Source organism: Antennarius striatus, chromosome 10 (assembly GCF_040054535.1).
Source record: "Antennarius striatus isolate MH-2024 chromosome 10, ASM4005453v1, whole genome shotgun sequence".
Lineage (NCBI taxonomy): Eukaryota > Metazoa > Chordata > Actinopteri > Lophiiformes > Antennariidae > Antennarius > Antennarius striatus.
The window spans coordinates 9,471,736-9,615,914 of record NC_090785.1 but is presented as its reverse complement, the minus strand read 5'-3'; the positions used below and the strand labels follow the sequence as shown (position 1 = coordinate 9,615,914).

Here is a 144,179-nt window from a genome sequence, read left to right as displayed (position 1 = left end):
TCGGACCTTTGGGCGGAAAGTTTATTTATAAAAAGAATAATGACGGGACTATCAACAAAAACGCAGTGATTCTGCGCTGCCAATCTGCGCTGTAGACGCCTCCGTCAGTCTGTCCCAGGGCAGCTGTGATTACACACATAGCTTACCATCACCAAGTATGAATGAGGAGTGAATGAATAACGGATCCGATGTAAATCATCTTTGAGAAAGCGCTATATAAATTAAATCCATTATTATTATTATTATTATTATTATTATTATTATTATTATTATTATTATTATTATTATTATTTGTACCTTTATATATATATATATATATATATATATAAAGGTACAAATAATAATTATATATATATATAAAGGTACAAATAATAATTATATATATATATATATATATATATATATATATATATAATTATATATATGTGTGTGTGTGTGTGTCATCCACTGTACTAGATAGTACAGTGGTTAAGTCAACTGACTTGAATGCAGGTGGTTGTGGGTTCGAATCCCGGTTGGGACAAACACTATCCAGTCAACGTACACAAAATGCAGAAAGGGGTGTGGTCTGGAATGCAGGAGGGTGTGGGTGTGGCTTCGAACCCCAGACATGGCGGGCACTATCCAGTGAGGGTCCCTCACTGACCACAGCTGCCTCCCAGAACAAGAGCCAGTAACCATCTCAGTGGCAGACATCCAAGAGTGTCAAAGATGAAGAGTTGGTCAGCACCGGGCCCAGATATGGTCCATACATACTGGCTAAAGAAGCTGACAGCACTCCACGAGCGCCTTCTTGTTCCGGGAGGCAGCTGTGGTCAGTCCTCAGGTCCACAAGCCACTGGGCATCGGTGTTGTGTGATGGTTCTCTTTCCCATATGCCCTTCCAGTATTTCTCCACCTCAGCTCTTGGTGGGTCTGACCGGTTGCTATATATATATATATATATAGTCCTTTTCCAGCCTTTTTTATGTAATACCATCAAAACCATTTTTTTTTTTATGGCCTTTTTAAGTTAGTCACAAACTAACACTAGTTGAAAATCAATATGACTCAGAAGGGTGGCAATACTAATATAAGTGAGTAACAGATCAGTAGGCAAGTAAAACACAGAGGTTGCCAGATGGACAGGTGAGGAATGGCGAAGACAGAAAGAAAATGCACATATAGGAAAATCAGAGCAGTATGTAAAAAAAGAATGAGGCCAGAGCATGGAAGAGAGAATGGAGCAGCTGTGGCCACTTTTAATGGTTAGTATAATATATTTCCTCAGTGCACTGGTACATTAGACTCTGACAGATGTCTGGCCAAAGAAAGCAAAGACTAGTTGTGTATGCCACTGTATATTTTGATGTATGTTTGTGTGTGTGTGTGTGTGTGTGTGTGTGTGTGTGTGTGTGTGTGTGTGTGTGTGCGCGCGTGTGTGTGTGTTTGAGTGTGTGTGTGTGTGTGTGTGTGTGTGTGTGTGTGTGTGTGTGTGTGTGTGCGCGCGTGCATGCAACCCAGGAACTGGTTCTAATGGAGAGTAGTTTGTCAACATTTTATGGGATTTTTGAGCTTTTAAAATATACTGCATTTCAGTGGTTTAGCAAAACACATGAAGCCAGCAGGAATTTTAAAGACAAATTCATGCTTTTAACTCGTATGTAGTTTTACTTGACTCATCAAACAGAGGACATGGGAATTTCAACTTACTTCTGCTTTATTGTTTTTTAAAAATTTGAAATTTGAACTCAGCAAGACTCTATAGACAATTTGCTCTTAAGACTATTCACCTGCACATTATAGCCTTAAGAATCATAGAATATTTTAAAACCAGTGTTGGTTCTCTGCTACCCTGTATGATCAAAACAGTTTGCTATTTTTTCTATAAATAAAATCTATCTAATTTAGAACCCAGTTACACTCACAGGCCAGGTCCTGCTGAAAGGAAATAAAAAAATTGTCAAAATACTAAGGTCAGAAAACTGATGTTGTATCAAGTCCATACATACTGAAACAAGCAAGAATTCTAGTCCAGGTTGTGAACAAAGGCCAAGGTAAAAATCACTTCCTCAGATGTACAGTAACATTGTATCCTATAGCAAAGCCTTGGCCCTAATTGGCGTTTGTGATTAGGTTGTCAGACAGCCATGGTACTATCCTGATACTCCTACTCAAGAGTTGGGGGTATTCATTTTCAGTGTTGGCCAGAGCCAACAAGAGATTTGGTGGCTTAGGCAGACTCCTCTGACCACCCTGAGGACACTCAGCAGACTGTCTCACCTCCAGGCTTACAAGGGGGAGTCCCTCAGGTGATAACGGGAGTCAATGATTGTGTTTCGAGTCCCTTCAGCATCCGTGCTTATGTGCCCTAGTTAAACGAAAGAGCATTGTCTATGGCACAAGTTCATTTTGCTCATGTTGAATTTCTTAGTGCTACATACTAAGTGCATAGAGATAGCTCAAATAAAATGTGAGATGCAAAGTTTGCTCATGAACAGGTCAAGTTTTATACAGTCTCCTTTATCAGAATTGCGCCAAAACATGAATTTGGACAATAACTGTTATTTTCAATTCATTTTTAAAACCAGATATGCACCTAGGACACCATTATTTGAAAGTGTCATTAAATGTTTGAATGATGATTGTCAGTATCATTTATGAAAACATAATTATAGTCTATTGAACAAAACACACATTTTACATGTAAAAACAATATTTTTAAAAATGTTTTAAATACTTAAATTCTTTAAAAGCTGCTTAGTCTTCCAAGACAGATTGGATCCAGTATTAATTAATACATTGCATTGGTCTACACTTCCATAAGGTAACACACACTGCCTGATTTCCAGTATGTGCTATCAGCATGAATGATATTATATTTACAGCTAACTACATTATATTTACAATGTAGTTTTCCATTTTGTTTTTTTCAATTCACAAACTCTTCCTACTCCAGCTGTGTGTTTTTAGAGGGACTGTTGATCATTAGTCCTTCCCCCACATTGTGCAGTCTCTGGCATCAATCCCTACTCTGTCATTGGCACACACTCCCATCTTGTGTTTTAAATTGTAGGAGGCAAAGAATGGAGCTGTGTGGAGCTTGTTTGTTAATGACACAACACCCTCATGAGTTTGTGCTGGCAGCATGCCTAGCTAACAAAACTATGGCGGCACAACGCTAGAAAACTGGAAGTGAACCCACTCTCATTCTTAAACACTGCATCTTTATTTAGTTGTTTACCCAACAGTCATTAAGGCTGTGTGCAGGCTAGTTCTTATGATGTAGCAGATTAATTATATTAAACTTCCTCTTTAAGATTTAATTTGTTTACATTAGAATATATAAAGGAGGCCAGTCCTCCAATTATTTCACAGATGATTGAAGTGCTGCACTGTATTAACAACCACAATGTCCCACACCTTCAGATCAGGCAATGCCCTCTCAAAGGACTTACTTATATATGTTGTACCTTTTGCAAAAAGTGGTGTCATCAAAAGTTTGCAAATCAGGTATATTTTACAATGAAAATTACAGGACTGTCAGTATGAATTACACTAATAGATAACCATCATTGGCAAACACAAAGCCCTCATCATCCCACACATCCAACCACATATAATGCGTGAATGGATGACAATGAAAGATGTCTGAACACATCATGTCAGGACCAGAGACCAATGGAAAAAGGAGGAAGATGATAGCATTAAGAGCTTTCTCAAAACATTTCCAGCCAACAGATTTTACTTTCACTGTTGTCTCTCCGTTCAATAAAATGTCCCCATTTCAACCTTGAATTGACCTAAAATGGAAGTGAGACATTTTCACATGATCTTTTTATATAGTCTTTTTAATAGTCTTTTTTTTTTTTTTTTCTTTTCACAGCACTCAGACATAAAAGATGCACAGATTTCAGCTGGCTGTTACCAGACACTTCCACAGAGTCTGTCATAAAGTTGGTTCAGTATTTCACATGCGAGGGGAGTCAAATGGACACCATAGGACAGTGTGGAGTGAATTATCTATGAAAGCTTTTAAGGTGGCCACAGACAGACTTATAAACTTTTAATAATAAACACAGCAATAGTATATTACTCTGATGGGATGCTCGATTATACATTAATGAATACATCTCCTTTTGTTCTGTTCTGAAACCATTTCCAGTTCACTAAGTGTGAAGCTCTCTCAGTGATGCAGGTTCTTCCTGTAGAAATTGAAAGTATGGATGAGTTTTGTCATATACATTACACAATGAGACAACAGAAAGAAACCATCATTTCACTAAATCATATATCGTAAAGAGTGCTAATATATACTATAAGGAAGGGTTTTCACACTCATGAAGGGGAAAGCCAAAGATAAAATACATGAAATCATGAATATAGTGTCAAGGGTTTCCATATTTGTTCAAGGTTTAGCAGTGTGGGTGGAAAACAGTTGTAGGTTGTCAGAAATCTTTGAGGATGAATAAATATGATGAAGGGCCTTAATTATGAGATTGCTGGCTTGGAGACCATATCACTGAAAATAGACAAGTGCTCGGCAGGGAGGGAGAGAACTCCCACACCCTTCACAGATAGAGAATGACAGGTACTTTCTACAGGGAATTTAAATGCCATGTTTCTACATTTTTCATCTCTGCAGATGAATGAAACTAAAGTTCAGTTGAAAAAGCTATTCCTGTGCACACTTAGGCCATAGTTGATTTGTCATTCCAGTCTGTCATTACAACCCTGAGGTATGATCAGTTACCCTGTGTGTATGTATGTATGTATACAGTAATCCCTTGCTTATTCGTGCTTCAAGATGCACAGCTTTACTGCATTGCGTGTTACCGTACGCGCATGCTATTGGCTGACAGCACCCGGGAGTGCACTGTGTTTCGGGAATCATGGAATGCAGCGCACTTATGTGTATTAAAGAAACACTTTTCTTTAATACAAAAGATGTCCATGTATTGTTAGTGATGGGCAGATGAAGCCCCATGAAGCATTGACGTTTTTCATCCCAATCTGTTCACTGTGGTTCATGAGGCTTCATTTTTTCAAGTATGACATCTACTGATGCTAAAATATCAGTTGGCATGAGTTTGAAGTCTGCTGCATTTTGCAGAGCCTGTGAATAAAATTGTTAGCAAATTAAGGAAGTATGCAAAACATGTATATTTTAGTGATGGCAGAACACTGTGTGTGTGTGTGTGTGCGCGCGAGTGCGTGCGCGCACACGTGTGTGTATACTGTATATGTGCTTGCACACATATACAGTATACACACACACACACACACACACACACACACACACACACACACACACACTGGCACTATGGAAAATGGTGATTTGGACATGATGAAAATGAAAATACAGTAATCATGTACAGTAAGGGGAGGGTAGTTGGGGCTTGCGTATGGACAATGATTGTGCTTTTGTAACGTTGAGGTATAGCTGTAAAAGCCCTGAAAAGGGATTAATTAGCTTAAGCATACACGGACACAAACTTTCTCATGTCGGAAGTGTATTGACTGAGGGGAGAAAGAAAAACATACAAAATCACCACTCCACAAACGACAATGCATTACATTTGGTCAGCAAGCTAGCTCACTGGTGTAATTGGAGAGACGCGTCATAATCAAGTGCCACTGCAGGGTGATATCCATCCATCACATAGCCAGTGATTATGCTTGGGTCATATCATTTTTTTATTTATTTAAAAACAACATTTTTGTCCACTGTGGCAGGTCTGGTGATTTTTTTTTTTTTTGACAATATTTCCACTGCTTTAGAAAACACCCGCCTTATATCGTCAAAACTCGCGGCGATCAACACATTTGTAAACATAACAACTCCGACAACGGGACCGGGACGTGTCGAAATTCACCCAGTTTCTCCTGGAGGACGAACTCCATCACAGAGTTCTCCCACCAGCAGGTAGCAAATCCCAGTCTGACCTAGCACTGACGTTGGCGAGGAATGTGAATGACTGAATGAATAAATAAATATATAAACTGTATGAATCATAAAGAACAAAACAGACGAACAAATATCCAACTGTCAAGCATGTCTATCAGCGCGTCTTTGAACTGTTATACGTCAGAAAATAGCCGGTTTTAACTCCTGCCATTCTGTGTGTACATGTAGACACAGGTCACACACACTAAGGTCACAGCTGTTTTTGTCGCAGGCAGAGGCCACCTGGATAGAAAACGTTTCGGTTACAGCGTCCACACGTCAACGCATACACAACGTTTCCATAAACTTCACTTTGGCCAGCGTTTTCGTCCCGCATATCTGCGTCATCGTGTGGATGAAAGGTGTAACCTCAACAAAAAGCCTCGCTGCCTGATGCCGTAAACCATATTTATCACAGGATTGGTTGGCAATTGATCGACAGGTAGTGGGCGGAGTTAAAACATGTGGCAGCGTGACGTTTTTAAGTGAGCTTATTCAAATAAATAGGTGGGGAGATATTTATACATCTACACACGTGTGTGTGTGTCCTTGTTTCACAAACACATTATTCAGACTGTTTCAAAGAGTACTTAAAAACTAAATTTATCTTAGCTCAGCCATGACCTGGATGAATGAGCACCTACACAGTCATCTTAGCTTAAGTAAATCCATCTGTCCTTTACACAGGCTTTTACATTAGAATTTTGATGACTGCATTATTTCTGTCTTACATTACTCATGTTATACCCTTTTGAACCACCAGGCTTTGATTTTGCTGTTACAGATGTGTCTTTTACTCTTTCCTGTTGTCACCTTAATGTTTTTCATTCATTCATTCATTCATTCATTGTCATGTACCGCCGCTGTATCTGCCGTAGTGGGTCACGGGGAGCTGGAGCCTATCCCAGCTGGCATGAGGGCGTGAGGCCGGGGACACTCCGGGCACGATGCCAGTGCACCGTGGAGCCACACACAAAGACAGACAACCATGAGTGCACACAGTCACTCCTACAGGCAATTTGGGACCGGCCAATCAACCTCAAGCGCATGCTTTTGGAGGTGAGAGGAAGCCGGAGAACCCGGAGAAAACCCACGCAGACACGGGGAGAGCATGCGAACTCCGCACAGAGCGGGACTCGAGCCTGGACCCGCCGTGTTGTGAGGCAGCAGCGCTAACCCCTGCACCACCGTGCCGCCCCTTATTGTTTTTATGTTATTCTATTTAAATGTTTGTGTTGTGTTCTTGCAATTTTAAGAGGCAGTGCCCATCTATTAAGCTAAATGCTAAGTCAATCATTTTCCTTTGACACAAGACTTTTTTCACATTGTCCCACTTGAGCAATGTGTACACTGACTGAGAACCAAGAGGGTTGAATTTTGTTTTGAAATTCTTTTATTTTCTGTTGGTGCTTGTAAATGTTTTGCTACCACTAAGAGGCAGAGAAAGAATGGAATACACAAATACAACAGATAGAGATAGTTAATGTGAACGGGGCATTTTACAGTATTGGTTTTACGTATACAATAACTGCATGTTATCTCTTCTATTTTACCAACTTTTGGATGCAGGAAATCTTTTTTTCCATTAATGATTAAAAAATTTGTAAAATATTTTCTCATGATCTTCTTCTTCTTTTCCTTTCGGCTTTTCCCTTCAGGGGTCGCCACAGCGAATCAATTTCCTCCATCTAACCCTGTCCTTTGAATCCTCTTCTCTCACACCAACTACCTTCATGTCTTCCCTCATTACATTCATAAACCTCCTCTTTGGTCTTCCTCTAGGCCTCCTGCCTGGCAGTTCAAAACTCAGCATCCTTCTACCAATATATTCACAATCTCTCCTCTGGACATGTCCAAACCATCTCAGTCTCTAAAACCTCTAACATGTGCTGTCCCTCCGATGTACTCATTCCTGATCCTATCCTTCCTGGTCACTCCCAAAGAGAACCTCAGCATCTTCATCTCTGCTACCTCCAGCTCTGTCTCCTGTCTTTTCTTCAGTGACACTGTCTCTAGACCAAACAACATCGCTGGTCTCACCACAGTTTTGTACACCTTTCCTTTCATTTTAGCTGAAACTCTTCTATCACACATCACACCTGACACTTTCCTCCACCCATTCCATCCTGCCTGTACACGCTTCTTCACCTCTTTTCCACACTCTCCATTGGTCTGGACTGTTGACCCTAAGTACTTAAAATCCTCCAACTTCTTGATCTCTTCTCCCTGTAACCTCACTCTTCCACTTGGGTCCCTCTCATTCACACACATGTACTCTGTCTTACTGCGGCTAACCTTCATTCCTCTCCTTTCCAGGACAAACCTCCATCTCTCTAGCTTCTCCTCCACCTGTTCCCTGCTCTCACTGCAGATCACAATGTCATCTGCAAACATCATAGTCCATGGAGATTCCTGTCTAACCTCGCCTGTCAGCCTGTCCATCACCATAGCAAACAAGAAGGGGCTCAGAGCTGATCCCTGATGCAGTCCCACCTCCACCTTGAACTCCTCTGTCACACCTACAGCACACCTCACCACTGTCTTACAGTCCTCATAGTCCTGCACCGCTCTAACATACTTCTCTGCCCCTCCAGACTTCCTCATACAATACCACAGTTCCTCTCTGGGCACCCTGTCATAAGCTTTCTCCAGATCTACAAAAACACAATACAGCTTCCTCTGGCCTTCTATGTACTTCTCTATCAACATCCTCAAAGCAAATACTGCATCTGTAGTACTCTTTTTTGGCATGAAACCATACTGCTGCTCACAAATATTCACTTCTGCCCTTAGTCTAGCTTCCACTACTCTCTCCCATAACTTCATTGTATGGCTCATCAGCTTTCTCATGATAAAGTGCTTATTTGGATAAAAAAGATAAATCTTGCAATTTTTTTCCAACCTTTCTACTGAGAGATTTACCCCACTATATATTTCAGATAAAATTTACATCTTGAAGTTTTATGTGTTTATTTTAGACTTATTATCATATTATGTAATGGATTTCAACTAAATTCAAAGTTATAAATTGTTCATCAGTGAGACATATTATTATCTTTATCTTACATTTTTACCATGAAATGTGCACTAAATAAATAAACCATAAATTAACCAATTTATTGCTTCATTTAAAACTTTTTAAAAACTTTAAAAATGTTCTTGATGTGACAGGATTATGTCTGTACATTTCTAATTATAAACTAATATGACATAGTTCAAGAGATCAACTATCAGTTAGAGAACTTGAATCAATAACTATCAGCCAACCAAACTCATCCAAACATGAATATTAACAGAATACACATGCCTATTTTCAGCAATGTGAGGCAATTAAATGCACCAAAATTACTTCCAGTAATTTTAAGGTAATCAGTCAGCATGTGGTGTAATAGTATGCATTTCGTCTGCACTAAATTAAATACTGTCTAAGAATACATTTTTTGGAAAATTATTTGTGCAACAAATAATGCTGTTTTAACAGTATGTTCATGCAATGTTGACTTAACACAGAACTCCCTACTGATTGTTTCTCCCTACAGCTCTTTCGCACTTAAATCAGAGTAACAAAACAACAACACAGGTGCTCATTGATGATACTGGCAGGACCATTAAGTATTTAACAGCATTTGTGCACTGCAGAAGATGTATCACTATTCATGCGTAACCTACTTATCAGCCTAGTATGAAATTAAATGCTGCAAATGTTTTGTTTTTTTTACATTTTGCCTGTATGTTTAAAACATTACCTGAATTCCACACATCTTTCTTGATCACATATGTCTCCATTGAAGAGGAGCCTGGTGGAGGGAACAGTGAAACAGAAAAATAAAAATGACCAAACTTAAACTTTAAACATTTGGTTGTGGAAACCAACCGCTGAGATATTTAATGTGGCAATTGCGTGCTTATGGTTTCACTGTTATGTGTTCGCATCGTAGAACATATTTACAGTGTGTAATAGAATCCTTGCAGAGCACACATTTGTGCATTTTTTTTAAAATTCCCTAGATACACACATCATTCCATCTAAATGCATAACAAATCCTTAGAGTAGTCTTTATTGAAAGACTGGAGTCTTTAATTGTTGAATTGTCTGCCCTCATTTTTTGTGGATCCATCGTAGCATGCACCTTGCTCACATTGCATAATCTCTATTAACCATTATTTTTGAATGGGACAATGTCAGGTTAAAAATTAGGTCTAGCGCACTTGACTGTCAAGGATGCTGAAGCCTGAGGAGGATGTATAATTGAGAAATCAGCAGGGCCCTATTTCTGCTCCTCAAAATCATTTGCGAACATACTGTGTCCCCACACAAATCATCAGCTTAACAGTTTAGCTGTGTTTGTACTTGGAGATTGTATGACTATTGCCGTCAGCTGTCTTATCCCTAGCAGTGACTGTGAAGGAGAGAATAAACTTCACCACAGACACAGAGAGAAAAAAAAAAAATCTTGGAGAAGTTCATCTACTAAATGGCAACGCTTCTCTTGATTAATCGTTTTCATTAGAGTATATTTTGTTAATATTTTGGAAATAGCGGTAGCAAAGAAATTACCTGTTGCAAGTCAGCATCATTTCACCCTGATCTGAGCTGAGAAAAACAGATTATTGGAAAGGAAACACAGTGAATCACAGAGCAGCACTTTTAACCAGCCTTGAGGTCTGAGACTCATTTGATAGATTGTGGAATGATACAAAGATAAAGAGGGCGGCGCAGTGGTTAGCACTGTCGCCTCACAACACGGCAGGTCCGGGTTCGAGTCCCGCTCTGTGTGGAGTTCGCGTGGGTTCTTTCTGGGTTCTCCGGCTTCCTCTCACCTCCAAAAGCATGCGCTTCAGGTTGATTGGCCGGTCCCAAATTGCCCGTAGGAGTGACTTTGTCCACGCATGGTTGTCTGTCTTTGTATGTGGCTCCACGGTGCACTGGCATCGTGCCCGGAGTGTCCCCCGCCTCACGCCCTCATGCCAGCTGGGATAGGCTCCAGCTCCCCGTGACCCGCTATGGCGGATACAGCGGCAGTACATGACAATGCATGAATGACAAAGTTAAAGAAAAAAAAACATTATCAGTGAAGTAAAGAATCCAAATAAAAATAACTGGATATGTTATTATATGTGCTTTTGGACAGCTTTATCATCCTTTTCATATGGCCTGGTAACAAAGGTATCTTTATGAAAGGTTATTAAAAATATTACATATTTTATCAATTCACAACTGTTTTGCTGCAAAGGTGAACTACTACATCACAGAGATAACAATTTTTGCCTCATCTTCCTTGTATACCTACATAACTTTAAGTCTACCATTAAATTTATGTTAGAAAGAGTAAAAATGCTGAGGTCTGGTTTCTTAGATTACCGTGTCATCATTTTTGGGCGTTGGAGCGAGGAGTCAAGCCCCTTTGAGATGTGATCATTTTATTCTTTTAAGGCAAGTAAATTGTCTTCTCTAGTGGCAAGACTTTCTAAGGCTGCATGTGAACATGAATATATTTGGAAATTGTACATCATACCTTCAATAATCTCCAAGTGAAATAATGAGTACCAAAAAGCTAAAAGACCTTGCAGTGTATTAAACGAGAGAAGTGTCAACAAAAAATGCTCAACAAACACAATAACAACATTACAAAATGAATATTTCTTCTCTGAAACGTTAGGACATCTCTTTGAATAAAATTAAGCTCCTTCACTTATATGCCAAATGCTGAATTAACAGTTCTTACCACATTGCAATATGAATGCTTTCCCTTTAATAACTGATATTGTCCCAAATGGAACATGAATCCCCTGTCAAGATTTTATATGCTGACTTTAAAGAAACCTATGTGAATTAATAAAGGAGACATATGGCAATATAAGATCTAAAGCTGGGAGAGATTACTCATTAAAACTGGCAAAGGGAATTAATGTTTCATGTCAGCATCTGATGCATACGTATCAAACACTGCAATTTCTAATTGTTACATGTTGTTCATTTTAATGTCTTGCACAGGTGCAGCACTTACAGGTTTTGCCAATGTGAACTACACTCCACACATAAAACCTCTTCCAAGTTGAACAGGTTTATTATTGACTGTCAAATTTGTTACTGCCACATATAATGCAGTAGTAATTATTCACTAATTTTAAACAGAACTGATAACCAATATTATTTTCTCCTGTTAAAATAGTCATCTAAATTCAAAATTAATTTTAAATTAAATGACACATTCAGAAGATCTTTTATCACTGTAATGTCATGTTATGATGAGTTAGACATTTTATCAAGATAATTATACATTCATTAAGACATCTGTTAAAATTGCTGTCCTGTCACAAAACATAGGCAGTAGTTCAGACATGGACATATACAGTATATATGTATATATCATATATATATAAAGTATCTATCTATCTATCTATCTATCTATCTATCTATCTATCTATCTATCTATCTATCTATCTATCTCTATCAATCAATCAAGTTTTATTTATATAGCGCTTAATCATAGCAACAGACATTTCAAAGCGCTTTAACAGAGAGAGAAACCCAACTGAACCCTCCAGAGCAAGCATAAGTGACAGTGGCGGGGAAAAACTCCCTCGATGAGGAAGAAACTCCGCACAGGACCCAGACTCTTTTGGGCAGCCATCCGCCTTGACCGGTTGGGTGGAAAAGAAATCAAAGGAAGATAAGAACAGGGAAAGAGAAAGAGAGACAGAGAGAGAGTGGCAGATAGGATAGATAGAGACAGAGTCAATATGGTTAAAGTTATGTTTCCCATTGCTAAAGTCAAGGCACAATTACAGCTGCGTTGATGACTGTATGGCGGCACGGAGGAAGAAAGGAAGCAGGACCCCAGCCAATGGACAGATGAGGGTGGTACTGGTGAGCTTGGAGGAGAAGGTCCACTGCACATGGATAGATGGGGGTGATACTGGTGGTCTTGGAGTTGCAGGCCCACAGAGGAAGGTCCACAGTGGATGGGTGGATGAGGGGTGGAACAGTATGATGACACGAAGGAAAAGAGGCAGCAGGACCCCAGCCGATGGTTAAGTGAGGGTGATACTGGTGGATGGAAGGTGCTTGAAAAAAGCAGCAAGGCAAGTTTATTTATAGAGAACAATTTAGCATAAAATAAAATGAAATGACAATCATTGCAACCAACAATTAAAAGACTTACAAAAAACATTTAAAGTACAAAATGACATGAGAAAAAAAAGTAATATGGTAATTGTGATTATGAAAAACCGAGGGCTCCAGCAGACCTGAAGTTTTCTGGGAGTTTGTTGCAGATTTGTGAAGAAAATAAACTTAATGCAGCTTGTCTGTATTTGGTTCTAACTCTGGAAACAGAGGGCAGACCTGAACCAGACAACCTGGGTAGCCTTGACTGTCAATGATGGATTATAATGTTTTAGGAGGTCACTGATGTATTTTGGTACTAAACCATTCAGAGCTTTATAAACCAGCAACAATGTTAGACCAGCAAAGACGCTGTTACAGTTATTAAGCCAAATAAAGTTAAATGCATAGACAGGTTGTTGCAGGTACTGTTAACACATCAGTTCTTTTATCCTCAATATATTCTTTAAATGATAGTACGCTGATTTTTATAGTGGCCTTAGTGTTTTGTTTTGTTTTTAAACTCAAGTCTGTATCTATAACTACACCCTGATTTTTTGGCCTGCTTTGTGGTTTTTAGTTGCATAGATTGGAGGTGTGTGCTGACTTCTATATGCTCTTCTATTGCTCCAAAGACAACTATTTTGTTGCGTAGATCAGTGGTCCCCAACCCCCGGGCCGCGGACCGCTACTGGTCCGTGGGTCATTTGCTAACGGGCCGCACAGAATTAAAAAATGATTTACATTACTTCCATTTTATTTATTTTGGAGTTGGAAAGATGTTTTATTTTGAAAAGTGACGTCTGTCACGCTTGACCGGTCTCGGTCACGTGACAGGTTACCCCTAAATTAAGCGCCCACCACCGGTCCAGTGTACTGGATTAAAATCTAGGCAGATTATCCTGAGATCACCCAAAAAATATCGCAAACCCTGTTTCCATTTCCAAACTCCTGTCCTTGCGAAGCGGCATTTTTTGTTTGTGTATTGTCTGTTGATGTCTGCATTTCACATAAAACCACTGCGGATGATTTATTATTAGACTACAGCCGTCGTGGCGTCATTAACGATTATAGAGCAAATGAAGGCAGGTCCGTGAAATATTGTCTTAGATGAAACCGGTCCGTGGCGCAAAAAAGGTTGGGGACCACTGGCGTAGATGATATGAGTAGCTTAATTGACCTAAAGTTTTGTGTGCTGTAAAGCCTAAACCAGATTTTATCAACCTTCAAAGTGAACTTCTTTAAATTTCATAATAACAGCACAAAGAAATCAATTTTTGAATGCAGTTTGCTTAAGTACTGACACATGACTGCAAACAACTCACACAGACCTGCAGGCAATTTAGAACTGATCAGTTCACCTAATTTGCATGCTGGAGGTGTGAGGAAGTCGGAGAACCTGGAGAGAACCCACGCAGACGAGGAAAATATACCTAAAAACGACACTACCCACTATGTCACCGTGCCCCTCAATAGTCTTAGTCTAAATTGTAAGGGATTATTACCTTCTTATTTAGAGCAGTAATGGCATTTGAATTACTTCAAATGGCAATTGTAGATTTATCGATCCATCTTTTTTTTTTTTTTTTGCTTCTTTCTCATTGCGGGGATGCTGAGCCTATGCCAGCGGACAGCACCCAGGTGCCAAACAAAAGACAAACAACTATTCATGCATGCACTCAGACCTACAGGCAATTTTGACATTATCAATCCACATAAATTGCGTGTTTTTTGGAGGTGGGAGGAAGCCAGAGAACCCAGAGAAAACTCAAGCAGAAAAGGGGAGAACATACAAACTCCAAATAAATAATGACTTATGAACAATTTCATCATATATATATATATACAGTATATATATATATATATATATACAGTGTGTATATATATATATATATATATATATATATATATATATATACAGTATATATATATATATACAGTGTGTATATATATATATATATATATATATATATATATACAGTATATATATATATATATATATATATATATATATATATATATATATATATATACTGTATATATAACTTACGACATATTGTCCACGTGATTCCTTCTGTCAAATGCGTTGTGATTGGTTGGGCACTTGATTTGCAGGTAGTGGGTGGAGTTAAAAGTGTGACAGCGTGAGGTTTTCAAGTAAGCTTTTTCAAATATATAGGTGGGGAGATATACTGTATATACAGTTATTATATACTGAGAGACCGAGGGAGGGGGAGAGAGAGAGAGAGAGAGAGAGAGAGAGAGAGAGAGAGAGAGAGAGAGAGAGAGAGAGGCTAGGCAAGCAAAATTGTGTGTACATTTGTGTTTGAGTGTCTGTGTGTATTTGGGTTCATCTTACTGTGTGACATTAAAATAATCATTTCAAAGCTGTAAATAATGAGTACAGTATATGGACATATCACATCATCTGAAGTGAATTATTAACTATTACTTAATGTAAAGTTGTTTATTACATATTAATGTGATACATCAGGCCAATAATTTCTCCTCTGGCACGCTACATGCTGTTTCAATCACTCTGTATCAGGACACACACACTCTATCTATTAGGATTCATGAGACAGTAATCTTAGCAGTAGCTAATCTACACCTGCAGCACCCTGTCAGACTAATACTTATTATTCACACAGGCTTGTGTGACTGTGTAGAGATAAACTGCTCAGATATTGATATTCCCAATGCAGATTGTGAAAATAAATTGTACTGATGAGAGGGATTCTCTTTGTAAATTGTTCTTGTATTCATAAGAAGTAATGAGATAGTGCCTCCTTTACCCAAACAATGAGGACCAGAACAGTCATGTCATCTTCAGATTACCACCGCTATATCCGCAGCAGCGGGTCACGGGGAGTCGGGGCCTATCTCGGCGGTATAGGGGGTGAGGTGGGGGACACTCCGGGCATGACGCCAGTGCACTGCGGAGGCACACACAAAGAAACACAATGATGCACACACACACTCATTCCTACGGGCAATTTGGAACAGCCAATCAACCTGAAGCGCATGCTTTTAGAGGTGGGAGGAAGCCGGAGAACCCGGAGAGAACCCACGCAGACACAGGGAGAGCATGCAAACTCTGCACAGAGCGGGACTCGAATCCGTGTCCGCTGTGTTGTGAGGCGACAGCGCTAACCACTGCGCCACCGTGCCACCCAGGACCAGAACAATGCACATATATTTCAATGTGTGACAAGAAATAATCCTGTACATCTATGAATTACTCGGAGTTAGTATTTAAAGGATCAGAACCAACAGACAGTCTGCCACAAAATGTCAAAAATGGTAGTACTGTATAGAACATATTGTTAACTTTTTTGATTAATCACGTTGCCTTGATTTAAACACACATACACACACACACACACACACACACACACACACACACACACACACACACACACACACACACACACACACACACACACACACACACACTTTATATTAGTTTAGATTTTTGTGTCATCTGTTCACTTATTTGCACGATGTTTATTCACAAATAAAGTTCTTAGGAAATTACTGAGGTGTGCATGTGCCTATTCAAGCAGTACTTGTCTCTTGCCAGGGAATTGTGTTGTGATTAGGCATACAGTACACACTGTGTAGGTGAAGGTGTTTAGCCATGCAGTTGTGTATATTCCTTGCACATTAAAAATTTTGACGTAGGTATTTAAAATTATTCAGTAAAACATAAAACTGTTTCAAAAAAATGCCAAGCAAAATTTGCATTGTAATTATTTAAATATTCTAATAGTTTCAAATGAGAAACATTGGCAATGTTTCTAATTTGAAACCAGTTCCTGTGGTCCAACTCTATGAAAGTGTAAGTTACAAAATTATGGTCCAGGATTGTATATATGCAAGGCAATAGATCCCCATCAAAGGCTTTGTAGGTAAACAAACATCACTTATTTCCTTCCCCCAGAGGAAAATCATATGTGTGATGCAATAATGAGCAGAGTTGATGTTACTTGTTGTAAACTTAATGGGTGTAAATTAGTAAATTTCTTTTGCAGGAGGCACAAAGATCTACCGATGACAGATCAAAGTCAAGGTCAAAGTCAGCTTTATTGTCAAATGTACCATATATGCACGACATACAGCACAGGTGAAATTGCAGTCCTCTCAGAGAGTCATGGTCAACAGGCAGTGCAACACAGGCAGTACAACAGGCAATACAACACAGGCAGTATAACAGGCAGCACAGCATAGGCAGTACAACAGGCAGCACAACATAGGCAGTACAACAGACAGTACAGCACAAAGTATAAAATGAAACACAAAGGGACATCTCTATACACTCTCTAATTCCGTAGGGGAGGTGACATGTGCACAATCCCTGAGTTGATGGGGGGGGGTAGTCAGTTGCTGAGGCAAGGGGGGGGGGGCAGTGTGAGGGTAGAGTTCAAGCCTGTGGCAGGGGGCAGAGCATGACGGGAGTTGATCCTCCTGACGGACTGTCAAAAACAAATTGTCCTTGAGCCTGCTGGTTTTGGCCCACAGACACTGCAGTCTCCTACCTGATGGCAGCAGGCTGAAAAGGCTGTGAGAGGGGTGGGTGGGATTACCTGCAATGCTGATGGCTTTGCGGGTGAGTTTATGGATGAGCTGCTGTGGGATGATTGTGTTGATCTCTGAGCTGAAGTCGATGAACAGAATTCTGGCATATGAGTCTTTGGTCTCCAGATGGGTGAGGGTCAATTCTAGGGCGGTGGAGATGGCATCATCGGTCGAGTGGTCGGACCGGTATGCAAACAGAAAAGGGTCCAGGGTTGAAGGGAGGGCAGACTTGATGTGGTGCAAGACTAGCCGTTCGAAGCACTTCATGAGGATGGGAGTGAATGTAACCGGGCGGTAGTCGTTGAAGCAGGATGAAGGAGACTTCTTCAGGACTGGGGTGATGGTAGTGGCTTTGAAGGAAGTTGGGACAACAGCCTGGCTCAGGGAGATGCTGAAGATGTCTGTGAAGACATCTGTGAGCTCATACGCAGTCTCTCAGGATACGACCAGGAATGTTGTCAGGAAGCTGGGGCTTTCTGTGCGTTGGTCCTTCCGAGGATTTGTCTCACACTGTCTGGAGAAAGCGTCAACGCCTGGTCGCCAGGAGGGGGTGGATTATTCTGTGCCGGGATGCTGTTGTCTGCCTCAAAGCGTGCAAAGAAGTCATTTAGCTGATTCAGCAGAGTGGTGGAGCTCTCGCAGCACTGCGGAAGGGGCTTGTAGTCCGTAATGGACTGAATCCCCCACCACAGGTTCCTGGTATATCTGCTGTCGCTGAAGTGGGTGGCAAATCACCTGGAGTAGTGTCTCTGTGCCACTCTGATGCCTCGTGACAGGTTAGCCCTAGCTGTCCTTAGGACCACCTTGTCCCCAGCTCTGAAGCCACGTTCCGTGCCCTCAGGAGCCTTTGGACTTCCCCTGTCAGCCATTGCTTCTGGTTGGCTCGAATGGAGATGGTTCTGGTGACTGTGACATCATCAATGCATTTCGTCATGTATGCTGTGACTGTCACCGTGTACTCCTGGAGGTCTATAGTGTTGTTGTGGGTAAGATGTTGGATCATTGCACCTGGAACTTCCTCATCTGCAAGCCAATGTCACATTGAATGAGCCAAATGGAGGTTATGACTATTCTTCCTTGGTCATAAACTATTCTTCCTTGTGGCCACACAATGAAATACCTGAGGCAACACAAAGTAATACCTGAGACCATTTTACCTGTATTTATACTCAACAAAAATATAAACACACACACACACACACACACACACACACACACACACACACAAACACACACACATATATATATTGCTGATACACACACATATACACAGTATTTTCTGCACTATAAGACACACTGGATTATAAGGCGCACTTTTAATGAATAGTTTATTTTATAATTTATTTCATATACAAGGCGCACCGGATTATAAGGTGCATATAATAAAAAAAAATTAAAATAGATTTAAAAAACTAGCGGCTGTAGTTGCGCTATCCGTCCACTAGCTAGATCATTCATGACTGTGAGTACCTTTAGTCAGCTGTGAACGACCCCTGTTTTTATTTCAATGAGGCCATTCTGAGCCTCAAGGAAACCTGATGACTTGATCACTTTGCCATTTTAGAAAGAAGTCAACATGCATATTAAAAAACCTGACATTAAAAACTGGTTAAATTCATTACGAGTGCAGTCAGTGCGAACAGAGCGGATTATTTCCTGATCTGAAGTTCGAAGCAGATATTTAAGCTCCGACGTTTGTCTTTGTGTATTAATTAAATATTGTTTCGTTCGATTGGTAGTCCGGTCGGAGGTGAGGTGCAGCTATTTGCTGCTGTGTGTCCTAATCAATTTTTTAACTAGTTTTTAATGTCAGGCTGCTAATTTACTGGAAAATGCGACACTGTTTTACTCCTAGAACTGACTTTATCATCGGTGTCTCACCGCCGTGAATCTCACAGCACATCGCTGCAGACAGAATACACAAGCCTGAATGCGCCCCCTGCCCCCCGTCAACATATTGTTTCAGGTATCAACAACATCTGCGAACCAATTGCAGCACACCCGTTGGCACGTTTGTCTAGCAGTGACTCTGCTCTTGAAATTTCAGAAAAGGCTGGAAGTTCAGCTTTGAGGGTCTTTCATTCACCTTAATGCCTTTTTCTCTGTGTTTCCACAGACTAATAGAATGGACCATCACTAGATTCCATACGACAGCACAATGGCATTTTTAAGACCAATTAAGTTTAAAGTGGGTTATTTCCGACGCCAAATAGTTAAAAAATACTTAGATCAGTCAGTCAGTCAATCGTTATTAACAGAATTGTTGAAAATTCCCTGTTTTGCTACGGAACCATAGCCAGGTACCGCTGCTAACCCCAGGCTCAGGCTGCTCTGCCGTCAGGTCAGTGAGAGTCGGCACTTCGGCGACGCCCCTTGACTACCATCATTAGGGTGTGTAGTGCATTCTGAGAGTGCCTCCTGGTGCGGCATGACTGCCGGCCAGACTGCCAGCTTTTTTTGTGCGATCTTGTTTTTAACCAATACTAAGATTAATATTAATCCATATACAAGGCGCATCGGATTATAAGGCGCACTACGGGATTATGAGAAAATTAGGTGCGCCTTATAGTGCGGAATATTCAAATAAATAGGTGGGTGTATAAATATATATATATATATATATATATATATATATATATATATATATATATATATATATATATATATATATATATATATATATAATATTGTAGCTGAAGCTACAAATATACTATACAGATGTGAGTATCATAAATCATTTAAACTTTCACAGGGGAATAATGCTTCTTCATTAAGAATATATGCACATCTCTAAAGGGTTCCATATCATAATCAATACAGTTACAATACACAGTATAGGCACGTCAAACAGATCCAGTCCATCTACAGTATCTTAACAATGTGTGCATTCAATAACAGACACTCCTTTCGACTCTCAGAATCATTTAAGTATGGTAAAGTGATGATACATCAACATTAATCTTTGTTTTCAATCGTATGCTCTACAAGCACAACTCTTAAGAAATTTAGGGAACCTCTTGACACAATGTTTCCTCTTCATTACACAACCAGCTGTTGTTCCTAATGAGCGTAGAGACAATTTCTCAGTCTCTTATTTGTATGGGTCCTGTGCTACTGGTGACATATTGTCTACCAACTGAATGCCAAAGAGCCATCAGAAAATAAAACATGTTTTTTTCTGCATTTTTCTTTTGAAGATTTAAAGGACATGTTGACTGGACAACCAAACTGATTCATCTTAAACACAGTGCGATAATGTTAAAGCATATAAGCTTAAGTAAATATCACTGGGTGTTTTAATATTGTTGAGATTTAAAAAAAAATGAAGAAATGTGTGATGAGGTATTTCCTTACCAACTGACCATTTGGAGCAACTTTGGTATCTTTGAATTTTTCTTTTTTTTTTTATCATTTAGCAGCATATATTAGAAATGTGTTTTGATGTAAACACAGGATCTCACAGAATTCCAGCAATCTGAATCTAAAATATTTAAGCAATATTTTTATAACTCCCCATGTTTGTTCTCCCGCTTATTCCCATCCCAAAACATGCAGCTTAGGTGAATTGATCATTCCAGATTGCCTGGAATGATCAATTCAATGGTTGCTTGTCTTTTGCGAGGCTTTGCGGTGCATTGGCGTCACACTTGGAGAGTCCCCCGCCTCTCACCCGTAAGTCAGCTGGGATAGCCTCCAATAGCCTCTAACACCATAGCTGTTACTACAGTTAATAATGCTGAAATGAAAAAATAAATGGAACAAATTTATTTAAGAGATGTGTTCTAATACCCCTCAGTAATAGCCAGGTAACCCAACAACCTTTTATTTATTTATATGATTCTCTTGAGGCTCATTTTACCAGTTTTTAAAATTGAAATCGAGGGCTATACTGACAAAAAAAGGCCCAGAGGCGCACACCAAAAATATTAAAACCAATATTTTCATGAATAGGAAGCCTAACAATGTAACCAAGAGATGAGAAAAAAATTGGATGATAGATGATTGCTTTTAGTGTATTTTAGAGATGATTTAAAACACGGGTCGAAATCGACCCGTTAACATCGGAGATGGTAACGGAAAGCTAACACCAGACGAAGGTTAACGTCTAGTGGATTGACTTAAACTGCTTTGTGGGACACACCTCGATTTTTTAAGCAATGGTGTTCTTTTATACAATATTTTACGAATTTACAACCCTCCCATAATCTGAATTTTCTTTTTTAATTCGATATGCCTAGCATGTACAGTACATATACCTACATCAATAATTGGGCAATGTTACCCCGTCAACTAAGGGCCACTGTTTTCCAGATTTTGTCATATACCATCCTGTGGCTGTTATGCAACAATCCACCAATGTAATCTGCTTAAATTCATCTTTTGGTTTTTATTTATTTTTTGTTGCTATTGTTGGTTCTTAGTTTTATGTTGTTGTGTTCTTTGTTTGTTTTTTGCTGTTGTTGTATGTTTATCTGTATATTTGTCTGATAGGCTCACCTCCATCTTGCACACGAGTTATGGAATTATCATAAATTTGTGAGCCTGTTATGTGAAGGCAATGGGAAGGGGCGGTTGGGTGGGTGTTTTTTTTCTTCTTCTCTGATTTACATTATTGTACAAAATTTTTTCATAACTTAGAAAATTTATAAAAATACCTTGCGTAAAAAATAGATAGATAGATAGATAGATAGATAGATAGATAGATAGATAGATAGATAGATAGATAGATAGATAGATAGATAGATAGATAGATAGATAGATAGAGTATATCAAAGGCTGTTGTTGGATACAATTAATGCTTGTTTCACAAATTCATAGTTCAAGACATTTTATTCTGGAAAGTGCTTCAAAGATATCCTCAAAGTATGTGTCACTTTGTCATTGCATTAAACATGTAGATGAACTTAAAAGCAAAACTAAATTATTACTTCCTTGTCTAGGTACATAGACCCCACTTTAATAAACACTAATATAAGAACTGTATTGCATCTTCAGGATGTATTACTTTTTTATTGAAATCTAAAAAGTAATTGATATGGGATACAGGTTGTTTGTTGATTACAGTTAATGTGTATCCTAAAATATGCATGCAAATATAGACATTATGAATCATGATTTATGTGACATAAGGTTAATCTTTTACTTACAGGGACAGCTGGCAATCTGTCCCAATTTATGGCACAAATGTGGCTATCAAATCCAAAATGAATTATATTATTCTTGCCAATTTCTTTGATTTATGTGTCTGCTTGAAATTTCTGCTAGATATCAAAATTATTGCCTGAATGGTAAAACATATCACATTTCTGCAAAAATGCAGAGCTGTTCATAGTGCATGGATGAATTGTGGGAGCAGGTTGACAAGGATATCTATCAGCAGGATATTTGATAAGGCAGAAAGAATGCTCAAATGTGAAAAGCAGAAGGCAGCAGAATCTTTACAAACCAATTCATATCTATTGATGCATCTGCTAAAATAATGTCTGAGCACATTACAGAAAGATATGTTGAAGACTTACAATATAATTTGGCGTTATACATTAAGATGATTATATGGAATTTGATGACTAATAATATGCTTCCCAAAATGCCCTTTTGTTTATGTCTTTTCTTGGACCAATATTTTTGCTCTTTTTCTATGTTGTCTTTTGTTTTTAGTTTTACTTTTTCTCACAAGCATTCCGAGGTGCAAGATCAGCTGTGGCTTCTAATTTTCAGTCTTAAGGCTGATTCTTTATCATCTGGAGTACATCATTTGGTCCATTTTTAAGTGTTTCCACTACAATTGACAAAGAAAAAAACAACTTTTAATTTGTTAAATCCTGAACTTACAGGACTGTATGCAAAACTAATTTACAGCAGCTTTTGTTGGTGTGTGGCTTTTAAATGAAACCTCAGCTGTCATTTCCTTTTCTTTCCCATAAGCTTCACTTCACAATAGTAAAAGGATTGAAAATGCTGAGGTGTCTGGTGTGATGGGATTTTAGAAACATCCAGGCACTCTTGAGGTTTATGTATCAAGATATATTGCAAGTTTCACAAGATAAGAATGAACAGTTCTCAAAGAAATTGTTTAGACAGCCTCCAGGGCGAATGAGGGGCAGATCTATGTGTATCACAGCTGGGATTTGTCAGGCCTTCTTTATGTTGATGTATGTGGTGCCACTTACAAATTGTCCCATAATGTAGGAGTAATTGCTGTATGATAACATCACTTTCAAATTTGAAATTGAAGCACTTTAAAGTGTGCACTTTGCTGACAAGTCTACTCAGTCTAAAATTCAACAAAGCCACAATTCAACTTGTATTTCATGATGTTCAAATGGCTTAAACATGTCTATTTTCATATCACCTGTTCCTGTAATTATGTGCATAGAGCCAAGTTTTCAAATTGTGACACTGTCAAGTATTAAATAGCATAAAAGGTACATGTGTTAATGGGTTCCCTGTCTAAAATAAATTATGCGTTCATATATGGGAAGCCTGGCAGGTACAAATGTCTACACTAACCTTTTTCAGTGGCTGTGGCTGTTGGGTCCGCTATTGAATTTATAATTAACTTGTGAGGAAATGTGGGCATTTTTCTATTAAAAGAGACAACTTGTCAATTACAATCCTTGCAAAGATATTCACTGAACTTCCTGTTGGAAGAAAGGTCAATAGCTGTGTGTAATGACTAATTGACTCAAGGCAGAGAGCAGCTCAGGCTCAGACTGTGGTTCTGATCAAGTAGAAAAATGTGATTTATTTCCATATAATTTTCTCCCTCATTTTCTATCGTGTTATAGAAAATCAGGCCTGATTTAAGTGCCAGTGCTGGGGCCAATTCATCACCAAAAGTGATTCAGGAAAATGCTGTTTCAGTGGGTTGAATGATGAAAAGAACATGGGTTTTTGAATATGAACAATGAAACAGACAGGAACTAATGACCTGCAAGGCTGGATATCAGATTTAAACAATGGGCTCATGTTCACGGTTCACTAACGATGAAGCACAGACCTAACAAGCAAACAAGGTTGAGCAGTGTTCAAACGGCTGATGTGTTGTGAAAAAGCATTAATAAGTCAAGCTAGTTGACATTTTATTTACTGTCTTTGTTTCAACAAAGTCATAGCTTCCTTAATAAACAACAGAATAGAAAAAGAATAATATTCCTTTTGCAGTTCACCTACAGCTCTGTATAGAGAATTTGATAAAAAATTCAATGATTTTTTTCTTTTATTTTTTACACTTTCGTGCAGCTGTTTTCAAGTAATGAATTAATTGTAGAACATGCATGCATATGAATTAAAATGTTCACATCCATCTCTCGAGCAGAATACGTATGCAGTAGGATACATCATGTACATTTATGAATTATGAATTAATAAGCTGAAGCTTGCTTTTATTTTGCCAAGGTTTGTACTCAGGAAAGTCCAACATGAAATAGGAAGGTATGATAGTTGAACTAGAAAAATAATTCATAAAAGGGCACAGAAATAAATAATGTAGAGACTAGTGAGATTGTTTTTTGGAAACTAGGTGTTTTGCTAGTCAAGCTGATTGAATATTTATAGAAATGTATGACTAATGACAGAGACCGTGCCATACTCAGAGTTTGATGATGGCTTCTGGGTATATGAGGCATAAGAGAATTGTGTTTGCAGGGTGATACATACACAGACCAATCACACTGTCAAACACACACAGACGCATGAACATATACACACTACTGACAGTTGAACCTTTTGTGTTTGATTACAAGGGTATAAATTAACTTGTCCAAAATAAAATTATCACCTACTGAAAAGTTTCAGACTTCCCTGAGTGGAAGATGTTGCCTCAAGGCAAGCTCATTCATGTTAGCCACAAATCCCCCAGATAACATAAAAAGATTGAGGTGGAAATTTAGGCTTGTGCAATTCAAGAGAAAAATGAAAGGTTTTCACAGCTTTTCATCAATGGGCCAAGGAGCTCCCACGATGCCAAGGGATATCACAGAGATATCTTAAAGTCACGCAGTGAGACCCTAACTTCGATGTTCTAGTTACCTCTGAAGGCAAGATATGTAAACATATTTGGCAGCACTAATCTTGACAACTGTTTAACATGGATGTATTAGGTCTGTATGATGTTGAGCCTACCCTGTTGAAAATCCCATGCATAATTCTCTGTGAGGTGTTACTGCTAAAATTCCAAATGCTTCTGACAGATCCCAGCAGGTAAAAGTTGGAAAGCTTTACGATGAGGATTTTGGCTACTTTTGGAGGCTGCTGGAATATTTCCTCCCTACATCATAATACAACCTCCTTTAAAATCCTTCTTTTATAGAACAGTCTTCTGACATTCGAAAGTCATCCATGATGAAACACCGAAAGCTTCTTATCAGTGTAGATCATAATAAAGATTTGCACAAACTTAACATAGATTTATGAGTGATTTACGTATCTTCAAATGCATTAAATACAGTCAAGACAATATTTCAATATTTATGGCCACATCAGTAAAATGTCACCTCCCCACTTAGGCCCACTTCCTGTAATAAAAAAAAGAATTCTACTTTGGATGCTAACTGATAGGAATATACATGTTTTTATATTATGAAATTTAATTATAATTCCTATTATTATTAATAAACCTTGGGTCAATTCTGATTTTAGGTATGGATTTTCAACAGGATTGGCAATTCTACATCTATTACCACGACTTAGGCTGCATATTTGAATCTGAAATTTTGAAATTGCATACAGGTGTGTAGAATATAGAGGGATCAACAATTGATTGGAGATTCTAATATTACACCTTCACAGAATATGGGTTTGATGAAATGCCGGTGATTACTAAAAATCAGCTTGAAATGTCAGTCAGAAATGGAAAACGAGATTAGTGATGGAGAACACACAACTTTTGTAGCAGACTATTATATCTGTGCCCTAAACATATTTCATCAAGCAGTGTTTTCTTCCGTTCTCTCTTAATTTCTAATGTCAGGAAGTGGCCTCACAATTCTTCTCATAGGTTCAACTCTTGTCACCAGAAAATGTCATGTCAAATGTCAGTCTCGCTCACCTGGCTTTTAGGAATCCATCATGAGTACAGTCTGAACTTAACACAAAACAGTAGAGGTACTTCCATAAAAAACAAGACATGAAAAAGTATAATAAACGGGCTTTTTGTCATGTGAAGAAGCAAGAAAACATCAGCTGTGAAAATAAACTCACTAATAACAGCCAGTTTGAAAACATGAAAATCACTCCAGCCATAATCCTCCCTTCTCTGCCAGAGTATTTTGCATTAGTTTGGTATGTTATGCTGCACTGCAAGTGACTCATTGAAATGACTTCAAAATCAATACATTTGTGTGCACTAAGAGCTCTACTTTCTCTACCTCTTGAACAAGCAAATACACTTCGAATCCCAAACACAGCAAAGGTACAAGGTTATTTTTCATGGACTCCATGCTCTTTGCTGCCACTGGTTCCTGCTGTTCAATCTGATGGAAATATTAAACCATAATCATAGTACACAGGATGAAGAGGTAGGTGTTTGACATTCCTCAAGAAGTGCCGGTCTCCTCTGCGGAGTCATTCGAGCTGTATCAGTGACGCCTCATTAGAGCTGAAATCCAACTGTAGAAAAGAAATTTTTGCAACATTAACTTTAACATTGCCATGCAGTAAATAATATTCTAGTTATGGTCCTGGCCACCATACTAAAAACACTGAGAGAGACAGAGAGTGGAAAAAAAGAAAAAGGGAACAGCAATCTGTTCCTGAAAATAAAACTATAATTTCTCAAACAAATTTTTGGTGAATTTAATGAACATTAACCTGTTTTGTGTGTCTCTGTGTGTGTGTGTGTGTGTGTGTGTGTGTGTGTGTGTGTTTTTCATAAGTAAAACCATGCACATGGTAAAGATCAGTAATGTACTCATTGCCAAAATGTTCATTTTGGTCATTCCAAAAATTGTTTTGTCAAATGTCAACCAATGTCACCAATGTCATAGACAAGCAACAACAATGGCAATACTGGCAACCAGTATGAGACAAAGCCAAAACTCGAGTGTCAAAGGCAAATGCTTCCTCACCAATACCAACATTTACACTTTCAGTAATGAAAAGGCCATGGAATTGTTTTTGCTAAGGAACTTTATATGGAAATAATTACTACAATATTAATTTTCAACCATGCTCTACACATCATCTGTACTGGAACCCTGGCGCCTAGGCCTATTCTGTCTCTATACACCACATAAAAAAATGTTTAACATATCCATGCTTGGTCTCTTTTTCTTCAGCACAACTTCGTCTATCTGAAAAGATAGTTATTTATGAATTATGAATTATGAATTATGAAAAGTTATTATTTCACTATAACCGACTTCATTGACATTTTGGGCCAAAATATACACAAACAATCAATTCGAATTTAAAATAAAATTGTATTTATTGCAATACAAGCCACAAACATGCTCACTGGATTGTTTTGGAACTTGAAAAATTACATATAGTTTGCTAATATGAATAATATAAAATAAAATTGAACTAAAGTAATACTATATACGAATATTTAAGATAAAATCATGTATTTCCACAGATGTTTTTAGCTGAACGTCTAAACGAACACATAAACTTTTAGCTGCAACTCTTCAAAACAAATTGTAAACATAACAGACACCATTGCATCCTTAAATGGTCTAAATATACACTGAGAAATTATTGAGATGTAATCAAACTTTAACTAATGGTCAGTGTCAGGCTCATCTCCAGCTGTCCAGCTGTCCAAGTGATGTGGCTGAATCAGTGGTCTGGTCGGACCCCCTCCCTCCATTTCCTGACTGTGTAGAGGCTCCACTTTCTTTATGTCTTTACACAGACATGTGAAAAAACATTTGAAAAAAACAAAATAGATTGTTCAGATTATTGTTCATATTTACTTGATGGATGGTGAATTCAAATAGCATCTCTTCACTTATCATTTCAGCCCTGATCTTCTGTGTATATTTATTTATATATATATATATATATATATATATATATATATATACAAATACATGATGTAAAATGCATATAAAAAATGGGCTTATGATTTTTACAATAAAGAATAAAGAAAAGCAAAAGCTGTATATATTATGTTTAGTTTGTCTTACCACTCATCAGTGGTGATTCATCACTCTGCAGCTGAAACAGATAACAACTCCTGCTGTCCATTCAGTGAACTCCTCTTTTTTATCTCCAAACACTTCTAATTTCTAATTTTTCTCTATTAGCAGCTGACCGCTAGCTGACCACCAGCTGTGGTCAGCGTCTGACCGCCACCGGGCGGTTGCATGATGATCACGTCATTCACTGGCTGTAAATACAGGACAGCGAAAGCAGTTTCGATCCCAAAATGGCAACTATATGAATATAAATCTACATCACAGACTTTTTATTTAAAAAGCTTTAAAAACACAATGCAATTCAATCATGCCCCAGTGATCATTGGACTGCCAACGCATACGGTAGCACTGTTGATCTAGTGTCACCTGATGGGTCGGCAGGTCTTGCTGCTGTGTGATACACTAAATATGGGTGTCCAGTGCCCCACTGCTAGTAGGCCAGTTGCTTCTGCTGCTCTGATATGCTGCATCTGAGACTACTATAAGTGATATCAATGGTTTATGTATTTTACACAAAGTCTGGCTTTACCTTAATGTTATTACAGGAACAAAGTCAGCGATATTTCTAATGAGTTTTTAATTTCAGCATCAGTGTACATGCTGTGTTCTCATTTTATCCTTGTTTTAATCAATATTGTAAAGAGGCAATTATAGATGTTATTTCAAGACATCCTGCAACCAGACAGCAAATCCATGGGTCAAAATTCAGTAGGGTGAAGAACTACCTCCTGTGACAACACAAAGGCTAGTAAGCTGTGTCTGCAGCTTACTACCCTTTTATCTATTTTACCTTGAAATAGGTAAAATAGATAAAATATAGATAGATAAAATAGATTAAATATAGATTTATTTCTTTCAAAACGGTGCAGTCCTGTCCCACTGCCTTCTCCCTGTTTGTCTGTCTTTTTTCTTCTATCTCTCTTTCGATCTATTTGCTGAGTTGGCTAAAGTGAAGTTAACGAGGATAAGTGGACCACACATGGGCAAAATAGTTCAATAAAGAAAGCTAGAGCAGATGTTAATGATTATGGATTTACGGGGATAGGGCAGAATACATAATCAGTCCTTGACTAGATTTGCAGCTTTACTTTAGACATTTACCTTTACCCTTAAAAAAAGTTAATAAATAAAAACGACAAAAAACAATTAATTTATTATCATAAAGTATCCTAAGAAAAACTTAGGGTCAGTAGTCCAGAGCAATGGAGAGCGTAGAAAAGAGGTGAAGAAGTGTGTACAGGTAGTACGGAAAGGGTGGAGAGAAGTGTCAGGTGTGATGTGTGATAGAAGAGTTTCAGCATAAATGAAAAGTGTACAAAACTGTAGTGAGACCAGCAATGTTGTTTGGTCGAGAGACAGTGGGCCCATTTCACAAAGGCAGGGTTAACATACCCTGAGGTAAGTCTGTGGTTCTCGGTTGACTTACCCTGAACTTGGAAAACCAGGGATTTTGGTTTCACAAATGCTTTTCAGCGCTTTACGGCAGTAGAAGTACAGATTTTAATTTATGAAGACTTTGAGGACATTTTCAAAAGAAAGAGAACGCCGGTCCACCTGCAAAGAAGAGAGATGGCATGGGAGTGATTTGCTGCTCAAGTCAGTGCATAAGTTTAAACGTACTCCATTGCACTCAAGGTAAAAATACGTAGGTAACTAGCTTCAATAATAGTTTATGAATTTATTATGTTTAGGTGCGATCCAGTGGAGGGGGAAGCGCACATGTCAGTAGCTGAGAATCAAGTATAAAACATTGTTCACACTGCATCATCCCATTAGCGATCCTCCTCATCCTCATTATGTTTGACATTGTACAGTAAATATTAAGTGGACGTTTGACTGTTCAGTTGTTTTATTGGAAACATAACACTCTTTTCATGCACATAACTGTGCTCTCATCTAAATCAAGTTCTGTTCAATAAGGAAATCTATTTAAACGTTTTATTGTTGTGTAAATAAAACATTAAATTGGTATGTGCACATTACAAAAACAGTTTAGACAGATATTCATACCATTGCGTATACATACATTATATAAGACCTGAAATCACGAGCTGACATGTAGCTCATATTCCAAGTTTTATTTCTGTCTGTTTTAGTCACATGATACACGCATGACTTACTAATTAATAAAAAGAAAAATAAATTGACAAGGAATTGAAGAAAACAAAGGTGATCGAATAATTTATTTTACTGATTGTTCTCTTCCCATTGCTTCATATTATGGTGGAATACAGAGTGTGACATTTGTCCTCTACTGATGTATTAACACTTTCTCATCCTTTTTTTTTAGCAGATCATGGATGGACAGTAGCAGAAGGGTCCCAACTGCACAGATTGTCACAGTGAAATAGACGCTCAGTGACCACCACCGGTTCATTCTGTGGAATTCATATGCATCTATGTTTTGCAACTATGTTCTCCTCATACCTGTTAAATAAGTTTATAGAATTGACTTTCTAAAAAAAATACAGAAAATAGAAATGGTTTACCAGGACTTCCAGACTAGATCTATGTCCACATAGATCTGGACATAGAATACTGGAGCACAAGTTAGAGGTGGGTAATGGTCACAGGTGAATCATGTTAACTATTACAATCTTAACTATTATAAATATGCAAAAACTAACTTTGTATTTGTCAGAAATAAAGATGACCAAAGGAAATGCATATTGTGTTTTTATTGCCCGCTGTGGTGATGGTGACTCTGAAATGATTCTGGCAGATGGTGTCTGTCACTGCTCTGCCGTCCTGGATAGCAGGAATCATCCTGAGGTAACATAGGCTCTCTCCTGTAATGTACTATATAGTGAATTCATTAGGGTGGATTAAACAATAAAGACAAGAGAAATATTGTGCAAATATTTTGGTTACTGACCACATTACAGCCTACTGCTCAGGTAAGAATGATCATACATCCAAGAGTCAGGAACAGATCCAGACCGCCACATCAGACATGTAGTCTGCAGCATCACACATGATCTGGACAGATGTTTGTTTGTCTATGATGCAGTCTTTAACATGTTGAAAAAGTTTTCAGTCTACATGTACCTTGATGGGAATGTGGGTACCATCTATGCAGCCAATTACATTGGGAAATCCTAAAAGAAATAAAAGTTAATAATCCAATTCGCACAATGTGATTAAGAGACTATCATTTTAAATTCAATTATGAGATTCCTACATCATTCACCTGTAATCCTGTGGAGCTCCTCCTTGATGATTCTGATGGGTTTATTTTCAGGGAAATAGAAAAACGGGGGTAAAAGTTTCAAGGCGAGGTGCACTGAGCATCTCCCATATTATATAGAAAACTACAGTTTGCAAAAAAAAAAAAAAAAAACTGACCGAAGCACTACACACAGCGCTGCTGCAGATGTGTGGATGGATCAGGTCGTGGGTGTGTGTGTGTGTGTGTGTGTGTGTGTGTGTGTGTGTGTGTGTGTGTGTGTGTGTGTGTGTGTGTGTGTGTGTGTGTGTGTGTGTGTGTGTGTGTGTGTGTTTGATGGATCGGGACGTGAACTGGTACCCATCATAAAGAGAACTGTCTGGATGTGATGGGACATCTGAACGTGTTACAAAAATATTAATTCTCTGTGAATTAATGCTGAACCTTCACAAGTGTGATCCTTGTCAAATGGACATGCCATGTTTCTCACTAAATTACCTCTAAAATACGGAGGTAGTTATAAAACCTTACGTCGGTCAAACTCTCTGTCGGACATAACCAGGAAATGAAGCCGCGCGGGCGGCGGTGAAGCGGGGCAGGGTCAGAAGAAACCCTGGGTTTGTGGAATAAAACCTGCCCCCGACCAGGTTACCTTCAGAGACTATGTTACTGCAGTAACAAACCCAGAGGTTCAGTTCACCTCGCTTCATGAAACAGGTCAGGGTTACTGCTCTAACTCTGGGTTAAGTTACCTCCTTTTGTGAAACCGGAAATCCTGGTTTTCCCTGATTTCAGGGTTAACTTACCCAGCTTTTCCACCAAACCTGCTTTGTAAAATAGGCCCAGTGACACTGGAAAAGAGCTGGAGGTAGCAGAGATGAAGCACTGAGGTTCTCTTTGGATCGACCAGGATGGATAGGATCAGGAATTAGTACATCAAAGGGACAGCACATGTTAGAGGTTTTGGAGATAAAGTCAGAGAGGCCAGACTGAGATGGTTTGGACATGTCCACAGGAGAGATATTGAACATATTGGTTGAAGGATGCTGAGTTTTGAACTGCCAGGCAGAAGGCCTAGATGAAGACCAAGAAGGAGGTTAATGGATGTAGTGAAAGAGGACATGAAGGTAGTTGGTGTGAGAGAAGAGGATTCAGAAGACAGGGTTAGATGGAGGCAACTGATCTGCTGTGGCGACCCCTGAAGGGAAAAGCCAAAAGGAAAAGAAGAAGATCCTAAAAAACACAGACGGACTATCATCAGTTGGCATATGTGTTTATAGCATCCACTCTTATGGTGAGCTTCACAGGATTTTTTGGTGTGAAAATGTGCCAAACAATCTACCAACTTTAATAATATTATACTTGGTGACATTTTTCTTCCAATCTGGGTTTTGCACATTATAGAGTACTATCAGTTCCACTACCTTGCCTCATATTAATTTTTCCCCTGGTTGCTTTTATATCCTTTCTCTCACCCCTTAGCCTGAACTCTCCCACATTAAGTCTGCATACCAATCATTCCAGTTTTAATACCCCACAGAGATTAGCATTTACAATATTACACAAAAATCCAAAGCGATGGTGGACAAAGTATCCAAATTAATACAGGGTTCATAAGAGAGACATGACTCTACCAAATCATTTGAAGATTAATTCAACTGTACAACATTGTACAACTGTATAACAATTTAACACCATTCAGGGAAAACAAACAAGTAAAAATGTAAATCATGGAAGACTTTTTGTCCAGGACAATACTTATGAGGGAGGATCAAAATAATCACATAGGTCCAACCTTTTCATAGTTGAGCTACTCATTGAGTAACAAAACAGGTCATTGACTTTATGGCTTTGTCCATGGATTTTACGGGACATAAGTGACTCTCATAAGATTTCACTATGCGTCATTAAATCAGAGATGTAAATGATCCCCTAAACATTTTCTCCTCTGTAATGAAAATGAGCTCAAGTCCTTAACACTGTCCCCAAAGTGATCAATACAATGAGCTAGATGGACTTCTCAAGGTCAGTTTGCACAATGTGTCAAACTTTCTTATGCAGTATTACTGGAATAAAGATACAGTCTCGTATTGATAACTCAATTATTTTGTTCAACCATGTGTTTCTTCATTCATTCATTCATTCATTTATTCATTCATTCATGCATTCATTCATTCATTCACTCATCCCTTCATTTTCCACACTGCTTACTCCGCTTTTGTGGGTCATGGGAGTTGCTGGAGCCTATCCCAGCAGGCTACAGGCAAGAGGTGGGGAGACACTCCGGGTACGTTGCCAGCTCATCATGGAATCACACAAAAGACAAACAAGCACTTGCACACACATTCACACATACGAACAATTAAGAACCGACCAATCCACCTGAAGTGCATATTTTTGGAGGTGGTAGGAAACCAGAGAATCTAGAGAAAACCCACACAGACATGGGGGGAACATACAAACTGCACAGAACAGAGCAAGAACCCGGAACCACCTTACTGTGAGGCAACAGCACTACCCACTGCACTACCATGCCGAACCCATGTGTTTCTTACTCAGACTAAAATAAGTGTATATGGCAGTTCAGCATAGCCTGACCAATAAAGACTGGGAAACACATTCCAGCTCACTTTTTTTTTTAAAAATTAATGTCCTAATACACAGAAATGCTTTTGCAGCCTCACATAAATGAATGAATGATCTTCTTATGAAACAGATGCAGTGAAGTCTAAAATAGTTGCTTGATCCCCAGTTGTGCTAATAGAAATGTGGACATCACCATTTGTCCATTTTAGAATTATAATTAATCCTATTCTTTGAACAAAATCATGCTTATTATAGGGTTTTTTATGTCTACCATCAAGAGTTGAACTATTGATCATGATTTGCGTCTTTCAACAATAGACAATGGCACTCCTTTGACCCACTATACATAAACCAAACCTCCAGGTTACTATGGTGATTGCAACCTTTGAACAATTTCTTGAAAATGGAGATTCTGATGGACATAAAAAATGCCAGTCTATTGTAAAATTGCAGGGAATTGCTTTTAAATGGTCAAAGTGTCTCAAGGGTGGGACCCTCAGATTCTCATTCTATTCCTATGCACTTTTTGACCTCATTAAAAGTTTTTTGACCGGACAAGCAAACATGAAAATGGATAACAAGATAGAATAAAGCAAGCAACATAGAATATTCTTTGCAGCAACCAGGATAAAATTGTGTCTGTAAATAGACTGTGTATGTGATAAAGTCCTTGCTCGGATCCTGATTGTGACCCAGAGGGGACATAAACAAGATGAGAAAATATTGTCTGCTTACTTTGCCTTATAACTGCCTAATAATATATGAGTAACAAGCGGACTAAAACTGAGAAATGCAAGCATTTTTGTGTTTTGTACGCTGACATATACAGCATTACAGAACCACATAGTTTTCCACCCATAAAGGAATTAATAAGAAGTTTGAACTTATGGATGTATGTTGGGTTTTTTTTCCTTTTCAGTTTTCTGGCCATACTAAAATCAAAAAAACACTGTCTTTGTCTTCTTTGTTGTTCAGACGTCATTTTTTGACTGCACATGCAGGAAAAGCCTTCATTCTGATCAAAATAGATTGCTATGTACTCGTGGTCTGTTCATTATTTCCCAGTTTTGGTCAATTACTGTGATTTGGGCCTGTGGTTGATGAGATGTTCTCTTGTCCAAAGGGATTAAAGTCTAGCTGGTGTTGCAAGTCCCTGCACTGGTGTGGTAGCAACAGCATCATCATTTTTGCACTCTTACTGGGAGAAGGCATCTAAATGTTTGTCAGATTCACAGCCTAGTGTTCCGGGATGCCATTACTTTTACTCTGTCAGGATTGTCACTTCAGATGGGAAAATGCATCAGCACACTGTTGTCCCCTGAAGCAGAATAAGCATGGAAGTCTACAGTATATTGTCCTTTTAAAGAAGAGAGCCCAGCCTTGAGCTGGGGAGTCTGGGTAGTGTATCTCAGGGCCTTGTTTTTTTAGATTTGTAGATCATGTTTGATATTGGAAGATCCATTATTTGAGAAAATTTACAAAAAAATAAATAAACATGCTTAGAAATTCTTGTGTTGTAGGAAAGGAGAGAAGGTTAGCACTCCCCTTGACAAGGATGGAACAGGCCCCTGTGGCCTTCAGCACCCAAATGCCATCTACACATCTACAAGTTTTGGGGTGGCGGTGGCTCAGTGGTAGAGGGCATGGTAGAGCGGGTCATCCAATTTTCAAGACTGGTGGTTCAATTCCCACTCCCACCCAAAAAAACACCGCAGGTGAGCTGGCAATGAGAAGTGTCAGCTCACCACCGGAGCACTGCCAAGGCGCCCTTGAACAAGGCGCCGTCCCCCTTACAAGTTACCCCTTGTGTGTGTGTTTGTGTGTTCAGGGCCTGCACACACATGTATATGCATGATTTCAACTAACTAGAGAGTGCCACTAATTTCCCGGCGGGGATTAAAAACAATATATATAAAAAAAATAAAAGATGTCTCTTCCTTGATTCAAATTGATGTTAATTATTGTCACAAGACGGTTTAAGATATGTCTTTGCGTGCTGCAGAGTAACATGTGGCTGACCACGTTTACTGAGGAAGTTATTGATACATAGGTGTATTTTTTTCACCAAAATAATTAAAGTAATGGATTGCTCATAGTAATGTGATCAAAATACATACACTCAATTACTGTATTGCTGTGCATGTTATAGGAATATTTTAAAATAATATATTTTACTAATACCGATCCTATATAATATATAGGATCAGTAATGAGTACATCAAAGGGACAGCACATGTTAGAGGTTTTGGAGATAAAGTCAGAGGGGCCAAACTGAGATGGTTTGGACATGTCCAGGGGAGAGATAGTGAATATATTATATTGGTAGAAGGATGCTGAGTTTTAAACTGCCGGGCAGGAGGCCTAAATGAAGACCAGAGAGGTTTATGGATATAGTGAAAGAGGACATGTAGGTAGTTGGTGTGAGAGAAGAGGATGCAGAACACAGGGTTAGATGGGGGCAATTGATTCGCTGTGGCAAGCCCTGAAGTGAAAAGTCAAAAAGAAAAGAAGATTTTAAAATAATATATTAATAATACATCAAGCTTTTGGTTATCAATATATACATTTCAAATGTAAATAGAGCAATTTTCCACTTAATCTTGATCTCGAACTACAAGTTAATGTTAATGTTTCCTTTTAATGTCTTGTATTTTCATGCATGAGCCAATGCAAATAAAATTCTATACTTTGTTATATACTTTCCGAAACCTGGTAGAGACGTATAACTCTTGAGGTGTTGCTATAGGACTATCCTACGTGCTCATTTTTCCCCTTTTAATTTTCAGGGCAGCATAAAACAACGTGTTTAAGAAAACAACACAAATACTGAACGTTAACTTCCTCTATGAACTGGTACTAACTGGTATTGTCCTCGAGTAGAGTTATTTGTATTCAGTTATGATTTCAAAAGCCTTACTCATGTGGCTTAAAATGTTTGTATGATTGCAACTGTCACAATTTTCATCCGGGAGGATAATTACAGTTAATTACGTTTGTCAGTGGGCATATTTTCAAATAGTCAGGGGCCTGTGCATTACTTGACCTATTCCACTAACGATGCATGGGTCGCCATAAACTCCAGGTCATACAAATGATCATTCTGATAATAGTGGGAAGAAAGCAGGTGGGTGAAATTAACACATCTGGAAACGATAATACATCTGGATTTTTTTCTACGCATTGCATTTGGGTTTTTCTGTCTCAAGCCTCTAGGTATAAAGGACCCCCTGGTTTAAAGATTAATCACTGCTCATACAACCCAAAGACAAACAAGTAAAGAAATAACTTGAACATTTCTTGCTCTTCTTTCAATATAATGTACAGGTTATCACAAAATCTACACAAATGTATCAAGTGAACAAAGCCACAATATAGCTGAACTGTCAGTAGATATTATTGATAAAAGAGATATGGTGAATGTTAGGCCTTATCTGGGGTTCCTTGTCAGGAAAAGTGAGATTAAATGATAATAGAGAATTTACAGGCCTATATGTGTGGCTGTGTGTATGTATGCCTGCCTGCCCGCCAGCCCGCCCTTATTATAAAACCGTGATGCATAACTACAATATTTTTTGATAATCATGAGATCCTTTCATGCAATTACAAGATAGTAAATAATAATTATGAGATAAGCTGTCTATTTTTTGTCGTCGGTGAATGCAATTTGCTGTAGTAGGCCAATACTTTTGGCAGCTTTTTTATGGACTTGAGGGTTCACTTAATAATATTACCTTTATAGCTGTCCAACATCACTATCTTATCTGTTCTTAGCACCTTGGATATGATAGATATTCCATGGAGGTTCATCAGTGACATGTATCCTTACACACAGATTAAACATTCAGCCACAGAATCAAATGTGCTGGCTCCTTGCACATTGCAGTCATGGATGAGACAACATATAAGTGAATATTTCAACTTAGTAATCAGATGGAGTCCATTGCCATTTCATTTGTTAAAATGGTGATATACAAATTAGAATAAAATGTCCTCAACAGGCTTATTGCATGTAGCTTTTACTTAACTTGATTATATACTTGCACAGCTACTGTTAATTACTCAGTTTGTCACTAGAAGTTTGAGCCCACTCATAAAAGTGATTCATATTCAGAGCTAATACAAAAATCCATTGCAATAAACTCATAACATTGACCATTACTGCATTTGAAATAAAAAAGGAGAAATAAGAGAAAGGGCGAGATGAAACATTCCTTGACAGGAAATAAAGTCAAAGTCAACTTAATGTCAACTCTGTCAAATGTAGACACATTGCGAATGAGAAAGATGTTTCTCTCAGATCCACGGTGTCATAATCCACTAATTCACAGGATGAGTGGACAGTACAGCGCAATTATTGCAATGAAAAAAATGTTAAATGACAAAAGTAAACAGAACACTGTATCCATGGGAATCAGTAGAAGTTCTTCTCATATAGGTCTTTATTAAAGTGTCTTGACTGTTTTTTTAGGAAGAGAAGGGCAGTGACTTCAATCTCCTAAGAGCTTGATGGATGTAGCTGTTGCTCAGTCTGGTAGAGCCAGCTCAGAGGCTCCAATGCCTTCTTCAAGACTGCAACAAGCTGAAGAGGCTGCATATGGATTGGGCAAAGTCTTTTACTATGTGATTGATCCTTCAAGTGTGGCGGAAATCGTAGATGTCTAGGAGAGAGAGGAGAGTGGGGCACCAGCTATCTTCTCAGCGGCATGCATTCCAGAAACTTGTGTTTGGATGCAAGTGCAGCTCCCAAACCATGCAGTGTTAAACAGGACATAATCCTTCTTTCTCTTTCTCCTCCTAAGGAGTAAAGATGTTGCTAGGCTGTCTTGACTAGTAATTCTGTTTGGTTTTTTTTAATTCCAGGAAAGGTTCTCTGTGAGGTGAATGCCCAGGAATTTAGTGTTGCTCACATGATCCACAGTCGTCTCGTTGATAGGCAGCAGAAGATGGTGGGCATATGGTTTCATTAAGTTAATAACCATTTATTTTGTTTTATCCACATTAATGGAGAGATTGTTACTGTTGCATTGTTATTCATCATTTTCTCTGATGACACCCACCAAAGTCGTGTCATCATTGAATTTGAACAACAGATTTGAACTGTAGACTAGTGGTCAGTAATGGGTCAACAGAGTGAAGACTACGGGACTCAACACACAGCCTTGGGGGGCTCCAGTGCGCAGTGGGATGGTGACTGATGTCTTGCTGATCCTTACTGACTGAGGCCTCTCCATTAGAGAGTCCAGTGGCCAATATCTAAGTGTGTTACTCATGATTGGCAGGTCCAGTTTCTTTATCAGCTCCTGAGGGATGATGGTATTGAATGCTGAATTAAAATTTTTCAACTGCATTCGCACATAGGAGAATTGGTGTCACTCTACTAAGGACATTAAGGTGAAATAGACTATAAACCCTGGACTTAAATTTGACACTTTTAGCTGATATATAGGAAAGGACTACCAGAAAGGATTCCTCTTATGTACTCATAAGCATGTCAACCTGAGTTACCATGTAATCTATCAATTTGTTGTTTCAGTACATGAAGTGTATATGGTATACGGAAAACAGCTTAATAAACATTTATGTATTTGAAACGAAAGATGGACGGTAGTTGCTGGATACATTCAACTTACCCATTATTCACTCCTCTTTAATAGTCATTATCTCTCAATATGAGAAAAATGTTTTTTCTTTCAAATTGTGTTTAAAGATGCAAATCTGCAAGACTGAGTCAGTCTCCATATACTGACATGCATATAGCCATAGTTGTTTTTTGTTTGTTTGTTTGTTTGTTTATTTGTTTGTTTGTTTTCTGGTAGAACATAATAGAAAAACATAGTTAAAGATGTTTAGGATTTTCTAGCAACTGTCACCAGTACTATCAGCCTTAATAGGAATTATGGTACTTATGAATTTATTTGTTCTTAACAAATGTTTTTTAAGTAGTGACAGCAGATTGTCTTAGTCACACATAGCTGCAATTGCTGCAACATATACTAATCATTTAGTATAAAGACTTTCAAAATTATGCCTACTAAAAGTGTTTTATGTAACTCACAGGCTGAGATTTTTATTCTAATTGCCTGGCAACATCACAGAAAGGATAGACAGACCTTTTTCTTAAGGAGTTGAATCCCTTTGTTGAACAAGAAACACCCTAAAGAAGTCACGCTCAGAAATTCCACTCCACTATAGTTGTTTCTTATTTCTCAGTTCTCCTCAGTAAACTGCCATCAAGTATCATGTTTCTGCTGAATATTTAGCTGAATCATCATTATCTATATCATACTTCAAACTAGGCACAAACAAAATAAGACTCACCAAAATTATTTTTATTTGTTTTTCTCATTCAACTTGTTGGTCAAAGTAAATTCTCAATTTGTAGAGTTGCAAGTATTTTCCCTTCACAGTATTTTCTTCAACCATTGATGCTCCACTGTCCCTCCTCCACTGCTCATCCTCTTCTCTCACCATTTGTCCTCTGCTTCCTCCAGTCCTCACTGTACCTGTTATAAATCACCAAACTGCTGCTCCATCATCAAACTGCCCTCCAGTGGTCACAGAAGCTGCATTTTTTTAAAGTGTTTTAACTTGGACAGTACTGAGCTTGGTTGTGCCAAGCCCTGTAGCCTAGAGTGACTACTCTTGTGATCTAAGGTCACAATCCAGGCTTGATCCATCCATAGGGTCACTCCACATCTGAATGAATGAACAGCATCTAAAAATACAGTCGCAGATAATTGAAGCTAACAGTATAGTGAGCAGTCACACGTTGTTTCTTATTATTATTTGACTTCATGATTTATCGCAAATTATCCTGTATTTTCCTGCTAGTCATACAATCCTCACACTGGCCTCACCTGATGATGATCTCCTCAACAGTTCCTCACCTGCATTCCATTCCCCCTTCAGTCTTCGCTCACTCACTATCCATTTACGTCAATAGTTCACGTGTTAGACGGGTACGATGTTGCATGGAGTTTTTAGCAGTACTCCGTATGGCTCTCTTTTAACCACCCCAATTGGTAGACAAGTCTGGAGAGAGGTTGAACTCCTTTGGATCTCTAGCAACCACCTCCCCCACATTGTTCTTGGCCTACCTTTGTCTCTCCAACACTCAACCTCAAAATTTTGGATGGAGGAGATTGATGGTGATGATCTCTCCACATGGCCAAACCACCAAAGCATGCTCGATGAAGGAATTTCTCAAGGTAGTCAATCCCAAGCTTGGTTCATATAATGCTTAGGCTAGTGCTGTCATCTGGTTTTACACCACTCATCCATCGTAACAGCCCGTTTGTTCCTCTCAACCATCCTAGGGGGCCCAGCATCATCAAGGTATCCCTGACACAGCACACATACACTCTTCCACGTGTTTTAAGAGACAAGGTCTCACATGACAGTAGCGGCAGCAATTACCTAAATTTACCCTAGGCAAATCTCCTTTTGTTATTATGGCAGCCTTGCAGCAACTTCCAGCACAGATGGTGTCCCAAAGAGAATGAAATGTGTCCACAGCTTTGAGGCATTGCCCACCAACCAATAGTTGATCACACTATCTGCCATTAATTGAGTGGGACACATCCTGCCATCTACTGCATCTGAACAAAGGAATCTGAAGCTAACTAACCAGGGATGTTGTTACAGTTCTTGTGACTCCAGTGGGAGCACCCATTGCAGAAGTTGGAATTGCCGACATCTTTTCTGCACATGCCGCAGAAAAGAGATTTTCCAAAGTTCCTCAAGGAGCTCAAGTTTGGACCAGACATCAAGATCTTAGTCTTTCTCAAGTTGACATGAGGACCCTTTGCCTCCAATCCAGACTTCTACACATGCAACCTATCCAATACATCTATCGAGTCTGGGGAGATGACTAAATTATCCGCATACAAAAGCTCCCAAGGGCAGTCAGTGTCAAAATCATGTGAGAGGGCTTCCAGTATTATAATGAAGAGAAATGACTAAGCAAAGACTCCCTGTTGAATACCAATTTACACCCTAAAACTTTCACTAAGGGAGTTGCTGACAAATCTTACCTACGGCATTGGAATATGTAGCCTGTACTGAGTTGACAATCCACTCTGGAAGACCTAGGCAATGCATTGCCCAGAAAAGGATGTCACGAGGGACACAGTCAAATGCCTTTTCTAGATCTACAAAGAACAAGGTCTTCTCCTTAGCTAGGTGTTTCTCCTGGAGTTGGCATACAATGAATATTACATCAGTTGTTCCCCGAACCAGGCACAAATCCAATTGCGTTTCATTAATAATCATCACCTCTCGTGCAATCTTCTCAAACACTCTCTCAACTACTTTCAGGCATTCCTTTAGATTGATCCTGTTATTTCCCCCATCTAGCACACTACCTTTGCATTTGCAGATGCTTATAGCCTAGACTAACCTATCCCATAACCACGGAGGGTCGTTGGGGAACCACAGACGACCCACGGTTGTGATCATATGGTATCTTGGGCAATTGGACCTAGGTTGGATGCAGTTCAATGTCATACCCAGGGTACCCAGTAGATGTTGATAATGTAGCTCAAATCCCAGTCTTTTGAGATCTTTTTCTTACCATAATAACACACACAGCATTCAACACAATATCCCTGTTATCTTTTTTCAATTGCTTGGCAATGCAGAAAATGTCCTTGTTGTCTTTATCAATACTTGAAAATGTTATGGCCTCAGCTTTTTTTCTTAGCAGCGTGGACTGCTTTATCTGCAGTGTGTTATGCTGTTAGCCTAGGTTACTCCCACCTCTCTGCCACACTGTAAAGATGTTTTCCCCTCAATCACAACACTTCTTGAGTCATTCCACAAGCAAGTGGTTTCTCTAAATTCCTTTCTTTGAGTAGCCATAGACCTTTTTACCCACAGACAAAAGGCTGCCTTTTAGCAACTCTCATGTGACCTCAACTGAAGGCATACATGAGCCAGTTAACTCCACTTCTACCCCATTCAGTAATTCATTCCTTACACTTTGATTCCTCAATTTCCAAACACAAAGAGAAGAAGAAGATGAACCTTTATGAATCCCCTTAACAGGGAAATTACTTTTTTTTTCACTCTACTGTATACATGTCTTTGTGTTACATACAGGATATATTTGTGCAGGCCCCTGAAACACACAACACACATGGGGCCTGCGAGCATGCAGTTAGTGAACACAGCACAACAGCGCTACCACAACACTTCTGGTAGCACCCCAATTGAGCAACTTGTAAGGGGACGGCGCCTTGCTCAGGGGCGCCTCGGCAGTGGCCAGAAGGTGAGCTGACACCTCCCACTGTCAGCTCACACTCCGATGTTGGATGTCTGGCAGGAGTGGGAATCGAACCGCCGATGTCTGGGCGATGTCTGGTTGGAAGACGTCTGCTCTACCGCTGAGCCACAAAAACCCTATATTTTAGGGCACATTCTTCATTAGGGATGACTTTAGTATTGATGACATGCTTAAAGTTGCATTTTTGGTATGATTGTTGACCTGTGTTAAGACATCACCAGACTGATACATAACCAGATGGCTTGCCCTCTTCTGGAATAGGGACTTGTTGAATACTAGATCTCTCACCACAGTAAAGTCAAAAACTAGCACTCCTTCTGAATTATGCTCACCATAACTAAAAACCATGTGTGCCTTCATACCGATCAAGCTTATGCCCAATATGACCAATGGAATCCCCACACAAAAATACAGACTCGGTTCTGGCAGTCTTAGCCACAGCACACAACAGATCATCATAGAAGGAGTCCACAGCACCTTCATCCATCCTGAGAGAGATATACAGAGAAAATGGTCAGACTGGTAAAACCAACTTTGACCTTAATAGCACAGATACGATCTGAGACCCGTCTGGCCTCGCATGCAGGATTCCAACACCACCAGTGCTATTGTAATTTTCAGTCATTCCCAGCAATCATACATGCAGAACTGCCTCTCCATCTTTTCTATTGCAAGCAATGTATTTCGATATTTCTCCTAGCTACAGTCTCAACTACCTCACCACTTCTTCCTCTCATTGTTCCAACATTCAAAGCCAATACACAAAAATTCTGACAAAGTCAAAGGATTCCAATCTGGCACTATCTCTAACGATGACCACAATTCTATCACTAGGACTGTGATAGGACTACTTTGTGAAACTATCATGACTATGGAAATTAAAAGTAGTATATTTATTATTGGATGCCTTTCCTAATGCCGACTTAGTTTTTTACAGCATCTAGGAAGCTGGATTCCAAAGGACTGCAAAAAAGAGGCTGGGGAGATATAGATGAAAAGCAGGTGCAGAAAGTCTTCTTTTAAGGCATCAGAAACCCTCCTTATGGTCCTTCTCCTGTTAGTGCGAAACAGTTCTGCCACAAGAAGGCCAGGAGCTGGACTTGTTCGGTAGAGACTCTATTTTTGTAACCCATTAGAACCACTGCATAACATAAATGAGCTGTCTTTCTTTCTTTCTAAGATTTCTAAGATTCTCAATTGTGTGCTGACCAGGTTTTCAGCTTTCATGAATTTATATGACCTAACATTGCCTGATTACCTGAACTTGGAATTTCACCAACTCTTTAATGGATAATTCTACCTTTTGGTGCGAATAATAGTTTTTTGACTCCTGCCGTTATGCCAGTGGTTAAAAAATGAAGACATCAAACAAACTCTCAGTATCTGACCATTCTAGTGTTGTTACTTGAAGACCATCAAGGTGAGGTGTTGAGACACTACCCCAATCCAAATGAGAAATGAAAAATTTAAATTACACATAGTAAAACTTACATATAGTTATATTAATGAAATTAAAAATAATATATGTCAGTAATAATGCATGGTAATGGTCAGTCAACATTTATAAAAACCTGGTTACAAATTTGATTATTATTATTTATTTGGCTAATACATGTTTTTCCTGGTGAGGATGGGTCTCCTCTTCTTTTCGTTTCGGCTTTTCCCTTCAGGGGTCACCACAGCAAATCAATTACCTCCATCTAACCCTGTTTTCTGCATCCTCTTCTCTCACACCAACTACCTTCATGTCCTCTTTCACGACATCCATAAACCTCCTCTTTGGTCTTCCTCCAGGCCTCCTGCCTGGCAGTTCAAAACTCAGCATCCTTCTACCAATATATTCACTATCTCTCCTCTGGACATGTCCAAACCATCTCAGTCTGGCCTCTCTGACTTAATCTCCAAAACCTCCAACATGTGCTGTCCCTCTAATGTACTCATTCCTGATTCTATCCATCCTGGTCACTCCCAGAGAGAACCTCAGCATCTTCACCTCTGCTACCTCCAGCTGTCTCCTGTCTTTTCCTCATTGACACTGTCTCTAGACCAAACAACATTGATGGTCTCACCAGTTTTGTACACCTCTCCTTTTATTTTACCTGAAACTCTTCTATCACACATCACACCTGACACTTTTCTCCACCCACACAGTATGTCTACCTTCCTCCTCTGCATCATGTCAACCAACTCTCTACCTTTTCTTATCATAGTTCCCACATTCAACGTCCCTACTCTCATTCCTATACTCTTGGCATCCCTCTTCTCTCTCTTCCTACGAACACACTTTCCTCCTCTCCTCCTTCGACCAACAGTAGTCCACCCTGTAGTCCACCCTGTAGGTCAACAGCACCGGTGGCAGTCGTTGTTAACCCGGGCCTCGACCGATTCGGTATGGAAGTCATAAGCTTGATTTGCATGTTTGATTTGGCAAAAGTTCTACATCGGATGCCCTTCCTGACACAACCTTCTGTATTTATCCGGGCTTGGGACCGACACAATAAGAACCTGGCTTGTGTCGTCTTGCGGCTACATTGGTGAGGATGGGTCTAATGCGACTTGATTGAAATCCATAAACTTTTGATTAGCATGTTACCTGAAGCAGCTAGTAATTTGGCTGATTTATAAAATAAACCTTTATTTAGTTAATAATTGATTGTGTTACTTTGTTAGGGAATTGTTACATCTCCCTAACAAAGTATTTTTACAACAAATCTTCATTATTGGAATGCCAACAGCATATTCAAAATGTTAACTAACAATTTTAAACACTGTTTATACAGTGTAGTCCTTATCATAAATAAAATGAGCAAAAATGTGTGTATATACATGAATGACCATTATTCCACTGTGCTTACTCTCCATTATTTCTACTGAAAAGTGACCTTAACACTCTTCAGGAAATGCTTTTCCCAGACTCCTCATTAATTTATCTTTTTTTTATCCTTATTACTAATAATTGCATATTCATGCTGTATCAGCTGCTTCAGAGACAGCTTCAGAAGGCAGAAACTATTAATTTTCACTTATAAGCATATTCAAGACAAAAGATTTCTGCTATTCTCCTGAAAAAACAAAATGATGATAACATGCATCTAAAATTATTTAAAATGTATAGATGAGTCATACGAGGATAAATGCAGATTGAGGGATCAGGAAATATACAGCTCATGTGCCAAGGCAGTGGGGTTCTCTCTGCACCCTGCTTGCTCCACTGAGCTGAGTCCAATTTACCCGTTTTTGAAAATTTTGCTCTGGGAATGCTGTGGGTGCTGCTGGTCTCTCCCAACCAATATGAGGTGAGTACAACTTCGATTGGCAGCAACAATGCCTAAACTGCAACTGACATCCACATCCCTCAAACCCACCTGCCAGCATGGCTTTCCTGACTCCCCAGCGGGAATTGACACATCCCTTTGTTAATTATCAAGGTGATCTGACACATGTACTCATTGAGATCAGTGAATCTGCATTGCAGACACATTCCATGCTCAGCATGTCAGCAAGGTGTCCTTTTGAAGCAAGCCGCTTTCTCAAGTGATTAAAGATCCTGTCATGTTACATCTTCCAAGGCCAATAATTAAAACTGAAACATAAAGCAGAGTCTTATGAACTGCTTGATTATTATTTCTTCAAGAAATGCATAGCACTTTGCCCATTTTTTAAAATTTAAGTGCCTTGCTTGCTGAATACATATATCAGTCAGTATATTAGAAAAATAATTAATGAACAGCCAATCTCATTATATTCATGATCATTGCAAAAAAACCAAAACAAAATAACCTACAACATAAAAACAAAAACCGAATGGTCAGGAATGTATCTAATGCTAAATTTTCTCACAATTTAGCCCAAGAATATCACCACAAAGATATTTTGCAGGAATAACAATAGTAATTATTATTATTTATTTGTATTATTATTAGTAATATTTATTATTATAGTTATTATAAAAATACTGGTCATTTCAGTAATGTACAATTCATACTTTAAAGGTTTTTTTTCTTTTTTAGCTCAAAATATAGATTTTCATATTTTGGGAAGTTACAAAAGCTGTCAAATTATTTGGTCATGGTTAATGGTTAATAAATGCATCAATATGTGAAATAGTGAGTGTATTATATACAAAACAGTCTAAGCTTAAAAATAATTTTCATTCCCTACTTTCCTTCATTCACCAGTCATACTATGTGGCATTATCTCTCATTATGAAATTAAAGTTGAGCTGGTATGTTTAAATTAATGATCATTACTGAATTGTAGCTCATTGGAGAATGAACTGGTAAGCATGTGACTCTGGTTGTGTCAGACAGACTGCATTCCATTCCTTAATTAAAATCATTTTGCACCCATGGATCATCATATTGTTGTGGAGTAAAGTATCTGTATAAGGTCAAAGCCTGCTGCACACACACCATGGTTCATGTTTTAGGGCATGATCAAGCCTCGGGCATAAGGCTACATGCCAACCTGGATGAGCCCATCCATTCCACTAATGATGACAAGTCACATGAATTTCCATGGATGGCTGATATCTCTGTACATATCTCTGTTCTTTTAGAGTACTGATCTGTGCACCACGAAAGCAAAACCAGCAAGATCAATCACACATTTTATCAAAATATTCTGTGGATTCAATAAGAGATGTGTTTTATGGATTAGTTTCACTGAAACATTGCTACGTAAAAAAAAGAAAAGAAAAAAAAGACAAAATAGCAACATTTATGATGATGCAAGAGCAATGAGAAGCTTAGAATTAAAGCATTTGAGGATTTCTGTAGAAATACCGGCTTGGACACAGGCAGAAATTTATATAATGATTATAATATTAAATAGTATCAAATATACTGCGATATGGCAACTTAGAAGGCATGAATGGTAAGTGACAATATGTTAAATTCTACAACCTTCACATCCATGGTGATCCTTCAATTCAATCACAAAGAGAAGAACACAGAAAAGAATCCAACTAGAGCTAGCACACAAGCACAAAAAAGGACTCTGAATAGTTGGCAGGCTTTAGTGTGTATTCTCTAAAATGGCGATGTGGTAAAGAGGAAAAGATAAGTGCTGTGGTGTTTTCACACGGCAGGGCTGTGAGAGCACTCAGGAGTGATATGTGGTGACAGCACAGTGCCACACTGTTGACACAGCTTGCATCTCCTGGGTACCGAGGGCTGGATCGCCCTGGGCTTGATTATTTACAGGCCCGAGTGTCTTCAAAAATGTTCTTATTGGGCACCCTAAGAAACCCTTCTTTGCAAGGCTTTTTAATTGGATCAGAGCCATCATTTATTAATGGGACTGGCTATATGCATGTCTAGTTTTTTCATGCCCTATGATTATTAATAGCGCTGGATCAAAAGACTATTCTGACCTGTGTGATACTCCATGTCAGCCTGAAAGAGGAATACATTTCCATCACCAAGTTGCAGGGTGTAAGGTAGAGCTGTGCATATGGTGAGAAAAATCTCAGGTTTTGGGGAAAATGTTGACCCTGTAAGACATGCATAGTAATTTCTGTGAAATCCTGGAAAATATTGACTTTCATTGATTTGCATCATACATCAGAAAATGTTCAACTGATCTTTACTGAAGGCTCAGTAAATATGTCAGCTCCCACAAATAATTGTTTTAAAGAGAGATTGCTGGATGACTGAACAAATATTAAATGTAATTTTATCTATTCATGTGGTTCCACATCACAACAAAATTTATCTCAGGACACTTTCCAGGAAGAAGAGACACAACCCATCCCTCATGAGCAAGCACACTGGTGAGAAAACCTGACTTTTAACAGTTAGAAACCTCAAGCGCATCCCAACTAAAGGTGTGCGGTACTCTGCTTTGGGTGGAGAGAGAGACTGAGGGACTGGGACACTATACAGCAAACACAACAACCCTAACACACAATAATAGAAATAATGGAATTAGTCATGTGTACAATAACTACACAATTACAACACAAACAACAACATCAACAACAACAACAACAACAATAATAAAGAAAAAATAAGAAAAACAAATCTGCACGTTAACACAACGTCAATGGGTATCAACCAGGACCCCAGTAGGTCTAATCACAATCCCTGGTTACCTGTGGGATGAGAGAGCACAGAGACTCCAGGGAAGACCTAAAGTTAGTAACGTGCATTAATGAGATATGAATGCGTAAGAGAAGAGGAGAGGGTAGGGAAGCTCAGTGCATTGCTAAGGACTATCCTAGGCCAGCCTTGATTACAAGCATTATCAACAAGAAAAGTTGTAGTCTTGAATAAAGAGAGGTTATCTGCCTCCCAAACCAAAACTGGAAGGCGGTTCCAAACCTGGGAACTGAATTATCTAGCTCCCATTAGTTTAGAAACAGTGGGAAATCACATCTTGGTTAACATTCTTACAGACAGACAGATAGACAGTCAGACAAACAGACAGACAAATATACAGATAAACTCAACTCAATTACAGTAAATTAGTATCTCCTCCACTATTTAATCTCAACTTCCCTATTATCACTAATTTTCAGTTATTTACATTTAAACACTATGAAAGTGAGAGTGTAATTGAAACATCTAGGATACACAAAGTGAATCAAGGGAATGAACAAACTAGACTCTGTTCTTTGAACATCACTTCGCTTAATGAGATTCACCATCATATACAGTATGTGTCACTGTGAAACAGGATATGTGGAACAGCCTTTCAACAGCATCCTGTAAGACGCGTGCTTCAGGCTTGTCATTGTAGCTCACAATGACCAAATGAGACATGACATTATCTTGACTGCTTACTTCTTTAAATCAATTATTTATAACCTGGATGGAAAAGTGTGTCAGAATGGCATTTAATTGTGAAAGTCTTGTTGTGCTAAAGGGCATTTACTTGTCACTCACCAGACTAAATTGTTTAAGAATTTTATTTAAGGTCATCATTAACATGAGTATATTATGTTTTGACACAGACACGGCCTTATATTAATTTGCTCTACAAACTAAATGTGATTAAAAAATGATGCATATAGAAGCTGGCTATTGATCAAACATTTCAGCTGCTACAGAAATGCATCACTGTCAAACAGGGACCGACAAGGCGACAGCTTCCAGCCATGTGCTGTCCTTATTAGTTAGAAATGAAGGGTGAATTGAGACTGTCTTAGCCCTGTTTAAAATGTCACAGAGGATGACAACACCAAACATCAATCACTTTTATGAAAGATGCATTAGCGTGACAGTTACAACTCTAAAAGGAAATTGAAAGCTCTCATCTTTGAATAAATAAAAAACCTTTCTGTAACTTGTGCTGTTCCAAAGTGTTACAGCCACCCCTAGTCATAGTGAACATGTGTTTGCACAGCTGCACTAGACCTAACCTTTTGTGACTAAGTGAACACAAATGCAGAAGGAAACATGTTTATGGGTTCCTTGTATTTCTTTATAGGCTTTTTTTAAAGAGCTTGAAAGATTTTTTTTTTTTAAAGCCTAAAAGTTCAACATGATTGTTTGATGTGAGAGATGTGAAAATAAGAGTGGGTGGACCTCACTGATGTTGAGCTCTCAGCACTGTGCTGGAATTACAGCTGTTTTGAAGAAAGAACCCATGCTGACTTTTGACTGATGTACTTTGTGTGTGTGTGTGTGTGTGTGTGTGTGTGTGTGTGTGTGTGTGTGTGCCACCCGTGCGCGTGCGCGCTCGCATATGTGTGTTTGTATGATGGCATTGGAATTACTTCATGCATGACCAGCAGGCAAATATCTGTTTGTTCCTCTAATCTATATGGCCTCTATGTGGTAAAGCTATGCAGACACAGAATAAAATTGTTTCTTATGCAAATGGATAACAATCTTTATGAAAGCTTTTTAAAAATTGTATCACCATTACATTTTCACATTCCCACAAGGGTGCTGTCTTGAGTGACAAGCCAATAGAATACAGAGGACAACACAATGACTGCAGGGCATCTATGTATGCCTTATTGTGCTAATGAGTTAAAACATGCAGTTTAACACTACACTGTCAATCAAGCCTTTGGCATTTTGGCATCTGACAGGTGTATCATGTGTTCCTTTGAAGGGCACAAGCAGTTTGTCCACATAACACATGGTCTTCTCACAGACTGATGTATTAGGCGCCAAAAGAAAAGCATGTATTTTACAATACAATGAGCAGTCATTTAATTGTGTGGGTGATCAATTTGTTTTCAGTTATTTATTTACAACTTCAATCACCATTACAGTAACCCTAAATATGTATTTTGTAGATACCACTAACAAAGTCTAATGAATATTTCGCACTTCAGACCTCTGGTGCTGTTAGTGCTATCAAACAAGATTTAAACACAAGGCACAAGAGCACGAGAAACACAGCTGAGAACACATAAGGAGCCATTTTACAGCTGTGAAACTTCTGCAATATACTGTATATTGCATATAGCTCAAATTATTCTTAAAACAAGATTTAGTTCCGCTGAGTCAGTTTTCAATAATTGGCATTCCTTTTTGCTTATGTTTTTTTCTCAGCTAAGGTGAGATATGAGAAGGCTTCAGAGGAAAATTGGACAGTTATCATGAACCTATGGAAACAAAGTCAAGGAGCAAAATAGCAACTCAGTATTATGCCTTGTCACCAGGGTGTCAAGAAAGTGGCTGGAATTTCATTTTTGGAGTCACTAACTTCTGACTTGTCAGATAATTGAAACCTATCATTACTTCGAATGTGTCTGTGGGCCTACTTCTACCTTAAATCTCTGCCTCTAAGTTCTGTATAATTTCCCCATCTTCCCAGCTCCCTCTGTGATAAATTACATTGGAAGATGGATTTTTGGCATCTGAAGCTGTCAGGTCTGAGCCATGGAAGACTTTATGCACTAGTTCACCCACTATGAAAGTGATTCAGAAAGGATGGAGGGATATAAAAGTGGTGAGTCAAGTGCTGACACTCCAGCAGGTCTTTCTGGTTGTGATTGTATATATTTATCAATAATGTTGATCCTGTAGATCTCCCTTTTCCCTCATTTCATCCCCCCCCCCCAGTCTATCTTACCTTTCTTCCATGTTCCCCTGAATCTCTTGCTTGTGGCACAATGATAGGATCTAGTGCATCAGCAATCTCGGGATCATCCTCATTCTGGAGTGAACTATTTTCTGTATTTTCAATAATGTACCACCGCATATATTGTAGAACATATTTGACTATGTACTATAAGACAAAGTGCAATGTATAGACAGATGATATCAAATCAAAGTAAATATTTCTATTTTTTATTTTTATTTTTCATCTACAATAGCCTTTATATCTTTGGACAAAAACAAACAAACATTTTTTTCACCAGTATTTTCAAATGTAGAATTTTGTTATCCCTCTCCACCTTAGCTGCAAAACTGAAAAGAGATTGAGTGTCAAGGAAAGAACAAACAAGCAAGAAGCTGTCAGAACAATCAAGCTGCCAATATCTGCTAACAGTTACTTGACAATATTAGCCTACCACTATTTCAACAAAAAGCCTGCTGTCCAAGCCAATGAAGTGGAACAACTATTTTTTTGAGAAGTTGTGGAGCTGCTATGTTTTATTAGGCAGGCAAACACATTACATGTTCATCACTAATAAGGTTTAGCTATATGTCATTTTTTCATACTGTGGCCTAAGCCATTAGAGTTTGCAGGGTAAAAAAAGCTGTCATTATTTCAAGGCAAGTAATGATCAAAAATGTGTAATGAGTAAATGTGTCATAAGTAGTTTGGATTTATTTGATGGATAGCACATTGAAAATTTAAATTTAAAAAGTGATTGACCAACCATGTGCTTAACTTTTAAGAATGCCTTATATTATTTCCTGGCCATAAAAGTCGTAGGATGAGAGCATTAGGCGAGACTATATAAACCAAAAAAATTAGCAATTTTGTAAGAAAGTAAAAACATTGCCTGTGAAATAAGTTGTAGGTGTTAGATCATTTTATGGTTATCAAACTTGGATATATTTGGAATTAAGAATTAATATTTGTAAATGTGAACATAATATCTTTGATAGAGAGCAATGCAGAGGTAAAAAAAAAGTGTCATGGCTTTGCAAGGATTTAAGTGGGATCTTGCAGGTGGAAAAAATGCACATTAAAAATTTAACATGATCAATTAATATTTGCCCATAAGCTTGTAAGCAAAAACAATAATATATATATATATATATATTTTTAAATAGATGAAAAAAGAGCAGGAAAACAACTTTGAAATATGTTAGCAAGATCTACTGTATATGTTGATCATCTATCAGATAACTGATATGAAGATATTCCAGATATAGTTTATGAATGGGAACCAACCGCCTGAAGACCTAGGACTGTGTGTAATCTGCAGTATATATTCTTCCCATGTCTGCATGGGGTCTCTCTGGGTACTCTGGCTTCTTACTACCACCAGAGACATGCATTGTAGGTGAATTGGTGACATTAAATTGCCCATATGTGTGAATGTGAGTGAGAATGTTTTTTGTGCCTTTATGTAATCGCTCAGTGAACAAGAAAGTGCGTACCCTGGCTCCTGCCTAAATTCTGCTGGAATAGGCTCTAGCTCCCTTTTGACCACACAAGGGATATGTGGGGTAGAGAAAATGAAAAAGTAATTAATTTGATTTTTCATCTATCTACCATTAAACAGTATAATGACAGTATATAGATTATTCAGAGGAAAAGAGTATTATGTTATAAGAGATCTGCATGGAGGTCTGCACTGCACAATCAAGTCTGCGGTGATGATAAATAGCCATGAGTAAAATAATTCCAGAAGTAATAAGTTGCTTCATTGCAATCAACAAAGAATGGTTTTATATCTTAAGATACATGTTCATATTGCCATATTCCATGTTTCTCCTATTTCAACGTGCTCTCTCTCTCTCACTCTCTCTCTCTCTCTCTCTCTCTCTCTCTCTCTCTCTCTCTCTCTCTGTCTCTCTTGCTCTCCTTGTCTCTCTCTTTTTGTATTTCTATTGTAAGACAGTACCACACTTTTTTATGAGTTGATGGATTTCGCGATAATTTTTTTAGAGGGTGCTATAGCGTCATGTTTCCTTACCCACTACATATGTATTTTTATTTTATCAACTCTCGTCCAAATACATGATATTTTATAGACTGACTGCGACCCACAAAATTTTCTACAGAAAATAGAAAGATTGTGACATGACAGACACATGATGTGTTCGGATATGTTCCATTAGAAAACCTACAAATAAGTAGGGCTATTTCATGCAACTTGAAGCAAACATGTCTATATTATTACTGATAAAGAATCCAATTCCCCAACCATGCCTCATTTCCCTTTATAAGTTGCTTGGGGAATGCTGGTACCTACCCATTCAGCAAAACAAAGTACACACTTGGCCTATATTTGATTTAACAGAATAATGATATCCATCCCATCTCTTAAAATCTGGCAATGTGTAACTCTGTTAGATCTGGCCATGGATTAAAAGTTTGCAGGCCATGGACAATGTCATTGGGCAAGCTGAGTAACGTTTTAACCTAAATATGCTATATTTAGTTGTTCACCTACAGTTTGTGGAAAAAAAAAAGCTTCTTACCAACATGAAAACATAGTCTACTATTTAAATGTGAATTATTGGCTGAAAAAGTTTCATTTCATGTCTTAAAACGACATGAAATGTAACCGCAAGAGGGAAATGTAGCCACAAGAGGGCACAAGCAATGTAGCCACAACAGGGCACAAGCAAGTGTCTTATTGTGCCGGTCCCAAGCCAGGAGAAATTCAGAGGGTTGTGTCAGGAAGGGCATCTGACGTAAAAGTTTTGCCAAATCAAACATGTGAATCAAACCTATGACTTCCGTACTTGATCGGTCGAGGTCCGGGTTAACGACGACCGCCATCAGTGCTGTTCACTTACAGGGTGCCGTTGGAAATTGGACTACTGTCGGTCAAAGAAGGACAGGAGGAAAATGTGTTTGTAGGAAGAGAGAGAAGAGGAACGCCAAGAGTATAGGAATGAGAGTAGGGACGTTGAATGTGGGAACTATGACAGGAAAGGTAGAGAGTTGGTTGACATGATGTAGAGTAGGAAGGGAAACTTAGTGTGTGTCCAGGAGACCAGGTGGAAAGGTAGCAAGGCTAGAAGTTTAGGAGCAGGGTTCAAGTTGTTCTAACATGATGTAGTTAGGAAGAGAAATGGAGTAGGAGTTATCTTGAAGGAGGACCTTGTGAGGAATGTCCTGGAGGTAAAAAGAGTGTCTGATAGAGTGATGAACCTGAAGCTATAAATCGAAGATGTGATTTTCAATGTTGTTAGTGGGTGTGCTTCACAGGTTGGATGTGAGCTGGAGGAGAATGATAAATTCTGGTTGGACTTTGATGAAGTGATCCAGAACATGCCTATAAGTGAGGGAGTTGTCATTGGTGCAGACTTCAATGGACATGTTGGTGGAGGAAACAGAGGTAATGAGGAAGTGATGGGCAGGTTTGGTATCCAGGAGAGGAACGCAGAAGGACAGATAGTCGTTGCCTTTGCAAAAAGGATAGAAATGGCTATAGTGAATACTTTCTTCCAGAAGAGGAAGGAATATAGGGTGACCTATGAGAGTGGAGGTAGGAACACACAGATAGACTACATCTTGTGTAGACGGTGTAATCTGACGAAGATCAGTGACTGCAAAGCAGTGGCAGGCAAGAGTGCAGCCAAACATCATAGGATAGTGGTTTGTAGAATTACTCTGGTGGTGCAGAAGATGAAGAGGGCAAAGGCAAATCAGAGAACGAAATGGTGGAAGCTGAAAAAAGAAGAATGTTGCATGACTTTTAAGAAGGAGTTAAGACAGGTCCTGGGTGGTCAGGAGGTGCTTTCAGATAACTGGACAACTATAGCTAATGTGATCAGGGAGACAGGTAGGAGAGTACTTGGTGTGTCATCTGGAAGGAAAGTAGATAAGGAGACTTGGTGATGGGATAAGGAGGTACAGGACTGTATACAGAGGAAGAGGTTAGCTAAGAAGAAGTGGGATACTAAGAGGACTGAGGAGAGTAGACAGGAGTACAGCGAGATGCAGCTTAAGGTGAACGTACAGGTAGCAAAGGCCAAACAAGGGACTTATGATGACTTGTATGCTAGATTGGACATTAAGGAGGGAGATACAAATCTATACAGTTTGACAACACAGAGAGACAGAGACGTGAAGAAAGTGCAGCAGGTTAGGGTGATTAAGGATAGGGATGGAAGTCAATTGACAGGTGCCAGTAGTGTGATGGGAAGATGGAAAGATTACTTTGAAGAAATGAAGAAGGAGGAAAATGAGAGAAAACAAAGACTAGAAGAAGTGGCTGTTGTGGACCAGGAAGTAACAAAGATTAGTCAGGATGAAGTGAGGATGGTATTGAAGAGGATAAAGAGTGGAAAGACACTCAGTCCTGATGATATACCTGTGGAGGTATGGAAGTGTCTAGGAGAGGTGGCAGTAGAGTTTCTGACTGGGTTGTTCAACAGGATCTTAGATAGTGAGAAGATGCCTAAAGAATGGAGTCAGGATTCTGCATGATTTGCAATGTCAAGTTGAGCAACTCTAGTCTCACATTGGCTAAATAAAGGAACACGTCCTTAAGCTGCATGGAAAACATGAAACACTTTGCTGTGAAAATGACATAAGAGTAGCACTTGCCCAGGTGTAGCCACGCATATCTGAATTGGTCTCTCAATAACAACAGCAGAAGTCACACTGATTTGCAGGTAGGTAATTTCATGTGAGTTCATGCACTGTCTTGGCTTTGTTCTTTGAAAATAGGGACATTAATGCAAAATTCATAAAATACACCAATAAAACATATACCTATGTCTTAAATTAAAAAAAAAAAATTACAACAGAAGGGTTCAGTGAGTGAGCATATGAAACCGGCAGGGTTCAGTACCTCCAACAAGGTTAGGAACTAGTGACTTAGGGTGAACAGTCAATAGCAACGGAAAGTTGCGATTAGAGGTGAAGAAGCGTGTACAGGCAGGATTGAATGGGTGGAGAAAAGTGTCAGGTGTGATGTGTAATAGAAGAGTTTCAGCTAAAATGAAAGGTGTACAAAACTGTGTTGAGACCAGCAATGTTGTTTCGTCTAGAGACAGTGTCACTGAGGAAAAGACAGGAGACAGAGCTGGAGGTAGCAGAGATGAAGCGCTGAGGTTCTCTTTGGATCGACCAGGATGGATAGGATCAGGAATGAGTACATCAAAGGGACAAGACATGTTAGAGATTTTGGAGATAAAGTCAGAGAGGCCAGACTGAGATGGTTTGGGCATGTCCAGAGGAGAGATAGTGACTATATTGATAGAAGGAAACTGAGTTTTGAACTGCCAGGCAGTAGGCCTGGATTTTTTTGATTTTTGATTTTTGCAAAAACACTTTAATCTCATTCAAACATTTTGTAGTTTTACATCAGATGAAAGCATTTAAGTGCCTCAGAACATCTTTTCCAAACAAACTTCAATCACAATTAGAACATTTAGAACATTTAGAACATTTAGAACATTTTACAACTTTTCATTAGATGAAATTTCAAAAACACTAAACACTCAAAAACATTAAACACCAAGAAACAAAGGGAAATACAATATAAGAATTAGTGCATTATAGCAGGAAGTTTGCAAAAGTGAGGTGGTCATCAACTAAAGTGCATAGGACATTTTTGTAACACCAGATGTTCCTAAAGTTATTCAGGTCTTTTGTCAATTTATAGAAACCAAATTCTAGTTTTAAGCGACATCTGATGTTACAGCAAAAAACAGTAGCTGCTTCTTGAGCGGTATCGTTTTCAATTTTCCTCTTCCTGGTCACATGAATTGCAAGTTTTGCCTCCCCAGAAATAAAATTTAAAAGCTGCCACTTTATCTGATTCGATCTATTGTACCCAGCACCGTAGATGAATTTCCTGATACTAAAGTTTTCATTGAACAAGTTAAAAACATTCGTTAGAAGAGTGAAGAGCACTGCAAGCCTCCCACACTCACTGAAAGTATGAAAGACTGTCTCCTGAAGAGGACAGAAGGGACACTGGCTGGACACCGCAGGGGCAAAAACAGAGACAAAAGCATTGGAACCGACGGCACCATGCAAAATCCTCCACTGGAGGTCGTCTGTTTTTTTCTTGAGGGGAGGTTTGTACAGAAGTCTCCACTGCGGGTCAGGTCCATTTCCCGTCATCTTGTTGGCCCAGGTAGTAGGTGCTCTGTTACACAGGTTTTTCTTGTTGATCACTTTTACACATTGTTTGTATAGTATTTTTTTGTTGGCCGTGTGCAGGCTGATCTGTCGTTCATCTCCGAGGAGAGGACCCTCCAGTTCTCCAAACAGGGGACCGATGTGGACCTTTGGGAAAGGATCTTTGCTGTCTGGTACAGTCCCTGTACTATAGTCCAGGAGGAGGCTTTTCTCCTTCCAGGAAAGTCTTTGCCTCCACAGTTGTAGCACCCTCTGAGCCACCCTGGTGGACTGGATGTTCAGCAGGGAGCTCACAGCCTGGGCATCCGCCAGCGCAGGCCCGACGTTGTCTACCAGTTGCTGGAGGGTCACGGTCCTGGTTCTGCAAAGCGCTGCAGACAGACCAGGTGTGGCTCCACTGCAGACGTCCAGCCTGGCCCCATGCACTAGTGGTTCCCTCAGTAACCAGAACAAAGAGTTAGAGCTTTTTCCTGGGCTGCTTTTAAAAAGGGCCCACGACTTAAAAACACCATGATAAAACGGAGGCAAACCATTTAACTTTAGAAGCTTAGAGTCCATTAAAAACAGTGCAGCATCCAGGTCCAAGTGGCTCACTCGTCTGAATATGCAGCCGGCCACCTCTCTCCACGTCAGATCCGCTGGTCCGGTCAGAAACCGCTGGATGAACTGTAATCTGAACGTGGCTGTTCTGCTAGCCAGGTGGATGAGGCCCTGTCCCCCCTCCTCTCTTAATAAAAACAACACTCCTTGAGGCACCCAATGCAGCCCATCCCAGAAAAAGTTAACAAGTTTGGTCTAGATTTGGGCTAGAAACCCTGATGGAGGGTCCATACAGGCCAAGCGGTGCCACAGCTGCGAGGCTACCAGATTGTTTATCACTAAAACTCGACCTCTGTACGACATTCTGGGGAGCAACCATTTCCATTTTTTAAGTTTCCCTTCTATTTTGTCAATGACGCCCTCCCAGTTCTTCCTGGTTGTTGTCTCATCTCCCAGGTACACACCGAGATATTTGAGACCATCAGTCTTCCAACACAAGTTTTGAGGAAGAACTGGGAGGTTGCCATGCCACTCGCCAACAGCAAGGGCTTCACTTTTGTTCCAGTTTACTTTTGCAGCAGTTAAAACATTGAATGAGTTTGTCAAACCCACCAGAACATTAATATCCCTTTGGTTTTTTATAAGAACAACAACATCATCAGCATAGGCAGATAAAAGAATGTTCTCTCTAACACCAGGTAAAATCAAACCATCGATGCTTTTGCGAATTTTACAGAGGAGGGGCTCCAGAGAGAGTGCATAGAGCATCCCAGACAGGGCACAACCCTGCCGGATGCCCCGATGCACCCCGAAGGGGGCACACAAACTGCCGTTAAACTTCAGAATACTCTCAACGTCACTGCACAACACCTTGATCTTGGCAATGAACTCGGTGCTGAACCCAAACCTCTCCATGGTTGTCCAGAGGAAGCTGTGCTCAACACGGTCAAATGCCTTTTCCTGATCTAACGAAATGAGACCAGCGTTTATACCCAATGATCTGGACACCTCCAAAACATCACGAATTAGGTAGACATTGTCTGCCATGGACCTGCCGGGCACACAGTAGGTCTGATCCCGGTGGATGACCTGCTCCATAGCTCCCCTCAGCCTGGTAGCCAAAGCCTTGGACAGAATCTTGTAATCGGTGCAGAGCAGTGACACAGGGCGCCAATTCTTGATGTCCTGCAGATTGCCTTTTTTAGGCAGGAGGGCAACGACCGCCCTCCGGCAGGAGAAGAAGAAGAAGAAGAAGAAGAAGAAGATTTTTTTTTTTTTTGATTTTTGCAAAAACACTGTAATCTCATTCAAACATTTTGCAGTTTTACATTAGATGAAAGCATTTAAGTGCCTCAGAACATCTTTTCCAAACAAACTTCAATCACATTTAGAACATTTAGAACATTTAGAACATTTTACAACTTTTCATTAGATGAAATTTCAAAAACACTAAACACTCAAAAACATTAAACACCAAGAAACAAAGGGAAATACAATATAAGAATTAGTGCATTATAACAGGAAGTTTGCAAAAGTGAGGTGGTCATCAACTAAAGTGCATAGGACATTTTTGTAACACCAGATGTTCCTAAAGTTATTCAGGTCTTTTGTCAATTTATAGAAACCAAATTCTAGTTTTAAGCGACATCTGATGTTACAGCAAAAAACAGTAGCTGCTTCTTGAGCGGTATCGTTTTCAATTTTCCTCTTCCTGGTCACATGAATTGCAAGTTTTGCCTCCCCAGAAATAAAATTTAAAAGCTGCCACTTTATCTGATTCGATCTATTGTACCCAGCACCGTAGATGAATTTCCTGATACTAAAGTTTTCATTGAACAAGTTAAAAACATTCGTTAGAAGAGTGAAGAGCACTGCAAGCCTCCCACACTCACTGAAAGTATGAAAGACTGTCTCCTGAAGAGGACAGAAGGGACACTGGCTGGACACCGCAGGGGCAAAAACAGAGACAAAAGCATTGGAACCGACGGCACCATGCAAAATCCTCCACTGGAGGTCGTCTGTTTTTTTCTTGAGGGGAGGTTTGTACAGAAGTCTCCACTGCGGGTCAGGTCCATTTCCCGTCATCTTGTTGGCCCAGGTAGTAGGTGCTCTGTTACACAGGTTTTTCTTGTTGATCACTTTTACACATTGTTTGTACAGTATTTTTTTGTTGGCCGTGTGCAGGCTGATCTGTCGTTAGAAGAAGAAGATGAAGAAGAAGATTTTTGATTTAGATTTTTACAAAAACACTTTAATCACACTCAAACATTTTATAATTTTACATTATATCTACAGAGCTAAAGTGCTTCAAAAATACTAAAAAACCATAAATATAAATAAATACAATTAAAAAAATCAGTGCATTACATCAGGACATTTGCAAAACTAAGTTGAACATCAACTAAAGTGCAGAAGACATTTTTGTGGCACCAGATGTTCCTAACATTATTCAGGTCATTTGTCATTTTATAAAAACCGTATTCTAGTTTTAAACGACATCTGACGTTACAACAAAAAAACAGTAGCTGCTTCTTGAACGGTATTGGTTTCAATTTTCCTCTTTCTGGTCACATAAATTGTGAGTTTTGCTTCTCCATAGATAAAATTTAAAAGCTGCCACTTTCTCTGATTGGATTTATTGTACCCAGCACCGTAGATGAATTTCCTGATACTAAAATTTTCACTGAACAAATTAAAAACATTCGTTAGAAGACTGAAGAGCACTGTAAGTCTCCTACACTCACTGAAAGCATGAAAGACTGTTTCATGAAGGGGACAGAAGGGACACTGGCTGGACACCGCAGGGGTAAAAACAGAGATAAAAGCATTGGAACCGATGGCACCATGTAAAATCCTCCACTGGAGGTCAGCTGTTTTTTTCTTGAGGGGAGGTTTGTACAGAAGTCTCCACTGTGGGTCAGGCTCATTTCCCGTCATCCTGTTAGCCCAGGTAGTGACAGAGCACCTGTCACACAGGCTTCTGTTGTTGATTACTTTTACACATTGTTTGTACAGTATTTTTTTGTTGGCCGTGTGCAGGCTGATTTGTCGTTCATCTCCGAGGAGAGGACCCTCCAGTTCTCCAAACAGGGGACTGATGTGGACCTCTGGGAAAGGATCTTTATTGTCTGGCACAGTCCCTGTACTAAAGTCCAGGAGGAGGCTTCTCTCCTTCCCGGAGAGTCTTTGCCTCCACAGTTGTAGCACCCGCTCAATCTCTAGAGATGTTGGGTTAAATGTTCTAGAGAACAGGAAGCCCACTCCACCACCCAGCGTGGTGTTATGGCTCAGGACCATCTGTCCTTTCCACTCTTTCATCCAGTCCACCTCATTGTTCTCGTCGCTGTGTGTTTCTTGTAAAAACAGAACATCAATAGTTTTCCTCCTTGCTATGTCAAAGACCAGTGCCCTTTTCCTTTCTTGTCTGGCTCTATTTACGTTTAACATCCCCACTCCAAAAGAATTCATGATGAGGGGAAAATTGAAAGGACCTTAAAATAACTAAATAGGAAAAAAGAAAAAAAAGAAAAATATGGACTTTACTCATTTTCTTTTTGAGTCGGTATATCTCTTGGTCACTGAGTTCTGACGTGGCTCTGTTTTTAATAAGTTGTTTTGCCGAATTATAAAAAATAAAAAAAATTATCAGCAAAAAACTGTTCTAGATTCAGACCTTCCATGCCTTTAGTTTGTTTTAAAAACAATTTAAACATTTTTTCAGGGTACAAATCTTGCTGTTGACTGGCAGTGACTGGAGTATGAGATAGGTCACTGCAATCAGACATACAGTCATTACTGTCACTACTGTATTGAACACTTGGTGTGACCTCAATCCGACCAGCTTTACATCCAGCAGAAAGAGTTAAAATATTCTTGCGCTTACCGCGCCGCCTAGTAGGAACAAGAATCCATTCAGACGCATGGTCGTCTGTGACATCTTCAGTACCTGTCTGGTTTCCTGTCTCAACATTCTCGTTTTTATCACCAGTCTCCCTCCTATTTTCACCCACTGCACCTGTCACCACCTCAGTCTCACCCAGTGTACCTTTCTCACCCAGTTCACCTACCACCTCCAGAATCTCACCCATTTCACTCACAATCTCTCTAATCTCCCCCTGTTCACCTGTCAGCATACCATTCTCACCCACCACAACCATCGCGTCACCCAACTCGCTGGGCACCGCCCCACTCTCACCCATCACTCCACCTGCTCTCTCAGCCACCCTGCCACCATCCTCACTTGTCCCACCTTCACTCCGCCCCCTCACGATATTACTGGCTATCACTGCTCCTACCTGCATCTGACTCTCAGGTTCACTCCTCGGAGCATGTCTCTCTCTCTGTGTCCCTGAACGGGACGACTCAGAGTGGCGGTAGAAACCGCCGTCTCACCGGGACCCAGAGCATCGCTGATGCGCCTCGGACAGGCGCTAACAATGTGTCCTTCCTCTCCACAGCCAAAAATTTCATCTGAGATGAGGTGGCGTACCACAGGTAGTCATAGTAGTCCATTTGTTAAATTCTTACGCCCTGTTGTTCAGGATCATGGAAACCTGTATTGATGTTTGTCAGGATTTGATGTGTAAACAGTGCAATAATTCATGTGCTCTGCAAAATGTTGACTGAGCTGTCATTCATAGACATTGCACTATCTTGCATAGTGTAATTCATTTTTGAACTTTAGAGAAGATTCATGGGTTATGGTGGCCTTACCTGTATTTGTCGTGTTTAGAATCACTTGCATTGAAAAATGTATTCCAAATATAAAATATATTAGGTATATACTGTATATATATATATATATATATATATATATATATATATATATATATATATATATATATATATATATATATATATATATATATATATATAATTAAGATGCAAGTAATGTAGCTGCAAATTTTGAATTATGCCCACGAATACATATGTAATTTATTTATTTGACTTCTTCATGAAGCATGCTAGTCAAATGCTGCTGACTCTACCTCAGTACTAATTGTTAACATTAAAACATAATTAAAAAGTGATGATCAAGCAGACATGCAAACGTGGCATGTTTTGCTAATTTAAGTTAAACAATATTGATATCCCTGAAGTATCAGCATGTGCATGCGTGCTGTGTGTGTGAGAAGAGTGAGATGGAGGGACAGAGAGAGACCGTTTAAGGGCAAAGTTGCTGATAATGACAAAAATGGCACACCATATATACTGCAGAATAGCAATTATGAACTAACTAAAGGTGTTGGGAAATATTAACTACAGGAATTGAAAAATTGTTAATGACAGTTATGTAGAAATTACTGAATATATTCATCAACAGTTCATCGATATTCATTGGTTCTACTCTGGGAAGATGCTGCCTGTGAATAAGTGTGTGAGGTCATCTAGCCTGTATTGTATAAAATCTTCACACTCTCAATATATATTCATTAGCATCAGAGAGCCATTCATTTGCCAGATTGGAAAATGGGTAGCAAAGAGAGCTTGACATTCACTTGCTGCAGAATTGTTCTCACTTGACATCGAACTTGCTGATTGATGAGAAATATTATGACCTGGAGGAAAACCAAAGTGAATGATGAATTAGTGTAATGCTTTAGCTCTCATCACATCTCAAAGCCACAACTCTTTATTATTTTTTATTTTAGCCATGTACCTATCCATCCCTGTTAATTTTACAAAAGTAGGATTGGAACTGTCATATTGGGTATGTACCTATATTTGTCTTGTGGCTCTCCAGTGTGTGTTTGTGTGTTTAGGAGTCTCCCCCCACAATTAATGAATGTATATAAATGGGTCTCTTGGCCCCCTGCTAAATGACAAGAAATTATATTGTCAGCAAGGTATAGATCTGCAATCCTTCTGTGTATATTTCTGTTGGTATATTTCCATGTTTTTAGTGGAGGTACAGGACTGTATACAGAGGAAGAGGTTAGCTAAGAAGAAGTGGGATACTGAGAGGACTGAGGAGAGTAGACAGGAGTACAGCGAGATGCAGTGTAAGGTGAAAGTAGAGGTAGCAAAAGCCAAACAAGCGGCTTATGATGACTTGTATCCTAGGTTGGACAATAAGGAAGGGGAGACTGATCTATACAGGTGGAGAAAAGTGTCACGTGTGATGTGTGATAGAAGAGTTTCAGCTAAAATGAAAGGAAATGTGTACAAAACTGTGGTACACCTACTGTACATACAGTGTCACTGAGGAAAAGACAGGAGACAGAGCTGGAGGTAGCACAGATGAAAATGTTGAGGTTCTCTTTGGGAGTGACCAGGATTGATACGATCAGGAATGAGAACATCATAGGGACAGCAAATCTTAGAGGTTTTGGAGATAAAGTCAGAGAGGCCAGACTGCGATGGTTTGGACATGTCCAGAGGAGAGATATTGAATATACTGATAGAAAGATGCTGAGTTTTAAACTGCCAGGCAGGAGGCCTAGAGGAAGACCAAAGAGGAGGTTTATGGATGTAGTGAAAGAGGACATGAAGGTAGTTGGTGTGAGAGAAGAGGATGCAGAAGACAGGGTTAGATGGAGGCAACTGATACGCTGTGGTTACCCCTGAAAAGCCGAAAGGAGAAAAAGCATCAGCTGTTAAAGCGTATCAATACAACTTCCTCCCTATTTAAGATTAAGATTAAATACAGTACACTTTATTAATCCCCAGAGGGGAAATTCTCTTCAGGGTTTGATTTGCAGGGTCATTTTATTGCGGCTTGTTGTACTGGTTTATATTCTTTTGGAAGACTAAATGAAATCCAAAAGCACACACTATGAGAATAGCTGATTTGTCCTGGATGACAAAGATAGTGGAGAAATCTGCAATGGCTCCCCACATGGCAATCATGTCTTAGTCTGAATATTCTGGAAGCCTTACCACAAGACTGGTCTATGCAATTTTATTCAAATGACTAAATCCATTCCTCCCTGTAGGAATGGCTCAAATGAGGCTGTTAGCTTCTAAACGAGACAAAGACGAAAACAGGACATGTCAACCAGGGAGAGATCAACGTGGAAACGAGAGGAGAATTTGTTTCTGCCTTAGGGAGTTTTACTAGCTAGCTTCCTCTGCTCTACCCTACTGATTTTGACAGTCAATGCTCACATCCCCAAAACACTGTTATATTCCATGACTGAAAGGCAGCTTCATATAGTTTAATGTCAAGTTTGTCTCAATGATGCAACTTTTTGATTGCTTTGTTTCTCTACTTTTGAATTTGTTGGAGGCTTTACTATTTCCTCCTCAGTCATGAGATGAAATAATGAAGTGTTTGTTGCCCGACAATTAGTTATTATCAGATGCAATATCACAGAAAAGGTGTTACTGAAACAAAAAAAATTAAAATCTTAACAGTTCATTCTATCCATCTGTGTTTTCTGAAAATATACCATGGTGTGCATGATAAAACACACTGTATACTGAAAATAATTGGTGTATCAGATTTTTATCATGAATGTGATTCTGGTTGAAAGCCAGTTTCTTGGCAAGTCCTTTGAAAACAAGATAATTTGTTGGCTCCCTATTGCTACTCTCTTGGCAGAAACATCGTGTTTAACTATCAGCTTAAACACTTTAAGCCCACTTGATTCAAGGTCTTGTTTCCTTGTCGCCTGGTCAACAACTAAATCTTAAGCACCATGAAACTAATTTCACTGCGTGTCCTTTTCCCCACAGAATTGATAAAAAGAAAAAGAACATTTACCTAATTCAGCATGGACTTCTTACTTTTGAGGGAAATATTGTCATAATTTCTGATTAGAAAACAGGCAGCACCGTGGAGCAGTGGGTAGCGCTGTCGCTGCACAACAAGGCAGTTACAGGTTCGAGTCCCTCTATGTGTGGAGTTTGCATGCTCTCCCCGTGTCTGTGTTGGTTTTCTCCGGGCTCTCCGGCTTCCTCCAACCTCCAAAAGCATGCGCTTCAGGTTAATTGGCCGGTCCCAAATTGCCCGAAGGAGTGAGTGTGTGTGTACATGGTTGTCTGTCTTTGTGTGTGGCTCCGCAGCGCACTGGCGTGGTGCGTGGAGTTCCCCCCGCCTCATGTCCTATGCCAGCTGCGATAGGCTCCAGCTCCCCGTGACCCGCTGCGGCGGATAAAGCGGAAGACAATAAATGAATGAATGAATGAATGAATGAATGAATGAATGAATGAATGAATGAATGAATGATTAGAAAACAATATTGAGATTTTCTTTTTGAGCAATGGAAATTAGTGTGTTGGAGTGTGACACCTTCCCATGGGATCAAAAACATTCACACTTACTGTGGTGACTGATGAGACACTGCTTGCTCCCTGCCACATAAACTTTATTTATTATTGCAGCTGTTCAATTTTGCACTACCTACTCCACCTTTTCTCTTATTTGATGTGCACGCCTGAAGAAATGCACCTTGTTTCTCCCCTTGAGATACTTTCTTTGAAAAAAAACTGGTGTTGTAAGTCTTCACACACTTAGAAAACATTGTCTAGCAATAATTCAGTGGGTTGGACATCAATGCTCTAGAACTAGGTTTTTATTTTGTTTGTTTTAATCCTAGCAGGGATTTGCATTTCTCGCCATTAATTTCTTGGAAATTGTCTATCAAAAAATGGGCATTACTAGATTAAAACACACACACGCACGCACACACACACACACACACACACACACACACACACACACACACACACACACACACACACACACACACACACACACACACACACACACACATACACACAAGCATACACATAACAGATACACACCGACAAAGCTCTGTTCACACATACATAGACTTAAATGTAAAAACTGCATGCTGTACAGCAAGCACAAAATCTGTAGGAAACAAACGGATCTATAAGGAGACAAAGCCACATACCAATTCACCCACACATATGCAGAGGCAAACAAAGGATTACTTCCCTTCCATCTTGTCACACAGACACACACACACACACACACACACACACACACACACACACACATACACACACACACACACACACACACACACACACACACACACACACAGACACACACACACACACACACACACACCAAACAGAGAGAGAGAGAGAGAGAGAGAGAGAGAGAGAGAGAGAGAGAGAGAGAGAGAGAGAGAGAGAGAGAGAGCAAGAGAGGGCTTATGTCACTAAACTAATAATGGTGGTCATGGCAGGGCTGGTGCACCGTTGTTAGTAGCACCCACGTCTTGCTTTTCCTTTTGTTCTCAAGCACATCATGGCAGGATTATGTCGCATGCTCAAAACACCCTCATGTAAAGTCAGCTTCCTTGTGGCTAGTGGTTCCATATCAGTACTGTGACTTTGGAAGGTCACAGAACAAAAGAATGAGGAATAGAAGCATTGATTTAAGTCATGCTATCTTATCTTAACAGATTCATATTCAGCCTGTAATTATTTCAGAGAAATTTGTTATGTTCTGCTTTCTGTTTTCAGACCAATCTCGTTCTTATGTGGTACTCCATAGAAATTAGGAATATTACATTTTCATAGTCTTAAATGCCATCAAAATCATTATTTTAGAAAAACTTGCACACATATCTATTACAAAATGTAATTAAATTCAAACAATTCAAAAAATGTACATTCAGAAGGAGCTACATGAGAAGAAAAAACACTAATGAAAGATGTAAAAACTGTCTTCTTCTTCAGTTGCTTCGTTCGTTCATTATTCTTCTTGAAGACAAGACAATAAGTAATTGTCTTGAATATTGAAATCCAGGTAAGAGGTTTACACTGGAGACTATCCCGGCTGACATCAGGCGGGATGCAGGGTACACCCTGGATAAGTCACCAGTTTATCGCAGGGCCAAACAGAGACACCAGTTCACTCTTACAGACATACCTATGGCCAATTTAGAGTGTATAAATCACTTAAGTTGGATGTTATTGGAGGTGGAAGTAACCCCAGAGAGAAGCAACGGAGACACAGGGACAGGGAGAACGAGCAAACTCTGCACAGTAAGCCCCAGGTAGAATTGACCACCTTGCTGACCTGTCTCCTTCTATAACTTGTTATCTTTTGTGGACCGTTTCTACTCAGGTGGCATGTAGATAAATTATTTATAAAGAAATTAACTCTTAAATCTGATACACTAAAAAATGTTTTTCATAGAAAGTTTGAGTTTTGTAGCTGTAAGTTAGGGAAAGTATTCAAGTGGATGTTATTTTAATGTTTCCTTTTTTTCCATTTTTCTGTTAGCTGCGCATTCTTTCTGACTGATGTGCTGAGATGCTCACAGAGACATGTACAAGAACAAGATGGGGGAGATGAGTGTTGGTGATGCTGCTCAGCGGGAGTTGCAGCAGAAAGGGGAACCACAGTAGTCGGATATGGCAGGGAACGATGGTTCAGTTCTGCACAGGAAAACCAAAGGCTGTTCATATTGTGAGGACTACCTATACCACAAAACCCATGAGCATCACTGACCACTTATATGACATAAAATGACAATGATTCAGGATTTGAATAATGGTTTTGTTCACTTACTGGGAATAAAATATCAAATGTTCTGTCCAAGGACAACCCCACTACTAGAAAATCTCAGTTTATGATGATGTAGACAGATCATAACATCTGTCATACCACAGCAACAGCAGGATTAAATAACAATTTCCTGGGTTAAGATATACCTAACATTGTAAGAATAAGCAAATTGGAAAAGCAAAATAAAACCGAGTGGGGAGCCTACAGCCTATAGGTGAAACCTATGACTGGTTTTCAATGACCATCTTTAGTAGTTAACAACCTTAACAACTCCCACTGTATTCAATTTCTGAAACTTCCCACCAGCCCTTCAGAACTGAAGAAGAGTCTTGGACAATAGGTAAAATGTCATTAAGCTTTTCTTACAAGACCAATTGACTTGTTCATACTTCTTTTACTATGACACAAGGGTTTGAACATTTTAATCTTACTTCATTTATAACATACTAGAAGAGTATTCATCTTGTTTTAGTGAAGTTTTGAGATTTTAGTCTTCACATTCATTCACATTCTTCTTACATACAAGAAACCACTCCCATCATCCAGAAAGAAATGCAAACCACAATAGTTGGTTTACATTTTTTCTCTGGACAACTCACAGGAGATTATTTGATGAAGTTTGGTGTTTTGTGGCTTTTTTCCGAATATACTTCCTCATCTAATTTCATAGGTGAGCTTCCTGTCCATCTGAAATCATTTGATAGACTGTCTGAAGAGCAGGTTTAACAGTAATAAATAAAATCAATATGGGCACTAGAAAATTTTTGCATTCAAAGCTGCATACAATCCACTGGGTTCCAATACATTACTCGTGGGGTTGCACAGACGTCCACGAGGACCACTATTCAGTATTTTAAAATGGAGGCACATAAATTTAGTCTAACACTGTTACATTTTTTTTTTTTATAAATGAAATACATCTTGAAAAAATCTTTCAGTTCATATCTATGATGAGCATTATCAATCGCTTGATCTTTGTGATAAAGGCATGGGGTCACCTTTTTTAATGCTGTGCAACAAAAGACCAACCTTAAAGGTCCAGAGAGCTTTTGAAGTTAGTTCAGCACTATAGTCCCACCACTGAAATGAGAAATCCTTTTTATGTCAGGAGGCTTGGCCTGATTGAATTCCTTTGTGTATCAGTGAATGGATCAAATAAGAAAAAGGAGCAGATTTGAGCTTGTGATAAACTGTAGCTGCTGCTGAGCCACGGGATTTACAGCAAGCCATACTGATGAAAGCCACTACTTCAGTGTTTACTGAATCACTACTGAGGTATTTTTAACAGCCATGCATAATTACAATGCAGAAACTCATAACATCTACAAATTACCAGCTCAGGTGTTACGAATAATTAATGTTTTCTATTGTGTCACCACTCAATTCTTGTTAAGAAAATTAGTCATGATAGACAGATGAGATGGGGTTTTTTCTATTCATAATTTCAGAAAGATCCTGGATTAAGCTGTACGAGTATTCAGTCAATCCATTCAAATTTCACACTTTTGCATCGTTATGTTTTTATTTTTGTCTCTTTGTGATATTTTTTCATAGTCTCTGGTTCTTGGTTGTTTATTGTTATTTCATTTGCTCAGCAAATTAAAATTTCACAAGAAGCACACCCAATGCAAAAACTCACTTCTATGAACCTAGTATGATTTTAAGATCTTGCTATGGTACTGGCGAAGGTGTTGACCCCCATACAGTAATTTGCCTCTGCATGGGAAATTATTAACTAGCATACTGAAGCTGTGTCATGTTTAGATGATAGCATAATCAGAGTATTGCCTGCATCACCTAAATTAGATCATTATTGATTGTCTAAATGACAGCAACTGTCATTTGTCCATTAGTTCTTGAATGGCACATTAACTTTTGATTTAATACCCTATTGACAGGACAGCATCATGGTAGCTATAAACAAATATTTTTAATGATGTTGAATGGCTATAACAATGATTTGGCTACATTTTCCCACAGAAACTTCAATTTTTAGGAGCCATCATGGTTTGTTTTGAACCAACTGCTGACCAGAAAGGAATCTGTTATGGTTGTTGATACAATGTTAAAGAAGAGCTTTTACTCTGTATCAACAGCAAGTATACATCCCTCCCTTACGGCGCAATTCATGATTCTGCAATAATGTCACTTCTGATTTGACTGGTTATTTTCTCCTTGTTTTTGTGCTGTTGTTGTCTCAGGATGAGTAGCTAGCCAAACACATCAAGTTACCAGATATATAGAGTGCTTTACCACACAGTACCTTCCAGCCCCAGAGCCTTTCTATCACGATGTTACTGTAAAAAATCTTGGGCACAAAAACTTAAATGACTGATTATTGTTTTGTTTGACAATGAACATTTACTCTGGGCATCTGTGTGTCTGTGTGTGTGAGTGTGAGTCACCACCACCCCAATGAACATCCACCCCGTTGGTACTTTCTTGCTTCATAAGCTATGTTGTGTTGTGCATTTGTTATCGTAATGCCGTATTAAAGCAAATCGATTGACGTGGACCTAGTTTAATGCCTGATGAAGTTCATTCGGAGGCTACAGGGTACTTTACATGTGGTGACAAAATAATGGCACGCAAGTGGTAACCGAAGGATATCCAGAACTTACCACTTCAGAAACCTTGGGCTGAACACAGATGATTCAGAGGAACAACAAAAGACAAGGTCCTGAGAAGAGATTTTTTTTTCTTCTTTTTTTTAACTTAGTTTTTATTCAACAATTAAACCAAAGACAGGGGGATGTACACATAAATGACAATACAAATTGAAAAAACAGTTTTCATAATTTTATACATTAAATTGCATAAAAATAATTGTTTAAAACAAAAAAACCATGAATAAATGAATGGAAATGTATTCTTATGAAGAATAGAGCATATAGGGAATTTGATATCACTGTCAGATGGTAAATGGACTGTATTTAAGAAGCTTTTCCCATCTGGTGACCCCTCAGTGTTCTTTATATAGTCTAACTTCCAGTTTTTCATATAATGTCTTTCATATAATATCTTTCACAGCTAGATGAAAAAATGTCTAAATGGGCCAAGCTTAGTGTACAGACACACTGTACATGGAATAGAAATGTATTCTTATCAGTATTAGAAGGTCAGAATAACAGCACAATGCAACATATTTCACAAAGTGAAAAACGCCAACGAATAGTGCTGGTCAGGGATAAGAGTGTGAGTGGAGGTCACATTTGTGTTACGTGTAGGAAAGCACAAATCACCCGGAAGTTAGGTGCCTTAAGTTAATTAAAGTTCTATCAGAGATACTGGAGGAATTTTTTTTTTTTACACTGGCAACAATGCCAAAGTGTACATTTATTGTGAGCATTACTCAAACTTTCTGAATGCATGATCTTCAGACAGTAAAGAATTTTAGCATGTGGATGAGAAACACAAGGACACGAGAGTGTAATCATGCAACAAACTGGGATCTATAAGCATACACTGGTGGTACAGCACCTACCCATCAGGAGCAATAACCATTCACATGGCCACCCTCACACAGCTACAAACCATCAGGAATAAATTAGGGTTCTTGCCTAAGAACACTTCAAGACAATCAAATAGGAATGAAACAATAAACCCTCTGATTAGTGGTATCCACTCTGCCTCGGGTACCCTCACCACCCTGACTGAAATGGATGAACAATAATGGCCTCAAGCAGCATTCAGACAGAGTTCCAGAAGTGTAGTATTAGGAGATTTATTGAAGCATGCACTAGGATAAACCCTCTGCTGCATATCCATGGATGAATTTTAGTATTTTTGGGAAGTAATGGATATCATCAAAAAAATAAAAGCATTATGATGTTTTCCTGTACCGTATTTCCCGCACTATAAGGCACACCTAAAAGCCTAAAATTTTCTCATAAACCCATAGTGCGCCTTATAATCCGGTGCGTCTTATATGTGGATTAATATTCATATTAATATTGGTTAAAAACATGATCGCTGAAAAAAAGCCGGCAGTCTGGCCGCCAGTCATGCTGCACTCCGCCACCAGAGGAGCCCCCTCACAAGGCACTCGGTCCTACGCCCCCTAACAACGGTAGTCAAGGGGCGTCACCGAAGGCCCTGCTCTGACTGAGCTGCTCCCAGACAGTAGAGCAGACTGTAGGAGCACCGGTGATCACATAGCAAAACATAAGGAACTTTCAACAATTCTATTAATAAAGTTTGACTGACTGACTGATCTCAGTATTTCCTAACTATTTGGCGTCGTAAATAACCCACTTTAAACTTAATTGATCTTAAAAATGCCACTGTGCTGTCATCTGGATTCTAGTGACGGTCCATTCTATTAGTCTGTGGAAACACACAGAGAAACTAGCATAAAGGTGAATTAAAGACCCTCAAAGCTGAACTTCCAGCCTTTTCTGAAATTTCAAGAGCAGAGTCACTGCTAGACAAAGGTGCCAACGGGTGTGCTGGACTGATTTACAAATGTAGTTGATATCTCTGGGCGGGCGGCGGAGGGGCGCATTCAGGCTTGTGTATTCTATCTGCAGTGACGTGCTGTGAGATTCACGGCGGTGACAGACCGACGTTAAAGTCAGTTCTAGGAGTAAAACAGCGTCATATTTAACAGTAAATTAATAGCCTGACATTAAAAACTAGTTAAAACATTGTTTAGGACACACAGCAGCAAATAGCTGCACCTCCGACTGGACTATCGATCGATCGAAACAATATTTAATCAATAAACGGAAGACGAATGTCGAAGCTTAAATATCTGTTTCGAATTTCAGATGAGGAAATAATCCGCTCTGTTTGCACTGACTGCACTCGTAATGAATTTAACCAGTTTTTAATGTCAGATTTTTCAATATGCGTGTTGACTTCTTTCTAAGATGGCAAAGTGATCAGGTTTCCTTGATGAGGCTCAGAATGGCGTGTTGACATAACAATAGGGGCCATTCAAAGGTAGTCAGGAAGTCATGAATGCAATCATTACTGCTTGAGCAGCGCGGCTCTATTTATCTTATTTCTATCGTGTGCACCTTATAATCCATGCGCCTTATATATGAGATAAATTATAAAACAAATTATTGAGGGTGCGCCTTATAGTCCAGTGTGCCTTATAGTGCGGAAAATACTGTACTTATATGAAATAGATGGTGTAAACTCCATTTCATTACCATATAGGAAAACGGTTGTTGAGTGTATATTTAAACTAATTTACATGGGACTCCAGCCATTTTATTGGGCCAGGAAATTTTTACATGACATTGTGGTGTGTGGCCGTTTAAAAGTGTGGATAGAATGTGGGCTAACTTGATATTTACTGACTAGACTGCATCTTTGTCCACCTGAACAAGCTGTCAGGCACTGTGTGGGTCAGAAGCCCATAGCGATGCAGGTGATGGACGTGGCTCTTTAGGAACATTTACATGTCACCATGGACCCTGTCTCCCACACACAAGATATGCTGGTCAAGATCAGGAGTACATTCAGTACAACTCTCACGCAGAGACCCCACAGAGATAGAGACAGGGAGTCAATTCTAGCCCGTGGCGATCAAAACTTTTCAGCCATCTCTCAATGTGTCAGACACAATGATTCAATAGACTGGACCTTTGACTTATTTTATCCATGTCAGTAGTTATGGCCTAGCATTTATTGCAATGTTTTCATATATCCAATACTGGCTTAGCAATAGAATATTTTTGTGTAATAATAATGTGCTGTCTTCAAACTACACATTTAAAATGGCATTTCTTATTTATAATATTTGGATTTGGACAATATTAGGTGATGCACCTTCTCAACATTTCTATGACTCACACTCATATGTTTGTGTGATTTGCATTTTTATACGTATATGATCAATGTATATATTTTTATATCATTGTTAAATAATGAATTTATTTTTAAATGACTTCTTATTGTACTCTACCATTATTATTAACGTGATTGTCACAGGTGGTCTTAAATGGAAGATTATACCTCCAATCTCTCATAACCCCCCCACTTGACTTTTCAGGGTCTGGAAACCTTTCACAATATATTTTAGAATATTGTCAGTGCTCATTGCAAGTAAATTCCCTTCCTGGATCATCCCCCAGTGGGTCTTAATGTTCCCCAACCTTCTAAATCCTGCTTAAACCCCTGAGAAGAATATTAGCTATTGTGGCACATTTTCCACACAGCTAGCTCGGAGCACTAGATTATCCCACAGAGTTCACCAGACAATACATCAAGAAGGTGTTAGAGAAGTGATATGTCAGGACATAAAACACAATTCAATGGGTCATGTTGAAAAGTTTTTGTTTTTTTGTATCCCATCTCATCAATAAAGAAGAATAGTATGCTTAATGGGTATATACATACATTATTTACAATTATTAAAGTATTAGAGGAATTAATAAGATTTTTTGGTCAGAAATACCTACCATTATCAAAGATAAGAGAGATATTTTGTCTTGCAGTCTTTAGGTTCTCATAGACAAAACCGTAAAATAACTCATAGCTTTACTGGGACCATTTATTCCTCCATTGCCCCTGTTGACGGTATCAAGCAGTAGCTGTCCTTGATTTACAATGGCTGCCTGCAATGTTTCTGCCCTTTAGTACATCTCTCCCAGGAAAAAATCTGAGAAAAAGATTTATAAGACTTTTATTTGATCAGCATGGTTTGTTTTCACAGCCTTGTGAGCCAGTAGATTTCCAAAATACTATTGACATGTTCCTGCCCAACAAAATAGACCATAATGAATTATTCTGGCCAAATATTAGCTTACTGGTCAGAAACTAGAATAGGCTGGTGGAGATCTAAGTTTCTTATTATATTAACAGGAGATTATTAGAATGTACAGTATACTCTTCTTTCTGTGTCATTGAAACAAAAGTATCTGTGTGAAATTTAAAAACAGTGCACCCTCGCGTATTCGCACATTAACACTCGAGACTTCACCTCATCATGGATTTTTGGCAGGCAGTCACGTGATACTGTACGCGCATTCTATTGGCTGAAGGCATCCAAAAGTGTGCTACGTTCCATGAGTTTCGGACTTCCACGAGACACAAAAGTGCTTTAAACATTCAATAAGAGTTTGGAAAAAGTCATACAGATTGTGGTTAGTTTAATATCAGTGTGGGGAGGGTTCATAAACATTTAAATTACTGTAAATAATCACATACTGTAAATAGTTTGTCGTTCTATCGCTGAACTCGTTATTCGCGTGCGGTTCCCGTAACGCATCAACCATGAGTAACGAGGGCGCACTGTATTAGATTCCTCTAAAACACAAGGTAGCAAACACAAATGTTGCACATGATCAGCTAAAATGACATAATTTTCTTATAAATCTCGACCTGGATAATAACACAATTCTTACATTTTCTCATATCTGATTTTTTTCTTTGATGTTCATATTCATATTTATTTTTGTGACATCAGTGTGAAGATCTGTTAAAACATTTACAACAAGCAAGGTGATAAGCAACATGATATGTCATTTATATGGCAGCCCCTATTAAAAAATACAGTAGTAATACTGTGGTAACAGTGGCATGGTGATTATCCATCAGCAAACAAAAAAGGCACAAATAGGAATTTAATGAAGCATTTATCAATTTATCAAGAAAATTTGAAACCTCATTTCTCATTCTTTAGCCTTTTTTTGAATCATAAATAGCCCCTAAGCATTAGAGAGGGGTCTTTGGCCAAGCAAAACAGTAATTTACATTTCTGAACATGTCACCCTGCATGTACAGCAAAGTGTCATCATGTTCAATCACTGCTAAGGTAATTGCGGGCCCCATAAACAAACATAGACGACCAACAACATGTTATTTGTGGCATTTAGAAGCAGAGTAACAAGGCTTTGAACTGTGTTCTGTATACCATTTTACAGTGTCCCTTTCAATCATATTTATGTGGTCTGTGTTTCACTGTCATTCGAGAATCAATATAAAGATAATACATTTTTTCTGTCGGCCAGCTGATTGTCTATTTTTGACTAACATGAAAGATCCACAAGAAATGCCCCACTTTGTGTTGTCTAATCATAACTTTATGACTTAACTACTGAACATTCACATGGAGCTGATTTGAAACTGATTTGAAAGACCTGGGCTATAGTTTTTGGTGCTGGGTCTTGTTAAATGGAGACAGGATATTAAGTCAGAAAACAGTCGCTCACAGTAGATTCAAGAGGGATAAAAATCTTAGAAACACATCTGTAAAACCAATTACTTTAGATGGCTACACTGAATAATGTATTTGTACTTTTCAGGTAAATGTTGACCACATAATGTACAGTATGACTTCAATCACTTGTGCAAGATCTGCATTCTTCTTGTCTACAGCTCAATCACGTAGCAGTGCAGGAAAACACACAGAGTTTAAATTTATACAGGTTGGCGATGGATGCTGTACTGTCATATTTATTTAGCAAAGATTTAATTTAAAAAAAGACAATCCTAAAACAAATCAACAGATGTGTTTGTCCACTTCTGAGAAGAATGAATGAAAAGAGAATGTGTCCTTGTTCTGTTATGTTGGTTTTGTACTGAGGCCAGGATAATGAGATGCCTGTTTCCTATAGTATAATCAGAAAGCGGATGGCTTCTAGCATTCACGTGATCCAGTTCTCGTGGTGTACCTCCCTCAAATATTGAATAAAATACACATACATATGTTTTCTATAGCATGCCCGTATAGCTTAACAAGTTTACACTGTACATATGGTTTCAAATGTATTATGCTGTAATTTTGTTGGAATGACTTGGGGCACAAGAGCAAGTATCATTGCTTTCCCGTTCATGTTGACTTCCTGAACCCCTGTATAATATGAATTTAGAACCGAAACATTAATCCTTCCAAAGATGCAAAATAAGCACAGTTGACAAAACATACCACATCCCTGGTGGGAGCTCCGTCCTGTTTCTGACAATCTCTACAAGCTTCGAGATAACTGAAACATCTGCATTGCCAGAAAACTCAAAAGACCTGGATAATTGTCTCAGGGCAATACCAGAAACCATAATCAAAAGCTGATGCTTTGTTCATACTGAGTTTTGTGCAGAATGCAGTAAGACATCTTGCCTCTAAGCTCACTTGAAGCCATGTCACATAACTGGGGGCTTTGGGAACCTTTGGGCTCTAATTGGGACACAGGCATATGAACTTTCCAGCTATGACCTGTCTAGGATCTGGAGCCTGAGAAACGTGACGACACTTTCCATTAGCCGTGAAAAAAGATTTTTTATCTTTGTAATCACAGAAAGGCTTCCCCACAATGAACCCATTTCCTTTCAAATTCAACCATCTATTATTTAATGGCTATCATTTATTCTGACAGAGTAACTCCACAGAACATGACTTTTTTTCTCTTCCTCATTTCTCTTTTGATGATTCTCCAAAATGAATGCTGTCTTATCAGGGAATATGAGATGCAGAATGAGAAATGAAGATCATTGTAAACTTGAATGTTATCGGTTCCCACATTTTTGTTCTTCATCGAAGACTAAGTGACTAACTACAGAAATCAACAATATTTAGCATTCTCACCAGTGTGTCTCACAGTATGAAACTCTATTATACTTATCTTACAATGCTATTGGCACAAAATTAATCATTTCATTGTAATTTCATGCTGCCAGGTTGTCAGGCAGCCTTATGGAGAGCTCAAGTCATGTCTATAGCCTATAGCCTCAACATCACAGGATTCTATGCTGCCTTCTTTATTCAGCAGGTTAAAAGCAACAGAGGAAAAATTTGACAGAGAGGCATTAAATTTAAATTAGCACTCCATATTCTGTGATTTTATCATGGTCTTTCTATTTCCATTACATCTGTGATAAAAGTAACTGATATTATTTATGAAACATATCGACACACCATTTCCTGCAGCTGTGCAGAACTCAGTCAGCAAATTAACAGGAGAATGAGCAATGAATGAAGAAATTGTGTTCCCAGGGACTATCTTAGTGACCATAAACATGCCAGAGTCTGATCATGCAATCATCCCTCTGCTGCAGGGAATTACAGGTCTGCGTGGTTGTGTCAGTTGCCCAGCAGGATGTTGGACTCCCTTTCATGCTCCTTGCTTGCACCAGACCTGTCAGAGGCCCAACACAATCCTGCGGCTCCATGTGTGACAAGTGTGACCTGGCCTGTGACCCCAACCCCTCCAAATACATTTGCAGCACTCGAAAACCTAATCTCAAAGCACCATCGGCATGGCAAGGTTTGGCGCCACTGGAGCCTCACGGCGGGGTCATTAATGCGGCTTCTTTCAAAGAGTACTTTGCAGTAGTTCTGTCTTTTACAACCACATAATCCTTAGTAGAAGGTGTTTCACATAAAAGCATTTTTACTAACACTTAGCAGTCCTGCTGGGAGCCAAAGGCCTAGGTAAAACTACAATTGTGCTTCCTGGAAAACTAACAGTAGCACAGTATCAGGCACATTAATTACTGTATATTGTATTTATGACCAATCCATTGTGTCAGTGTGTGTGCGTGTGTGTGTGTGTGTGTGTGTGTGTGTGTGTGTGTGTGTGTGTGTGTGTGTGTGTGTGTGTGTGTGTGTGTGTGTGTGTGTATATATATATTGGCAAAATGTTATCCTTGCCGTTTCTACAGTATATTCTGTTGTTACTTTTGGGATGCATAAACGTCATGTTGGGCTGCACAATTTTTTCTTGAAGCACATTTTTTCTTGAAGCACACTACTTTCGTGAGGTAAAGTGAACTCTGTGTGTGTGTGTGTGTGTTTATATATATATATATATATATATATATATATATATATATATATATATATATATATATATATATATATATATATATATATATATCCCCAGCTATATATGTGAATAAGCTCACTTGAAAACCTCACGCTGTCATGCTTCCGGCGTCTACTCAGAAGTTTGGGCTGCTAGCCGAGTTAGCTCCGGTCTTCACATTTGTCCATGTGTCCAACTTTCGGAGCTGTTTTAGCTTCGCCAAACATAGAGATTCATATTCTTTGATTGTAACGGACCTCAAGTTGTCATGTGGGGAACCCCAATGCTTTATTAACCAGGATCAAAGTCACAAAGCCGGCATCTACCCAGATGGCCGGACTGTAACGCCGAAGCGCCCTTCGTCTTCGCGTCTGTCCATCAACACACACAGAGCCGTTACGGCTTCATCAGACAGAGCGGGTTTTTTTCTTGAGACAGCGAAGAAAAAAATAAGAAAACAAACGAAGTCTGATGTTATTGTTTTATCATGGAATTTCTACGGGTTCCTGCTAGTTTATATATAATCTCCTTGAATTGCACCTCATTTAAGTCTCCATTTGCACCTAATAAAATTATCCCATAGAGCACACAGCAACAAATGTGGAATATTTTGTAACTCTGAACTCCCTGGACACCCCCTTCTTTTTTCACCTCCTCATTCCCCAGCCCTGACTCCCGTCTTTGCATTTTTAAAAGACATGAATTTAGCTTGGTTTGTCAGTAGTGCTTGATAAATAATTTATTGGTCTTCTTCTCCTCTTTTTTTTTTAAAATGTAACCCGGCGGTTTGTTTTTTAAATCTTATTTCCAATTCTAGAAGTTTCACTTTTAATCTTTGGCAAAGAATATCTGGATCATGAGTCCCTTGCTGGGTGCCATGGATGTATATCATACCAACAATAAAGGTGTCTTTATGAATGTCTAGAATTTGGTGGAATACATATGCTCAAAGACTAAAAAAATTACATCTTCTGTGTGCACATTTAAATTTGTATCTAATTAGAATATAATATTCCCTAATTTCAAGAGAATACCAACATGCTTCGAATTTTTTAACCAGGGTGCCTATTTTTTCAGATCAGAGAACGATAGCAGCCATAACTGGAGGCTAACTGACTGCAGAACCACCCCAGGCCAATGTTTGTGAGACTGCAGGCGATATATATCATAATCAAAGGCATTTTTATGCAAAAGGGTGCTGACTGACTCTTTTAAAAGTAGAAAAGGATTTTCTTTTTTGTGTTGAGTATCACTCTAAGTAGGAAATGAAAATTCCTGTTTTCAATGAGCAGCAAAGTTACTAAGTCCTTGCAATGTACGTATGTCATCACAAAAACTACAGTGCGATCAGTGTCATAAAATAAATTATGCCCAGAATATACAGTGCAAACAATAGTTAATCAATCTGGAAGTTGTTACAGAAGCAAGTGATAGTCTGGGCATACATCTCTGCAGTAGGCCAACACAATTGTCCTGATTGTACCACATTGATGCCTGAAGCATCTGGAGGCATATATTTTTGCCACATTCAACAGTAAAAATTCTTCAAGCACAGTTTATGGGCTGTTGGACCAAACTTTTCTGTACCACTAATGAAAGAGTATCCCTGCATAAGTCACAGCTGCTGCAAAGGTGAATGTTCTGAAAACAAAGCTGAGAATTACTGAGTTAAGGAGATCTTAATTTACAAATCATTGCTCAGGTTTGAATGTATTATGCAATAAACTATTGCCCTCTGTTGGGCAACACTGCAATCTGCATTGTTTCTGCTGTGAGGTGCAGAGGTTATCAGGAGAGCAGGCTAAGAGAATGATATCTCTCCCCAGGTATCAAATTAATCACCGTGAAATACTTTATATGTAAATAAATATTCTCTACAAGTTAATTACCATTATATTAAAAACACTATGATTGATGGGGAAGAAGTCATTGCCTTTCATGTGAATGTTATACTGCTCTTGTCTATTTTCCCAGTGCTTTCAGTCTGGGGCGCCAATGATGCCAAGAAGCTGCACGTTCTGCTTTTTTTAATGTAGTTTAGGTGGATAATTGGATAACACCGGTTTATCTTCAGCAAGCACTTTTTATGAGCAATCCAATTTCACATCCTCCTGAAGGGAAACCATTATTCTTAACCAGGGCTTGATACTCCTGTCACCCTTGTGCAGAAATGCAGCACAAGGTTCTCCCCAAATCCTATCAGGTTCTAACCTTGTTACCAGCCAATCTGTATTATTGTGCTATAATTCCATATTCTGCCCTGTCCTCACCGTGGCACCAGTATTTGAGAAGTTAAAGCTTTTGATGCCATTTTGTTGACAACAATGCCTTGGTGGACTGTTTGTTTTCTGTCTGTGAACATTGGCACGTTCCAGCATACTGTTCAAACTAACATCTCTGTTGAACATTTGTGTATTCCATGGTCTGCTTTTCTGAAACAGCCTGTATGTATTTCCTTTTAGTGTAGTGTTGTTTTTGTGATGGCTGGCCAAGGACCTGTTGTATTTCTACAGATTCATTAATTGTATGACCATCTGTCATTTCTGCCAAAATAATTGATCACAAAATCGCAAACATTGCTTTTAAATTGCCATATGATATGTTTACGCTTCACATATTATAATACAACTGTAATACAGAAAACAATAGGCAATTCAAGTTTAAAAAATGAAAATACAATGCATCATGTCTATATGAGCCTCAGATAAGCTGCCCATGTTTGCACTATACAGAAAAACTCTGCCTGAAGCTATCAGCTTAATTTTGGTGCAAATGTTGTTCTGCGTGATAGGATGATTGATTTCAGGGTTGCCAGGTATTAGGCAAGGGCGGACAAGGATTTTAAATAACAATTAGTGACATTGTGCATGTGCCTCAGTAAAGGTTTAGTAGATGCACACATAAGCTTAAACTGAGCCCATATATACTAGGAGCATATGAGTGGAAAACATCACAATGATATTGATTTACCCCCTCGATGTGGACAATTTCTTTGAATTGATTTTTTAACACTGATTTTCAAAAATTCAATAAGATACTGTATTTCCATAAAACACATTAGTCATTGCATGCTGTCTTCAGCATTGCATTGAAAAAAGTATCCAAAATGTTTCAAAGAACAGAAGCAAAATATCACTATAGAAAAACATTCAAGTAGACGTGTTAATCCAAGGCCAAGACTGTCTGCAAAATAAATGCAATAACAATGAATGGTAAAATGGACTTATTTGCATTCTCTTTAAAACAGATTTGAATTTGATATCCATCCTTTGTTCTGGTATTTAGCATAAACAAACCAATCCAAAATGAATGTCCTTATATATTTTCAGAATAAGATCGAAAAATAACCTAAAACATACACATTGTATGTATTTATTTTTTGTTTTTCCTCATACATACACACAAAATGTCATAACAAATATTATTTTTTGTTTTTATTTAATTTGTGCTACATCTCTAACTGACTTTAGGAAGTTTCAATGCCGGGATACTGCTAATCCAAAAATGATTAACAAGCTTTAATTCCCCCAAACAACAAATACTATTTTTTTTAATATTTCATGTGTATGAATTTGAACAACAAGGTAAAATGTTTAATTATATTAATAATGTTTTTTTACAACATCTATGGTTAGTTTTAGTAGTATTAGATAGAGCACCACCACATCTGTTCAATCATATTTATAATTATAGTCCGCCGTCCTTCCTCGAGGTTAATATGTTCCAGGAACTACATGCGATTAATGAATTCCTTGATAGAGCGACAAACTATTCATCGTATTATTTAGAGTAATTTAAACATTTATGAACCCTCCCCACACTGATATTAAACCACCCTCTATCTGTATTACCTTTTCCCACACTCTTATCGACTGTTTAAAGCACTGTTGTGTCTCATGGAAGTCTGAGACTCTCAGAACAGAACGAACTTCCAGATGCCGTAAGCCAATAGAATGTGCATATGGTATCAAGTGACTGCCTACAAAAGAATGTACATACAGTATATACAGTGTATATATATATATTTATTTATTTATTTATTTTTTCAGTGTACATACTGTATATGGAACTTTTGATGTCACTGACAACTAAAACAGGAATCTGGCCAGAACAAGGTAGCAAGATAGCATTATATAATAACTAGCGCCCTGAATCCAGTTGCCATATTGAACTTCCATGACAATCATGGTGACAATATCAGGGAAGGCAAATTGTATATGGAGCTTTGCAAACAAGAAGATGCTTTTGTATTGGCTCACAAGGTCCCTAAGGCCTTTCCTCCACCATGTCCAAGGGACTTCAGGGATCACAACTCAGAAATACCATACAATATTTTGAACAACATGAATAAATACACAAAACAATGACTTACACAACTTCAGAGAAAGATGTAACAAGACCCAGTGTGGTTCAAGAAAGACTGGAGACATCTGCGTCCCTCCGAGATTTAAATGTGTGTTGTTAGGCCTTTCATTTTTAGACCTGCAGTTCCCATTGGGGGTTGTAAGCGTGTAATTCTGTTTGTGTGTACTTGCAACTAAATAACTCACTGTCAAGTACAACCACTATGGCTTTCACATCTACCTGAATAATCCACACACCTAATTTAACATTTCTGAAAACATTTTTTACCACTGCAATTGGGCAAAAGGACAATTCCCTCTGGAATTATTACACTGTTGGCTTGTAAGCACCGTTCAGGAAATGAAGGCATTTCAAAAAACACAGAGCTATGATTTGTTTACAAGTTGCAGTTGTCCTACATACTGCATAAACAAACTATACTTTATATGAAAGATCATTATTTTGGTTAACGTTTATCAGCAGGTGCAATAAAATAAAGCTATGTCACTATAAGAAAATAATATTAGTATCATCTAGGCCCTGCTTTTCAGTTTGCACAGTAGCAAATCATTAACATATTAGAAAAGCAGTCTTTAAAGATGTTACAGCTGTCAATTGATCAATTGGGACAGTGGTCACCAACCTTTTTTGCGGCATGGACCGGTTTCACATCTAAGGCAATATTTTCACGGACCGGTATTCATTTAGTTGATAACCGTTAATGACGCCAGGATGGCTGTAGTCTAGTAATACATCATCCGCAGGGGTTTTATGTAAAATGAGACATCAACAGACAATAAGCAACCTTTTTTTTATAAACTGATAATCAACATCTCTGTAAATTAAATAACTGTAAGAAATAATTATATTAAAAACTCTATTGAAGTGACTGCACCGATGAGGTCTATTTTGAAATATAGCGATTTACATCAGTGCATTCAACGTAGGAGAACTACTGATCATTTCCAATTAAAGGGTGAACAAGTCAATCAAATAATAATAATTACAATAATGAGAGTTATTGATTGGGGACTGCTGATCTAAGGGTAACAAGAGACAATGACACCTGAAGTGTGATCTGGACGTCCGGTCTACTCCGCAGTTAAGTTTTCTTTACGGTCATTGCCGAAAATCCAGCTTGACAAAGACAGGAGGTTGGAAATGGAAGCAGGTTTTTCAATACTTTTTGGGCAATCTCAGGGTAATCTGCCTTGACTTTAATTCAGAACACTGGCATAGTTGTGGGTGCTTAATTTAGGGGTAGCAGCCGGCAACCTGTCACGTGACCGAGACTTGCAAGCAGGACATTCTCACGCATTTGTCTCTGTCTCAGTCCGCACAGACATCACTTTTTAAATTAAAACATCTTTCAGACTCCAAAATAAATAAAACGGAAGTAATGTAAATTATATTTTCTGTCCGTACGGCCTGTTACCAAATGACCCACGGCCTGGTACTGTGTCCGTGGCCCAGGTGTTGGGGACCAATGAATTAGGTGACCCTCTATAATGATATACTCTTGTTTTCAATATGTGTTACTACACTTGAATTGTAATATACAATATTTTTGTTTATAAATAAATAAAGGAAAAAACATTTTAACCATGTAAAATATTATTTGACAAGTTACAGAGGCCAATGAAAATTAGTCAAAATTTTGAATTCAGACAGATGATAAATGGATGGATGGATGGATGAATATAGATAGATTGATGGATGGATGGATGAATGGATGGATGGATGGATGGATGGATGAATATAGATAGATTGATGGATGGATGAATGGATGGATGAATGGATGGATGGATGGATGGATGGATGGATGGATGGATGGATGGATGGATGGACGGACAGATACTCTGGAACTGCCCTCACAATCAGTATCAGAATGAAGGGCCTTGTGTCAACTGTCATCTCAAGCACTGCATGAATAAAATATTAATTGGAAAGAAAGTGGGAAACATCTGAAAAGGTTTCTCAAAACGAATACATGCATCTGCCTTGTAGTTGTATAATTCAGTCACTAAGGTCAGCCAGTAACATTAGTTTGAATACCGACCTGTATATCTTGTTTAAAATGTTTATGGGGTGAGCACAGATATTCTGTATCTGAATACATCTTGGACGAAACACACTTTATATGTTGTATCAGCTGTAAGACACACGCACGCACGCACGCACACGCACGCACGCACGGACGCACGCACACACACACACACACACACACACACACACACACACACACACACACACACACACACACCTTCTGCCCTTATGTCCTAAACGTATCCTGTCTGAAATGTATATGTATGTAAAAATTAGTAAATGATGAATATATATTTTACAAAATACAGACAGATACGCCCTGGAAGACATGCACAACATGAAGTTAATGCCCTGGAAATGCAAAAAAACAAAAATCTCAATAAATTTTAATTAGGAGCAGATAACAGGCAGCAGTGATAGAAAAGATTTCTCACCATTCCAGGTAAAAATGTACAGTTACCAAGATGTGTTTCTAAATGTCACTTTTCCCTTTGAACAGAGAAAAGAGAGCAGGTTCAAGAGAGATTACAAGAGGCAACAAATTGCCAAGTGAGCACTGCGACACAAAAACAAATTCAGGAGTAAAAGGCACCCCTCCACCATATGGTTGATGTGTCTGCACAGTTTGTTGTAGATATATCAAACAGACACTCCACAGTCAAAACAGCCTAAGTTGAACATTTTTTCTCAAAAATAAAAATGTTGTAGAAGACCAAAAGGCTCCCCAGTTGTGAATGTTTGATGTGTTGGCCAAGTTTCATGAAAAAATACAGTTTTCTGCTATGCCTTAGAGCAAAAAACTTTATAAACTGACTGCTGCCTAAACCGATGGACATAGAGATAGCTATATGCCACTGCATTGTATTCCAGAAGGATAAAAAAATTAATATGAAATGCATCTGGACAGAGTTCAGTTCAACAAAAATAAGTTATTTATCATTTTGATGGCCGCAGAGTTCGATAATCTTGTTTGGCTTGTTGGACGGAGTTGGACAGCCTTGTTGGCTGTGGTTTTGCTTTTGTTCCAGACATGATGGGTGGAGCCACACACCTGAACAGGCTGGACAGATGATGCTAAATATCAGATCTGCAGGGTTGTCTTGATTTCTCTGGACCTACACAGTCCTTATCGCTCTCTCTTGCAATGGCATTGACTACATACTAACCTACTGAGATACATAACATATGGCTTTACTCCAGTATACCTAATTTTCTTTACTTTGTGTCATTTCTCATTGTGCGTGAATGTTTGTTTGTCTGTGTGTGGTTCTGCAACAAGCTGATGAATCATCCAGGGTGTCCCCCATCTCTCACCCATAGACAGCTGTTGTAGGCTCTAGCATAACCAGCGACCTGTATTTCAGGTGACAGGATGATTTCCTGCTGTGATTAGTAAATTCATATTTAAAATCAGCTACAAAGAATAAAGTTGCATTGGTGCCATTCTGGGTGTCAATTTGGATCAGTTACGGCTTTGTAAGCATATTTACCAATCCACATACATGCTGTATTCATAGATATAAATACAACTGTTTGTAATCATTTTGCTTTTCGTAATTCCTATAGATACTGATTTATCTATTGAGACAAATACTATGCTCACTGACCTTTAGCGTTTCTTCAGATAGTGGTAAACAATGCGTGAAAAAATAGCTTTGTTGTGTAATTTTGAGGGTGCTGGTGTCATCAAGAAGATGAAGTTTCACTATAAGCTTTTCCCATACAATGTAATAACAGATTAACAAGATCTTAGTATATAGGCTTTTTATTTGCAATATATTACTTCCCAATAGTACCACAGGGCATACTGCTGCTTCGGGCTTCTAACAATGTCATATCTCATAGCTGAATGAGACATTTTCAGCCTTATAAATACTGCTTTTAATATCCCACCTGAGACTATTGCTCTGCCTCCCCCAGGCTGTATTCTGCACGTGCTGGATAAAATGATAAATTGATGCACACTGTTTATTAGTCCTGTGTTGACCCATTAATATTACAGGCCTACTGGATTTTCCTTTTTTTATGTAAAGCTGCGTGTTCTACTTGTAAAGGCGAAAAATCCTGAATATAGTAAATGCTGTCAAAAAAAAATATATGTGATGGTTCATGACCATTATTGATTTAAATGCCACACTGTTCACAGCTCCAGTCCTTTCTGCTATGGGAACTTTCAGACGGTACATACATTCATATGAGCTCTCACACATTGGAGGCATGTACCACATAACCTTATAATTCTACTTAGCACTTTCATTCAAACTTTCAACTTTTATCTTTTCTTTCATACAAGAATTTCCATCAATACTTAAAAGTGAATGGAATGACTGTTATAGTCTCCACTAATGTGTGGGTTGCATTTTCAGACTTGGAACACATAGCCTCAGAAAAGTGTGCTGATAAGAAACTGTATGCAGACGACCTTAAGAAAATCAAAAGAAATCCTTGAACATTATTATACACCTAAATCACAGCGAGGAATGATGTGAGAATCTGTATTTCTATCAGTTCAGACAATTAAATTAGCTGTTTCTATATCAGAAATGGGTGGAGCTTAAACTGAAAGTGGGTGGTGCTAATGTTGCTGTGGGTGCTGTTAAAGTTCTTCTTTAGACGAAGTTTCAGCAATATTTACAGTGAATGGAATAATTGTTAAAGTTTCTGCTAATGTGTGGGTTGCATATTTAGCCGTGGAATGAAAAGCCTCAGTAACTTTTTTCAAAGAATGCTCTGATAAGAAACTAGGCAGACAACCTCAAGACAATTAAATAATCCAAGTAAATGTAAGCCAAAAAAAATACAAAAGAAAAGAAGAAAATTACTTAAAACCTAAATCACAATTAGGGATTTGTGGGAAAACAACTATTTGTATCGGTTCAGCAAATTCCATTAGATTAATATAACTGAGTACCCAACCCGCTGACAATGCTGAGTTGCTTTGACATGATTTGAAATCTTAATTTATGGGCTGTCAATATTATGCTGCCCGGCATGGGTTGCGTCAGAAAGGGGAACTACAGTAGTCTGACATGGCGGCGAGCGGTTCTTCCTGTCTATGAATGTTTGTAAGTCTGATGTTCATATTTTCAGAACTGCCTGTATACAATGAGTGGGGCTTACAGTGTAAGTGAACTAAGTGTTGTTGGTTGGTGATGTTAACGCTTAATTAGTAAATTAAAGTGATAGTGAATTAAAGAGGGAGGTGGGATTTGTCTGTCAATTTTTAGTGTCCTAAGTCGTGTGAGTGACACGTGTAAGTGTGTGTTTAAGTGTGTGTGTGTAATGTGTATGTGTTTGTATGTGGTAAAATAAGAAAAAAGGAAAGAAGGAAAGGAAAAACCAAGACTGTTGTCTCTGTGTGAAGGTGAATTGTACATGTTATTTTCAGAGAACTAGACTCTAAAACTGCATAATTTATGCAATCAGCCACATCCAATGTTGACGAACTAACATTTGAATTAGAACACAGCCTTGAGACTGCATTCTTATCATGTGTTCTGCTGAATGGAGATATGTTCATGTGATATGAGGCGGGATGAAGCAATTCAGTGGATGAAAATCTAACTGGTAGAGGCAGCAGAAATTTAAGTTGTAACTTTTAAATGTACCACGGCAGTGTGAGGAAAGTCGTCAAACTTAGGCAGAGGTGATCTGAATGTGATCGATGTACAGAGGACAGGAGAAAGGAGACATGACCAAGTGGAGAGTGTCTTGGCAGAATGTCTGTTTTTGACAAAGGTAATTGTATGTGGCACAGTCAGCCCAGCCATTGTAGTGGGCTGTTGGAAGTGGAGTTCTGTCTGTGGAATTTCTGACTTGTAGCACAGAAATCTGAGAATTTTACTTCATTATGAGCAGGAATTTGACACATTTATTTCTGTGGAATTCAACGGTTTTCCTTTGGTGATACTTAAAGCTTGTTAAAATCATTACCCATTTGTGTCAAAATCATCTAAAATAAAATACATTTTTAAAAATACCTCAACATAGCATATTTAATGTACATTTCCTCTAATTAATCTCCAGCATCACTGCTGTCTTCTTCATATCTGATGAAAAAGTATGGTTACCAGTATCTGTGCTGTTAATTATCTCCATCTCGTTTGATCTTCACTATGACTCCTGACAAGACACATTCATTTATTCATCTTCTTTGCTTGGTGAGATGGACTTTTTGGAGATTGCACAGATTGATGCACATGAAAAATGGCTTTGGAGGCAAGCTGGAGTCTTGTGAGATTGCACACATGGCCGTCGCATTTTCTTTGTATGTCTGTAAGTCTTGGATCTCCAGCTCCCTGCTGTGAGAAGCTCAAACCATTGGATTATTATGTATACCATTGAATGGTTTCTTTGCCTTGAAAGCGCAACACTTTTACTCTTTTAAACAACCATTATACTAATCAAAATGAAGGTTTTCCTACAGCCAGTGTTCTATTCAATTGTGTGAAATTCCAGCAATAAGCAAGCCTCACTGTATACAATGATGGACCTGCACTTTTAAGCAGATTTTCTCCTATTGAACACTGTGTCATCTATTTTTGTGATGAGGGATAATATTCCTCGTTTTCCTTCTGTGTTGTGAACATTAAGGCGGCGACAGTGGCTCAGTGGTAAAGCGGGCGGTAGAGCGGGTCGTCCCATGATACAAGATCGGTGGTTCGATTCCCGCTCCCGCCCCAAAAAAAATACCCGGAGATGAGCTGACAGTGGGAGGTGTCAGCTCACCTCCGGAGCACTGCCAAGGCACCCTTGAGCAAGAAGAAATCTTTGCTCAAGGGTGCACCTCAAATTGCTCATTTGAGGCGCACCAAGAAGGAGCTGCCTGCCACTCTACCTCCCTTGCATGCCTACAGTTCCCCTTGTGTGTGATGTGTGTATTACAGGGGCCTGTACACACTAATATGCATGCATGTGATTTGATTTGATTGACTAACAAAAACTAGAGTTTGTGTTCTTAATTTCCCTTCGGGGATTATAACAGTGTATTAAATTAAATTAAAAATTAAGTTGAATATTTTTAACCAGGATTAGCATTAATGTCAGCATTTACCAGCTGCCATTAGGCAATGAGAACTAGTGTGAATGGACATAAAAAGGTACCTTTGTTTGTAGTAGAGTAGTAGTGAAGCATTGTCGCATATTTCACTACAGCTTAGTCTGAGGGGGCGTATTTAAAATGCTGAGGCATATCTTCACATACTGATTACCTTGCTTCACTCACTATTCACACTAAAACAGATTTTTGCTTTCTGTGAATTGGCAGAAAGCCTGGGTTTGTCAATGGCATCGACCCAAACTAATAAGTAAATAATACGGCTCAAGCATTTAGAGCTGATTCAAGCAGAAATCTCAATAAACAGACTAATTCTACCACTTTCTGTGTTTTTAATAGGATCTTATCAAAGTTATTATTTACTATTTTAAAAACATTCACACATGGTATAGACATGTTTGGAAATGAAGATATAATGAGATGAAATTGAAAGAAAGCTGGGAAGTGACAGGGTGGGGAAGGGCTGAAAACAATATGGAAATCCATGTCCCTCAAGTGGTGTCTTTGAATCCCTCCAGCGAAAAATCCCACTCAAGGGTAAAGGATAATCTCCAAGTGAGAGATGCTTTTCTAGCTTGGCTAAAGCCTCAGCTGTAAGATGAAACACCCTTCTGATCACACTACAACAGGTTAAAGAGATTACAAATAGCCAAGTGATATATGCGCAATAAAGAATTGAGCAAAAAAACGAGCAAAAATGTTACATCTGTTTCAAAAAAACTTGTCTCGAAGAAACACTGTAGTTTAAATTAAGCTGATATAAAGGAAAATACTAGAAATATTATTAGAAACATAATTATTTATTATTATTATTATTGTTGTTGTTGTTGTTGTTGTTGTTGTTGTTGTTGTTGTTGTTGTTGTTGTTGTTGTTATTGCTGGCATACAAATCTACATTTGTTTTATGCTGTGTTAATGATTGCTTCATAATTAAGCCATTTCTCAAAGCCAAACTTCCTCTCAAGCCTATAGCAATGATTCAATTGCAGCCACTTCATTGATCTGTATTAGTCTTCACTTTTTAGGTGGATGTAATCACAAGCAGAATTTTTCATTTTGGAAATGAAGAAACTTTATGGAAAAAAACAAAAAAACAAAAACAGAACTATTCACACCAACATTGCTCTTAATCGCTCAAAAAGTCCTTCATACAAATATATACTAATTATTATTATTTTCCCTCTATAAGGGAATGTTCATTTTTGCTTTGTATACTTGGAGAAAGATGTCATTGCTAATGCAAGGTCTGGAATAAGCAGACACGACACATCCTCCTGGGACAGGACTAATTGCATGTTCAGAATGTACAGGGCAGCTGCTGTCTGTGTTTTTATCCTTCCGTCACTTCTCATCCATTCAATTGGATTGGATATATCCCAAGAACAACCTACAGCCTTGATTTGCTGTGCAAAAAAACAGGTCAGTGCGAGTTCACAGGGTGTGGAATGAGTCTAATTATTGGGGTACAGATGGGTACAGAATACGTAATGGTAGAGCCTCCCACCACCACCACCACACACACACCACCACCACCACCACCACCACCACCACCACCACACACACACACACACACACACACACACATAGACACTCGCATGCACACAGACCAGTATCTAAGATGTGGTTTTCCCACAAGGGAACCATAGCTGGCTGCAGCCTTGGATACAGGCTAGACTACTAAGAAGATTGGGGGTGTTACAAACCGAGCATTCTTGGGTTTTAGGATTAGGATTTCTGGATAAACTTGGATCATATGCATAATGTAATCTTATTGACAGGAATTATTACGATATTTGAAAACAAAAATAAAATAATCTATATGAAACAGAGAGGGAAGTACTTTAGATTTGCTTTGTAGGACTGTCATGGCTAATCTTGTTAAAGCAGCATCGCCACATATGAGAGAAACTGACCATTGCTTCAAGTTTTCAGTCAGCATACAGGGATTCTGATATCATCTGCCCTTTCTAACGGGCACAGAAAGTGCCCTTTGTCAGTTTTATTCTCCATAATAATAATGGAGGATCAAACTAAGAAATTCTTAATGACAATTAAACGCAACTCAAAAATGATAAAATTTTTACTTCTGTGTGCACGATTTTATTCATCTAATGTAAAAAAGTAAACTAAAGTCCTGAAGGGCCGGAAAACAAGGTCAATGACAACCTCAAAGCTCAAGGGATGCAGTTGAATGCATGCTTGGTTTGTTGTATTCACATACAGACCCTCCCAATTCCCTTGTCTTCATGTGTGTCTCTCTTCTGTCTGAGGGGCAGTGGATCAGAACCCGCTATACATGCAGCACAAAGTTAGCAGGTCATTGTTCTGGAGCGCCACATAGCTGTCAGTGAGCCAAGCCTGGCAGATTTATCATAGTCTCTGAATTTTGTATTTCAGGCTTGTGAGGGCAAAAGTTGATGCTGACGTTCTGAGTGACAAGCTGCTTTACCATACGGAAATTCCAACTGGACCGTTCCATATTCATGAACCGATTTAAAATTCTGGCACTGTACATGGGTTGCTACAAGATATTGAGGAAGACAGTCAGTGTACTCTATTCAAATCTCATACAGCTGTCTCAGTGGAACATTGGAAGCTGTACAAGCAACGGCGTAGTACCCTGTGCTGTAAGAATGTTCATTTGCTTCACTTTCAAATGTTGTATCTACATTCATAGCAAATGGTTTTCATGGAAACAATCTATAATTTTAGTCTATTTTTAGAAGTCCACATTCAAGTTTTTGATTGTGTTTGTGAAACCCTTGTGTCACTTTTCATTCAAGAATTACTTTTCAACATTTTACAGACTGTATTCCATAAAATGTGAAACTATTGCATTGTTGTGCTTGATTTTACTTTTCTTTTTTAGGTTGATCGAGTGGACACAGCACTGATATTTTTTGTTTCTCAACCTGGGCTCTACCCATAATCCTAAATCCACCTAAATCCGAAGTCCTCAACCCTACCTCACTCTTATTCCTGAACTCAGTCTAATCACAAATCCAACCTATGGGACAAACAACTCAGTGGATCGTGGCTCATTTAAAAGTGTAAGCATGGTGGAACCTGATGAAAGCCTGGATTGTAGAGAGCAGAAATAAATACATAATACGATAGGCTGGGACAAATCTTTTCTTGCACACCCTCAAGGGTATATTTCAGATATTTCAATCACTGGATGAATGTTGTTTTAGATTTTACACTTTCCAACGTCCTTTGGCCTCTTTGGGATGTGGTTCAATACCCAAAATAATTGTGAGTGGGCCTTTAACTCATACAAGCTAACAATGTTTTCCTCCAACTGTTGCTGATTTAGTTGAAATAGCTTCTAATTCTGGGATGTATTGCTCAGTTAAAAAAAAAAAGAAAAAAAGGAAAATACCCACCATCATATTCCTTTATTTATCTTTTCTTTGCTGTGGATAGTGTAGACTGTGGGTCTTCAGTCGAAGTTGCAAGAGGTCTAGAAAGTCAACCCACCTCCCCTGCTGAGGTCCAAGTGGTTAAATACTTACAAGCACGGACTGGTGGTTTTTTGTCAGACTGAGGAAATTGGTTTAGTTCATATTTTTATTGGATAGAGTAACAATTTACAGATATGTTGGCAAATCTAGACTTGAGCTGCACTTTTCCCCAGCTGGTTTTAGGAAAGTTATGGAATTATTCTTTAACTAAAACTACACAAAAAAATACATACAAATATGAACAAGACAGTGTAATAGGGTCTTCAGCAGTGCATTGAAAACTAAATCCTTTCAATTTATTAAAATACCACACTCAAAGTACTGTACTGTTTAACTTAAAAATCACTGAAGATGGAAGTTCAAAATGAAAATCTCATTTCAAAACTCTCATGCATGTTTACAGTGACACGCCCTGTATCACCCGTCAACTCCAACATATGGAGATATAGTGGTTACATTGTAAACAAAATAACATACAGCAGCAACCAAATCACCACAATTGTTTGTTTTTTTAATTTTACATTACTGCTGCAGATAGGTTTGAGCTAATTTATTTTCTGCACCTTTTACCCAGACTGCCAATATGTTTCCTTAAGTTGCTTGTGTCTAGCTTAATATTTCCACAACTGAATAAGACTCACTGGCCTCGTAGAACTCATTAAAGGAAGAATAAATGCTTACTTTTTACTATAGTCATCTCAGAAGATGCAATTTTCACAGCTGAAACAAATATTTAACACAGCTGGAAACCGACCACATTGTAGAGACTCTGTTTGAAGGTATTAAAAAATTTATGCATGTTGCATGATATAATGAAGTATTGTAGCTGTAGTCTTCCAAAAAAAAAATCTTGTCTACTAGATCTACACGCAGACCGGCAATAACTACTAGTTACAACTACTACAAAATCCAAGAAACTGAGAAGACATCCGTACTACTGCTGTAGGATCGGGAAAGGAATTCAGGGCAGTTTTTTTATACAGTGGAGCTCTAGGAGACAGCAGTTAAGCCTTTCTAGTTAAGCCTTTCTCGAAAACACGTATGGCACTAAGCATTCATATTAAGGTGATATTTTTGAGCTAAAGCACAAATGTACCTGCTTTTTAGAAAATAAAATTAATTTATTAATCCCTCATTGGGCAAATTCTTGCAAATTGTATTAATTCCAATGAGTGGGATTAATACATTAACTTTCTTTTGTAAAAAGAAAGTTTAAACTGGGGAAATTCATGAAATGTCCCCAATGAGGGTGAGCACAGTCACCTGAAACTGAGGAGGTTCTAGGTTCAAAGATGGATATATGGATGGATGGATGGCTGGCTGGATGGATGGATGAATGGATGGATGAATGCATGGATGGATGGATGGATGGATGGATGGATGGATGGATGGATGGATGGATGGATGGATGGACGGATGGATGGAATTATCCATGCTGGATAACAGTTCAGGAAGTGTGTTCTTCACAGCTTCCCTGGTTTTCTTGCAACCAGTTACAGAGCCTGCTTTTTTAAAAAAATAAGTTTGTTGAGTGTGGTGGACCCCATCAATGTGAAGCATCCAGAACTCTTGGGATCTCTTCCTCTATGTACTTTGAACAATCTCCCAGGAAAATGAAGGTCTACTTCAAATCAAGAATAAAACCCATAGTACCTGTCAATGCATTTTATTAAGCCAGTTAATTAATCATGTATTATTGTACTTTCATTCCATTATTTCTAGTTGTTGTGTGCCACTAAATCTTGTAATTTATACCAAAAGCTTTTTTTATATTGTGTCATGTTGCTTTTATTTTCTGTGTTATTGCCTTTTTTATCTTCAGTAAGGCATTTCGAATTTGCTTTGCTCTGGAAATTTGCTAAATAATAACCCTGCCTGGCACACTCAGTTGCCTTGTCCTTCAGCTCTGGCAAACCAGCCTCAGGTGGTTGTTGTGAATGGTATCATTGCTGGCACCCCAGTCACAACAGGTAGCAGATTTTTTAAAAAAGATATAAACCATGCATACTAGGAAATGCATACAAATATTAAATTGATGACTAATCAACACTGTGTTGCATTTTTGTCAGGCTTGAATGTAACAGTCAGTGTACAGCAGTCCCATACTGCAGGCATAAATTCTCTTCATAGATCAAGTCTTTTATTCACATTAATCGCAAACTAACCCAAACTTCTAGGGCAGGAGCACACGGGTCAAAATAATAAGTTCAAAGCACAACTCTCCCTGAAAGACATGCATGAGTCACTTTAAGTAAACATGGTGTGTGCAGCCAAAAATATTACATTCAAGAAATCTGTGGGGGGAGTGACAGCCTGAGTACTGGGTAAACCTCAACATAACTTTCCTGGGGACAATGAGATTTCATTGAGCAGCTGCACTCTGGAAGCTCTTTTTCTCAGATGGCACAACTAATCAAAACTAGTCAGTTCAGGCCAGGTTGGATTTTAGGATTTCTGTCACAGTATTCTCTCTAGAGTGAAGCAAAGCAATGCATGTTCTCAAAGCGAGAAAATGTGTTATTTCAAATCCAATATGCCAGGGTCACTGTACACACTTCCAGTGACCAGGTGGGATGTGTGTGTTCCAGCTGTGCAATTCTGTGATTCATTTACAAGGCATTGGTTGGCTTAGCAATAACACAAGCACATGGTACATTTGACTGTGCCCTCTAAATTGTATGAGAGCAGAACCTTTTTGATTCCTCGTTGTTGTTTGTTGTTTTTTCAAGCGCTGATTCATTTCACATTCACCGTTTTACTCAAAAAACAGAAAAAGGAGGCAGATGAGTTCACCGTCTACCTGCTTTGTTGTGTGTGTGTTTTTTTGTTTTTTTTATTGATGTTTCTCAGCAATGGTATGTTGTTGTTTTTGCTATATATGACGCCAAACAAGCACCACACAACTGGGAAAAAATCACTATGAATCCAATCTCAACAGTAAGAATGAGAATAAATGTAATTTGTATCCCAATCCCCAGCCACATTTTCAAAGGGTTTGCCACTGATTTGGGGAAATTGACTTAAAACAGAAGGCAACAACAGACAATGATTTTGCTGTTGTGTTCACCTTACAAACCCATCACGGATGTCATTTGTCACATTTGGAAGTGGCTTAATATCTTTATTTCACTATGTAAATTATTCATTTGATCCAAGACCTGATGAGAAACACAGGGTGGCTTCAGGACAGAGTTGAAATTCTACTTTTATAGAAAATTTTAAAGCAAATCAGCATTTTCAACTCTGCTGTGAATGTATGTAATCTTTTAATATGATCTTATTCTAATACTGCCCACAAAAGCGGAACATTTGTCATAAAAGTGAAGGTTGCATCGGATAATCTCAAATCCTGCCTGCAAACATGGTAATTTTACCTTTCTAACCAAAATGAATTTGAGTTACCAAGTGCACAATATCTGTGACATCCCTGAACAAATACAGTATGGAATTGATATTACTAATGGCATGCTGACTAATGTTCCACTCATTGCATATCAGCTTGCCATTTCTAATTTTGAGTTTGAAAATCATCATATATTTGGCGGATTTATGTGCAAGTGTGACATTTGCCCAGTGGTTAGAGCCCATGTCTAAAATTGCTTTTACACTACTTTGTAATAATAGGCAAAACCAATCCAATATAATATATAAATCATGTGATCCTTTGATATGAAAAATATATTTTTATAAGGTCACTGAGGATGGTACTTCATTCATTCAAGCTTTGTAATTTTGCATAAAGATTAATTCATTTTTTTTCTCACCAATTAAACACAATATTTGATGCATTGCGTGCCTTGCAGACAGTGCTCATATGTCATGCTTTGTTGGTCTGCCCTGTTAGATGTTGTCTCCAGTCAGACAGATCATTGACACATTCTGGGACTAACAGGTTAGAGTGTGGTTGGACAGCGTGACTAAATCATTCCCTTTTAACATATGGGTGTGAGCTTGCATAATATCTTTCCCACAGACCATTTACAATCTGACAAGCAATAATGAATGCCAGTAGACTTATTGCCCTGAAAGATAAACTTTAATCAGGCTCCCCTGTCTTCTTTCTATTTGAGCATGCCTCGGCATACCCTGTGTTGTATCCTCTGCATTGAAAGCAAATAGCAAATGGGAAGTTATTTAAGATTTTTCATTTAAATATGAATGCTTCTGATAATTTAATTGGCCAAATTGCAATTAGTGACCCTCCAGTCAAATTCAATGGGATTCATTCGAACTACAGACTGTTGTTCCATTAACTGAATTACATAGGCTGCACCTAGTCATTTCTTTACATGAAGATATTGTGGAATCAGTTCTTGGTTGTTTCAGGTGTGATGTTTCATTCCATCTATTCTTACCACTGTTTGTTGGTGATGCACTTTTAAAGTAGTCATTCACCTATGTAATGGTGTTATAAATACTCTAATAAAGGTGAAACCACTTCTTTCCATGTTACACTTTGGAAATAATGGGTGCAGTAACCAAAACAGTGACATTGATAACTACAACAATTCTTCAAGTTATACAACAGCATGGATACACATTTTCAAGTAGTCACATGTCTAAATGTCTATCCTCAACCTGCTCTAGTTCATTGTCTCTGCTTGGCCATCTGCCACGCATGGTGTAATGATTCAACTCAACCTTTCTGCCCGCTGTACTCCCTGGGATTTAAAAACTTTCTGAGCTTTAAGGGCCTCTGCAATCCAAACTGCCTTAAATAATTATTGCATTGTTCTCAGAGAACTGAAATTCATACAAATGAATCATATTAGCACTGAATGATGATCCAACATGAACATTTTAATATTTAAAAATCAAATCATCGTAAATTGTATTTCAATATGTATTCATTTTCTTACATCAAAAGTAATGCAAAATGTAATACAGTACAATACTGGTAACAATTAATTTATGCACATTCAAATGTGTATAGCAGTTTGGATTACATATTACAGCAGCCTGAGTAAATTTTGTCCATCTTTTGCATCTCTTATTGATGTCATTGAAAAGCAGTATAAAATGTTTGCTGTCAAATTCATCACAGGATTGACACTCAGAGACAAGCATCCATTGATGCTCATCCTAACACCTATGCCTTTCACTGATAATGTGAAAATGTGTGCACAGAAAGATGCTGACCCAGTTGTGGATTTAAGCCTTCATGCTGTGAGGCACTCGCAACCGCTGACTTACTGCCATGCTACACTATAGGAACTTAAGATATCAAATATTTAAGCACGTATCTTTGTTATAGTATTGAATAACAGATATGATTTTACAACACATTTTTAAAAGATGAGCACAGAGGGTTTTTTTAATATTCAAATGATACAAATTAAATTATCTAATGGACCTGCATGTTAATTGCAATTTTCTTAAATTGATTGCAAATGTTCTTTTGAGATCTCATCCATTTGTCTTTTAAATAATGTAAAATTTAATAATGAATCAAATTTGCTTTCCTTCAGTGACCCCCTGGATTATCTGTGGATGCAGAATACCATCCTAGCATTCAAATGTCTTCAATACAAGATTTACAATTGACAAAGGGTAGCGGGTTGCAGGGTTATTATTGGCTGGAGGCAGAGATTAAAGCAAAGCGGCAGCACAGCTGACAGTTTGGTTATCTCTTTTGGACTAAATGAAAATCATGGCCTGAATCCATCAAAGGAGATTAAGAAAATGTGAGCCCATTACTGATGTCCTCTCACAGGTTGGTGTGTCTGTTTACGGCTGTCTTTTTTTCTTTCAACCTTCGATTAGAAGCCAAATCTGTTGATTCACTTCGGCTGCTCAGTGAACTTGATATCCCCTTTCAAGCAATGTCTACAAACTCATTTGTATAGACACTCAAGAGCTGTTGCTTTATTTTATTTTTTCAATACATGGCTGTTTGTAACTAAATAGAGGAAGCTCAATGTACCTGCAAGAATAATTTGCTCGTTAAGATTCCATGTAATATGTATGCATGTGGCCTATAACAGATAATATAATTAGTGGAATGTAGAGGAGCCTGCAGCAAGAATTTTTCACTTGAGAAACTTTGGGGGTTTCTTTGTTAAAGTGGCTAAAGATCTGGTGCCTCACTCAAAGTAATCTTGAGGGTAGACTGTCCCGTAAAGATATTAGTATTCAAGAGGTCGGCTGAACCACAGTGTACTTTGCTCACTGAGTGACAAAATCAAAGCTGACCTGGCGATGATCAAGGACGCATTTTCCTCAACTAAAGGGGAGATTGGCAGGGAGGAGCAACAGAGTTTATATCTCACAAAAAATGTCTTCCACTCGCATTGTTCAGGATTAATTATGCTTCATCATCCCTGAATCCATCACCCCCCATGAATAAAATATTATATTGGAAAATTCCAACACAATTTTTGTGTGAAGGAGAGGAAACAAATAATTCTAAAACACAAAAAAACCTGACACCTTCATAGGTAGTTTGGCAGGGTTGATTTTTTTTTTTTTTTTTTTACCAGATTTCACTCATTTTTCATAAAGTGGATGGGTCAGACTTTAAAAAAAACAACAATTCATCAATATTTTTACAACCTAAAATCATTAACATAAGAAAGTTGACAGATAATATATGATATCAGTGATAACAGACTTCTTAAACACTGGAAATTGAAAATGTTATTATACTACCAAGGAAGTCGTAGTGACCTTGTCTCATTAAAAAAATCCACCTCAAAATCCCATGAAGTAAACAAATATACTAGCTTGAAGTTGGCCAATAAAAATGAAAACAAAGCTACAAGTCTTGGTTCTAATAAAGAAGCTTAGCAATTATTTGACAATTTGAAGGTTATCCTCTGTATTCAAGTAGGCAAGATAAAAAGTACAGGTAATCTGAATCTGAAAACTGGGTAAAGAATTAATCACTGAAGATTTGGCCCAGTGCCAGGTGTTGGCATGATACTTGACAGTCAGTCTGACAATATAAAGGCCTTTTTTATTTCTAAATAATGTCAGATGTGTGCGTTTCTTAAATTCATTAACATCAGAAGGGAGACATTACTGGGCTGGAAAAGGTCATCTCTTGAGGAGTTTTTTAAAAAACACTTTCAATATTTTTGATTAAATCAGTGTTGAAAGTATGTTTATGACTAATTTGCTTTTTTCACATTTCCCCAAATATTTTTATTTAATTTTATTAACATTATATTGCCATCATATTTCATATTTGTACGTGTGACAAAATTCCTGACTAACGTTTTTGATAACAAGTACTTTGTCATTACAAAAATATAAACCTTGCTAAATTTAAAAAAAAAAATTCTACAAAAAGTAGAAAATTATATGACTGTGAAACCAAAAAAAGCACTAACATATGACTAACATACATGTGAGAAAACGCAGTTATGTGCTAACCAGGTCAGACTCCTTTAAAATATTTCTGCACTCACTTCAATGCCAAGTTTATATTGTGGAAAAACAATATGCTGACATTGTCCATCAACCTCCATGGAGGAATTTTGCCTTCCAACCGGCTACAGTGACACTTCAAACCTTGGATCAGACTAATTAAGAATAGTGACAACTGGCTTCTCTAGTCACTCTGCTCCTTGAAGTTTGCGTTAGCATGATATTTATCCAATGATAAAAGAATGCCAAATGCCAGTTATTAGTTAAATTTCCTGCTATAGGCCAGGATCGTCAATAGCAATATGAAAAGCCCACAGGAAGAATAACAGGCAATAGGATATCATGTACTGTGCGGGAATAAACTAGTTGTCAAACTTCTATAGCAGTCCAAAGGAACAAATCATATTTTTCTTTGTGTTGCCGAATGCAGTAGTTTTGCTTATTAACTCACTGATTTTTATATTTTTATTTTACAATATCTCCTTTTAAAAATAAAAGTTGAAAACTGAAGTTAAGCATTGATCTTCATCTTGATTTTCATAAAGTCATTGTGACCCAAATAATAATAAATACATCAACAATTGAGGCTGATAGTATAATAACAGGAGATGTTAAAAATGGTGAACACGATTATCTACCAAATCATCTTCTAGCAGATCTGTAAACTTTCACACATTTAAATTTGAAAATGTGAAATAACAGTAGACAAAAAATAGCTCAAAAGGGTTACCAGAACATCCATGATGAGCTGGCATCTTATCCAGGGTGCACCCCGCCTTTCACCTGTAGCCAGCTTGGACGGGCTCCAGAAGACCCATAACCCACCAAGCAGTCAAATGGCTGAAAACAAGACAATTATGTTCGTCTTGTCTACAAGACAACGGGTGGGTGGATGTTACCAGAAGGCACAGAGGGTGAATGATAATTTAAAAGACAGATTTGAGCATACACTCATAATAATAGCAGTGTGTTTAAAAAGGTGACAAAATAAAATAAATGTAACTTTAATACACACAAATGCAATGGGGACAATGCACATTCTATTCCAAAGCAATAAAAGTTGACAAAGTAATTGAATTTGATAATATATAGACACTCAAGAGAATTATTTAAGAAATAGCAGCATTGATATCTTTATTTGCAAACTCAAAAATGTACTGTTTACTTTAAACGAAGAAGTGCTTGATTTTACAACTTTCCTGAGAATCATAAACTAATATTAAGTTGCAAAACCACAGTTTCTGTTAATTGTCTCACATTTGTGGTGCATGGAATCTACCAATTTCTGGCACCAGTCAACAGATATACTGTATATTTGCATGCATTTGATTAAGAAAGAAACTAGAGTGTGCCGTCTTAATTTCCCTTCGGGGATCATAATATGTGTATAAAATTAAAGAAAATTAAAAAAGATATTGCAGCGCAGGACTATTTTACTATGTTCAAGAATTCCTCTGCATTTGTTGTTTTTTGTTGACTTGCTTTTTTTCAGGACATGTTATTTCAACAGTCTTCAACTCCTTTGTCTCACACCACTAACAAAAAAACTTGCTAGTGGTGTGGGACTGCGACCATTTTGAACATGACTGCACATTCATTCATCTTCAAATCCGCTTCTTTCTGCATCGCATGTAGCAGGGTGTTGGAGCCTAAGCCAGCCGACTGGGGGCGTGAGGCAGGTTACACTTCGGGCACAACGCCAGTGACAGGGGTCAGAATATACAGTCACAATGAATAAACATAATAAAATACTTACAACCATAAATAGGATAAAACTTTTATAGAGCTCAATTATTTTTAGTCTAGTAGCAATGTCAGAGTGTTTTTTTCAGACAGAGAAAGTGGGAGAGAGAAATCTTCAGATTGAGGATGATTTATTTAATCAGTTTATGCACAGTGCAATATTTCCAATGCAAATTATTCTCTGCATCTGCAAATGCATGCAATGAAGTCACACATAATTCAACTGTGCAAACGATACATTCATCTTCACATTGGAACAAACTGTATCAGTGAGCGTGCTTACAAACATGTAATCTAGTAAAATGGCATTTGAGTTTGAATGGGTTAAAACACATATTTTATGATAATGTGGCACACAACAATGTGCTGAGGTATGTAGAGAGACACCTTTGCAATTCCCAGAAGCCACGGGGGTCTGAAATAATGGGTCCTTGGCTGCTTCTGCACTCCATCGCTGCTCTCTAGTAGATCGACACATAAATACCATTGGACAGTTCATACTTATTATGCTCAAATGGTTTTGGAAATGAGACTCTGGCTTTTTTGTCAATCTGAAGTCTTGAGGCAGTTTTAAAGCATTAAAGTGGGCAAAATTCACCCACAGGAACATTGTCTAATCTATCATTGACATGACCTTGACTCACAAAGCAAACTGAATCTGAAGGGGCATTTCCGGAGTTAACAGTGCTGATGATGCAACGGCAAAGTGCTAAGCCTTACTTTTTTTTACAATAGCTATCTCTTTGATAACTACTGAAACTTAAATGCTAATGAGATCACTTGAGTACACAAGTAAATGTAAAACCATAACCAGCCATATGCCTTACAGTCAAGATTTTTTTTTTTTTTGTCAGTGACAATGTAGCTCTTCGGCAAAGCAATAAGATAAAACATAATTTAAAAAAATCCTTTGAACCACATTGATAGCTGTAATGAAGATCATCCCTTTTGTAAGGTTACCAAATCCATGTTTTAACCACTTTTTTTTTTTAAAAAACAAAAGATTTCAGACTGAAGGAACCAACATTCATAAGAAAGAACCTTGAACAGAGAAGCACACTGAACATTATGGACCATTAATTTTGCTTAATGATTCAGATGATAGTAATAAAGTATGCTGATGTGAGCATACTGCAGGATTTTGGGTGAGGGGGGTGTTCAGATTGTAATATGTGTTAACTGGTCATCTTTTTCCTCAGTGAATGTGTAAAATAAATGTGCATAAGGGTGGTTATTAAATCAGTTAAATATGCATTCAAAAGGCTAATCTATTACATTTCGCTATATGTTATCTAACACGCTGGGTGCTCATTAAAATGACAATTTCATTAAAAATGTGTTTATCATGTAAAGCTATAATGATGAAGCCCACAAATGACAGAATAATAGTAAAATCTAAAACTACAGAGCAGTTTTCAGTTTTATAGTATTTGCACATATCTACTGTACCTCATGTCTGTTTGCATATTTATGATATTGCTCCTTTATTACAATACAAAGAAAATTATTCGACTTTATAAAACTTGTACAAATGTACTCCACAAATGGTAGCAGTGGAATTCTTTTAACTTTTTTTTTTTTTTTAATGAAAAGCCTCCGTTATTTATTCAGTACCTTCAAATGTGTGTCAACCTTCGTGTCCCTGTCAGCTGTCCTTTCTTTGACATCAGAGACAGTTATCTTCTCACACAATTATCTGATTAGACAGCCTTTGCCAAATTAAATAGCAACAACCTTGGGTAGACTGTCAGAGAAGCACATTACAGGACATTTTATATACACATGTGCTTGGAAAATATCAATTTATGTTTTTCTTTTCTGTAAGTTATAAAAGCACATGATATTGAAAATTCATCTTTCCTACAGTAAATTGTTGCTGCCCCATCATGTTCTTCTGCAGCACATTATTTCATTTCAAAATCAATGTGTAAAATGTGGAATGTGATTTTGTTTAAAATACAGAGTCAAAGTACATAATAAGGCAAACCTACTACCTTTAAGATTAAAGATTAAATTTGTTGTTTATGAAAACAACAGCAATGAAGGTCTACATGTATTTTTTCATATACAGTATGTATGTATTTTTTGTCTCCAATATTTGGAGACAACTAAATAATAACCAAAGCAAATCTCAAAAATTGTAATGCAGCATGCTGATTCAAAAAGCAAAATCAATAATGTATTGCTCCTGACCTGAAAAAAATAAAAACATCTACTTAACAATTACTGTGAAGCTGCAGTATGGGTAATAATGTGTTATGGGAAATGCATGCTCTCGTGCATCTTCAAGTTTTTTAAGCAAATAGCAAATATATCTACTTAGAAAGGAGTTTAGATGATACTTTGTAAAGCCTCAGTAATATTGTCATAATATAAATTTTACTTCATGTCATGAGTTGGCATGCACATGAAAACCGAGAATGTCAATATCAATCTCTTATGACTCTCAGCCTGTGACCTTTGAGACATCTAATGAGACATCTGATTTCAGATAACCTTCTTCCAACAGGCATTTATTAATTAATGATTTTTTGTTTGTTTGTGTGTTTGTTTGTTTAAATGAGCAGATATTCTTTTTCCTTTTTATAATGCAGGAAAAACTGGATTAAAAATAACATTTGTTTAATATATAATATATCTTCAATATATCTTGAATAACAAATTAACAACTATTGTAAACTAATAGTATACTAATAAAGCAGTTAAAGCAATTATAATCAGATTATCAGTTCGAAACAGAGACATTACAGGATTCTGACATGCATTTGTGAATGTGTGCTCCGCAGTCCCTCTAGTCACAGACGTATGGTACTTGAAAATACTTCAGAATTCACAGGATCAATGAAGACATTTGCAACTTTTGGTCCATACAACGTTTATCATTTCCTGACTTCAGCATTTGAATAATCTAATTACGTGACATTTATATTTGTGACATTTGTACTCTGAATACAATGGAATTCACCTTTGCCCTCGGACCTATGTCCCTTCCCTCCAACACTTTGTGTAATTAAAGGATTTCAAACAATCCTCAGAAAATGTTGTCAAAAAAAATTCTGAACTCATTTTTCCAAATTTTCACTGAAATAAATAATTTCTTTCCTGTCTCATACCCAATGCTCCCACCAGGTTTTGTGAACATATATCCTGTAATTTTAGCATGATCATGCTAACAAATAAAAGATAGCCAAAAAACAAAATAATGACTCAGATAATGTCTCACTCACTTTACTTAGTAGGTATCTTCAGCTCAAAAAAGGTAGAAAGCAATCTGTAAGTGTGGTCTTTAGGTCTGCGCTGCAGTTTACAAGCAATGACAGAAAATTTGTCACATTTGCTTTGCCAGATAGTTAACTGACCTCACGGGCAACAAGCTTTATTAAAACTGCTGCTAATTTCCCTGAAATGAACTTGAGACGAGGCATGCTGATGTGAGCTGATGGCTTGACACGCCGACGTACAAAGGGTCAGGAACTGCAAGCTGCACTTCACCATCACACTTTAAATCAGCTTGGTAATGTTCTGAGACTGAAGCTAATGTGAAAGATGTGTAAGTCAGTTAATTTTTAATGCCAGTTTCAGCTCAATTCTGACGTTATCATGATCATCATCATCAAGCACTGGCACTTTGCTCCATTAGGCTCTTTGCACTTAGGGTCATTGGAGAATTGTGGGCTTTAATAATGAGCTTTTACAACAGACTTTTGTTCCAATGTGCTTTTGTTAATGTTGTATAAGTAGTGTTGAGTAATGTTTAAGAGAACATTGTAATGCAATAACATTTTATAGTTGCTATCTACATAATATATCCCAATCCCAATTTAAAGCATTCACAACAAATATCCCTTTAAAGGTAGGGGAAAATACTGTACTGTGTCGAATACTGTGTTGAAACTATGTGAACATTAAACAGTTCCTGTGTGCTTTATGCAATCTGAATTATGTTCTATATGAAAGATGTCTCAAGTAAATAAGTTGTAAAGAATCATTCTTCAATTTCCAAGTCGCTTTTTCCCTCTGTAAGGTTTTCTGTTGTCAACTGCCAGTTTGACGACTGAACTGGATGCTATAAGTCTTTTTTGCTATGTCAAACTTTTTATATGTGTGACTAAAACTGTATACAGTAGCTTATCCTAACTTATCAAAGCACTGGTGTGTGTGTGTGTGTGTGTGTGTGTGTGTGTGTGTGTGTGTGTGTGTGTGTGTGTGTGTGTGTGTGTGTGTGTGTGTGTGTGTGTGTGTGTGTGCGTGTGTGAATTTGCATGATGACAACCATGACAGATTAGGAAGTAACTATGCAAAGCAAATGTCAGACTAATGCCCACTTCTACATATATACTAGAACTAGTGGGAACCCGTAGAAATTCCACAATAAAACAATAATAAATGTATTGGTATTATTAACCAAGCGCCCCAAACATAGTCAAAAATCAACATAGTGATGTGACGACTTTGTGTTGGCGAATCATGTATTGCACTGGCTGGGCATTGCAAAGCCATTGCAAAGCCAGTCGTTCCTGCTGTTTGGACTCTCTGCTCAAAAACATGAACATATCAGCAAAATAAGGAGGTATGCAAAACATGATGGCAGTACAATGTGAATGTGTGTGTGTGTGTGTGTGTGTGTGTGTGTGTGTGTGTGTGTGTGTGTGTGTGTGTGTGTGTGTTAGTGTGTGTGTGTGTGTGTGTGTGTAAAATAAAAAATCAAATAAATAAATCTATTAATAATTCCCGTATGGAAAGTACTTTTGTTTAACTCCAAATGCTTGCACACGTATACAGTACACACACACACACACACACACACACACACACACACGCACGCACACACACACACACACACACACACACACACTGGCAGTATGGAAAATGATCATTTGGACATGACGAAAATGAAAATACAGTAATCTTATACTCTTATACAGTGAGGGGAGGGTGGTTGGGGTTGGGGTATGGTCAGTGATTGTGCTTTTGTAACGCTGAGGTATAGCCAGTGATTATGCTTGGGTCATCTCATTGGTTTTTATTTTAAAACAACATTTTTGTCCACTTTGGGAGGTCTTTGGTGATTTTTTTTTTGGACAATATTTCCCCTGCTTGAGAAAACACCCGCCTTATATTGCAGTCAAAACTCGCAGCACAAACCGAACCACTACCTGAATCAGGCCATGTCCACACATTGCCACGTAAGTGCTTTGATCAACACGGTTATAGACGTAACAACTCCAAGAACGGGACCGGGATGTGTGGAAATACATGTCGTTCCTCCTGGAGGACGACCTCTAACACAGGTTCTCCCACCAGCAGGCAGCGTAACCTGGTCAGACCCAGAACTGACATCAGCAAGGAATGTGAATAAATAAAGGATGTGAATGAATGAATGAATAAATATATTCATGTAAAGTTTATAAATATATAAGCTTTATAAATATATAAAATTTATAACTCATAAAGAAAGAAACAGACAAACAAATATCAAATTGTCAAGCATGTTTATCAACGCGACTTTGACCTGGAGCTGTTATCTGTCAGAAAAAAGCTGAGTTTAACTCTGTCCATTCTGTGTGTACATTTAGACACGCGTCACATGTACACACAGCGGTTTTCGTCGCAGGGAGACACCCCCGGGAAAAAAAGGTTTCGGTTACAGCCTCCACACGACAACGCATACCAGCCGTCTTCAAATAACTTCACTTTGGCCAGCGTATTTGTCCCGTATATCTGCGTTGTCATGTGGACGAAAGGCATAACCGCAACAAAAAGCCTTGCTGCCCGATGCCTGACGCCATATTGTTCATGTGATTCCTTCTGGCAGATGCGCCGTGATTGGTTGGGCGCATGATTAACAATTAGTGTGTGGAGTTAAAATTGCAACAGACTGAGGTTTTCAAGTGAGCTGATTTAAATATATAGGTGGGGAGATTACTTTGCAAAATTATAGTAGCTTTTTTTTAATCGACTCTGTATGTGTACTTCATTGAGTGAGAAATTGTTAATTTCCTGGCTGTTGAAATGAATGTTTATATTTTAACCTGAGGGACTGCATCACATCATCGTAGACAAGTAAGGACCAGAGGGCAACTATTCTAGTGTCTTCATACCAAAAGCATATTATGCTGCTTTGATTTATAAACGCATAAAGCCACTGTTATGCCAAGTGCTTAATGTATTGTCTTAAGTGCAAGCACAGATGGTGTGTGTATTATTTAATTAATTTTCACAAGTTCAAGAGTAGCACTTTACACATTCACAGATTAAACAATTTTGAAAATGAATATGCATTAGCAGTTCATTAATTAATTTTCTATTCATTATTTGTTGTGGTCTAAAATTGCACCACAAGTAACTTGCAAAATTCGCAATGTGAAAAAAAAGCTAATCACAAAGATGCAATAATAATTGTGCAATACAAGCAGACTACAAATTTTCGAGTCAAATATCCAGTCTCCCAGGGGCAGGACTAATCATGTTGCTACCTTACTCACCAAAAAAATGGTGTAATACCAGTTACAGTGGATCATGATGCCTCTCTGCATGTAGCCACATAACATTCAGAAATAATGGTGATACGTTTACGGAAATTACAAATTACATTTTTTGTGTGTGCTGGCCAGGTCAGCTAAACCATGTTGTTATTCACTTTTTTGTATACTACACATTGTTCACAATTTACACACTTTATTCCATAATTGTGCATGAAAGTTTAATTTATAATTATGTTTAGTTCTCTTTTTTTTCTTTTCTTTTCCCTCCCTTCTGTTATGTGAGTATTAGCCATATGAGGACGAGGGGTCTAGACAGGGTGAGAAGTCGCATTGCAGGTTTGGCACATGGAAAAATGCACAGAGCCTATGATCTCGCATGTGGCAAATACTGTGTTTTTAAAGGCCATATAGGACAGCAGAAAGTCCTAGAGGCCCACTGAGATAAAGAGGCTGCGCTGCAAGACAAACAATTTTGGGCTTTTCAATAATTTCTCAACCTCCTGCAGCACGAGCCAAGGGCCAGTACCTTTCCCAGGATGGGACCTGCTCCACCAGTGAGGTCCCAGGAGGACACAGACTCAGATGGCTCATCCTCAGAAGTGGCATTCCAATAAGCACAGCAGCCAGACGACTCTTTTTCATGATGACTCACTAAAAAGTGATTGACGGAAATTATATTGATTTTTTTTATTATTATCTGCTTTTAAAGCAAAAGGATTGCTTGGAGGAGGCTGAAACCAGACTGGAATTTGAACTTATAACATGTGCATGTGGTGAAGTCATCAACTTGTTTTACATGACATCTACAGTGCGTCTCAATCAAAGATTTTTCTCTGTTCAGATGGAATCAGTGATTTAACCACAGAAATAGGAATATTTCAACATGCATAGAGAGGATTTTAGAATTAAAATAAACAAAAATAAAAAATTTATTTAGGTAATTTGTTGGAAGACAATTATTTCTTTGAAAATATTTTTCACGTAGAATATTCCTGAGAAGAGTTTTAGTATAATTGTGAGTCACGGTTCCCCTTGGTGTCTTTGAGAGACTAGTTCTTACGTATCTCATAGATTCATTTTTGGTATTTGTAATCAAAATGCTAATTTACATACACCATGTTGTTCTGCTGTTTTGTTTGATTCCTGACACCACTGTTGTCAGAAACATTATCTACCATGATCATATCCCTAATAATCAAAATATACACAAAACATATTAAATATACTGTCGAATGTTTTAAATAATATGATAAAGCTTATGTGGTTCTATGTTCAGCAACTTAATTTTGATTAACAAATAATTTAGTTGGATGGATTTGCACAATGTTACATCAGAAACATAATAAGGGAAAATTCCTTGAAGTAGAAATAATCCAGCATAAATGTTTCAGTACATTCTGGGTGCTGGATTTCTACATGCAGTGCAGATCACTACTGGCATGAAGGGTTTTTCAGCCTTACACTAATATTAAGCGATGAAATATTTGAATAATGGAAGAAGCAGTCTCCCTTTCAATTCGTCAAAGTGAGACTGCCAAGAGGAAGACAAGAAGTCAGCAAGGGAGAGATAGAAGAACTTTGGTCAATATACCCACTGACAAAAGACATTTCTATTCTCGATTGCTTAACAGAGAATAGAATCTTGTTAGAATATTTTAATGCTGGTTAATGCACATCATTCATATCAAAGAACCTAGGCCTCACATTTAAATCAGTCACAACAATCAGATGCTCTGTGTATTTGTCAAAATGACGTGCCTTCACAGTGACAAAATGGGAAACAGAGTATCAACCCTGTAAAGCCCGAACCATGAAGGAATTGTGAAGCAATTCTAAAGTTTTGAAGCAATATGTGTGTGTGTCAGAGTTTTAGTTTGTATCATTTTTGGCACATCCATCATTTTTGTGTTGCAAAAGGCAATTGTATTCATCTCATTTTCAAGGGAAAAAAAATCACACTTATTATGTACAGATATCAAAAAGTCATGTATCAAATATGATACACTTGAGGTTACAGATCCAAAGTGCCTGACAAAAACTAATGCATTTTGTTGTAATGTGTTGTTTAAGGAGATGCTAGGATTGCTCAAAGGACAGAAACTCATAAGAAGACATTTTTAAATGAAAGCTGACAACAATTTCCATTCCTGTGACAGTGACTTCTTGGAAACACACACAAACCTTGATATTCCTGCACAGATTACTGCATTTGATACTTCAGAGCAAACACAACACTTGGTCTGAGAGCACAAAGCTATAAGGTGGAATGGAAATGCAAGGGATGGCTAATGGCACCCCTGTTCTTTAACATATTCATTTTTAAAGAGATGGATTGCAGGCACAGCAACAGCATAACAGTCAGGCAGCCTGAAAGCATTACAATATAGCTACATTTTCACAGATTATTTATTAATGTAACAATGAAAGGTGCAAGAAGCCACCTTGGAGGAGACACATCCCTCCATTTTGTCCTCTGCAGGAAGATAGAGTGAAGGTATAAACCTGAAAAGACTCTTTTCACCCTGGACCCATTGTGGTTGGTTTTCATTGTTGCTGCTGTCAGCCTGACAGGCCTGAAGCACTCTAGACAAGATTATCCTCCAGATATGCACCCTTTCAGATGTTTGGTGAGCACTTGGTGCGACCATTATAAATATGAAATAAACTTGTGTGTCCTCGAAGGGTGACTTTTAAAGGGGGGGGGTGCTTCCATATTTCAATTAATGTGTGACACCATTTTTTTTGTAGGTGGCTCTTTTGATTAGAATTGACTGAATTGACTGGACTTTGTGAAAATAATTTACTGCTTTTGGTTTAAAGAATAATGATTTATGTTGAGATGTTACGACCCTTGGCTAGAGGTATAATTCTCGCTTCGGCTGCAAGCGGTCCCTTGTTCGATTCCCGGATGAGCCTCCATTTATGTTACGGCCTTTGGCTCGGGATGGTAAAGGGAATGCAACATAAAACCAGATTGAAGGTGTTTTTTAAGTAAAGTTATTTATTAATACAATGTAGTTTAAATTGACAAATAAACAAAACAAGGTGTAAAATTCCAAACTAAGATGGACCAATGGGTGCTGCTCAAAACAAGGAGGAAATCTAACACAAGGAGAACCACAATGGAACTAATACTTTCTTAGAAATAGACAAAGTGGACAAACCCAAACTCCGAACAGTTACTCTGTCGATTTACTGAACACAAAACAAGAATAAATACAAGGGGGAGTCAGCACCCCTAAGCCTAGAGTTTCTAACATGAATAACCTACATGTAACCATAGCGTTGTCAATTTTTTAAAACTTATATCTGGCCCGTCTTTTCTCATAAATCCTGAACAACTAAGTGCCTCGGTTAACACAAAAGCAAAGAAGTCACACAAAATCAAGAGGTACGTGGCAAGCTGTATGTCTAGAATGATAGCTGCCCCGACTGTCAAGCACTCGGGGCTTTTAAAGCTGAGGCTCTGGCTGCATTCCCACAATTGGTGGACGGATGCTGGATGAGACCAATCAGCAGGTCAGAACTTTGCAGGAGTGATCCACACCCCTTTCAATTAGAGCCACTCACAAGCTGTGGGTGACACATTGCACTTGACATAATTCAAACAACATTTACAAACACTTAAACAATGAGCGCACAGCGGGGGCCGTAACATGAGTTATCTTAATTCCCCTACCAAACAAATTGTATGATTCTGAGATCCATCTATTGAGTGAAAGCCATAATACTCCCCTTGCAGTCCAGGACATTTTGCAAATACAGTGTGTGTATCTATATGAACGACTATAATCCAACTTCCCTTCAATCCCAAATTTGCAAAGCACACTATCATCAAAATCAAAGCAAGCAGTTGCAATAAAGAATTATTGCACTTCGTGGACTGATCTTAAAATAGAGGTTGACAGCAGTGGTTCTTGTTACGGCCGGCTCGTGGGCTGCAACAAGATAAGGGAGATGTACAGCCGGTGGCTAGGAAAATTAACAAAAGTTTATTTAACTCTAGCTATTTAGCACAAATAGCAGCATGGCATTAGTCAGAAATCACGGACATCCAGGCGTCGTCCACCTATGCAACCAAACTGTCTGTTACGGACAGTGACGCACCCCTGGTGAATCGGCAGGCGGGGTTAAGTAACCTGGGAAAACCCACCAGATGTTCCCAGTTAATGCTAATGTTAATGCTGCCCAGCTGAGGACCTGCAAAGTAAAGCAGTGCCCTGGAAGGACCCGGTGCCGTCTGAGTGGCGACTCATGTGGCTTCGAACTGCTTACAAAAATGGTACTGAAAACTGTTTCATTACTTGGTGCCCCATTCATTGGAACGTGGGCGCCCTCTTTGGCGGGGTGTCTGTACTGCAACCACATAACGGTCAATAAGCCCAGAAAACAGCTCTTTCACGTTCTCAGTGTTGCATATATTTTCTGAATGAAACCGAATATACTTTAATCTCTCCATGTCAGATCCGCTGGTCCGGTCAGAAACCGCTGGATGAACTGTAATCTGAACATGGCTGTTCTGCTATCCAGGTGGATGAGGCCCTGTCCCCCCTCCTCTCTTGATAAAAACAACACTCCTTGAGGCACCCAATGCAGCCCATCCCAGAAAAAGTTAACAAGTTTGGTCTGGATTTGGGCTAGAAACCCTGATGGAGGGTCCATACAGGCCAAGCGGAGCCAAAGCTGTGAGGCCACCAGGTTGTTTATCACTAAAACTTGACCTCTGTACGAGATTCTGGGTAGCAACCATTTCCATTTCTTAAGTTTCCCTTCTATTTTTTCAATGACGCCCTCCCAGTTCTTCCTGGTTGTTGTCTCATTTCCCAGGTACACACCGAGATATTTGAGATCATCAGTCTTCCAACACAAGTTTTGAGGAAGAACCATTGCCATGAAGAAGAAGAAGATATACATATGTGTTCATATGTGTGAGTTACATAGGATGATTAGTGTCACTGGAAAAGAAGCAAGGCCTATGTTGTGAGATAAAAGTTGGAATTCTGAGACATCATCACATCAGCACCATTGGCTTCATTCTCACGTCTGGCTTGGAAACACCTCATAGTCATAGTCATTGTCAACTTTATTGTCAAATGTACCATATATGCAGGACATACTGCACAGATGAAATTACAGTCCTCTCATCATTGACGACATGTTGTTACTCTATGTCAGGTGCTGGGAACAAAGCAAACACTACACCTGCAAATTAAAAATGACATGTGTGTGGTTTATTCTTTTCTACTGTGTCAGCAACAGAGCTTGAAAATAATTTTCTTAGAAAATAAAATCTGCTATGTCCGGCGGCACCAGTTCTAAATGTTCCCAGACTTTGGATCTCTTTCTGGTTTTAACCAATGTAAATCAATTAGAAATGAAATCGTCAATAATCCGAAAGCTAATCTGATCAGTCCAAGAGATATCGACACGATTGGCAGCGCACCATACTGTTTCATTCATTCTAATACATCTGGGACCGGCCGCTGTTTCTGATCATCCATTGATTCAGACCACTAAACTATTTCACCTGGTGAATGAAGTGCCAGTGTGTCACCTGGTGAATGGAGCACTTAGCATTTCGGATCACTTTCAGTCATGTGGTTTTTCCAGGTTTGAAGCAGGCTTTGAAGCAGTGGTTCACATGGGAACGCTCACCGAGTCCGGGGTGTGTATTGGATTGCCGGAACAAGGCGGACATCACTAGGGGCCGTAACATTCTAGTTTATAAATTAGAAACCATCCTTTGTAATTATGTCGACAGAGTGGGAGGATACACAGACTGGAACCTTTAGAAATAGTATACAGTGGTACCTCTAGGAATGTCTCTTATTAAGAAATTGTCAAGTTACAAAACGCCTCAACAGGAAAATATTGCCTCTTGTTACGAAAGAAATTTCAGGTTACGAAAGGTAAAAATACAGTTTGGGCTGCTACTCGCAGCTCCCAAAGGTTCCTGAACGTAACATTCTTATAGCTGCTTTGTCATTGGCTATTACCTAGCATCTTCCTGGCATCCCACTGGCTAAGAGGGACCTCTATGTGGTTAGAATGAAATCCTTCACTTAAGCCACAAAACGTATTAATAGATATGTAACATCTCGTTTCAAAAAGGACCCTGCATGGATCCAACTGCTTAGGTTAAAGTAGTGCATTACTCAAAGCTAACCTACACCCCATTTTGACTGTTCTATTAGGCAGTTCAAATTAGCTGGATGTGTCTGTTGATGTGTCTGTATGACACATCAACAGACTTGTCTTTCCGGTGTTAACTGATGCCATGGGAATGACAGCAGGCTAAATTTTCAAACATTTTGTACACAACTAAATGTTTTTTCATTGAACAAAACCAAATCAATACAGTGATATGAAAAAAGAGGTTACTGCCAAGGAAATGCATCTCTCATTGATATTCTGAAACATATTCAACACGATTTACATACCCACTCCCCCTCCGAGCTAGGACAAATATTGCACAGGAGCCATGGTGGTTACGGAATTAATAGACTTTTGCTGTTGTCCGTTGTGTTGCATTTTTACTAGCCATGTTTTCGCAGCTTGTGAGGAAAGCTGAGATTGATTAAATTTGATAGAGGGCAAGGAAAGGAAAAATAGACAAGGATGCACATGGGGAAATTATCTGCGGGGAGTTGTCAGCATCAAGAAGCCCTGTAGGTTGGTGTCTGATTTTGTTTAGTGTAATCTGAAAAAAAATACAGAAGGGTTTGGTAGCTGGGCTTTGACTTGTTTCAGATGCAATCATAGTGTATGGGAGGGGGGACCACAGGGATGGTATGAATTTTTATTTCCATGTATTTTTCAATATAGGATGTGAGCAAGACCTGCCCTGTAACAGTGCTTTGAATACATTATGTGTTTTGTCTATGTACACAGAATGCTTGATATCCTCCTAGCCTCATTCCTCATCAAATCAGGATTCACTAAGAGATCCAATAAATAACCACCATTGAGCAGATTAGGTGTCAGCGAACTTCCGCTCCACCCCACGTGCAATGTACAAGCCTCAGGGGGCTTGTGTCCCATGAATGATGGGTAATAAAAATGAATCATAGATGAAGGCCAGACACAGGGTGCTACAGGAAGAGTCTTGCTGCATTAAAAAGGAACAGTCGATATGTCCTCTTGTGATAATAGAGCATATAGGAGCTACTGCCATGCTATTTAACGCTTGTCAATCTGAAACATAGAGGGTATCAGGGCCGACAATGTTTTATGGGAGAACTTGTGGGAAAGAGTAACTCTGACACAGTTAAAATCAGCACCAGAAAAACCAACATTGTATTCCCAAAATACTCAAGTACGAAAAAAAGTAGAATTATTATTCTTACTATTATTATTATTATTATTATCATTATTATTATTATTATTATTTGTAGTAGTATTACTATCATTGTCGTTGCTCTTATTGTTGTCATTTATTCTTCAAAACTGAGCAGTATTGAAAAACAAGAATGTTGATTTTCAGACATTCACACAATTTTAGGAACTACTTCAGTAATTAACAACAATACAAACCTAAGTGCTGAATAGGAATACAATTCAGAGCTCTGTGACTTTCTTTCCTCTGTACTTAATTGCTTCTGATCTCACTTCCTTCAGCCGTCATTCTGAGGAATGCTTTCTGCAAGCGTAAAAGGTACTTCCTTGTTCCACCTTTCAGAAATAATTACATCCCCTGAACACTGATGGATATATTAATACCAAGGGAGAGAAAAACCCACTAATCCTGTGCTTTCTTAGATCCACGTTGGGTGTTTTGCAGCATTTCACTCTGTACAAGCTCCCCCAATGCAAAATTGGAAGTGTTTCAAATTGTCCCACAGCAATGAAATCTGTTGTTGAGAATGAGTGTCACTTCCTTGAAAGTACATCAGCAATGTCAGTGTAACCTCTGAATGAATGGGAAATGTCAATTCTGACCAGCATTTGCACCTTAGGGTTTTGCATAATTGCATTAATGTGAAACATATTTACATGAAACCCCTCAAATAATCTGGGGATGATTTAGAAGACAGGCTATATTAACCACTGTCGAACTCAGTCAGTTGACCTATAACCTTAAGATGCAATGTGTGACATATGAACTTGAGGTGCCCTCTACTATAATTGTGCTGTTAATTATTGACTCTTCACTGTTAAAGACATTCAAGAAATAAACTTGTGAAGGATTGAGGATTCCTGTCCAGTTTGTAGAAATACCTAAAGACCTGTACGTTTTTAGGTTCATGGGCGATATTTGGGGTGGCACAGCATTTCTCTGTGGAGTTTGTATGTTCTCCCTGTGTCTATGTGGGTTCTCTCTGGGTTCTCCGGCTTTCTCCCACCTCCAAAAACATCCAATATAGTCATCTAGTGTACAAGATGGATGGATGGATGGATGGATGGATGGATGGAAGATATTTGGTTAACACATAATAATTCTCATAGCATAGATCTAATGGCATTTAGATATAAAGGAGGGCAATAAATGTATACATATTTATGTCTGAATTTTAAAATGAGCACTTTTGATTTGATTCTTCCCTTCAACCAAACAACTTTTGCTTAAGCGTGTAGGGTATTTTACACATAAATATATGGATGAGATGTGATCATGTGTTGCATCATGACCATTAAATAACTAACTACTCAACAATCAGAAATTGCAAATGACCAATAAGGTAATCCAGTTTTCTCATTATGTCAGCTCACTAAAAGCAATATTGCCATAGTAAATCTAATTTATAATATGATGTATGAAATCCAATGAGTTTGAAATCCTACCACTAGAATTTGGAATCACATTGATATTGTTACTTTCTTGGTATGTGAAGTGCAGTTGTTCTGTGAAACCCCTTCAGGAAATAGAATGATTCAACTATGTGAAAATAAAAAAAACACTGTATTATTCAATTCGAATTATTAGCAAACACAACATCAGAGATATGTTTGTGCAATGGAAAACACCTTTTTTACTAAATTGAGCTGTCATTGCAAGACTTGCAGGGGAACTAATGCAAATTTAGGTTGTGTCATTATAATAAAGCAAGACAACAATTTCCTTAACATTTACTTTAGAATGAAAAACAAAAAAACAAAACTGCTGCCATTTAAACAAAATAATTTAAAAAACAATGATTTTGAAATGCTCCAGTTTTTTTAGCACTTCCTGTCATTTGACTAGCAAAAGATTGTTCAGAAAAATGATAAAGTATGCAGAAGGGTAACAATGAATCTCAGTAGAGTAGAGTAGAGTAGAGTAGAGTAGAGTATAACTGTATTTATCCCTTAAGGAGGTTCCGTCAGGGAAATTAATTTCTCCGTCACACACAGCACAGTAAGTACACAAAACACAGAAAAAGCACACAGAAAGCACCAGCACATAGAAAGTAGTACAACACCAAATAAAAATAGTAATAAATAACCCATCAAGAATATATAAATAGAAAATCATAAATAGGCATAGAAATAAAAAATAAACAGGCCTGGTTAAGTGTGGGTATAGTGAAATGTCTATAGTGGTTTGATTGTTTTTGCAGTATTGTCTGTGTCATCCCTCAGCTCTTGTGTGGACTTTTTTCTTCTTCAGCTCCCCCAGAGAGGAGTTGAGCAGTTTAATGGCTCGGGGGATGAAGGAGTTCTTCAGTCTGTTTGTCCTGCGTGTTGGAAGGCGCAGCCTCTGGCTGCTCAGGCTTCTCTGGTTGTTGGTAACGATGTGCAGAGGGTGGCTGACATTGTCCATGATGTCCAGCAGTTTGTCTAATGTTCTCTTCTCTGCCACCGTTGCCAGAGGGTCCAGCTTCATCCCGACCACCGAGCTGGCCAGCCTGATCATTTTCTCCAGCCTGGAGAGATCCGCCTTGGTCACGCTCCCTCCCCAACACACCACAGCGAACGACAGGACACTGACCACCACAGACTGGTAGAACATCCAAAGGAGCTTCCTGCAGATGTGGAATGCCCTCAACCTCCGCAGAAAGTACATCCTGCTCTGTGCTTTCTTGTACTGCTGCCTCGTATTGCTGGTCCAGTCCAGCTTGTTGTCCAGCCACAGCCCAAGATATTTATAGGTCTGCAATATATATCCAAAACAGTATCAAAAACAGTATCCAAAACAGTATCCAAAACAATAACTCATACCCTCTTTTTTCTTGTGACACCAATTTTGAAAGAAGTGTAATGTATACTTTGAAGATTACACTTTTGTCGTACATTCTAACATGGAGAGGGGAGGATTTTTTTTTCACTTCTGGAAACTGTCCTTTGGACCATGTTCAGTCCAAATCTATCATTAGCACAAATTCCTGCTAGTTGTCAGTTGTGTAGTAACTCCTAAAGATCAATGGGATTTAGAGCACAGCTCTCATCCACCTCTTGTGAGCCTCTCATTAGATGTTTAAGAGAGCTACATCTGCACATCCTCAGTGTTCTGTGATGTTTCCAGTGACATTTAGTACCTGCTTAGAATGCTTGGAACAGCAAAGAACAGAGCAGGTATTTAACAAGTACCTAGTATGAGGAGAGTATTTTGCTCGCAAAAATGTAAGAAAGGTGAGTGGAGTCAAGCACTAGTGCACAGTGGAAACATGACTCTATATGATATGGCTAGATGCAATGCATGCATGTTTCCTTTTGGAAAGCTACATTAATTGTGACACTCAATGTCAGATATGTGACATTAAGCAACACATTAGATAGTAATGATGAATGTTGCTGTTTGTTGTGTTTACAGCTGAGAAAACACACTTCCTTTATTAAACCAAGTGTGCAGTATTTCTGTGTGTGTAAGTATGCAATATAAATAATTGTACTTTTCATAAGTTAACTAATTAAGTCATGATGGTTGTCTTTTGAAAGAAAACAGATTGTTTCACGATCTGTCTTCCCGATTAAGCTCTATGTAAACTTTCTTCTTTCCTATATTCCCTTTTTGCTTCCATTATAATAACTACAGCCATTACTATGCTAACATAAATATTGGTAAACCTTACTTTAACAAGTTAGGACAGGCTTTTAATACCATTGCAAAGCTTTAACAATACATTTCCAGAACAGAAATGCTAAATGTGGCACTTTATTTGCATCCATGCCAAATCTAAAGAGTGTATTCCCCTTGAATGTCAAATTTCCAAAGTTTCATGAAACTATGTGAGGTAGTTTTGCAAACAAACAGGTAGGAAGAATGACAGACATACATAATTCAATGCCAGTAAAACATTACCTAGGTAAAGATGATAAATAGTTTCACAGGCATATGGATATTATTCGAATATTAACTAAACCTCTACTTATTATCTTCCATTGGTGAAGGGAGCTACAACCAGATTCATATCTCACACCTAGACATGCGCCTTTCCAATGGCCCACTGTTGTTTTGCTATGCCATACATGTTTCAACAGTATGTATGTTAAGCATGGCATGTCCACTATCTGAGCTTCATTATTTGGCATATGAGTATCTTGACCTTATCAGTCTACAAAACTTCCAAAAACATGAGAATAATTAGATTTATGCACAAATAAAATCAGTCCGTATGATTAATTACGTTGCCTTATTGTGCATACAGTGTACAAACCTTTCATCCGCATATCTTACATATTAGCCCTTTTGATCTACGGATCAAGAACTACCCAGAATCAACTTCAATTAAATTGTATTTCCCCTAACTTTATTTGTCATTTCATTTTAACCTATTTTGAAAGAGGCTCACAAAGGCATCTTACAGTAGCCTTAAGAGCCTCATGTATGACCAAATGAGATCTTCAAGTTTTGGAGTACGGATGCAGTAATGGTCTTCATATTCACTCCTGCTGATGTTTGTTGAAGTCTTCACTCTGTTGTCAGTGAAGAGAAAAATCCATTCCTCAAAAATCAATGCCAATTCCCTTCCCTCTGGGCTTGTCTCTGGCTTATAGTATATGGAACAAGTGCAATGGAAATAATGATCCTGTTCTCCTGGTCACAGTACCTTTTTTGTGTGTCCTAAGTATCTTGGGGTCTCTTCTGGAATAGGCTCTGATAATTTGGTTCACTCAAATTAGTCCAACTTATCTAATGTCTCATTTTGTACACTATCAAGGCAATGGATGAATGAATGAATCAATGAATGTTCTTCCAATGAGTTTTTAGATATGTTGTCACAGAAGGTTGATATAAAACATTCATTCTGACTGAAATGAGAACACTGAGAAAATATTTAGTTAATGTAACCTGCAAAAAGATTCATTTTTATTGTTCATTGACTTAATCCACTGGAGATGAATGAGCAATCACATGACTAAAAATATATGAAAAATAACATAAATTTACGACATATCTACTTGTGGGTAATAGGTAATATAATTATCTCCATGTATTTCTGTCACAGTCATTGTATAATAGACCAAGCACCTTAAAATAAAATTCTATAATTAGCATTTAAAGGCTAGTGATGTCCTTGTGGTAATTGACTTACATGCATAGCATGACCTCAACAATAACAATCAAAAGAACATAGATCTTGAAATAGCAATCCCATTATTTTAAATTAGCAGAAGGGGGAAAAATATGTTATACATGTGCACAGTAATCTGCTCTTCATTCAACCAAAACTCTATCCTACCCATAAGTTTAATTTGAACAGATAAACCCAAAGAAGAAAAAGAAAATAGAAGTGGAAGGGGTCGCTGCTGCAAACTTAAAACAGAGTAGAACAGCCCCTTTAAGGCCTCCAAAGACTCGAGCTGACAATTTTTTGGCTCACATTTCATTCTGCTTCAGTGGATTGTACCAATCAGCCATAACATCCCAACCACCTGTCTATAAAATCCACAGGACACCGTGCTTCTCAGGAGAAGACTGACTTAATCATCAAACCGCTACTACTGACTTATTATCTTCTCATAGCATATCTTGGTAGCATTCTTTCTCCAGGCGTGCAAAGCACATGTATCCTTTCATACACAAAAGGTGTGATTCACCAAATTGCTGGCACTTTTGATGCTGGACAACATATTAACTTCAAGGACAAGAAGATTGCTTGTTGCCTGATATATCCCACCCACTGACAAATCTCATTGTTGTGATAACTAATGTAATTCATTTCACTTGTCAGTGGTAATAATGTTAAGGCTGATCTATGCACCATTACTGTAGACTAATTCTTCCAATCTTTCACGAAGACTGTTGGATGACTGTTTTTCACAAGTTATGCACATTACACTTTTTTGATCAATTGGCAAGTGTAAAGACAAACCCTTCCTCTTTAGGAAGTGACAATCTTTCATGTCACTGCAATTGTTACCTTTTTGTTTTTTTGTGTTTTTTCTGCTCCTCTTTATTAACTCTGTGTTGTCTTCGGGTCAAAAATGAAACATCAGCACATTCAATAATAGAAAAAGCTAGAGACTTTTCTTTTTTTTTAATTACTGCACCATGACAAAAATTGCAAACACTGTCTTGATTTTGAATACTTTCCTAGTAATGCCGTTCAGTACTGGTTACACAGACTGTCAGATAAACACTACAAAACACACAATGACACATACTAAATCTTTCATGTGCATGGGCAGCTTCACCCTTGCACAACCCCAAAAATGACTCAACATCAAACACTTAAAGAAAATTAATAACACAAAATAAACGATTCTTCAAAGCATAGTTAACTAACAACTCTAAACACCTCAACATTCTACCTGTTCAGTTCATCACACCATCATTAAATAAGTCTCCTTGATGTCATTCGTAGAAGGTTTTCATAAAGAAGAAGACTAATAGAAATGGGTGGATGAAACTAAACTGCATGTCCCGTGTGTGCGTGTGTGTGTGTGTGTGTGTGTGTGTGTGTGTGTGTGTGTGTGTGTGTGTGTGTGTGTGTGTATGTGTGTGTGTGTGTGTGTGTGTGTGTGTGTGTGTGTGTGTGTGTGTGTGTGTGTGTGTGTGTGTGTGAATAATAATACAAATTGACAACTGTGAGTCAAGGCTTGCCAGGTATATGTATGACCGACAAACTGATGGCTCACAGGTCTGGGGTAAGTGGGTGGAGTGTCTGCCATACCTCTGCAGTACGAGCAGCTGGTTCCCTACAGTAGTTGACTGATTTATGTTACAATAAACAATACCATGTATTTTGTACATTTAGTATTTTCTGTTGTTATTTAAAATAAATTTCTATTTTTTTGAGGAAATAAATAACATTCTAAAAAGAAACAACGAACACTGAATTAATGCAGCCTTTCTGCATGATGAAAAATGGAGATATGGATATTTGCAGTGTGTTGGATGAATGGCAGCATGTGTCTTCATGAGGAATACCATTTGGAATTTTTAAAATTCAATTAAGCTGCTTAATCTGGGGGGTTTAGCAATTGAGGGTCATTCTTAGCAATAAGACATGAATGTGACGAGAAAATAAACAAGGAGTAATTACAGGCATTTGTATTTTTTAACTTAAGTTTTGACTTTACTATAAACATTTTCCTTTTGATATGGCTAACTTTTGTTGTATTAATATTCAAAAAAATTGGAGACAAATGTGTTGATCTTGATGTTTTCCAAAATTAACAACACCATTTTTCATTTTGGTGCTTAAAAATTTCAAATGCAATGCTTTTCTCTATTCACAGAGTAACTAAAAGACAACTAAGTTTGAGTTCTGGGGAAGCACTCGAGCACTCTTATGTCTGGCAAATCAGACATTCCATTATTTTAATGTATTAAAAATAAAGCATCACCCTGAACCCGACATCAGGCCAGTTGAGAACTTGAAGTATACTGTATATTTCACAATGATCTTTGTTTTATGGTCGAAATACTCTTCTGTAAGGATCTTGGATGCTTCAGACAGTCTGTCCTTGTTCAAACATTATCAGTTTTGTATAAAAGGTCTCATTGAACTTGGCTAATCTTTGCAATGAACATTTGCAGTTTGATTTAAGGTATGATGAGCTGTTCAGCAGTCTTTAAAGGTTTGCTTTTGAATATATGTATCATTTCAAAGATTGTGGCTATTAGCAATTAAAACAAGTACATAAGCTCTTTTCTTTGTTTTATGGGTTTTTTAAATTTTATTTCATTTTTTAAAGCACTGGAACTGCAGTTTCTTGTAGAATTTAATGTTATTCTATGGAGTTTTTAGAGAGAGAAATAATTTTATACAAATGTATGATACCATGTAAAATAAGGGGACATCCGATTACATGTTTCTTAAATAGATCTATATGGTTATTACAAAAAAAAAATTGTGTTCCTAATATTAGCAGTAGCAGAGGTTGTAATGGTTGCTGTCCCATACATATTTTTTTTTTATGATATGGAAAATATCCCCAGGGGAGCCCGAGGAGGCGGGAGGAGGAGAACCCCATTCTGAAGGATCAAAGGTTACCCACAAATGGCGATGGACAAACGACAATGATTGTAGTACTGTATGCAGATGCTGAAAAATAGGGATAACCAGAGTAACAGGGTGTTTAGAACACACTGGAGTGGTGATCCAGCTCATCTGGGAAGCCCGGGAGAACAAGGAAGACCTCAAAGTTCTGTGGTTAGACTTAGCCAATGCCTAAGGCTCCACCCTACACAAACTGGTCCAGACACCACATTGCAGAACTCATTCTTAATTATTACGACCAGTTAAGGATGAGAGTCACTGCAGAGAAAGTAACATCAGAATGGCACTGGTTGGAGGTTGGGTTAATCACAGGCTGCACCATATCTGCAACCTTGTTTGCCCTGGCAATGAATATCATTGTGAAGTCAGCAGAGCCAGAGTGCAGAGGCCCACGGACCCAATCAGGGATGTGCCAACCCCCAATCAGGGCTTTCACAGATGACTTGACAGTCACCACGGAGTCAGTCCCAGGGTGCAGCTGGATCCTCCAAGGGCTGGAAAGGCTCGGCCATTGGGCCCGGATGGGATTCAAACCAGCCATGTTAAGGTTAGTGGTGGTAAAGAAGGGCAAGATGTCTGTGTAGGTTCTCAGTTTTCCAGGTCATGGTTATCCAAAGCTGTTTAAGTCAATCCACTGGACGTTAAGATCCACTCCTAACATCCGGTGGATTCACTTAAACAGCTTTGGATAAAGAGGGGCAAGGTCACGGACAGGTCCCTGTTTCAACATCAAAGTGTCAATGATACCATCACTCTCAGAAAAGCCCATGAAGAGCTTAGGCAAGGTCTTTGACAGTTGCCTCAAAGACTCTAAATCAGTCCAGTTAACCTGCCAGGAACTGGACAGCTGGCTGAGAGCAGCGGACAGATCTAGCCTCCCAGGCAAGTTTAAGGCATTGATATACCAGCATGGTATTTTACCAAGGATACTCTGGCCACTGCTTATCTATGAGGTCCCCACCATGGAGACCTTGGGGAGGAAGATCAGCACCTGTCTCAGAAGATGGTTGGGGTTGCCCAGGAGCCTCAGTAACACAGCCCTGCATGGGAACACCACAAACCTCCGGCTGAAGTCATTTGAAGCTTTTGAAGACTTTGGAGGAGGAGTTCAAGTTGACTTGGACCAGAGAGGTGCTGCTGTACAGAGACTTGAAGGACCCAAAGATGGCCCAGGCAGGAGTCGTGGTGAAGACCGGGAGGAAGTGGAGTGCCCAGTCTGGTGTGCTGGATGCAGAGGCAAGACTGCGCCATAGAGATCTGGTGGGAGTAGTGGCCCACAGCAGAGCAGGTCTGGGAATGTTCCCAACACCATCTCGACACAGGGAGTGCAGGGGGAAGGAAAAGCGAAGGCAAATACAGGAGGAAGTCAGGACTGCAGTGGATGAAGGAACAACAAGCAGAGCAGCTGGTTTCAGGCAGCAGGGAGCCTGGACAAGATGGGAGCACGCCATGGACTGGAAAGTCACCTGGACGGACCTGTGGCTGGCTGACTCACATTGTATCAGCTTCCTAATCCAAGCAGTCTAAGATGTCCTACCTAGCCCAGTACCCTTCTTCAACTTGGGGAAGGCAGAGACTCCAAGCAGCCAACTGTGCTGGGGAAGAGGAACGCTGCAGTACTTCCTTAGCTCCTGCCCAACAGCACTTGGCCAGGGCCTGTAAACTTGGCGATAAAACCAGGTGCTGAAGCCGATTGCTGAAGCCATCAGCAGGTGTGCAATGCCATCAACACCATCACTTGTGAAGGCAGGAGCTTAGGCAGTGTCAAGAAAGCACCAATATGGATCCTGGCAACTGTCCAAGATTGGAAGCTCTCTGTAGACCTGGAGAGGCAGCTATGGTTCCCCCAGCACGTTGTCAGGACCATTCTGAGGCCAGACATCCTTCTGGTCTCAGAAAGCACCAAGAACATTGTGATCATGGAGTTGATAGTGCCATGGGAGGACCGCTTGGGGGAGGCCCAGGAAAGGAAGAGGACCAAGTATGAACATCTGGTCACATAGTGTCGTCAACAGGGCTGGAAGGCATGATGTATGACCATCGAAATTGACAGCAGGGGATTTTTGGGGCACTCGCTCCACAAGCATCTGACGATATTGGGCATTACGGGAACAGCAAGGAGTAGAGCCATCAAAAACAACTCCGAGGCAGCTGAGAAAGCCTCAAGATGGCTCTGGATCTGGAGAGGAATACCATGGGGTCAAGAGAATGCCACCTGAACTTAAGCCACAGCTTGATCAACCACATTTAAGAACATAGGCTTCCAAGCTCCGATTGGAGCTTGGAAGCCTTAATTTGAACTGAATATCATTGATGTCAATATATTTTGCGTTTATGTGTGTATAATTTTATTTTTTATTTTATTTTATTTTTATTTTTTTTACCCCTAACAAATTAATATAGCTTGTGTATATGTTTCTAACAATGGCTCCTGGCTGTGTCAAGCGGTGTTGATAAAACACAATTTTTCTGCAGAGGGCAGCTGTGAAAGCTACGGGGAGTATATACACAGATTCATGAATACAATCCATACTCAAACAAATAACACCATCTTCGGAATACCAAAACCAGTAATAACTACCTCCAGCTTTGATTTAGTAGCACAATTTGTTGCTTCAACTATTTAATTTTCACTGATGTGTATAAGACAGAAATAAACTATGCTTTGTGTACTGAAAGGTCTTTTTTTCTCCCATCTTAAGCCCTATGCAATTGGTTTACCAAACTTTTCGCTTTGCAGGGGAGGGAAGTTTAATTGTAAATGACTTAATATATTTAGTAACTCATAGTTGCTATTTTTGTTTCTCTCTCCTCACTCTCTTTTTGGGTCTCCCGTTCTTCCTCTCAGCCAACCCCTCTTTCTGCCTTTCACAGCTTTAATCACAAGGGGCCACAGGCAACTTCTCATGGGTCATAGCTGTATTGCTGTCATATTGTTCCTCCTACTCTCTGTTCATGTGGAATTTCAGCCAGAGCCGGGGAAAGGACACAACCCCTTTAGGCAACCACCTCCCAAATCTGAAGGGATGAAGCACATGTTGCCACAGATAAACCACTGTGATCAATCTCATGGATGCACAGTGAATCAGTGGAGTGAAAGGCTTTGAAAATCAAGCTGTATCCCTGTTTTGCCCAGCCATGATTATGTGGTCAGTGATGCCAAAGGCAGCCAGCAAACATCAAGAAACTTGGAGAAGGAGACTGTCAGTTCTCAACACTAATTAAACATACACAAGTATTGCAGAGATGATGCCAGCAGGGCACAGCCTGATATCATTTAAAAACTTGAAAAAAGTTTAAAAGTTTGCTATTTAACCAAATTATTTCAACCTAAGACTGTGGAGTGCATGGGAGATATTTTTATGCACAGTATACCATGATAAGGTGAAAATTTAGATTTGTCTTAACTTGGGGCAAAGACATTATCTTCTTTCAGCAACAAATATAATCCTGGTAGGCCCTCAAAGGGGTTTTCCCTATGAATTAACAAGTTATAATAATAGTGCAATGTCCCTGTTCAAAGTTCACATACTTTCTGCTTATTGCACATACAGTAAGTGATGCGTGAATGAACTGCTCATTATTTCAAGGAACCTCACTGTCACATAACTTTTTCTATGGTTTCAAATTTTGATGTTATAGGACATATAAAATATTTTTAACATGATTGTAGTATTCTAATTGTGGAAGGTAAATGCATCATCATATCCACAGCCTTGAAGTGGCTCCAATGATTGGTGTGTACACAAGTGTGAGATGAGGACATCTAGATTCAAGGAAAAACAAACTGTACAAGATAATAAACCCATTGTACTGTAGGTTCATCTATCATTGTCATTTACACTTTGTCAGATGGGCATCAGCTCTGTGAAGACAATGATTTGTGATGCAGCTGATCATGAGATAAGCAAGGCTAAGATTATGTGCTCTGTTCCTGGATTATTTCCTTGATGTGGTGATGCCTGTAGAAATTAGAGCTGTGTTCCATGGCTCCTCAAGAAAAGCTCACGCGGGCAACCCTCCAGCTCAATCACATTGATTTTCCATAACAATAAGAACACTGCAGAGGATTAATGAATTGCGTCTTCAGAATCACTTTGGCATTCCTAATGAAGGTAGATGAATATCCCTGAGCAGACCAGCTGTGTTTGAATTGGTACTGACTGTGCCAGGGCGCATCCACATTGAAGACAGTGAAAAAATACAAATATTTCACTGAATCATAAATCTTCCTTTGGTCTGTCAAATATTTTTAGTAAAAACACATGATTCAAAGTGTGACATTCATCATAATCAGGTACAGAGCTCTTCATTCTGTTTCTTCCTCCTATTTTTTTTACCTCAAATGAAAATGTTTGTTGTTGGTCCTGACATTTGTCAATGGCTACACTGTCAGTTACATTATAGAATCTTATCGTGTTCTATGATTATCTTGTGAAATCTTTTTAAAATCATCCCACTTGGTTCTAGTATTTTTCATTGGTTCTCGCTAGTATTTTTCCACACAGCCCTAATTATTTTTACTTCTGTTTTCCAGTTCCCTGAAATAAAATTCATGTTTTACTCATACTCACTCATAAAAAGGTAATTGATCAGTTTTGTGTTGTTGTTGTTTTTTTTCTTTCCTTTTTGTGCAGTCTTGGTTTTGGATGTTACAGGCAAGACAGCTGACAACGTGGCCAAGACCATGTAGTTAGAGTGCCAGATCAACGACTGTTCTGTCCCCATTCATTCAATCATTCCCTGTTACATGGTTATCAAATGGAAAATTTCCCTAACTTCTGTATTTATGTGAGAAACGCTTTGTTATCCTTATTTTATATGTCCTTTTTGATCTACAAAATATGTTTGTATGATTGTCAGTGCAACGACAGAGAAAGGAGGATGTAGAGAAATATGATAGAGATAGCTGGAGCAGCTGATAGTAGGTAGCCTGTGATGGAGTAGACAGACAAAAAAGTCAAGCTTGTTGTATGAAAAAGTAAAAGATAAGAAAAAAAAATGTCTGTCATGATAGACATTTGTTTAAATGGGACCAGAGATCTCCGGCATGTCCTAGAAAAAGCCCCAGCACTGATGTTACCTGGGCTACTTTTACAGTTGAACTTGTTAATTTATTCATTCATTCATTCATTTTCCTCCGCTGCAGTGGGTCATGGGGAGCTGGAGCCTCTCCCAGCTGGCATAGGGTGTGACAGTGACGTGAGGTATGGGGAGGCAGGTGAGGCACGGCCTCCCCTGCCATCATGAAAGAAAAAAATGGAAAATGGAATAAATAAATTAGATGCTAATATTTATCCAGTGATGTGTATTATAAACTTATTTTCCGTTTAATGTCACCAATTTTAGGTTATTTTTACTTAAAATCGCAGAATTTTTACATTTACCGCTGAAATACGGAGCAGAGACCTGCGGTAAGGCACCAGCCAGCCGTGCCTCACCATGGATTGCGCAATAGCTCAGATAGCTGTGCTGGTATGCTATACAGTGAGACCGTAATGCTATCTCTCTCTATGTCGCCATTAAAATGTTTGCTCTATGAACTAAATTCCCATAAGCAGCACGGTGGTGTAGTGGTTAGCACTGTCGCCTCACAGCAAGAAGATCGTGGGTTCGAATCCACCTGGGGACCTTTCTGTGCGGAGTTTGAATGTTCTCTCCGTGTCTGCGTGGGTTCTCTTTGGGTTCTCCGGCTTCCTCAAACAATTCCATTTATGTGTTAGTGTTGAATGTAACAAAGATCCCCATTGTGGACCAAATAAACTGTATTCTATACCATTAAGGTTACTCGTTGGAACTGAAGATGAGGTGCGAGTAGAGGAGCAGCATTAAAATTGAAAAAAAAAAAGCCCGAACAATTCATTTGAAGGGATAATAGACAAAGGAACGTGTTCCAGATAATCCTGATTTACAAATAAAGTAACAGTCAAATGAGTACCAGTGCTTCTTTTGCTCTAATCTAAAACAAGTTGCTGGCTGGGTTGTTAGGAATAGTTTTGATGCTTTGGCTGTTTGCTCTTTCAAAGTGAGGCCAACATTTACGTACGTCCAAGTAGGGCTGCTGGCCAGTGCTGAAGTCATGAATTCATGAATCATGAATTCTACAGTCATCATTACAGAGGTGATTTTTGGTGAACATTAAAAAAAGTGTCTTTTCTTTCTTGCATGTCAAAGAACAATCAGGAAATCTTTAAACAACCGTGTTGCTCCTTCATTCACTTGTTGTAAAGACAGCAGTCTAGCACAAATGCAACACACAGAAGTGCACTGATACACAATTCCTGTTTCCTATGAAGAACCCAAATAAAAATATTATTATTATTTCAGATTATTGTTACCGAACTCCTTTCTCACATTTCACCTGAAGTTTTTCTTCATAAAAGGACTTGTACGCGCTTGCAAATGGTTATTATAAGGCCTCAAGTTTTTCTTCATAAAAGGACTTGTACGCGCTGCAAATGGTTATTATAAGGCGTGGTAACATGAACATGGATCTTCTGCTCTGTGTGTGCACAGTGCAATACATGAACCGTGTTAAATTCTGCTATATTGGAAAATTGACACCAATCTTTAAGTAACATTACAGTCTGTTGTTTTTTTGAATTTTCTGACCTTCCTAACATTTTTATAACCAGTCACTGCTACTGTTAACACCAATGAGACAACACAAGCAATGGGAAATTTGCACGTCACACAGAATGAGATGTTGCAAAAATCTCTTTTTCACAAGGCTATGTCTGTTTCCAGCTTTCTCACTCTCTCACACGTACACAGGCAAACTCTTCCATCATTCTCAGATTTTCTTTTTTTTTTCCACAAACATGTAAAAGCTCTTGAAAAAAGACTATATAGATGTATATATATATATATCCAATTTTAACTTGAAAATGTGACAATGCTTTTTGATAAAGGGGGAAAGTGAAAGAACTAGGTGGCCTGCTTAAGTATGCATGGGATTTGATTCCTAACAAGCATGACGTCACTTGTGAGCTGCTAAAATAAAGAGAAAAAGCATGGAAGGGACCTGCACTGAGACTTCATCTGTAGCCATCCAAACTGGCTGAAACCAGCATGAAACATTGCTCCCAGGAAAACAAGTGGAGGCGTGGTGAGAACTGAAAGCAAACAAATCAACTCTCCACACTTGCATATGCTGTGTTTCTGTGCCACAGACGTGGATGTGCCCTCATGCATGCAGACATACAACAAGGAGAGAAACAAAGGGGACAACTCTACCTGAGGCCAGCTACAAGATACCCTGAACTACATGTCACTCTTAGTGCCAGCTTTGAATTGTCTAACATTTAGGTCAAACCAAGTAAGTGCATTTATCTTCTCTGTGTCAAGGCCCAGCATTGATGGATGACCTGGACTGCTGCGATGTGGTGACCAGGTGACAGAGCTCCATTAATAAACAGATTGCAGGGCCACACTCCTTTGTGTGCCATCAACAAGAGATGCTCTTCTTCATTATTTCCATGCCATAGATAATAAATACTCATAAACCTAATGATGCCTGATTACTGCTGCAATCTTTGGCTCATTAGGCTGATTAGCTCCAATTGTGCAACACTGTGGATGCTCGATGTTTAAAAATACACTACTGAAGCCTTGTATGTTTTGTGTTAAATGATGGCCCATTTTGACTGAATGCTAAACACATCTATCTTTCATTGTTACAGAAATGATAGTAGCTCTTTTAATATATTTTTATTACCACTACTTTTAGCCTTAAACCATCCCATGTTTATGTTTGTGTGCTTTGCAAGAGTTTTCTGTAGTAAAACACTTCAAACATGTTGCCTTGCACAAGATGCTCTATTGTCGGGATGTCTCTCAAGTTACAGTCCTTGGTGGTGGAAAAATGTCCTCCAATGTCAGTATTTGTCCACAGACAAATCAACAGAGCAGGTGGAGTCACTGACCCCAATAATTTAGTGCATTACTCTAGACGTTTTCAGATGCTACAGAAAGTGCCCATTTTTCCCAAACCGAGCCTTGGCCCCTCCTGTTTATTACAGGTTTGTGACCCATGCTGGGCCCCACTGAGCAGGCATGGAGGAGGGGCTTGGTTTTACAGCAAACAGGGGTCATAGCAATGACACCATGCATCTACACATCAACCAAACCAGCCTGACAGCTATTGAACGAAGTAAAACTTCCTGAAACCCCTGAAGCAATTGCGTCAGAGTCAGCAAGTTGATTCAGAATTGCAAAGTAAAGTGAAAGCATTTTTTTGCTGCTGAATGCATTGGCTGAATTAGACATTCTGAACTTATTTTCTGATGGGGGAATACACAATGACTGTTCATGTACTAATGGAAATAATCACGAAGATAAACAAATAGTGTCCTATATTTTAGACACTACCCACAATGGTAGGCCATCAGGTAGCTAGTGTCATAGTAACAACAATCATTAATGTGATATGAATTTTACAAAAGCTGCCATTATTAGTCTACTAAGGTTATTAATTTGCTGCTCTCATGAAGAGCAACTAGTTGTTCTACCTGTGCGAGTTCCATATAAATATCTTTCATGAATGGGAGTAAATCTGTTCTACTGTTAAGAACTAAGATTGCCGTGTGTGTGTGTGTGTGTGTGTGTGTGTGTGTGTGTGTGTGTGTGTGTGTGTGTGTGTGTGTGTGTGTGTGTATGTGTGTGTTATAGAAATTGCAAAGGGATTCATTTTCCACCCACTTTGCTATCCAATTAATTTGTATAGCCTGCAGGTGCAATGCGTAGACAAATCCTTTATCTGTGCTCTTAATTATTTTCAGTTCAACTTTGTCATCAATGAAGTTCATTTTTGAACAAAATTAGAACCCTTTCTAGAAATGGTTAATCATTCACTGGTGACTCATGAGTAGTTGCCAGATATTGGTGTTGATACTGTTGGCACACTTAAAATGTTAGCTTGAAAATCTGATAAAATAAGCTTGTCCAATTTAAAATCACATCTGGAGCAATGAAGAAAATCGACATAACTGCACCAGCGATGGGTAGACATAAGAGTATAATTTTACATATATCTAAACATTGCTGCCTCAGTAAAGAAGAAGTAATGAAAGTGTTGCAGTCGCAACAATGGCTTTCTGTTGTATCTTTCAGTGAGGGGCTGAGTGTTTTTTTAATGCACAGCAGAGGAGGAGAATGAATAAGGAATGGCAACATTGATCTCGGACCCGAAGGCTACATTTTCCCATGGAGACAGCATGGCTAATTAGGCTAGCATGTTGCCTGCTCCAGTACAGCTGCAGTGAGAGATTACAGAAACAGAAGCTGCCAGCTGTTATTCAGATGCAGTATCACTGACTAATTGAGACCAGCAAATGTTCATGGAGCAAGGCCCACGCCAGTCATTCACATTTGTTCATAATGTGTCCAAAGTATATCATCAAATGATAAGGTTAATCAATGAGACTGCTGTGGAATAGAAGACCCGATTAAAATGTAAATACCCTGAATGTAAATTACTCAATCGAATCATGGGGAATTAAAAGGTTTCCTCCTGAGATCTCATAGACATTGTAGACGGTTCCATTGGTTGTAAATGTCAGACTATATTTTTACTGCTAGAAAGGATTCCAAAAAATTACGGCTGAAGAAGATCAGCAGGATTTATCTGCCAAATACAAAGTGTTTCAATAATGACTTGCTCATTATTAAAACCCTCCCTCCTATATATTCTGTATACACCCCATGTCCTCCGGGTCAAAATGACCCATCTTCACTAAATCCCCAATATAAGCAGCTTATTTAAATTTCAGACAGCAAATGTTACTTTGTTTGAAGAAACAAGTTCATTCTTCAAAAATTGTGTGAATACTTGAATTTTACCTCTTCACCTAGCAGGAAGACCGCATTTATTCAAAACATCCCTCATTGCTATTACATTGTCTATTGTATTATTGTGTCCTGTATAGGTGGTAAACAATATTTGATTTTTATACTATTTCTACATCTTAAGAGTGCATGAATCAATTTCTTTAGACTGTTTTTTTGTTTATTTTTGCCAGCAGGCTATGTGAGAAAATGTACAATGTGGTCTTTGTTATGTTAACTAATTACAACAGGAGTGTCAAAATCAAATACACGGAGGGCCAAAAAAATAATTTTCTACAACCCAAGAGCCATACTGGTTCATTAATGAAGAAAAAAAACATATTGAAATGAACATAGTCTACTGAACCAAGAGCTAACACAGTATATATTATTTAATGATTAAATAAATAAAGCAATATTTTGTTATGGCTTTGTTAGTAACTGCAAGGGAAAACCTTTTCAACAGGCAAGCAGTGAAAAATTGAATGTCCTTCAAAAACAAAATATGTACCTTAACATCAAGATAAATGCATAAACTAAATGCATGCATTATAAACTGAAAATACATTATTTTGCATGCATTATTGCGCATGCACAATAATAATATTGTGCATGCACAATAAGAATGAATTATTGTAAAAAAAAAAATTTAATTTAAAGAAATTATTGTGCAGCTCTATGATCCTACCAATCACTGCCTTCAAATAGTAGAATTAAAAAAAAATCAAATCTGTTGTATCATTTCTCATGACTTCAATTTTGCCTGAGTCCATTCAACTGATATAAATATAAATAAATAAAATAAAATACAAAAATCAATGGGACACAGGCAAAACAATGCTTCCTTCAAAAAGACATCAAGTCTTGCAGAAAAAATTGTAAAAATGCAACTGAATTTAAAACTGATAATATGTTACTGCTGTGTTATGCTTACTTGACTGAGGCTGAGCCCAATATTTGATGATGTCTCATCTTTCCTACTCGTTCATCAATGTTTGGGGTCAGGCTCTGAGCTGAGGAAATCCTCAGGATGGAGTGAAGGTGTTTATCAGTCAGACGGCTCCTGAGCGGTGTTTTGTTCAGCTTCATCAGAGAGTACAATTGTTCACACACGTATATGAGGCTAAACAGAGAGCGTATGAGCATCTTAGATGGATCACTGCGTCAGGGATGAAATGTGAAAACTCAGCAGAAGACACACAGGTTTATCTTATACCTCTCTGAACATACACTCTGACTCCCACCCGTGCTCTCAGCGTCCACCTTCCTTTTAGCCATTTTTGAAGAGGGGAGTAGCTAAATGCAACCTCCGTTCTGACTGCTGATAAACAATGAAATCAAAGCCCGCTTGCTGCACTGCAGTGACTTCCGCTACAGTTGCATTGTGGGGAATTTAGTTTTGTTGAGTGCAAAACACCAGCAAGTCAATGTAGCCTGCAGGCCAGTTCTAATAGTAATTAAAATCATCCGGCGGGCCATAAATAATTTGTCACAGTCCAGATCTCGCCCACGGGCCTTGACTTTGACATATGTGAATTAGGACATGTAGGGCAGTATACAAGTGCACAGCCTTTGGAGAAATAGTATACCCTCACTTATTCACGCATCAACGCTTGCGACTCCACCTCATTGTGGATATTTGGTCAGCAGTCACGTGATACCATACACGCATTTTATTGACTGATGTTATCCGGAATTGTGCTCCGTTCTGTCAGTCTCGGACTTTCGTGAGATGCAAAAGTGCTTTAAACAGTCGATAAGAGTGGGGGAAAAGGTAATACAGATAGAAGGTGGTTTAATAGTAGGGGATGATCAAAAGCATTTAAATTACCGTAAATAATGAGATAAATAGATCGCAATCTCAATTGCGGATTCCTTAATCGTGTGTGGTTCCTGGAACGCATTAATCGCAAAGAACAAGGGCACACTGTATAATGTATTTCTTACACCTGCAGCACACACTACATGTTTTGCAGTCCTTCTTTGGCAGACAGAACTGACACATCTTCCTCTTACTAGCTGGGGCAGCATCTGTGGCAGCTGGATCTTCAGGTTGATCAGTTTTGGCACTCTTAATAGCTTTCACAACGGCTGCAGAGGCTTCTGTGTGAGATGACATGCTTCCTTCTTTCAATGAGTGAAGTTACATGTGCCCTTCCTAGCTACTCCAGGAACACCCTCCTCTTATTCTGCTTACAAAGCCTCCAGGTCAGGTTGATCTCTCTTCAAATCACAAAGGCATTGTAGGAGGAAACATCAATGATGTTGTGGATGATGACCAGGGCCCAGCGGGCAGTCATCCTTCTGCAGCTGTATGTTCCAATCACTTATTCTAGGTTGTCCACACCTCCTTTGTTGCAGTTGTAATCTAGGATGAGGCAGCGCAGTCTGTGAGAAGACCACCTGTCTTGTCTTGTTTATATCTGATATTGATTGGTCTTACATGACCTGAAACATTCTCACATTCTGTGGTGTGGAACTAACTGTGATTGTGATTTCCAATCAATTTTACTGTCGGGCTATTTTGACCGAAAGACAATCTTTGCACCTTCTTTTGTACAGCATACATGGAAATGTGAATAAAGGCAACAATTCACTTTTTCACATGTTGGGGTCAAAGTGATCACATTGCAAGTTGAAAAAATATAATTTATGGGATTTTTAATTTGTTTTAACACAGTGGAAGGTCATTTTGACCTGAGAACAACATGACTTAATAAAGTACAGAAGAAGAAAACATGAACATAAAATGTCCATCAAAAAATTAGTCTTCATGATATTGTTAATCTCAATTTTCATACACATTTCACACCCTTGGAAGCACTGAACACCTGAACATGTTAGTGCAGTTTCACACCTGTTCCACCACCTTAGCTCACTGTTTTCATACAGGCTTTGCTTCCCTCATGGTCTTCACAGAAGTGGGAAAAACTGAGACCCCGCTACGGTTTCATTCTGATGGAATGTTGAGATGGAATAAAGGCACATCAGTCCAACAGTGAGAATGCTGTCTAATGCACCAGACAAGTTTAGTCAATTGTTGTCTTATTTCTATGAAATCCAGTGAGGACAGGCAACTTCGACCTACGCCTGTAGAAACTGCAACAGCAGAGGTCTTATGAGATACATGGAAGCCAAGGATTAGACAGCACCTGACTATTGGTTGTTCTAATAAAATCTGAATACTGTGTTTAAATATCATGAAAGGACAATCTCAATCATGAGCTTTTTTATATCACAGCTGTGATTCATCTGAGTGATGGATGACATATTAGAATGTAAAAATCAACTGTACCTTTTATCAACATGAAACAAATGTGAAAACAGGCATCCGTGCATGTGCATTAAGTGTTGTGTTTCTTTTTCATACATTGTGACATAATTGTCGGCGGCACAGTGGTGCAGTGGGTATTTCATACCATGCGCCTCACAACACGGCGGGTCCGGGTTCGAGTCCCGCTCTGTGCGGAGCATGCTCTCCCCATGTCTGCGTGGGCTCTCTCTGGGCTCTCCAGCTTCCTCCCACCTCCAAAAGCATGCGCTTCAGGTTGATTGGCTGGTCCCCCGCCTTACGCCCTATGCCAGCTAAGATATGCTCCAGCTCCCCGTGACAGCGGATTCAGCTGCAGAAAATGAATGAATGAATGAATATTGTCTTTTGATATTAAAGGTCACTAAACAACTTAACTAAAGGTGGTGAGGTCTGTTGCAATGACATATCCGAAAAAAAATGAACTGAAAAAACAAAATTTAAAGATTATCAAGGCTTTTGGAGTGGAAGAATGACAGAAAATGCAGCTCTTCATTTGATTACACTCCCTTGATAAAAGCACATGTAGTGAACAAACAGGTAGATAAGACGCAAGTCCATGCACACACACAAACACACACACACACACACACTTGCAGACACAATTGTATATATCTCATACCATGTGCGATCCACTCCCAGCGCACCTTCCTGTCTCTTGACAAACCATCATGTGTAATCATGCTACTGTATAGTGCTGTCAGAAACCAGCCAAAATAATCTCTTCTTCAGGGAAATTCCACTCCATACCTTCTTGCATAGTGAGCCGATGCAATTTAATGCCTCCTGTGATAACTAATGAAGGGAACTCTTTAAACTTCAGAGCTTATAATAAGCTTGTCAGCTTATCATATTAGGCATGTGAGCTTATAACATTAGCATTTAAATGTTCCCGGGTATACAGTAATGTGATTGGGGGCTTTGCTATTCCGACTTTGTCACTGAAGAAAGAAGGAGGCAAATAGAGGAAGGGTGATGCTGCTGTCAAGAGGCAGTTTTGAGGAATTTGGAATCACATTGTAACAGTTCGCAACCACTACTCAGAGTGGACAAACAGGTGTTTGCCTAATATTACAAAACTGTGACAAGCAGACCCATCCTCCAATTTCCTCAAGGAAGACAGATCAGGTAGACAGCACTAATGTGTATATAAATGTAGGAGAGAGTGTCTAGTCCTGTGATAAACCTTTTTTCATTAATGTTTTGCAATGATCATAAAGTTACCATTTACAATCATTTGAAGCACATTTACCTTCTATCCAAAGCATATGAGAAAAACATCCCATCCACGTTTGTAACAATTTGAAAGAGAAAGCCTAGACACAGCTTAATAAAAATGGCTTTATATTCAATCAATAATAGTGGAAGGTCATGTGTCATAACAGAATGAACAGTTTTATCCAATTCTCTCCACCCGCTTCAAGTTGCACAAAACTGATGGCTAACTAAACTTACAGTAGTTGCATGACCTTTTAACATAATTGTGCATTATCTTTCAGGTCACTGACATCTCATCCTTTCATTTGCATTTCAGTCTTATTATAAACAATGATGACAATAATACAAAAAATGTTATGCTTGAGGGAAATAATAAAACTAAAGTTGTACCCTGAAAGTCAAGTTAGTGTACTAAATTGTTCTTGAAATTTTAAATCTATAACTTGAGCTAAACTGTAGGCCTTATTAAACGCTTTACAAATAAAAGCTAATTGATTGATTGAACCGCTGTAATAGATTTTGTATGCGTTACTCTATAGTACAGATTTCTGCTGTCTTGACTTTCTTTCCATTTCAAATGTATTTACCTGTAGTTGTCACATAATTTTTTTGGTGTGTTTTATATTTATTAAAAATATAAAACATGATGTTTAAAATTTCTGGATCATGATACTTTTTTTTTGTTTGTTTAGTATACAATCCATGTTATGTAATAATAATGATGATAATAAAATTAAAACACTATTGTTATTTTTGGAAGTTTGCAACTTTTTCCTTGTATTTAGGAGGGAGTTGCCGACAGACAGTCGTCCGTGCCCTGATGGACAGATCTTTCCGTCTCATAAATCTAAAACACCATGATGGTCCACCTTTAAAGTCTTCCACAGACATTTCACTCATGATTGTTTTAGCAAGATTGTTTTTGTGCAGTCAAAATGCATATTGGATACAACTGCTTTCTGTGTTCATCCAGTTCTCAAGTTCAGGCAATCTGCTTTTATGACCTCTGAAAGCCTTTATTGTCTTTTGCCATTGAAGCAGTTCTTTACACTGCCATCTCCAACATTGATTCGTTAAAGCCAAGTTTAAATTCAGCAGCTCTATTTCTACTCTAGATAGACTGAGTAATTGCTTTCAACTTAAAATGTGAATCATGTCCTTTTATTCATGTACTTTCCATGATAAGGGTGTGCAAAATATTTTGCGTTTGCACGTGTCGTGCTGCGTTTTGTATTGAGTGCGCCAAAAACTAGAGTCTTCTCTTTGCATTTACCTCTTGTGTCAGTCTCGTTTTTGTGCTTCCTATGTCCTTTGGTGGCCGTTAGCGAAGAAAAATCTATAGATGAGTTGCATTGTTTTATACACCACAGGTTTCAAAGCATGGGACAAGGGTAGCAGCTTATCTGGTAAATCAGGTAGTTACCTGAAATGGTTTTCCAACAGTCTTGAATGAGTTCCCAGATGTGCTGAGGATTTCTTGGCCCTTTTGCTTTCACTCTTTGGTCCATGTCATCCCAAAATTCTCGATTGGGTTTAGGTCAGGTGACTGCGGAGGCCAGGTCATATGACACAGCACTCCATCACTCTCCTTCTTACACAGCTTGGAGATATGTTTAGGGTCATATTCCTGTTGGAGAATAAATTAAGGTAAATGTAAAATGTATGATATGACCCTGCAGGTTGCTGTGGTTGCCATGCAAATCCAGTGTGCCTTCAATTTTGAATAAATCCCCAACAATGTCACCAGTGTGGTTCTTGGTCCAAACAAATCTCTCTCCTGCTTGTTGCTTTTTCTTAGTAGGTTTCTTAGTAGCTATTTGTTTAGTTTAGCTATCATAAAAGCTTGATTCTCTGAGCAGTTGATAAAGAGATGTGTCTACTCCTAGAAATCAGTGTAGCTGTTATCATGGCTCTAATCTGAGGTGCCATCAACTTGTGAGTTCTGAGGCTAGTGAATCCAATGAACTTCCCTTCAGCATTAAAGAGCCAAGAAAATCTACAACTGAACCTGTGAAGTTGAAAGTATTTTAGGTGACTGCCTCGTGAAACTCACTGTGAGAAGGCTAAGGGTTTGCAAAGCTATCATAAAATCAAAAAGTGGCTACTTTGAAGAGTCTAACATATAAAACATATTTAGAGTTATTTCACAAATTTTTGGTTTGCTACATAATTCCATACATCTCGTTCCACAGTTTTGATGTCTTTAGTTTGCATCTATAATGTAGAAAGCATAAAAACAAAGGAAAAAACACTGAACTACAAGGTGTGTCCAAACTTTTGACTCATAATATGTATATTCACCTCTTAATTTACTTGTAAAATTACAGTGGTACCTCTACTTACAAAAGTAATTGGTTCTGGAAGAAATTCCGTAAGTAGAAAATTTTGTAAGTAGACGCGTTTTCCATGCAAATGCCCTAATCCGTTCCAAGCCCCCCAAAATTCCTACATAAATGTTTTATAAAGCATAAAAATGCATCAAAACATGTAACAAATACATTTTACAATTAGATTATTACACAATAAATGAGAGTTGTGCATAATGTAAAAAACAAAGAATAGAGTAAAGAATAAAAATGATGGTCATTTATTTTTTAAAATGCTGTCCTCATTGTTTTTTGCCCTCTTCGGTTCATGCGCTCTTGCCTCACCATGCCGAACAACAGAGTGAATTCCAGTCCTCCTTTGAACTTCTTCTCCTGTATTCTGAGAGCTGAGAGCCCTACTGTATTTTTATCTTTCATAACTCAAAATTTCCTTCGTAACTAGAGGCAATATTTTCCTGTTCGTAAGTATAAAATTTCATATGTAAGTAGAAAATTTCATATATTATCACATTACTTCCTGAACATGGCTGTGGCTTTGGTGATAGGAGAATCATTTGCTTAACAGAGGGTAGGTGGTTGGAACTCTGGTCCCGTCAGTATACATGCCAATGTATCCAGGAGCAAGACAGTTAACCTTAAATAAATTATTCAAAAATAAATAACAGCAAAAAAGAAAAAAAAATCACCTAAACTATAGGGGATGGGTGCAGTGTGGATTGGGTGGCAGTGTTCAGTGTGGGTCTCAACGACCCAATCCCCGGACATGGAGAGTATTTGAGTGCAGTTGCAGGTAGTCCTCAGATATGAAAATTCAACCTACGAACAGTCATAGATATGAACAACTGCCATAACTGACTGCTATAGT

General features: G+C 38.5%; 1 non-coding gene and 1 pseudogene across 1 annotated transcript; both read left to right on the top strand.

The window, feature by feature from the left end:
- The first annotated feature begins 36,016 nt into the window (after positions 1-36,016).
- LOC137603268 (U6atac minor spliceosomal RNA) lies at positions 36,017-36,120 on the top strand. The gene has a single exon (XR_011037246.1). It is a non-coding gene; the product is annotated as a U6atac minor spliceosomal RNA (small nuclear RNA).
- A 7,536-nt stretch (positions 36,121-43,656) lies between these two features.
- Positions 43,657-128,853, top strand: LOC137603182 (uncharacterized; annotated as a pseudogene).
- Positions 128,854-144,179: the final 15,326 nt, after the last annotated feature.